The sequence below is a fragment of the Siphateles boraxobius genome, unplaced genomic scaffold (assembly GCF_051911475.1).
Source record: "Siphateles boraxobius isolate OS27281-9 unplaced genomic scaffold, OSU_SipBor_1 18, whole genome shotgun sequence".
Classification (NCBI taxonomy): domain Eukaryota; kingdom Metazoa; phylum Chordata; class Actinopteri; order Cypriniformes; family Leuciscidae; genus Siphateles; species Siphateles boraxobius.
This window is the reverse complement of record NW_027508788.1, coordinates 8,075,709-8,217,961: the sequence shown is the minus strand read 5'-3', so window position 1 is coordinate 8,217,961 and position 142,253 is coordinate 8,075,709. Positions and strand designations below refer to the sequence as shown.

The window sequence follows — 142,253 nt, the reverse complement described above, 5'->3', positions numbered from 1 at the left end:
ATTGTTGGTGCTCTAATGTGTTAGCATGATTTTAATAGATTTAGTTAAAATCTCTGGTCCCAATGCACTGCCCAAATTAAAAGTGTTGATTATGTGTCACTATTATACTCCTGGGGAAGAAAAAAAAAGCCTAAGCCCAAAATGTCTAAATCTTAGGCTTTGATTGTCTTAAGCACAATTTATTAGTCAAGAAATCAGCAAAATGTAAGCAAATGCACTACTTAAGCCATTGCTGTATCTGAAAAATTATTTGTGCAATTCTTGATAATTTCCTGAATTGTGATTAAAATGGTTGAGACCATTTATAGACCACTAAATATTTTGCCATTTTTGGCAAGGCCCATTTATTTATTTTTTGCCCTGAAGTGTAGACTAATGTCACATTTAATATAATCAATAAAGAGAAAATTAACAAACTATATGTGTCTACATGTGTCTACAGAGATTCTGAAAACTGATCTCTTGTCTAAATACATATACATGTATTTTATGCTAAATTCTAGTCTCCTGACAAGTGTCTCTTCACTTGGTGGTACACAATGCCAGGGGAAAACTTTTTCTATCCTTCCATCCAAACCCCTCAAAGCCCAGAGTAGCGAGCAGAAAGCGATGACCACATCATGTTGAGTGAACCCTGACACCAAGCTAAAACAAACTCCAATGAGAAACCTTTGGTTTACCGACAGATGCTCTGAAGGTTGGGAATTCAAACAGCTTTTAGTTCAATTCATCTCTTAACTTTGAGTTAAGCAGTTTGAGAGGAGAACAGACTCTAGTCTGTCATTATTGCTGAGTTTCAATAGTACATTTTTACTAGTCTGTAATTTGTTGTGTTTGATTGACAACTGACACCACAGAATTTTATATTAAGTGATGCAAAACTAGCCTACTTTAAATCTTGGATTATGCATCCAACAATCTGGGTCAGAAGCAGTCATCAGTCATAAGTTATTTACTTACTTACTTTTTCCTCCAATACGTTTTAGGCTTGTGGTCTGCTGCTGTTTTAGCACCATGTGCATTCTGTAACATATTGGTGTAGGTACAGAAAATTATTCATTTCAAACTATTGTTAGTGTTCCTGACATTTCTGTATTGTAGAAAAATGGGTGCCTTGTGAAAGAGGACGATAAACAATTTTATTGAATAATTATCAGAATTGCATAATGTTATTGTTTTATGGTGAAAAACTTGCACTTGCACAACACAGCAAGAACTGTGTCATTTTTGGCATGCACTGGCCTCCACAGATCTGTAGCATTCATTTTTAGGCTACATGCAGACACAGATTTTGTTGCGATTGGTATCTACTTGTTTTTGGGTCAGGCATTGTGCATTATTGTCTTCATATTTTCAGTCTCTTTAGGTGTCATTGTCCTAGATTTGAATGCAAAGAGATAATCTGATCCATTTGTCAGTGTGAGAAACTTTAGGTTGCCCACAGATGCTCTGTAGGTTAAGAGTTTCAACAAACCTTCACAGGTTTTATCCGGCAAGTCAATATTTTATATATGGTGTTTGGGGTCAGTGTGACTGCATTTGAACTTTCTTTAGTTAAAAAACATGGTCCCCCACAATCTCAGTTGCATAAGATTTTGTGACTTTTTTATTTTTTATTTTTATCTATCTATCTCACTAGATAGATTATCTATCTAACCCCCCCCCCCCCCACCCCCCAAATAAAAAACACTGTAATTGAGTTTTCACCCTTCAATCTTGTTCATATCTACTTTTTTATTCTTAAGTTAATTATTTGTATACATTTAGATTATTGAAAAAATTAATATGTGATTTTAATCGAGTATTGTTTTTTAGAGGCGCTATGTGCCATTATTGCAAAAAACAAGACACTTTTACAAGACACTTCAAAGACCTCAAACAACAAAAATAAAAAAAATTGACCAAAATTTGATGTATTTTATGTTTAAATATATATTCACTAAATGTACATCACAGAAGCTGTTATACGTAAAATCATAAACAATTGTCTATTTTGTAATGAGTTTGTTCTGTAACATTTTGGTGTAAAATACAGAAAATTATTAATTTTAAATAATAATAAGTGTTCATATTTCATTGTTTTAGCTAAATGTGCTTCTTGATTTCACTTATTATCGTAAAAAGGAAGTTAAACAATATTATTTAATTCATTGTATTTTTAATAGTATTTAATTAATAGATTTTCCATTTTCTTTGCTAGCTTGTTAAGCACCAGGTTATATTTCATAATATTATTAATTTATAAATAAAAAGTCACTGGCTCCCTTTGCCGGAAGTGACGGCATTTGAGATCTGTTTTGTTCCTGTCGTGGCGGGAATACGCGCTACTGACGGTCAACATGGATGTTGAGATGAAAGAGACAGACAGTGAACAAAGTCAAGTCGACGGACAGCCTAAAAAGGATGATGCTGCACCGAAAACATCAACGACTGCTTATGAATTACCATGGTACTGTTTTAGGCTGTTTGTAAGCGCGCTTGGGTGGCATTTTAATGAATTGCATGTCGCAAAAGATAGCGAGCCTGCAGCATTTTTTTTTTTTACAACAACTGAACTGCCAAGCTCGTCCTTTTTTGCAGTTTCATGTTCATTGTGAGACGTAATTGTGATTAAAGTGTGTTATTAATTCCAGGGTTGAAAAATACAGACCCCTGAAGTTGAATGAAATAGTTGGAAATGAGGAAACTGTCAGCAGACTGGAGGTTAGTACGACGTGCTGTCATTAACGTTATTTGCCTGATGTGATGAATAGACTTATGGAAATTTTGACATGTTCCCTCTTTTGCTCCATTATTGTCCCAGGTGTTTGCAAGAGAAGGAAATGTGCCCAACATCATCATTGCTGTAAGTTAAAATATGCTTTCACATCCAGGTGCCATCTGAATTTACATTTGATATGTCACTAACGTTACATTATAACAATAACCACTTTTGTACTTAGGGTCCTCCTGGTACTGGCAAAACTACCAGCATTTTGTGTTTGGCTAGAGCTCTTCTTGGCCCGGCCATGAAAGATGCTGTTCTTGAGCTGAATGCCTCAAATGACCGGTAAGAAACAGTTAAGGTGAAGGGATTGTAAGTGGAAAGTAATGACTGTTTTCAACTTGGTTTTCTGCAGATATTTTGGGTGATCATATTCTTTTTTTAATCAGAATCAGAATCAGAAGGTGCTTTATTGCCAAGTAGTGTTTTACACATACGAGGAATTTGCTTTGGTCGTAAGGTGCTACATGTAGACAAACATACAGTTGACATAAATAAATGTAGGAGTATATATAATTATGAAATGAAAATAAATTGACAAAATAAAATATACAACAATAAAGATTAACTACAAGTATGTGCAATGTGTCAGGTTGTGCATGAAATAAGAAGAAAGTTTGTATTGTCTGTAAGTTTGTAATGTCTGTTTTTTTATATTTGTTTGTGTATTACTTATTCCAGTGGTATTGATGTTGTAAGAAACAAGATTAAAATGTTTGCCCAGCAAAAGGTCACACTCCCTAAAGGTCGACACAAGATCATAATCTTGGATGAGGCTGACAGGTAATAAAAGTATTTTTATTCAAAATATTGATTTTTAAGGGTATAAAAATATTAGTGATGCACCAACATGGAAAATTCTGTCGAAATTGAGAATTATGGATGTACTTGGCCAAAAACTGAAAATTATGGGTTTAAAAAAAAAAAAGTTAATAATTTCTTATTTTAAATTAGTTTTTCTTTGTATAATTATATTAATATTATTGTTTTACTTTATTAAAAGTAACACACCAAAACACTTTTCTTCTTCTGCATTGTTTCTTGTCTGTGGCTCCCACATATACTTATTTACTACGATGGCACTGGGGAATTTTTTGTGCCCAGGAGTAAAACAAAAAGACATGAACTTTCTTTTATTCCATGTGCTCTTAAATTGTTCTACAATTAACATACAGGTGCTTGATTTTACGATTTCTGATATATTTCAGGTTTTTTCCTGTGTGTCTGTGTTGTACTACCTCACAGAAATCGATGATATTATTATTATTATTTTACTTCACCTGTTTTTTAAATTTGTTTTTAAATCAGATTCATAAGATTGTTTTGATTATGTTTTATGTTTGACACATTTCAGGGTTTTGTGCTTCAATATCCTGCCTTTTCAAACTTTAAATGAAACTATACATTAAAATATGAATGTGGCAAGCAGGTCGAGGCCGATGGTCGTGAGAGAACGGCCCTCGTCCTGCTCGCAACAATTAAATATCAATATATTGACTGAAACCTGAGCGCTAAATACTGAGAGGCGGCATTGCATATGTCAACGGCCAAACAAAAATGTTGGTGCATCACTATTAAAAGTTAATATTATAAATATTTTTTAAACGATGAAATGTATAAAAATGCTTTATGAAAGTATGTTTTTGTATTTCTAAACCAGCATGACAGATGGAGCTCAGCAAGCTCTCAGAAGAACAATGGAGATTTACTCTAAAACCACACGCTTTGCTCTGGCATGTAATGCATCAGATAAGATCATAGGTGAGCGAAGTGCCACATAAATAGCATAATGCTGTTTGCAATAATTGTCATTTAAACATGCTTCAAAAAGTACATGCCAGCACACGCATTATTCAGAGGTTTTTCAGATGATCCTATCATTGTGTTGCAGAGCCCATCCAGTCCCGCTGCGCTGTTCTGCGTTACAGCAAACTCCGAGACGACCAGATCATGATGCGTCTCACGGAGGTGGTCGAGAAGGAGAACTTGCATGTCACCAACGACGGCCTCGAGGCCATCATCTTCACCGCTCAAGGGGACATGAGACAGGTCAAGTCAATTATCTTTATATCTATATATTAATATTAACATAAATTATTTGCATTTTAGATTAACATTTATTATCGTCATTATTGTTTATAGTTTAATAATATATATATATATATTACTATTTACCTACCATTTTAAATTTTTTTTTTTACTATTATTATGATTATTGCTTACACACTTTTTCAGTTTTTACTTCTTTCTTTTTTTTTCTTTTTTATCCAGGCTCTGAATAACTTGCAGTCAACAAATTCTGGATTTGGTTACATCGACAGTGAAAATGTGTTCAAGGTATTTTTGGATGGGTTTTATTTATGTTATTTTTTTCTAATGCATGGAAATCATTTAAGGATAAAAATGTATTGGTGAAGAACAGTGTTGCTTGTGCAGGTGTGTGACGAGCCACATCCTCTGCTGGTTAAAAGCATGCTAGAACACTGCGTCAACGCCAACATTGATGAAGCCTACAAGGTATCACAGAACATTTGCCCTTGAAAATATTCTGTATCTTTTTGAGAAAAAAAAGACAAAAATAATGCTGCTTTCTACAGGTTATTGAGCAGCTTTGGTCACTCGGATACTCACCGGAGGACATAATCGGAAACATCTTTAGAGTGTGTAAGACCTTTCAGATGGCAGAATATTTGAAGCTGGAATATATTAAGGTATTTATTGCCCTTGTAGAGTCTCCATAAGAAGCTTTAAACTTGAAACTTTATAGAGGCACTCAGTAATTTATTCTCTTATATTGTGTTGACGCCTAGTGCTATTGTTTTTCCATGAGTGAAAGTATTAGATAACAGTGATGGTACAGAGATAAAACAGCCTTTATTTTAATCACACTGCAATTATACATTTGATTCTCCAGGAAATTGGCTACACGCATATGAAAGTGGCAGAAGGGGTGAACTCTCTGTTACAGATGGCTGGGCTGTTGGGTCGACTGTGCAGTAAGACGGCTGCACCTGATGCAAGTTAAAGACAAGACATGTTACCAAATAATCACACTTCTCCTCATTGTTCCTAATCTCCAGAACTTTTATATTTTGAATGATTATACAAAATGACAAGTTGCAGTAATAAAAATGTAAAAAATCCTTTTGATGCTTGTGAATGATTCAAGGACCTGTTTTTGGTGTCTGAGTACTTCGCGCACAAGGTGCAACATAGTAGAACTAATTCCATTCACCTAATAAGAATTTGAGGCAATTTATAAATCATGATTAAGTTCATTCCAACAAAACATTTCCTTGTACCGTATGTTAGAAATAGAACGGCAGAAGAAGGGATAGTTTTAGAGGTTTCATTTTCAACATAGCCAATGACAATTTTAGAGCAAGGAGGAAAAAGTATTATCAAGTTGCAGACACCAAGACTAGACCTCAGACTTGTTTGTATATAATGTTACCCCACTAAAACATAACTTTTGCCCCCAGTAGTTTTTTGTTTAACTTGTGATGGAAACGACAGCTTACTCATCTGACTCATCTGTCACACCTTTATGAAACGGGCTTAAAAAAGCTCTTGATATATATGAACACATTTAGTTCCTCTTGTCTTGTAATAGTTGTACTGCACTAGTCTTGTTCGCTAAAGCTGAACATAGAACACTTTTTTTTACTTTACAGTAAATGCACATCAACATAAAAATAAGATCAAATGTGAAAATTAAAAACATTCTCACCTCATTTCATTCTGATGATTTTTTTCTTTTTGGTGCGTTCACGTATTCTGATTCTGTATAAAAGGGAAAGAACTAAGTGAGTGGTACCGTCTCATGAATTAATAGAAATATTTTATCAACCAAACCAAAAATAAACATATTACCTTCCTCACTTTCATTTTTTATGTTTTCATAACTACAGCTGTCTGGTGAAACAATGCCGAACACAGGGACAAAGGAAACAAAGAAACAATGTTTATTTTTATTTTATGTAATGGTACCGTTATATGTAATTGCACACAAAAAGTTTAGGTAACGTGTACATTTAATATATATTTGTACCACGGGCTGTTTAAATACTCGATTCTGATTGGCTGGAAGGTGTGCAGTAAAACAGTTTAATGCACAGGTAGTTCCAGTCAGTTTGATTACAGTTGTAATGTGATAATTCATTCAAATAAAAGCAATCCGATGGCTCTACTTTCTTTAAAGCGGACGGAGTGCTAGAACTAACGAGCCGTAACTTAGTAAAATAACCGTCATTTTTACACGTCTGTTAAAAAATTACACTGTAAACATCAGTTACAGCTTTAACTTCTTTTTAACTTGGCAAATAACCAAGATATAAGTGGGATAATCCATGGCAAGCCATGCATTAAAGGATTTTAATGCACGAGTCACGAAGTAGAGGCGAAGAACCACCGACGCAAAGCAGAGTTATAAATTATATAAATTATTATATATAATTTATATATATAAATTGAAAATCAGGGCAATTACAAAGTACGGTCAAGCTAGCAAATAACAAACAAATAAAATACATTTTAAAAATAGTCATCGTTATTATATTATTGTTGAGCCCTAGATGACATTGTGACTTAGAAAATTATTATTTGCTGAAAACACCAACCTGAGTCATGTTGCACGTCTTTTGTTGGAAAAACATTCTCGTATGTGTCTGTATGGAAAGTGACATGTGACATTTCATTAAAAGAACTGCTTTAATCTTGTCATGCATGTATGCACCTATGATCTATTTTTTTTTCAGTGTGTGACTTGTGACCTCTTTTGAAATAGACGAATCATTTATCATCAACTGCTCCTTGACATCAGCGGTTCAGAGGTATCCAGTTTAAAATGTGTCACTTGACCTCATTTTTCTGAAGAAAGCAAACCATGCTCAATGGTTGAATTAGACCAACATTTATCAGCACACATTTACCTGAATCATCGTCATTTGCATAATCGTTGTCTGGAATTGGGTCCCTATAAAAATAAAAACGCATGTTAGCATATCAAATATAGACTAGACTAATTTTAGGCAAACTTAGCTTTTGTAAACCAAAGTCGTTTATTAGTATCTGACTTGTTTTCCTCACATAACCATTATGAAAAACAACACTCACACATATGTTGGTTCCATGATGCCACGTTGTTGTACTGCAGAAGCAAAAACATGCATTAATTTAGGCTACATGTTCATATTTAAAAATGCCATTCATTTATAAGTGACGTCTTAAGATCGCATTAACAATGACTCTTACCATCTGTAATGTTCTGATAACGCCAATGGATGTCACCTGCTGGAAAACAGTTGAAATAACCCAAATGATTACATATTGAAAGAATTGCCCTAAATTGGTACCATAGAGATGAGTTCAAACATTGCACATTTAAATAGGAAATTCTTACGATTCGCAGGCATGTTCGCCATCGGTTGCCTGTGAAAATACATTTAGCACATCTGTAATGTTTTCTTCATTTTTATCTTTCTATTATGACTAATCAGAAAAGACAGTTCATTTTGTTAATTGAATCATTACAGCCTCTAATGGTTTGCAGTTATGTACAAGAACATCCCCCTTCCCCACCCAAAATAATATGGTATTTTAGATAAAGAGTAAAGGGGATGTGAAAATAACAGTAAATAAAACTAAATGACTCCACAGCATTGGTTATTGTTCAAAAGACCTCACCTTGAGGTTGAAGGCATCTGTCTTTGGTTTGGTCTAATCACTAAAAAAATAGACAAGATAGGAATAAAATCTCATTCATGGATAACGAAGAGCGCGTTCTGAATTTCAGCTTTCCTGTGACAGAAAATGTGTGAAAAACACTAGATGTTCAAGTCCTAAATCAGATGTTTTTCTCTTCAAAATTTGATGAAAGAGGAGGTAGTTTACCTGTTTTAGATTGTCTATTGTCATCAAATTTACTGCCTAGATTGCTGAAAGCAAAAAATTATAAATAGTATTATTATTATTTATTTTATAATAATAGTATCCATTATTTGTAAGCACGCATTTGCATATATATAAATGAAGAATTCAGATGCAAAAGTGCCATCTGAAATTTTCTTCTAGAATGATCTTTTTTTTTTTTATCAAGCTTGTATGTTTATGTTCAGTTATTTCACTTTAATGGCAATGAAAATTACATATTAATTCTCATTAAAGTGAAATTACTGAACCTAAATATACAAGCTTGATAAAAATGCATATTTTAGAAGAAAATTTCAGATGCACTTAGAGGCTTTTGCATCTGAAGTCTTCATCTATTATTATTATTTGGTCAATAATTTATGACAATATATGTTTTTACATTGCTTTAACTCATCAAAATAAGTTAAGCAATTTTATACAAGAAAAGTTATACAAGATTCAACTCATTTTTAAAATAAAACGTTTAATGTGATTTGATGTTAAACGAATTAAATATCCAAGTTGATTGTACTTAAAAATTTAAGCCAGCCACACTTTTTTACAGTGTATATATATATATATATATATATATATATATATATATATATATATATATATATATATATATATATAATTATAGTCAATACCTTTTTTTTCATTTTTTATATTCATTATATTACGTAGTTGAATTAATATTTAGTGAATATTTATAAATAGATAAAACATTTAACTTACAAAGGATTTTGGTCATACAGGTCATTGTCCTCTTGTTGCATATCTCAAAATAAAAATACAACTTAATCAGACGACAAAGACAAATATATGTATAGGGCACATGTAAGATTAAGGTAAAATAGCAGAGAAAAATTAAAATGCATTTTTCTGAAGTCAGACCACTTACTAGATTTCTTTCTGCACCACAGACAAAGAGCATAAACACAACCAAGACAAGCCATAGAAACGATGGCAAGGACAACTCCTTGCTGGCTTTGGACTTCAATCATGCCTTAAACAATAATAATAAACAAAACAAACAAAAAAATTCTTAGCAAATATAATTCTCTTCCATCTAATTGAATTCTTTCAGAGGTTTACAGATGTTCTTCCACATGCATAGAGTGAAGAAATGAGAACAAATTGCAGCGTGTTATCTATTCATTACCACAAACACTGGTCTCACCCCCCTGACACACAAATCAACGATAAGTGAATTATTCACAAGTGAGATGATTGAACTTGATAGCGTTCGATGAAGTACCATGAGTTTGTTATCAGCAGCTAACTAAACCACAGAATGCAAGTTAGGTAACCATCAATAGTTTATTTCTTTCATTTAGAACAGGTCATTTAATGTGATGAAGTGGTAAAAGTATCTGACAACTTTCAAAACTAACTTCTTCCCCCCTCCCCCCCTGAATTATGTAGATTATTAGTTGGTGAGCTGTTACCTTTTCGATCTCCATTCTGATTAATTTAGCTTGAAGTCGAATGAAGGACTAATGAGAGAGAAGAATGAACCTGAGTGTTTCCTGTTTCAAACTGAATCTAACCACATCCGTGCAGAATCATGCCGGACACCGGCAAAGAGACCACCACAAACCCACAGCAACACAAAAGACAAGAGGTGAAAACACAAGTCTGCTAGCTACATGTGAGTTTACTGCCATACGAAATGTCAAACCTTTGAAATGCAGCCCCTTCATTAGCATTCTGTGAGAGAAAAAAAAAATTCTACTGCAACCAGACAGAGAATCATGTAGAATTAGGGCAGAATGTGATTTCAAAGGTTGAGTTTATAACGAACTCACATTTTTCTCACATTTTGAGCTAATATAGGCTTGTAAATGTTTGCAAGACGTAGCTTTTTAAATGCTATAGGGTTTAACTTTCATTATTGAAGCTTTATGACATTTGAAAAAGTCTGTAGGTGGTGTGTGGGTATGTTTTTTCCGCTTTTTAAGCAACTTGTAACATTGATTTTTTTACGACAACACTGGCTTAAATTTCACAAGAATCTTCATTTCAAGATATTTCTTATGATCATAAGAGGGTTAAATGATTAACAATATGTATAACTAAATTAATTGATTTTGAACGTTTTTCAAATTAAATATAAAATATATTAGTATAGACATTTTTATATTTATTTATAGATTTTTATACATATTTTTTAAAGAATGTGTATGTACATTATATATACTCTTGCATATATATATATATTACAGACACACTTTATTATCATTAAAATTATCATTATTAGAATTGAGATTTGATTGAAATTACGGATGAAACTCGAAAAATTGTGCAAAAGTTCATGTATTTCAGTAATTCAAATTAAAAGTTAAAACTAATCTATTTAGTATATATATAACTATATACATATGCATGATTATACTTTTCAGAGGGCCGACATTTCTGGATTTAAAATCCTTTTTTTTATTGATTTCATGTAATGTTCTAATTTTCTGAGATTTTGAAATTGGGGATTTCATAAGCTTTAAGCCATAATTATCAAAATTATAACTTTTGCACGATATTCCAATTTTTCGAGTTTCACCTGTATTACATGGAAAGATTACAGACCACTGTGTTTTTTCCTCAGTAATGACCAGGGTGGATTTTTTAAAATTGTATTATTGTTGCAGGAAGTGATACATGTAAATAAACAAAATCATGCAAAAACAATATTGACATTTTGATATGGTGTTTAAATGAATACAGAATTTGGACCCTCGTCTAAAAATGACCATACAAAATGAACATACAGATTGGGAATTAATCTTTCATTGTTGTTAAATATGTGACTGCGGTCTAAATGTGTGAACTTCTGGGAGGTGTTCTTCATAAAGCGTGATGGTAATCTTCCTTTCTATGCCCCATATGTGGAAGCTCAGCTTTCGGTTGCGGCTTGATGAGTGGAGGATGTCAATCTTCAGTAAACAGTGGATGACACTGGGTGAAGAACAATGGAAAGAGTGACTTCAAGCAAACTTGACATTTCACAGCAAAGAATTTGCGAACGCCATTTTTTACCGTTAAGCTACAGTTAAGATAGTGGGGTCCTAAAGCCTGAGACCACAACTAAAAATTGCTTTTATATTTTAATATAATTCACTTATACACTATAAGTAGAACGATTTAAGTGAAAAGATGAACTTATTCATTTTACATTATAATGTTCATAATGTTTACACACTTTTTGTTTATCTACAGCTTTAAATACAAGATTTTCAATGTGGCCTCAGACCTTTGGAGCGCTGTACACATGTTTGTATATAACATGGTGTACACGTATGGAAGCATTTATGAAAACTTACAGGCACTGCTGCTCAGGCTGGAGGACATGTAACTGCTCCCTGCACCGTAGGAACTTCCTGCTCCTGCTCCAAAGCCCAGTCCTCCACCGAGTCCCAGTCCTAGACCCCCAAAACCTCCTCCTAGCCCTCCGCCCAGCCCATATCCACCTCCGAGACCCAGACCGGCACCTCCTGCACCACCCAGACCTGCACCTCCTGCTCCACCCAGACCTGCTCCTCCTCCTCCTCCGACCACAGTCTTAGACATGTGCACGGTGACACCACCTCCAGATCTCAACCTGGTCCACGAGACAGATACGATGTCATGGTTGAGTGAACAAAACCTCGCATTAATCTCACGTTAAACCACCTCACCTGTTCTCTTCACTGTCCAGGAGTTTCTTATAAGCTGTGATTTCAACATCCAGGGACATCTTGCTGGCGAGAAGCTCCTGATATTCTTGACCGTAATGAGTAATTTGCTGAAGAAAAATGCCCGTTTAGATTTAGTAGAGTCTGAGTGACAGCTTTATTTAATTCATAATGATTTATTATCGTTTAGTCTTAATTGAGTTTACCTTTCTGAGGTCATCAAGCTGAGATCTGAGAATTAGAACTTGATCCTGGTACGTCTCCATGTGGGAGTTGGAGTGACACTCTGCCTCCTCCACCTGAGACTCCATCTGCAAGTTCTGTCATCGGAGAGGGCACAAGAATGTCAAAAAAGGGGCAATCTGACATATTTTACCCAGGGTTGTGACGCACTTAAATACGCACCAGAGTTTTGAGCCTGTCGATCTCCCTCTGCACAGAGTCAATCTGTAGTTTGTAAACTCGCAGCTCCTCTTTGGCTGTGGTGAGTGTCTGAGAGCTTGGCTGAGAGGATGCAGACATCATGCTGAGCTATATAGACAAACAAACGAAAAGAGGCTGTAAGTGGATCTCAGTCTGGCACAAAACATGTGGTTATGTCGTTACACCTGCCATACAAGGACTCGCCACTTGGGGGAGGCAGTTTGTTAAAGATGAGTCGAGTAAGACTATACAGTCATGTAAGGATAGGATGACCACCAAAATTGGGAGCTTTTGAAATGACAATAGCACAATAAGAAATATAGGCGAATACTAAAATTTACCAGCAAAATCACAGGTGCCCACCCTATGTAATGATGCATCAGAGTCTTACATTAGTCATTCATTACCACAGGTTCGTATAATGTACATATTAATATTAAGCATCAAATTACAATAAGATTCTATATGTTAATGCATTAGGTAAATCAAAAATGAGTACATTTTGTCAGGATTAATTATCTTTAATATTTACATTCATATTTATACATTTATATTAAATGTACTTAATTAGATTTAGTTTTATTGTTAAATATTAATTTATTAGAACCAGATTTTGAAAGTATATATTTAAAAATGTAAAATATTTATAATGTGGTGTAATATATAATATATAGTGTTTAATGTTAACTAATATTATAGGCTTATACAAACTGGTCATTTAAAGGGATAGTTCACCCACAAATGATAGTTCTGTCATCATTTACTCATCCTCATGTTGTTCCAAACCTGTATGAATTTCTTTCTTCTGCTGAACACAATAGAACATATTTTGAAGAATATGGGTAACCAGACAGTTGATGTACCCCATTGACTTAATAGGGGAAAACATACTATGCAATCAAAGAGGTCCATCAACTGTTTGGTTACTGACATTCTTCAAAATATCTTCTTCTAGAAGCAAGAAATTCACACAGGTTCGGAACAACACGTGGGTGAGTAAATAATTCCAGAACTATCCTTTAATGTTTCAAATAAGAGTTAGTATAGCTTGTTTCTAACAGAGCAAAGGTTTCATACACTGTCCTGCACTGAGAGGAGGGCGTCCTGCTTGCTGCGTTGAGCCAGGGCTTCATAGTGAGCTTTGACTTCAGTCAGCGCTGAGGTCAGATCCTGGGCCTGGGCTGCGTTATCCACTGAGATAGACACCGCTGACTTCACACCACCAGTCACAATGTTCCTCACCTCTTTCACTTTCTAACACACAACCAGACAGACATATACAGAAGCTTATAGGCCATTGGGGAAATTCATAATTCACTATATTTTCACAGTGCTGAAATAAACTGAGGTATGTTGAAATAAATGCAGACTCACAGCGTCATACACCTGCTTGGACAGAGCAATGTGATCCTCCAAACCACCGATGATGGTTTGCAACTCAAAGATGGAAAGGTACAGATTATCCACTTCCTGATGGAGGAGAATTTGATAGACTTGTTCATCTGTAAACCTATGGGAAACCCCCTGATGTATGATAATGTATGTTTCGTACCTCTTTCAATGCAGTCCAATCGAGCTCCAGAGTTTTGGTTTGAGAGGTTTCCTCGTCGTACCTGAGGAAAGGAGGAGAGAATATGAAAGGTATATTAGCAGATGTCCTCTTGACTGGACCTTTCTTACCCAAAAGACTGTGACAATCACAGGTGGTCAAAGATATACAGACTAATTTGAGAAACTTTAAATGCCTTATCATTATGGTACAATTACTAGATTCATGTAGTGTATTAAAATGAAACCACAAGGTGCCAATAAGAAGGCAGAACTAAATGAGTAGCTGTTAAGCAGAATATAATTACAAATGTCCACCGAAATGTAATGAAAATTAAATTGAATGAAATTAGCGCTGAATTTCAGTGTCATCCTTCAGAAATATGATCTGATGCTCGAGAAGCATTTCTTAATATTATCAATGCTAAAAAAAAAGTTGTGCTTTTACAACGTCAAATCTTCTGAAGAAACGGAAATATTCTTCTGGTAGAGTTTTGTTTGAAAGAAACTTTTTTTACAAGATTATAAATGTCTTTACTCTCACTCTCGATATTACATTTACATATACATTTTTAATGTATTCTTGCTGAATAAACGTATTAAAAAAAATCTAAAAAACAAAATCTTACTGACCCCAAACTTTTGAACGATAGTATATTTTTATACATGAATGTGCATTTCTTCAGCTGCAGTGAGAGAATCACCTAGCTTGAACATCCTCAATAATGCCTTTATAGTGCTCAATCTCAGCAATGATGGCCTCTTTAGTAACGGTGAGGCTGTCAATCTGAGATTTATAGGTTCCGATGGCAGAGGTCAGAAGGATGGAACTGCTCGCAGGTCCTCCCTGCTCTGGGTTAGTAAACATAGAAATCTTAGCTTTTAGGACTGCGTTGTGCTGCTCCAGAGACCGGGCCTGTGGAACGACAAAGTCATAGTCATTAGAACCTCATCTGTGAAAGCAGTGACTTTTTATTCATCCTAAATGAATCCAACTTAGCATGATATTTGTACAAATGCTTGTAAACAAACCCAACTGAGACTTTCACTCACCTTATCAATGAAAGATGCAAATTTGTCATTGAGGGCCTGCAGCTCCCCCTTCTCTTTCATGCGTGTGATCTGCACTGTGTCCAACGACGGAAGTGTGGGGTCGATGCTGAGCACCGGACTGACACCTGCGTCCACCGTAGTGGTAGAGCTGATGAAGGACGGGTTGAAACCGTAGCCTCCGATTTTGAAGACTCTGCCCCCCAGACGGGCTCTCAGAGGAGCCACACTAGCCCTCATCCCCGCTGCTCTGGCTCCTCCGGCACCCAAGCCGAATCCGCCACCAAGCGCCAGAGCACCCAGTCCTGCTCCTGCACCAGCCCCAAAACCTACACCCAGACCTCTCAGGCCAAAACCGGCTCCAGCTCCAGCTCCTCCTCCACCCCCCCTCGACAAGCCGAGCGAACGGGACAGAGCCATGCTAACACCTCCACCACCACTCCTAGCTCCGGAGAACAGACGGTTGCCTCCATAGGTGGCTCCAAATCTGACGGCTCCGCCACTGATACGCAAGCTTGGATCTGTCATATCTGCACTCAGAGCTGGGGTCCGGGTCTTTGCCGAGGTGCTCAGTCAAGATGCCCAGCTCAAACTTTGTGCTTTAAATACCCAGCTCTTTGAAGGGCCGCCCAGAAAGGTTTGCTATCAGTGAAAGCCAAATGTCCCGGCGGACAGACAGCCAAGCGTCCCCCCTGCAGGCACTGATTTCTCTCCAACATGTTTGAGTAATTGAACAGCCTTGGTATGTGAGATTGAGAGAAACAAAAACCCTGCAACTATGTGCACTTTTAAAGAGTCTCATATGATTGACATTTTGAAAGTAATTTTATATTTGAGAAAGACACTTTTTTATTGATTTAACTGCACCGAGAACAAAACTTGAACTGAATTGAGCTGTAACACTATTGTCTTCTGTAGAGCTGCTTTATAGTTAATTAGTTTCATTATTGACGAATTTTGCAACATTGACACTGTTATAGAACTGAATCGAATTAACATTGAACTGCACTGAATCACGACACTGTTGCCTTCTTATAGCTTAATTGAATTAGTTTCATAATTGATGAACTTGCCAGTTATTGAACTGAACTGAATCAACACTGAACTAACTTCATCTGAATAATGACACTATTGTCGTTTTTAGAGCTGCTTTCCAGAAAAATCTTGAATTTGTCTGACTGAGCTGACAAGTCAGCAAGAAGAGCCTGTCATAAATCAAAATAGCTGTGACAGTGAGAGGCAGGTGAAATACTTTTTTTTTTTACCCCAAAGGATAAAATGAAGTTTCTGCAAAGTTGCTGACAGGTATGCAGCGTGTTGTAACAGTTTCTAGAGTGTCATGGTGGGTCAGTCTATGCTATAACTGTTACTTAAACCTCTGAGCTGTATCTTAGTTACAGGAATCAACTCTTATTCTTAAAAATAAAGAGTTACAATAGCAGGCAGCTCCTTCTAACATGAACAAAATGAACGTGCTAGTGTCAGCTGCATCAATAGGCCTGAGATGGAAGACACATGAAAGTTATTGAGCTCATCCTGACCCTGATACACCATCCAGATACACATTTTTATCAAGCCTCTCAAATTAAACTCTTTGTTAATCATTGTTTCACATGATCACCCAGTATTGTCAGATGTATATAATTCTGAGATTACAGATGAAATGTTGGATTAGTTGTACAGATTCATACCTTTATAAACACAATCAGATTCAGAGAAGCAGTGTGGTCTCATTTAAAGACAATACACAAGCTAGTAAGAAAAAAACACGTTTATGTCTGGAAATGGTCTGCTTTGTCATGCTTTCCAATAACAAGATTGAAATGATGATCTGTAGTTTGGCATGGATTATGCCGAAGCTTTGCCAGAGGAAAAACAAAAGCTTTAATGAGTCTCCATCCACGCATGTGGTCTTCTTAGTGATCCCTGCTATACAGATGACTCCAGAAATACAGAAAACAGTCTTTACCTTGCACAAACGTTTAAATAATAATAATAATGCTCAATTTGTCTGCATAATGTGTAGGCAAATAAGCTTTATTTGTACAAGACAATCATCACACCTGTAAGAGTACCTTTAATAACATAAATTAATCAGAAGTATAAATCTGAGAGAAACATCTTAATGATAATCTTTTAGATCAATGTGCTTTGATATTGGCATGATGAACACATGCTTCTGCTAAATGCTTGGTTATGGCAAAATCAAGTGCATAGGATAAACAAAGTTGACTGAGTTCCTCTATGCAATATTGTTTCATCTTCAGTTACAAAGAAATATAAAGTCTAATAATAATAGTTACTTACAGCAGAATAAAGTTCATAGTATTATATCATTCCCCTCCTGATTAGACAGGGTTAACTCATTTGATTCCAACTTTGGTCACAATTGTAGCCGGTGAGAAAACAATACAAACAATAAAATCCAATATATATATATATATATACATATATACATATATACATATATATATATATACATATATATATATATATATATATATATATATATATATATATATATATATACATACAAACATACATATATATATATACATACATATATATATATATATATATATACATACATACATATATATATAGATATACATATATATATATATATATATATATATATATATATATATATATATATATATATATATATATATATGTTCTCAGGCAGTTTTGAAAAAAGAGAAAGGTAAAAATTTGTGAATATTTCTTAATGCGGTTTCATTAATGTAACAATACCTTGTCATTACACTTTTATGATACGATTAAAAAAAAGTTAAGTATGGGACGCTGGGTTTCCCACCGGGACACAAATGTATTGACATCTTGAACAGTACATTCTAAATGATACATTAATAATAGGCCCTTTAAATATTATGATGTACTGAACTTGGTATTTATATCTGTATTATGACATGTTTTGTGACATTATCCTCAGAGGGACAAACTTTACACCAGTGATCAAGTGACAATTTACACCACCATTTTAATTAACAAATGTTCATATGAAATCAACACATTCTGCTCTTTCATTTATATAGTTGACAGATGTGTTTAAAATATTAAACTTTTTTGTTTTAAAACCATTCAAATTCAAAAGTACAAATACATTGAGGGATTAAATGGGTGGATTAAATAAGTAGGCCTACAGAAAAATATTCAGCACCTTGGATAGCATCTACAGAGAATCCCACTTCAAGATTGCCTTTAAGCACTGACCCACCATCCAAATCAATTCCACTTATAACACATATAGGCTGTTATTAAACTAAAGGACAGTCTTTATTCAGACACTTTGTAAAGTCCGCCATAAGGAGATCGTAAGAAAAGCCAATCATATTTCCCAACGTGAACAAAGATAAGATGCCTGCTCATATCTTACATATTCACAAACGCCATTCATTCGGTCCGTTATGAGGATCCAGCAACTCCTTCAAACACGACTCCCTCGCGCGGTTTCGCGTCAGTGTTTGTCGGTGGATGTTGCGGTGGAGCGGGGCGAGCGATCACGCAGCGGCTCAGTGAGGGCTTTACCCTGACCGGGACAGAGGAGCCACAGTTATCCCGCTCAAATTCCTCCTGCGCCCTTAGCATCTTCCTCTTCTTCATCTTGCTTTTGTGAAAGTGGTAGGTGGTCAGTGAGATTAATATAATCCCTATAATGACCAACCCCAGCACCAGAAGAGCGACGGTGGACGAGAAAGGCTGGAGCACGTGCTGAACTTTCTCCGCGCGCGTCCCGTTAGTCTCGGATGCCCCGTTAAAAGCGCCCCACATAATCTCAGATGCCTTCATTATTCACAATCCGTGAATTCAGGTTTACAATTCCACGAGAACTGCTTTAAAATATCCAGATTTATTTCAATTAGCCATCTCTTATGACAACCCTTAAAAGGAGAAAAATATGTTTCAAAACTTAGACGATAAACGTAAATAATTGTATTACATTTTATTTACTGACTTCCTAGACAACAATAATTGCTTTTGGAAGATAAAGAATGTTAATTAAATGTCTTCTCCGTACCTGATATAACAGCCCAGTCGCGTTCACTGAATTGGTGTGGGAAAAGGTGTTGGTTTGGAAAGACGACTTCCCACAGATCTCTGACGTAACCTGTATTCATTACGCATTCTGCGAGCCTTTCCGCTACAACGTTGTAAAAACCTTTCGTGGAGAGGTTTACGTTTTATGGTAGGCTACGTACGTAATACAACAAATGCATTTTTTTAACGAAATAAATAAACCACAACGTTGCAAAAATGTCCTGACGTTAAGCACATCCCCTTGCGACGTTTTCGTAACATCCTAATTCAGCATATGCCGTGCTTTTTGTCAGGCACGTTTCAAAGTAAAGTGGTTACCATTACCAATAACATAAATCAGCATTTGTGAGAGGAAGATAGAGATAAAATATTAACTACTAATATAATTTGTCGTGAGGTAAAAGCGTCTTACCTCAGAAAGCGTTCTGTCAAGACTGCCTGTGCGCGCTGCTTCAATAAGGTAAACGTTTTTGAATGAGAAAACTGTCTCGTGCGCTCCACTAAAAAAAAAAAAGTATCTTCCATCCACGTTTAAAAACTAGGAATAGGCTAATCATAGTTACTTAAGTGTCTGGCAGTTGTGGTATATTTGTTTAATTCAGACTCCGCGTAATCAGCAGCCCAAAAGAATGTTCTCATTTATTTCACTATCCAGTTCGTGCTTTTTCGACATTTATTTTTAATGACGCACGAGGACTGCTCACTCGGCCAAATAAACCCCATGAGAAGGAACATTTGGAGCACCAACGGCTAGTGAATCAATGAAGTGCTCCAGTAAACAGAGCGGGATCGGGTGGATTTGAATGTGAATGAGACAACAGCCAACTATAACAAATCCCCAGAAAGATCCAGCTAGAGAGATGTTGCTGTCCAGTGCTGAACACATCCTGTAGCTGTAAATTAAAATACACCTGGATGGATTTTCAATTTTGAATACCGTAGGTGATTTTAATGTAAATTCCTTATAGTATAAGAAAATGTTTTTTTTAAGCAATTGCTTTGACATTACCAGCCTTGTCTGGACACTACAGTTATTTATTTACCCCATGCTGATATTTTACAAAGATCCAGTCTTAAATAATCTTTTTTTTTTTGTCCAAAATCATGGTAACAGTGTTGACTTTTTAAGTCCCCAACACAGACTGCACAAAGAAAATAGAAAAAAAGAGACACTTGTCCTTGAAGAGTTCATTCAAATCACCTGGCGGCACACCATTACATATTTAAAATAATTATTATTAAACCATGTTTTTTTTAATGAAAACTCGGTTCTGATACTCGAGCCATGGATTATCACTTGGAGCCGTGGATTATAATTATTAAGATGGCTAAAATGGTCTATAATAATTATTAAACGGATCTTTCATGAACATTTCTTTATGCTGATGCTCTTTCAGTGAAATCTCAGGGTTTATTCTTTGATACTCTTTTCACACAGGAAGAAACTTCTAAACATTGTTTTAATCTGTAACCTCAAACTGACAAAAGATGCTGAAGCCCCAATGGTCTTGTCTTGTGATTGTCAGAAGTTCTCTATTTCTTCTCTAGTGGTCCTGCCTATATTTTCTGAAGTCGAATAACATCTGTACTCTTTTCCTTCACAGTCAGATCACCAGGGCAGACAGCTCTGGACACATCTCGAAACTAGCTAAATTACCTAAACAAAGAGTCAATAAGCGTTTCAACCACTTGGCAATGACCGAATCAGAATGCAGTTGAATAAGGTGTGAACCCATTCACCCCAGCAGCAAAAATATGACAATTTAAACCACATAATCCAATCCTCATAATTCACAAGAATACTGTCACCACGGGGAAATAAAAAGCTACGATCCACGTAGAGGAGGTAAATAGCACCTTGGGCATCTCATTAATTCAGGTTGTGGATCATAATGTTCTATGTTACAAATATGGAGAGGCGCTTCAAATGCATCCACCAGATCAGAGGCACCAGTTGTGATAAATCTCGGCTTTTCTGTCGCTAATGACAACAAGGTATATGACCATAACAACAAGGTATCTCATCCTCTCCCAAAAGGCACTGCACTCGATCCATTCTTTATAACCAGCACTGGAACAGAAGAGCCACTTAAACATCAAGCAACAGACATCAACTAGCTTGGAACCACTTCATCTTCGAGATGTATAAAATATTTCTCAAATCTGCTTCCAGGGGCCTGAAAAGAACAGTTCATCCAAAATCCAACGTTCATCATTCCAAACCTGCATGACTTCCTTTCTTCTCTGGAACACAGTGAAAGAAATTTTATAGCAGAATGTCCAAGCTTGTCTTTTTTTATTCAATGAAAGTAAATGGTGACAGTTTTCAGTGAAAATAATTTCAACTTCAGTTTGGTTCTTACACAAAGCTTTTGTGCCGCTTTCCAAAGACTTGGAAGACAGTACTCAAGGTACTGGACTACTATTATAATGGTTTTAATGGTGCTTTTTGTCGGCATGCACTTTAATTGCATGGAACTGCCAGAAGAAAGTAATATAGATTCAGAATACCGTGTGTGAGTGTGTGAGAGAGAGAGAGAGAGAGTGATGAAAGAATTTTTAGGTAAACTATTTCTTTAACAACCTTTCTTTGTTAAACAAACAGTAGCTGGAATTTGAATCATCATTAACATGCGCAAGTACATGAAGCTCTGGGTGCACACTGCTACAGAGAAATGTCTGAAGTGCTACACACTCCTCAGTGCTGAAACAGTCATTAGAGGGGAGAAATAGCACCGAGGGAAATAGCTTTCCAGCCAGGATGAAGGCGCCTAATAAACTCACGTCTGTGATGGATGACTGCACCCACAAAACCAGAACACAAAGAGAATCTATGCAACCCAGTCATACACAAACACAATACATCAGGCTGCATGCCTGTCACATCCACCACAAACACTACGAGTACTGCCTGCCTGCAGTCGTTCGGGAAAGGTGATAAGTGATGAGAATCAAAGAGGGATAAACAAGTCATCTCTGAACTACACAGAGAGTCAGAACGTTAAACAAGCCCACTGTGAGAAGAGTCACTCCTATCATGTAGTACACTTTAATGTGATGCATTGGATAGCACAAGTTTGACAAAACAATGACAAAATTCACATTTGGAAGATATATGCCTCCTTCACCACCAACACGGATCAACAATTTTGTATCATTCTGCACTTCAGCGTCTCAGATTTTCTGTCCAATTAAATGCTCTCTAGACTCTTAAGCATCTTTATAATAAGCATGTACAGAAATATATTGTTTCTTAATATTCTTGTTGTATAAAATGTTTATTATAATATATTATTATATAATACATTATATTATATATATCTATTATAAAAACAAATGATTTTTGACCTCAATATCACTCATGATTCTATTAGTATTTTGCAATAGGTTTAAAAAAAAAGTAAAAATTATAAAAAGTCGACAGCCTCATGTAAGCAAACTCAATCTCACACTGAGCAATGGCTAACTTTAGATTTTCATTTCCATCCTGTTATTTTCTATCCTGCTAATAATCTTTTCATTGAGCTAATAAATGATAATTTAAAGGACTGTTCACCCCAAAATGAAAATTTTGTCAATTGAATTTACTATGTAAAAAATACTATGGAAGTCAATGGCTTTTGTCAACTGTCTGGTTACCAACATTCTTTAAAATATCTTTTGTGTTCAGCAGAAGAAAGAATCTCGAACAGGTTATGAACAATTTGGCGGTGAGTAAGCAATGACAACATTTTTGGGGGAACTATCCCTTTAATAAATTCAATTGTGTGTTAACTCGACCAGAGCATATTTCTGAAAGTTTGGAACATGTCTTTTATAGAACTATGTCCTTAAACTACAACTCAAGTATATTCACTGTGGTACTGAAAAGCAGGAATGACTCAGGACACTTATGTTAAACAGCGGCTATATAACAGTGATTGTGGAAAACTAGCTGCCAAATCAGAGTGGGCGAATGATTATATCTCCAGAGGATTTTGAGAAGCTATTAACAGATCTAAAAACAGGGTGAATAAGGTCACCATGGCACAATGCAAGGTTATTCTGGTGCTAAACGGTGGCTATTTGTACAGTATAAACCCAATCCAATCTCTTTCTCGACACGAGACAGCTAAATGCAGAACACCAGACGATTCAGAAAGATAGATTTGTGCTGAAAAGGGGACAACAGCCACTAAACCAAAGTTTTCTTAGAGAATCCTCCATTTCCAACAGAAATGAGTGAGAGAAAACACACATTAAGTTATGGTTCAATGTGACAGGAAGGCAATATTCAGACCAGAAATAATGAGAGCAGTTAAACAGTAATAGGTTATAGATGACACCGGGACTTCACAGTGATTCTCTATCAGGATTGGCATCAGTTTTTTTGCTTCACTGCAAAACAGGAGTTTTTAGGTAATTTGAGGCTGTCTGGCAAGATGCCACATGAGAACTCAATTCCTGTCTTGAGGAGGAGAGGATGTAAAGAAGGGAAGAGACAGGAAAGGAAATTATAACCTGCACACTCACACAATTAAATCACATAAAGATATGTGCGGCACTGAATATTAAAGTTTCCATCACAATCAGGAAAAAAGTTATTAGTAAAGGGGCATTCTTAATATTCAACATACAATTATAATGAATAAGAAACTCTGAAGGGGAAGATGGGTACAGGAAGCGTTTTTCCAAAGGAACTAGCTGCGACTGCCCAATAAATGTAACACAAGCTCCTCGTCTTCAGCCAGCGACAGGCCAGTGTCCAGAGGAGCAGCGGTGGACTCCTTCCTGGGCTTCTTCCTGCCCACCTGTGTCTGCTGTACTTCATCATCATCATCATCATCCTCCTCACTGCTGTCGCTGCTGAAACTTCTCTTCCTGCCACCGTGGTCTGATGAATCGCTGCAAAGACAAAGATAAAACGAGGGTCAATGTAAAGATGTGAAAACAGAATAGAAGGGAAAGACCGGCTATATATACACAGGGGAGAGCGGGGTAAGATGGGCCAGTGGTGTCACCCCATTAACCTAGGAAAATGCACACATTTTAGTCATGTAACCCTATATATATGCTGCCTGTGAGTCAGAGATTCTATCATTTCTATAATCAGAGAAGAAAGTGTCTTGTACTTAACCAAGTCTCTATTTTTTTGAACAAAAATACAGTACAAACAATAATATTTAAAAGAATTTAAAAGACCCGTTTTCTAAAATCATTTTTAAAATGTAATTCATTCCTGTGATGGCAAAGCAGAGTTTTTTTTATTGATTTATTTTGTAGATTAAATTGTTTTTAATTTTCAGCAGCCATTACTTCTTTCTTCCGTGTCACATGGTCCTTCACAAATCATAAAGGATCATCAGAAATCATCTGATTTTGTGCTCAAGAAACATTTTTACTACCAATGTTATTTAACATTAATATTTTTATTATGACTGTGCTGCTTAATATTTTTGTGGAAACCGCACTCAATTTTTTCAGGATTCTTTAAAGAATGTAAAGTTCAAAAGAACAGCATTTATTTGAAAAATAAATATTTTATAACGTTATAGATGTCTTTATTGTTTAACAATTGAATGCCTCCCTGCTGAATAAAAGTATTAATTTCTTATTAATTTGTATTTTTTTTTTAAAATCCTACTGACCCCAAAAAATTTAAAGAAAAAGGTAGCTAAAACTAAAAACCTTTTACGAACCTACCTTAATTTTTTTTCTAAAAACATTTTTTTAAAAATGTTTAAAAATTGTTTCACTACATTAAAATATTCTGAATATCAAATGTTGCTTAAGTTTGTGGATTTCTTCGAAAAAGAGTACTGAATTATTGAAAATTACCATCAAAGAATTTTCATACTTTTAATTAAAATCGCCTTGTTATAAAAAAATGCTGAATCATCATTGAGAAATTGTAATGGCTTTACCTTCAAGATGCTGTCTTTTAATTTCAGTTTATAGGAGACATTATATTTGCTTTACAAAACAACAAAAGCTTTATTACCTCCATCTTACTCCTTCTCCAACTTGCAAACACAAAAGATCCTGTGATGTGCTACTCTTACTTGATCTTTTAAGACAGCCTGATGCACCACTGTTAATAAAAGCAATAATTTGAGATGCATCCAAGGAGGCGTTGACAATTCCAACCATCAACATGCATCTAGAGGTAAAGGACTTTTTCAATGTACCGGCTCATGCGGGTGACCTTGATAGCCAATGCAGACAATTCCCAACTTAATTAAATGAGTTAAGGCTTGAATGATGCACTCATGCACATCCAGGGCAACGAATACTATTTACGTCCTGTCAAGAGACTTTGAGGTGTGAAAAGCAGTCCTCTGGTCTGATTTATAGCAAGAACCAAAAATTAATCTATGTTGTAAAGGAAATGTAATTGGACTTTTACTAGAGCTGCACAATAAATTGTTAAAAGATCACGATCTTGATTCAAACATCCATGCAATCTTATTTTAAAATGAAAATGACTCTCCTAGGTCTAATAAACCTTTGACAAAATTACACCGGAACATTCAAATTTGACCCAGGAAAGCAGTTATCATGAGCCGCATTTGGGCTGGCTAAAAGCTGGCGTGCTAATGCGTTCCACTGTCACTTCCTGGGCTAGATAGGGCCTCGTTTTTTGGCCCGCCGAATACCTTGGTCCAAAGCGGGCCATGCAGCTCGGGCTTGAGGAGTGGTTACAAACACAGGCGGAGATTATCGGAGTCTTGAGACGTCAGCGTCGCAGATGATTTCATCTAAAGTTGGTCCTGCACAGCTTTTCTACATAATTAAACCTTAATGAAACCAGGAAGGACGACAGATCAACACAGGATTTAATTAAGTTAGAGGGTCTTAAATGGTTCTAACTTAATTACATGAGTTAAGACTTGAATTGTGCACTCATGTATATCCAGGACAACTAATATCATAGGGGTGTGCCATATCATACCGTCCATGATAATACCGGTATACATTTTTACATGATAAAAAAAGTGTCATATCGCGATATCAATGATATAGCGACGCGATGACGTATGGCGCATTTTACGTTCCCTAGCACGCACAACAACACCTGTCCGTATGGCAAGCCGTTTTAACTTTTATTCATTTCCAGGATATGAATTCTTGATATCAACAATTCAATTTTAACTAGTTAAAATTATAGTTATTGATATCAGGAATTAGATTTATACTATAGTAACAATGGCATTTTTTGATATCAGAAATTACATTTCCACTAGTAACAATGCTAATTCTTGATATCAACAATTAAATTTTTACTAATTAAAATGCTCATTCTAGATATCAAGAATTGTATTTCAACTAGTAAAAACTATAATTCTTGATATCTGTAATTGAATTTTCACTAGTGAAATGTCACATAGGCTGCCATTCAAAATCAATTGTTGATATCAAGAATTGATTTCTTACTAGTTGCAATTCCAATTTCACATATCAGAAATACAATTCTTACTAGTAAAAACCTTTATTTTTGATATCAAGAATTCAATTGTCACTAGTTGAAATGTATATTCTTGATATCAACAATTGAATTGCTACTAGTAACAATGTTCATTTTTGATATCAATAATTCCATTTTCACTAGTGACTATGTTAATTTCTGATATCATGAATGTGATTGTTACTAGTAAGAAAGCCATTTTAGATATCTGAAATAATATTGATATCAGAAATACAATTTCAGATATCAAAAATGAAAGTTTTTACTAGTAGCAATTAAATTGTTGATATCAAGAATAGACATTTCAACTAGTGACAATTGAATTATTGATATCAGGAATTCACATTCTTACTAGTAACAATGTAATTATTGATATGAAAAATTATATTACTACTAGTAAGAAATCAATTGTTGATATCAACAATTAATTTTGAATGGCAGCCTATGGTGACATTTCACTAGTGAAAACAATTATAGATATCAAGAATTCAATTGTTGATATCAAGAATCTAATTGTTGATATCAAGAATTAAATTGTTGATATCAATAATTAATTTGTTGATATCAACAATTGAATTGTTGATATCAAGAATTCATATCCTGGAAATGAATAAAAGTTAAAACGGCTTGCCATACTGTCTGAGCGCGAGAGCAGCCTGTCAGCCTCCGATGACGATTTAGCAATTTCACAAATAGCTTGAGTGTTCAGCGGGGCTGCCGACACGCGTCTTCTCTCGCGCACGTTTAGGAGTCGGGACATGACTGAATGGTCTCTTGCACAATCGGGCCATCAGTGCATCGTAAATAAAGTTTATAATTTTCAAGTCTTCTTAATTCTTATCAGTTTAAACATTCAAGCGGTTTTAAACTATCCAGTAAGCTACTCGCGCACTCTCTGAGAGAGCTGCACTGCGTGCATACATAGAGTACAGCTCGCGAGAAACTAAAGTTATTTTTTGCGGATTATAGAGCTTTAAATGGAAAAACGCAAAATTGTGTATAACTTCCGGTCTTGGTAAGTATACTCATAAACACAGTCGGTTATGTATAAAACGCATGTGACAGTGTGACAGACAGTATAATGAAAACAGCAATGGATCCGTGCACTAGCTGTAAAAGTGACAGCAGCCATAGGCTATGCGTCTGTCATTAATGTTGTCGTCAAAACAACAAAAGATAGCTTTAATTGTAATGAATGAGAATTATTAGCCTATGTATTTAATTTGATCAGGAAACAGAACTAAAAGACTGTGTTATTTTACATTTGATTACTTTATTATGTTTCTGTAGTATTTCTGAATACTGGTGTTAGACCTACACACATTTAACATTTAATTCAAAGATTGAAATCAAGCTTCCTTGTGTTGTGTAAACTCTTAACAACAAAATTACCACATTGTAAAAACGCAATGAGTGAGCAAACATTTAGACGAGATAAACATAAGAACATTTTCAACAACAAAAAAAAAAAAGTCTATATCGTCATAAATATCAGTATCGAAAATATTCTTGAAATATTGTGATATAATTTTGAGGCAATATCGCCCACCCCTAGAATATCATTAAAGGCCTGTCCAGAGACTGCAGAGACCCACTGGAGATGGGAAAATCTATGCTCTGGTCTATAGCAGTCAGGGTTGTATCTAACACACATCATTAAGCTGTTCAGGGCTTCTGGTCTTACAGAGTTTTAAATCACAGGCTATGTCTAACAAGCTCAATGACTCATGCTTAGGGATGTGCAAAACTATGTCTTCAAAATCGACAAGCTAAATAAAGCACCAATAAAGCAATTATACAAAAAGTACACTATTGGTTTTTAAATATTTCTATATTCAAACTCTATTTAATAATTACATAAACATTTTCATAATTAATCAACAGTAGATAATTTGCAATCGTCAATCTCTTTCCAGTTCAACCTATAGCATGAGTTTGGTGCGTGGCTACTGTTTCAGGCGGAGCCAGAGGGTGTTTAGCTGGTGCGGGACCATGGCTGATGCGTTACGTGGGTAAAGTCATTCAACTTCGGTTACAGAAGTGCAAACCTTCAAAGATAAAACATCATGAACAGATACAAGCGAACAGGGCATTGCAATGCAATGCGCTACAATGGACACATCAATGTCATACAGCATCATCATGCACCCATTCAGAAAGACAAATGTTCCAGTTTGTATTGTTTACTTTGATGTGTCCAGCATGTCAAAAAATGTGCCTGGTGCAGATACGTTGGATGGGTTTATTATAAGTGAGACGCTCGTATTCGCTCTAGAGAGAGTGTTAGTCTTACTTATGACACATAGCAACACAGCTAAAGTTCTCCCTAAAATGTTGGACAATTTATTGAAAGTTTCCAGAGCTGCACCTGCTATGTTTGAGTTGGTGGAGGGTTGACGCACGAAAGGAGTGCAAACTAGTGTCGAGAAACTACATATGTTACCTTTAAAAGATCTTAAAATTATAGTTAAAACTTTTGTTATGCCATTTAAGATTTTTCTGGAAAAAGAAAAGTAATTTGAAAACAAACAAACAAAAAAAAACCCAACTTTTTAATTTACACGTATTCCAAAATACATTTTACAGTTCTTCACTCACCCATTTTTATTTGCAAATACGAGTGAAATGCTGAGCCCTGTAAATTATGACAGAATTTTTTTTATTTTGGGTGAACTATCAGTTTAGGAACGCTGTATATTTGTTTAATTTCGATTATTCGTGCAGCCCTAGTTGTTGAATCCCCTCCTGTGATCGGTTAACTGCTGTAACAGGATCAATGAGTCAGTCAGTTAAACTTGAGAATGAATAACTGAGAAGAGAGTCGTAAACGAAAGACCAGATCAACTGATTCGTTCACAAACACTGATGCTTTTCACATGAACCTTCTTCATAAACTCACCAATCATTTATTTCATTGTAACTCAGCATTCATTGTGACTGCACTCTCCCTTTAAGAAATATTCCCAAAGATTTGAACAGCATCATGCTATTCTGGATGTAAAGCACTGGCAGGGGCAGAGGTGAGGCAGGGCCAATAAGATCCCATTAGATATATGGGAGGGGGGAATCTGTCAAGACAGCAAAGCAGGAAGACCGCAACAGGAAAGAGCTCAGGGTTAGTGATGCCTCTGGCTTCAGTCCCGAACAACAGCCTTCGATATGACACAAGAGAAAGTGGTTGAGTGAGCCAAAGGAAGAGGAGGAGAGAGCTTTATCAGATTTACAGCGCCGAAGCCTCTCTTGCATTCGGTAAGTGTAGCCATGCAGTAAACACCCCGCACCAAGTCATTAATCAGAGCCACTGCTCCTGTCTATGCCGTATCACCTTCACCGCTACACCAAGAGTGTTTGTGCGTGTCGGCGAGCGTCCTAATGTGCGTACATGAATGACAGAAAAACAGAGACATAAAGGTGCAGACCGACAGATGGAAAGATCAACGCCGAAGGAGAATAGAGGACGTGATCAGGTTTTACAAGAGAAAAAAAGCGAGTGTTAGAAACAAAGAGTGAGAGTGCAAAAAAACAAACAAACAAAAAAACACATAACGTATGGTCCTACCTCTCACTTTAAATCTGGATGTAATTATGCATTTTATAGATTATCTACAGACAACTAAAGGATTAGTGCTTAATGCTGCCATGGGGAAAATGAATCATCATAATTCATTTTCCCCTGTAGAGGGATTCCTGCAGCGGACCTAAGTACAAAAAGAACACCGGATCAGCATGCCTGAGCCTAATCGAACGCTACAAACTCAATACAAGCAGAGAGAGCTGAGAAAGCCGAGGCGGTAATTAAGTATCAGAAGAATCAATTCCTCATTTCGGAATAATTACGGCCTCGTGATGTGGTGTCAGACTGATTGGCTTGATTTACCGGTGTAATGGTTTTTCCACTAACACAAAGCACTGCGTACCCTTCGCAATGCAATGATGATGGGAAAATATGATACTTGGTTCCACTCTCAAATATAGGGATTCAATTTGAAGCTGTACACAATTAGAAACTTCATATTTTAGAGGATCAATATCAGTTAGGCCATGTCCTGTACCTTTTTAGTGCTCCTAGCTTTTCACAAAAAACTCAATCGGCATTGAGATGAATTTCAGAGCTTTAAAATGCAGCACGACCTTTGAAAATGATGAAAGTCATTCATGTTGTTCACAAAAGCTTCATTCTTACCCATCTTCCTTGGAGGAGGACTCAGATTCACACACTTTGTCTGGGTCAGGAAGGGTGCTGGGATCAAATTCTTCATCAGCACCTGACAGATACGCTACCGCCTCCTCATCCTCATCGTCATCATCGTCATCAGGAGCAGCAGCAGCAGCTGCTTTGTTTTTCTCCTGTGTAATAGAGGGAATATGTAAATTTCATACTGTTTTTTTCAGATTTATACTTGTACTCTGTATTTATACTTATCTAGTATATTACACGACATCTTTTGCAATTAATATTTTCTTTCCCATTGACACTTTTGGGATTTTGCCTGATTACCCTTGCGATTTCATTTTAGAAGTCAGTGCTAAATATAGGTTTAATCAGGGTCCAAAATGTTTTATGATCCCATTTGAAGTCAAAAATGCAGGTTGCCATATTGCATTTTTAGCGTAAATACTAATGCGCCCTGATGCATGCTGAAGGACAGCCTACTCACCCATAAAATAAACCATTCTGCAACAAAAAAAAAAACATAGTTGATTAGTCAAAAAAGTGCAAAAATGTTACTTTTAGAGGTACAACAGCAGGTCACTGGAGCATAACCTTAAAGGGACAATTTATCTACCCCTAAAAGGTGCATATTAGTACCTCAGAGAATAGACTACTATTATAGGTACATTTAGAGAGAAGTTACAAAGTTGTCCATTTAAGGGTATTGCCCCAGTGACAAGCTGTTGTACCCCTAACGGTGTATTCGAGTCCAGCTGAACAACTCAACTGCCTTTGAGATAAAGGCTAATGCTAATGGATAGATCTCTCCAGGTATTTTAGACCTTCTTGTGGCCATAGGCAGCACTTCTCATCCTCTTCAAGGGACACCTCTCCCTAAATATGTCCACTTTTTGATCATTTAGAACTAATCAATTCCAGCTATGTCTCTGTTCTTGAAAATTTCCAGGAACCTAACAAATCTGACCCTGTGCTGGCAACAACCAGGTTTCTTTTCCCACTGGCTTGCTCCACCTTCAGACTGACATCTTGTGCCCTCAGGCAAGCTTCTTAAATCTGGTACGGTGTGTCTTGACCCTGTGTTCTGGCCTTTTCTTCTTTAGTTTAGGTAAGACATAGAAAAATTAATAGCTGTGGCCAGACAGCAATTTCTTCCTTCTTTCTTTCACAAAACCACTATAAATCTACACCGACACGGTGTACATATTTAAACAAATACAGTACTACGCACATCTAAATAGACTGCCTAGATTAGATTGGTATTAAAAATAATTTTCTGCATCAATCTTGTATTTTAAAATGAAGCATACAAATTGAACTGTGGTTGGTCACTTCACACGTCAGTTAGACAATGTCTTCCTGTCCAAGTTGGGTGGCACTTGGACTGAATAATCTACAATGTAGACCAGCCTTTTGCCATCAAAGTTTTGGTAACAGGGGACTGTGTATATCTGTGCTTGGACCTGATTAGGGGTCTGTTCAGGTACAGGATACTCAGCATTCAGCAGTGTTTCTGCCTGTGCTGTAATCTAATCGTGCTTTGAAAGACCCATTTTAATTCTGCTGACAGACCTGCGCTTTGAACAGACGCGTCTATGTGCACTGAATAACGCCAGAGTATGAGAACAGCCAAAAACGGCTGTTAGCATAAAACTATGTTATAATATAACTCTGTGCGTTCGCTTGGTGGAGAGACTTGTTGTACTTTGCAGTAATCTAAATTGATATTAGAATATCATATTAATAAAAACACATACTATATCAAAGAGCCTTTGGTGTTTCCATGGTTTCTACGGAAATCAAGGGTATCGTGGATATGCCGTCATTGACAGGACACGCAATGACACGGTCCGTTACACTGGTTAAAATAGCTGATTACTCTGGATTTAAACATTGTTTGGGATAATGTAAGTACACAGGTCAACAAAATATATAACACTGTTCTAGTGGTTTTTGGATATTTAATCTAAAAATCTTACATATTGTGCCTTTAATAAATAATATTTTTAAAATATATTGAGAGAAAACATTTATTTTAAATTGTAATAATATTTCAAAATATTACAGATCTTAAGAGTATTTTAAATCAAATAATTTTCAATTTATTTAATATGTTTCATTCAATACAAGAGGGATTTCTACGATGCTGGTTAGATAGATGCTGTCAAAAACTTTTTAATATCCAATATTGGCTGGAAAATATAGTATATAGCCTAAGTCAGTATCAACAAACAAAAAAAATAAGATGACATCGATATATACTGTGTATCTCTAAAATAAATAATATATTAACTACATACATTTCCATGATGTTTTTAAAAATGTATTTAAAAATGTGCTCTTTCTGAAAAAAATATTTTTTGGAAAGGTAAAACTGAGCATTTTGAAGAGAAGTTTTCAGTAAACAGATGGTGTGATATTAATGAATACCTCTGTGATGACTGCCACCGATTGAACAACAAGACTCTGAAAGGTCCATCTTTTTCCTCAACAAGCACCAAAAGAAGCGAAACTGACAGGAAATGAAGCAGCACTGCTAACTGTAACAGCATATGCTGTCAAAAGGGTGATTCAATAGCTCTCTAAATTAATCTGGACTACTCATAACGATGGACAGATCGACCACCAGTCAGGCTGTTAAATCGAAGGAATGAATGAATGCTAAAAGAGCGCTGAGATTCATTGTTAGGGAGGTGATGAATAGTCTCGAGTTCTTGGACAGTCCACTGCATTGATCAGATGACAAATGAGAGGAGAGCAGCAGCTGCATTTCCATATGGATGCGCAGAGCTCAATCCCCCAGCGAGGACAGGCAGAGAGAGACGGGACACATGACAGCTGCCATCCTATGAATTATGGGCTGTCTGCGGGAGGGAAAGGCCAGAGACTGAGGGGCATCTCTCCCCTCTGACTCCCTGTGACAGGAATTCCTCATTTCAAATCAAAAACCATTTTGTGAGCCTTTGAAATCATCAAAATTGCTTTAAAACCTGAATTCACGTACACAACCAGCACTCATTATATCTAACTAGATGTTACAGCTTTCCGAGATGACTTAGGGATCCGGTTGACATACCTCTTTTTGCTGTTTGTTTGCTTCCCTCCGAGCTGCTTTCTCCTTCAGTCTTTTCTCCTGTTCAAAATAAGAGATAAAAGAAACAGACTTAATAAAAAGCTGCAGTATACTCAGATTTGGTCATGGCACAATCTCATAAACACGTCAAACTGCCAGAGGTGGAGATTATTACATACGACTCAATTTAACTTTAGAGCTCTGCATTCCTTTGGAGAGAGATTGAAGAGGACTTGATGTTTGTCTTGTGTCACTTTCTAATATGAAGGGCGACTGGACTGCCAGACACACAACTATACACATTACTAATGACTCGCAGATGTCTGGGAGACGGGAAATATTAAGAGGTTGAGGGTTGAATGGAAATCAGAAAGCGGAGTGTGTAATAAAACCAATGTCAAGTTTTCATTACTTTTGAAATGCCAAATGATGCTAAATGTGGAAACATATCCATCGGTTCACTTGCATCATCATTGTACAAATATCAGTGCCACAGCATTGAAGTCAGATACAGCAGCAGTTTGCCATTAAACATGTCAAAATCTTTTGGATAAAATATTAAACTAATACTTTTTAAAGACAGATATCATTAGTTAGATCACTTTTGTCAAAACATTTCAAATAATTTCACTACTGGTTTGAGCAGATATTACCATTTGTTCCTGGGTACGCTTTTGTGGTAAACTGAGGTAATTTATTAAGAAAAAATATTGTTTTAATTTATCATTAATTACTAGGATTTACCCGTGTACTCAAATTCATTTTCAAACCAGTCAGCCTTTGGTATTTTCTCTTATTTTTACTATGGTATATTTTACTAATAATACAAGTTAAATGATCAAATACATACATATATAATAATAATAATAATAATATAGCTGCAATCACAAATACAATCACTGTAATATGATTTAATAGCTTTTCACTTGACCAATAGGTGGCGCTGCTATCAAATTGTTATGGTGTGGTCGTAGTGAGGTGACCAATATGCAAAGTTTGGTGTCAATATGCCAAATTGTTACAGCCACAGAATTAGTTCGGCATCATGCCAACAAATTTGTTGATGTGTTACTGGAGAACGGATTGGTCTATCGAAATGCTGTTGATAACTTTTGGCCAACTTGGTTTAAAGATGATCTGAGCCAATTTTTTGAAAATCAGACCAACGGTCTAAGAGTTCGAAAAAGTAGAATTTCAAAATGGCGGACAGCAAGTTTGAGCAAATATGCTATAATTGGTAACATTGTTCTTGGCATGACCCATGGAATCTATCAAGTGTCATTACAATAGGCAAAATTAATAAAAAGTTTTTAGCATTTTTGGAAATGTAATTACTTTTTGCCTACATGGTCTGAAGATAATCTCATTCGATTTTCAAGAAAATCTGTCTAGGAGTTTGAAAAAGTAGATTTTGGGAAGATTTTCATATGATCTTATATGATGCAATCTATTAGACTTGAGCCAATGAATCGGAGGAAAAAATAATTTTGTTTCTTACGGTTAAAAAAGTTATTAGCATAAATGTAAGCCAAACTTTGGACAGTTTGTGGTGCTAGAGGGATTGAGTTAGAGCAGGGGTTCTTAACCTTTTTGATGTCGGGGCCCAAATTTTACAGTACAAAGTGGCCCAGGGCCCATTCAAATATTAGCACTGTATTGGTTTATTGATCTCACCATTGGTTTGATTAGTATTCAATAACTAAATGAAATCCACTTGCAGTTTAACAGGTTATTGTGTATGTAAACCTGCACATAGGCTACAACAAGATGCAAAACACACAACAATTCATGGAACAAATCAATCTGCATCAAGAACAAATTTAAAGGCTCAAGTCAGGCATGTTAGCCTAACTAGTGCTGCACGATTAATCGTATCGCAATCGCGATGTCAAGCCAATGCGATTATATGACGCAAAATGCTGCGATTTTATATGAAATAAACAAATAGGGCTATTAACGCAATTAACGCAGCATCTGTTATTTTTGTCATCCTTTGGCTAGTGTTACATGATCCCGCTCTTATTCGTGCGAATGCTTTTGAACCATTCATGCGCGACAAGACAAAAGAGAATTTGCTGAATCACTTGAATCACTGCCTGTGAAAATGTACATAAATAAAAATAAAAACAATAAAATGTGTTGCTAAAATAAATAAATTCATAATTTTTTTCAAAATAAATAAGTTGTAAATTAAAATTTAAATAAAGTGCAAATGAAAAAATATAGCTTTATAATCTGCAAAATATTTTGATAATTGTTTCAGCAGTCTACATTTTTGCATGGTAGAACCTGAAGTTGCTCTTCATATCTGTTATAAATGAACAATAACAATCACAACAGTCCAATTTGAACAAGCTACAACTCCCTATTCATGTTCCACTCTTAATGAGACACTTGGGCCTGCTTCACAGATATTATCAGATCCAGCCTGGGTGGAATGGGGGAAAGGCTCACTCTCAGAGTAGCCTCCAGTGTTGGCATTACTGCCACTAGTGGTGGGATGGTGCATTGTAACGGCTGTTTCACACCGCAAGCGTGAGCGGCGCTTGAGCAGTGCGTCAGCGTAACTACATCGTCACTGCAGCTGCAGACACGCGAGAGTATTCACACTGGAAGCGTTTGTACAGTGTCACAGTAGCGGCTCCAAAGCTACATATAAGCGAACAATTATTTACAAAGACAACTATACATTTGATTTTAGAAGTTGGTAAACCATATAAATGTCAGTAACAAACAAAACAACCAAGAAAACAGCTCCAATCTTGTCGTTTCAGTCATACCATATTTTCAATAGGTTTACAAGAATGCAAACTCCGCAGATAAAGCACACACACACACACACACAAAACCGCACACTCGGGTTTGATTTGGGTTGTGCTAGCCTATGTAGCTGTCTGTGTATTTCATAAACTAAAAGAAAGTTTTTATATAATATTTTCTGGTTATTTTACTTTAGGTTTTTTACAATACACCATACTTTCACCCAAACTGAATTTGCCTATATTCCTTGCCTTTTTTGCCTACTCTAGTTCTTGTTAAAACTCACTAGACATGCTTATTCTGTGCATTTTGGGCACTTTTTGTGTGAAATCAAATTTATTTTGTCCATGAAAAGTGTGCTTTCACTTTAATTGAGCGTGAGCAGCGCAGCAAAAATAGACTCGGCGCCGAATCCCCCGCTTCACTGCTGCTCACGCGACGCTCCTGCTTGACGCTCACGCGCTGCTCCTGCTCGCAGTGTGAATCCACTCATTGATTAACATGCAAGCCGAAAAAAAATACGCGCTGCTCACGTGCCGCTGACGCTTGCGGTGTGAAGTGGCCGTAACTGTCTCATGGATAACAGTGGTCATTCTGGTGTCTTCAATTGATAACTAGTTTGGTCGTGGCCCTCGCGGCCCTATGGTTAAGAATAGGTGAGTTAGAGACTCCAAATTTACTGTGGTAAATGTTTGGGCTGACCTCTATCAGTGAGCCAAATTTCACAACCTTTTACCATACAATATGGGCTATGGGCTGCCATAGACTCCCATGGCAGCAGCAGAAGAAGCAGAAGAAGCAGAAGAAGAAGAAGAAGAAGAAGAAGAAGAAGAAGTAGAAGAAAAAGCAGCAGCAGCAACAGAAGAAGCAGCAGCTGAAGACGACGGCGGCGACTAACGGATACATACACCACACCATTCGGTGCTTGGCCTCTAAATATACAAAAAGGTTTAATTCATTTTCAACAGAAAATATTATGACTTTAATGACAGTGTCGTATAAGCTAAGTCTATTACGATACGTTTTAGTCGATCGAATCATAAGTAGAGAAGGGAGACACATTCCCGTCAACACCTGGTGTTTTAATCCGTCTCTTTTCTCCACTTTGGCCCTGAATTCTTCAAGGGGAAGGTCCTAGGGTAGGTAAATGCATGGGCCTTTTTACATTTGCATTTAGTCATTTAGCAGACGCTTTTATCCAAAGGGACTTTCATTTGAGGATTAAACCAAGCGAGTCATCATGGAGAGGCAAAAACAACGCAAGAAGTGCTCAGAAAGTTTTTAGAACTTTCGATCTTATTGACGAAATATGGTCACGCAATTTACATATGAATTACATATCAATTTGTGACTGTGTGAACACATTTGACCTCATGAGCGTTTCCACCAAGACAGCAATCTGGTCTAATGTGTTTTCAACTACCGCTGGAAGTGGTCAAAAGTGGACAACCTCAAAACGTTTTAGACCCTGTCTAAAGAGCTGTATTTAGTGTTTACATTACCAGATGTAAACAGGTTCTTAGATATGCCTTTGATTTATATAAAAAAAGTTATACTTAATAAAGTTTAAGCATGACCAGAGCATACCTGAGAAAGCCATAAAAAGTTCACATAAATAAGTTACCATCCACCCACAGATCCAAAAGGACACCATGGTACTGGCGCAGTAGATAAGTCACATGCCTTTGGTGTGAAAGACCCGGGTTCGAATCCACTGTGAGACACCAATGTGTCCCTGAGCAAGACACTTAACCCCTAGTTGCTCCAGAGTCGTGCGACCTCTGACATATATAGCAATTGTAAGTCGCTTTGGATAAAAGCGTCAGCTAAATGAATAAATGTAAATGTAATGTAAAAAAAAAAAAAAAATCTTAGGTCTAAGGACTAAGCCTACCCTTAAAGTTAGACTACCCTTGGAGTTGCTGACACGTCACATATGCAGCAAAACCCATCAGCGGTTTTAAAAGGACAGGAAAAAGTTTAGGTGTTATGTTAGCCTCTGAATCTAACATGGCTCAGTTACAAATGCTATTCTGCTTGAGTAATAAAGACCCTATGAAAGAATATGAGAAAAAAGAAAAAAAGAAAAAATACACCAGTGAACCCAGTGTCTGATTAATGAGCATGTGCACGTATCTGATGGATTACTGGGTAGCTGCCTCTCAAAGTCTATGGGAGCACTATGACTAAATAAATTAGAATGGTTAGGCTTTTCACATGAACTTTCAAAGACACACGACAATGTCTTCTGCGTTCTGCCTCATATCTCACAGAGAAAAAAAATAAAAGAGGAGTTTTTACTGTATGCCAGTCTTCATGTCAGCACTTGACAGCACTGGCAGGAGAAATTGGCAGGAGAGACTGGCACCAACATGTTTTTAACATTTTAGTTTTTGCTTGGCTGAGAAGTGAAACATTAAAATGTACTATCCTGGGTTAACATGAACAATAACATCTCTTTTAAAATATTCGGATATTTTAATATTCATGGCCAATTAATGTAATGAGTTTGCAACCCTTTTTAATAACACAATTCCGAAATAGTATATTCGATGAGACACAATTTGTACAAAACTATTTATTATATCTATTGGCAATACAACCTGACCAGATATTTTACCATTGGATAAATAGCTGTTTGGCTACAGGGGAACATTGCTGTATCAGAGATTATGCAAAACAATGTTTTATTCAATGAAATGACGTGCCAAAAAAGAAAAAGAAAAAAGGCATTACATCTTATTTCACGCTAGGGATATGCCCGAAGCCTAAATCCAAATTCAGGCATGGAAAATGAAAGCAATTTCAATACCAGATGGCCTAGTGCAGAGATTGCAGGAACTTTTTTGTCAGTCAAAGCTCTTTAACATAAAATAACCAAAACATTTCCTTGAAGTACCCCCTGATATTTTAAGTTAATATTTGGTGATTTGACAACATTTGCATATGCCCAGTTCTCTGAATTAGGTTAATGGCTAAATTACATGCCGGTGAACAAATAAAATATTTAATCTTTTTAATACGTGTTTTGTTTAAATTACAAAAATAAAAGAAAATCAAATTATAAAAATTGTACTTCCTCAAAATGAAGAAATATGCAATCTTTTAGAAAACAGTTAATTTTGATTGATTTTATTTTAAAATATTTATTTAACAATTTACATGTTTATGATTTAATTAATTCTTTTTCTTTTATTTCATTATTATTTTAGGAAACTAACTCTAGCCTTTAACTGGAATGGAGAAGGGCCAGTCCTCATCGGTGTCCAGTAATAGAATTATTTGTGTGCCTTCTCATTGAGCAACACACTCCCAGCGATCGATTCCAAAACCCCCCCAAAAAAACAAATAAACTGAAACCTGCATCAGACATAAACCAGGGATGTGCTTCACCAAACTTGACTCTTAACAAGAAAACGCTCTCCCCTGGAATGGTGCAAATAGTGTAATTTTGCCAGAGAGAAATCCTTTAAAAGTGTGTCCAATACTCAGAACTACAGTAATAAGTCAGAGGTCTAATCTCGAGCACTGATGCCTGGAGCTTGAAGCCACTCTGCCTGCACAGGTATCTCAGTTATTTTCGATTTGCCTGAACCTGCTAGAGCACCAGCCACAGGGCCGAGTGACTTTTCGATTGCCCATTGCCCTCAGCTCCTTCAATATTACTTTAATCTGAACACCTGGAGCTGAACACAATGATTCAAAGGCCTCTCTGAAACATTTTATTGAAGGAGGAGCCACATGGACTTGGCATGAACAGGGAGGATGGAAAATATGATGGTACAGTTGATCTCACCCTGTGTTTCTCCTGGATTTTACGGCGGTACTCGATCTTGTCAAACTCCTGGTCTTCTCTGCGGAGTCGCTCTTTGGCTGCTTCCACGTTAATGCCAGATATCTCTTCGTCCTCCTCTTCATCTGGTACCATGGTCCTTTGTAGCGGAGGCCACTGTTGCACCTCCTGCACACATATATCACAGTTCATTTACACTGCGTTTCATGACTATCACTCACATAGTAGTTCTGATAGTACAAACCTTTCCCTCCTCAGTGAAGATCTTCTTAGTGTTGACCTTTAAGTTTCTTTTATGTATTTTCTTTGCATCTTTGAATTTGGACTCCCTTTGTTTGTTATTCTTGGAATTAGCATCTGAGCCCTAAAGAAAGAAAAACATGTGTTACATAACCATATGTAATCATAAAAGCAGTCTTTTCAAACTCCCTGGAGCCAAGATTAAACCTACTGAAAACGAGAATTTATAAAGAAGCTCCGGAAGCAGTTCATTCTTTCCCTTCATTCAACCAGGGCATTGACACCCAACACTATTACTTTCTGATTTGCAGTCATTTAAGTTGAGTGCTGATGAGATGTGAAAAGGTTCAGCTCTTGAAGAAACCACTTTCCACTTAACTTCTCTGAAAACTCATCTGCAGTTCTGCACAAACCATAACAGCCTTTAGCCTGATCACATCAAAAGACTATAGACGCAATAGTATATCTCTAAAAATTAAAATCAAATCATTTACGTGGTTCTGACTAATCAATATATATTGACAATCACTGAAAAAAGCTACCAAAAGACATTTGATTATTGTGAAAGGAGTAAAATTGAATAGATATAAAGTGTCTTTAGAACTATAAATATTATTTTATGTCAGTATTTTAATTTATTTTATTATTAAATATTAAGCAGTGTTTATATTATGCATGTTTTAATTATTTGTAATTTTTAGGGCATGATAAAATCTATTGTGTGTGTGTATATTGTTGTCACACTACTGTTTAAACATTTGGGGCCAGTAAGGTTTTTAATGTAAGATGTTTAAGTCTGTTATGCTCACATAGGCTGCACTTGTTTAAATAAAAATTAAGTAAAAACAATTCTGTGAAATATACTGTACTGCAGTATTTGATTGTGAAGCCTAAAGACAAATCAGCCAATCTTGACATGACTCAGGTCCGCGTCTCTCATAAACTTGCCAAGTCTGCACTGGAGTCATGCTGTGTCTCGGAGACATATTGAGAGAAGTGTTACATAATTTAGCATGTCCTGATATCTGCAGGCCCACTGAAACACGCTTTGAACGCAAAGTGCACAGAACTTGAATAGAAGCCCTCCTGAATCACAGTGCAATGGATAAGATGGATCTCAATTCTTTTTCTCTTTTAGAGTCAAGGACTTATTAGAATATGCAGGTTTACAGCTGAAGTGTATAATTTGTGATTTGGTATGATGCATACAGGAACATCCTGTTAAGATATAATAGTGTATTTAGATTTTTCTGCATGGCAAAATGTGACTATTACTCTATTACATGGCCAAAAGTATGTGGACATTTCCTTCCAAGTAATAGTTTTAGCTATTTCCGTCGCAATTATTACTAACAGGTGCATAAAATCAAGCATTAGGTAATGAAATTTATTTTGAAATGGGACCCTTTACTGCTGTCAGAGAGCACATCAGAAATGTGGAAAAACTGAAATGACACCAGATACGTGTTGTTTATTTACCTCATCGTCTTGGCTTTCTTCATTGATATTGAACACGTCTTTCCGTTTGACAGTCAGCAGGTCCAGATCGTCGTCCTCCTCTTCATTAAAGCCACATAGCAGAGCTGCAGGCTTTACTGTCTCCTCCTCTTTATCCTCCTCCTCCTCCTCGTCTTCCTCAGACTGTGAGGACTGAGACTCAGCTTGTTGTCCTTCGAGTTTGTCTTTGAAGCTCTGCAGCTCATCTTCAGACTCGTGTCCCGCAGCACCGCTGTCGTCCTGCGCCGCTCCGCTCTTTTGCTGCTGGGTCTTACTGAGGAACCGGACCCGTGGTGCCACCGCCAAACCCATTGACCTGACAGTGAGGAGATCACACAAAAATGAAATTGAATGATCTAATGCCTCTTTTTTGTTTATTTTATTTTTTATGAGAACCATACTTTTTTTAAAAGACTTTTTTCTAAAACAGAGACCGTTTTTTTTAAACCAAGACAGTTTTGGCCAAAACAACAACAAAAAAGTTTATAAAAAACACACACATATATATAAAATATAAACAATCTAAAAAAAAAAAGATGTATTAATAAAACGTTAAATATTTCAAAAAATAAATAAAAAAAGTTACATGCTGTTATAAAAGAAAGTAACGATTCAAATATGTGTGGTCTCTTTTCAAAGCAGATGGTGAAGGTTTCTTTTAGGAGGATTAAATTGCATAACAATGACACATCATTTCAAAGTACTCATGCGTTTGTTCAAAGTGGACACACACGCAAACACATTTACACAGAAGACAGTACTGGGCATTACTTCACAGCATCCACTCACATGGCATATTCTGGGAGTTTGAGCTGGAAAACATCAAAGACATCTTTGTTCTTCATCAGATAGACTGAGCGGAGATAAGACACGAAACACTGCAGTTGAGAGGAGGGGAAAAAATAGAAGAGGTATTAAAGAGGATAAAATCTGAAAACGTATCCCTGATAAACACATTAGTGAGAGTGCATAAGAAGGCGTTTCATGGCAGCAATTTGCCCGATTACATTTCACGCTGCTCATCTCTCTATAATAAGCCTCACAAAGCTCAGTCCCAAGCGTGAGGCAGACAATCAGATTATCCTAAAAGCATGGCTGTGCTCTACAGTATAACATCAACCTTCAGTGTTCAAGACGAGGTGTGACAGACTGCACAGGAAGTCAGGTCTCATCTTTGACCTTACCCTCTGCGCCCGCTCCTTCTGGTCCATCTCCTGTGCCAGGAAGGCTTCCAGCTTCTGCTGAACTGACACCAACTTCTCTGGGTTCACTCTGAGAACGAATTAAAACAAATGATTAAGTCAATGGCCTTGTTTACACCTGGTTACAATCGGTGGTCAAGGCAGGTAGATTTATAAAATTAATACACAATGTATAATGCTTAAAAATATAAAACAGGCCACATTTCACACATAAAACTAAACATTTCCAAAGCCCATTATTTTCACTGTGCAATCACACAGGAAAGAAGAGTTGCACTCACTGGATTTTGTTAATGGGAACTTTTTTCTCTTGAAGCTGTGCAATCATCCCTTTTTCCTCCGAGGGCAACAGAACCAGAAGTGCCTCACCTTCCTCCTTATACCTACAGAGAAATAGAGAGTTAAAAGGAATAACTGCACTAAAAACATGTCCTATTTTCTTTGACACAGAAAACAAATATTAGCATTCAGCTTCTGAGCGGCATGAGTAAATGATGGCAGATTTTTTTTATTTTTAGGTGCACTATCCTTTTAAGGTCCCACTGGGTGGTCTGCAGCAATACAGCCCTCTCACACAAAAGGTGTCTTTTTTTAAACACTCAGCGCTATGAGTGCTCGTGTTAAAGCTTTCTGCTGAGGGTGGTGATCTATGAAGGGGAGTTACCGAGGATATCGATTCCACACTGAAAAGACAAGTATAGCACACAGAAAATATACAACTTTGGTGGATGGCAGATGTGTGCTGTCTCGCTCTAAGCGGTGAGAAACTTGACATGTTTCTGTAGCTAGACTGTAGAGCTTGAATACTTGCCCTCAAGGTGAAACTAACACATCAAGCCAGAGTCCAAAAATGGAACTCAATAGTTGAGCTGGTATTAATCCATCATGGGCGGTGTCAATAGACAAATCTGTACAGTGTTTGAATATGAATTTATGTAACAAGATATCAGGGCAAGTGTCAGAAAACCTACTGTTTATTTGAGAAATACAGTGCTTAGCATAAGTGAACACACCCATGCTGAAGTTGATTAAAAAAAGGAATAAAAGTATTTTGGAAATTGATCTTAATGCCTTCATTTAAAAAATGAGGCAAAATCTAACCTTTAAGGACACACATTTTCCTTGTGAATGAATAATGTATTGTGAATAAATAGATGTTCTTCCTTAAAATACAGGTTGCATGGACACCCCTATGTTAAATTCCCATAGAGGCAGGCAGATTTTTATTTTTAAAGGGCAATTATTTCATGGATCCAGGATACCATGCATCCTGATAAAGTTCCCTTGTTCTTTGGAATTAAAATAGTCCCACATCATTACATTCCCTTCACCATATAGAGATTGGCATGGCAAAATAAAAATCTGCCTGCCTCTATGGGAATTTAACATAGGGGTGTCCTGGCTGACTCATGCTGCATTCTGAGGAAGAACATTTATTTATTTACGATACATTATTCATTCACCAAGAAAATTGGTGTCCTTAAAGGTTGGATTTTTCCTAATTTTTTTTTTTAATTAAGGCATTAAGATCAATTTCCAAAAGATGATTTTTTATTCCTCTTTTTTAGTCAACTTTAGCATGGGTGTGTTCACTTATGCCAAGCACTGTATATAAAACATGCTAGCATGTTTGTATAGGAATTAGGAATAAGACAAGAGTACATATAAAAGGTCAATGTGTTAATGTCACATATTCAATGTCATTTAAAACATTTGAAGAGCAGAATTCTAATTTCAACACTGTTTCGATATGTATCGAGAATATGGAAGTGATGAGGAACAGATCAAATCTGCCATCTAGTGTTACAGCTAAAAACACTCTAGAGCAAATGCAGATTAAGATTTTTACAATGAGGTTTCAAAAAGTAAGTGAGTACAGAATAAAACAGTTTATAATACAGTGTATCAGGGTTACCTGGCAGCTCTGCCAACTCTGTGAATGTAAGTGTTTGCATCTTCAGGACAGTCAAACTGCAGCACCCAGTTCACAGCAGGGAAGTCTAGGACCAAAAACAACATTTTTCAAATATGGCTGTCAATCAAACTGAATTCTTTGTAGGACATGTGGATTAATCAATACAATTTTAAACAGATATTCAAAAACATTTGCTGAGATTTGTAGATAAATCAACACAATAAATTGACTGCACTAGTTTCAGTCATTTAAACCAATAAGGGCAGATGTCCACAGAACAAATTTCCATTACCAAGTCCTCTGGCAGCGATATCTGTGGCAAAAAGAACTGCAGAGGTCTTGCGGACAAAGTCATTGTAAACCTCCACCCTCTTCATCTGCTGCTGTTTCCCATGCAAAGCAAGTACGGAGATACCAGGACGTAACCGGCAGAAGACCCGGAACAGATACTGAACCTGAACATAAGGAGAAAAAACAATACATCTCAAAAGAATTACACAAATACAAACAGAGATAAATAATTACATTACAAAACATAATTACACTACTAGTATACATAATGCCCATCCTGAAAATAGATTTGGTATTAACCGTTTTAAAAGGAATATAAGTTATAACAGCACACACAATAATTCAAGAGGGGTTGGACAATGAAACTGAAACACCTGGATTTAGACCACAGTATTTTATTAGTATGGTGTAGGGCCTCTTTTTACGGCCAATTCAGCATCTATTTGTCTTGGGAAAAGACAGATACGAGTCCTTCACAGTGGCCAGAGAGATTTTGAGCCATTCCTCTTCCAGAACAGTGGCCAGGTCACTATGTGATACTTGTGGAGGAAAACATTTTTTTTGACTCGCTCCTCTAAAATACCTCAAAGTGACTATTTAGATCTGATGACTGAGCAGGCCATGGGAGATGTTCAACTTCACTTTCATGCTCATCAAACCAGTCTGTCACAAGTCTCGCTGTGTGTATCAGTGCATTATCATGCTGTTACACGGCACACCCTTCAGGGTACAATGTTTGAATGGTTTGGTAGTCCTTGGCCATCAAGTACAGTAGAGAATGCCATGATATTGCAGCCCAAACATCACTGATCCAACGCCGTGCCTCACTCTGGGCAGCAACAGTCTGGGTGTTAAACCTCTTCTGGGCTTCTTCACGCCGTAACTCCCACGGATGTGGGAATGATAGTAAAGGTGGACTTAATATTGCACAAAAAAAAAAAAAATTCACAATAAAATAAAACAGTGTTTTTTTTTTTTTATCAAATAAATGCAGCCTTGGTGGGTATAATTGACCGTTCGCCGGCCCCTCCCCCAAAACGGCCATTGTACAATCACACATCATAGCAACTATGTTACTATGTGAGCAGGTCCGTCAAACATTGACTCCAAGCAAGATGGTGAAGCGGTGCGCCCACGGCGTTTGTAAATCGGACACTCGGTACCCCGAGAGATTGTCTGGAGGAGTTGTGTTCTTTCCGTTTCCAAAGCCGAAAACACAACATGAGGGGTTACAACAATGAATAAAAACAGTGTGGACGGCCCCACTCCCAGTTAAATGTGTCGAACATGGTTAGCTCGTGTGCAGCGTGCATGAGACTGAGACACTGAGATCAAAAAATGAGTCAAAAAAACATGGAGAAAGTAGATCAAGAGGATCCACAAAGGAATTACGTTTTCTAAAGTGTTGTTGTTAACACGATATTTTCGGGGGGAAATGAGCAGCAGTCACTAGCAGTGCAGCACATGTAGACTACAGTTTAGAGGAGTGCACGTTCGCAACGGGGAAAGCATTAAGCTTTCTTGACAACATCAGTTCATTCATATATCAATATCGTAATTGATAGAAATAACCTTAAATAATGTATGGTTATCTGCATCTTTTCGTCTCTTATGTATAGTTACTTTTTAAACACGAAAATCCCATTCAGCATGACACGCAAGCGGTTGCTGTGGTAATGAACAACCTGCTTGTTAAAGCGAATGTATAATCCTGTATCTGAGGCAAAATTACTAAATATGCAAGGCTGTGCTGGTTGAATTTGAGGTACAGGTCATGGGGTTTCTCAGATTTCGCTTGAGACCGGTATAAGCATTTGCCTCGATAGTAATATGTCTCCTTTATTGCGTATTTTTATATGTTTAATATATCCCTCCACTGCATACTGTAACCCCTTTTGCCTCGATTTGGAGGATATCGCGGAGGTATTGCTCGAAAAATGGCAATCTGTGGCGCTGGTCGTGTTTGACCATTTGTTTGACGGGCGTGGTAACAATAACCAGGGGGCGTGGCTTTTGCGAACGGTCAATTGCTTTCTTTCAAAAACATCTTACCAATCCCTAAACTTTTGAACGGTAGTGCATGCTATTTTTTTTAAAATGTATTAAATTTACACAAATTCAAAAATACAACATTATAACAAATTTACTATGTATTCTCTGAGAACATACACAGTGTGTATGTACTACAGAACAGAAATAGTTTGAGCCCTTACCTCTTTGCAACAGGCAAAGAAGACTATGATCTTCTTCTGAAGGTGACTCCTCAAAAATGAGAAGAGCATGTTGATTTTCTGGTGCAGCTCACACACCACATAGTTCTGTTCCAGAGTTGCAGGAGTACTGCAGAGAAGATAAGTGTACAAGATCTGCATGGCCATGATGTTAAAAAGCCTCTGACATTAAGAGCAAGCTGGCTGACCCAACTGACTACACAAATTACTATAAAAATCACAATCTTACCTGAACTTGGCCTGCTCATGGACCCACACATACTCTGGGTCCTTCAGGCTCAGTCTGGCCAGATCTTTGACAGACCTGGTCTGAGTGGCGGAGAAGAGAAGGGTCTGTCGTGTTTTCGGGAGGTTTTCAACAATGGCATTGAGTGTGTCAGCGAAACCCATGTCTAGAATCCTGTCGGCTTCATCAAGTACTGCCGTGGAAGAGGATGCATGTCATGTTATTGAAAATAATGGGATAAAAATGAGACCTGCACACATATACACTAGAGATGCGCGGATGGCCTATTATTTCATCCGCAACCGCATCACAAAACTCATCATCCGTCCGCCATCCATCCGCACCAACGTTTTTGACCAATTTTCAAAACCGCACCCGCCCGCCATCCGCTGATACAAGGCGCTGCTGATGACAGCCGCGAGACGCCCGCCACCCGCCCCGAATTTAATTAAAATATTTTTTTTCGTCACGTCATCCGCCCAATCTTCGGCTATAACCGCCAACCGCGGATCTCTAATATACACCATAGTTGAAAAGTTTGGGGTCAGGATGCAGGGAATTGATCGAAAGTGACAGCAGAGACTTTTACATTGATGATTTCTATCTCAAAGAATGCTGTTCTTTTGAACTCTGTATTAGTCAAAGATCATGGAAGTGCATCAAAGTTTCCACAAAAATATTAAGCAGCACAACTGCTTTTAACATTAATATGAAATGTTTCTTGAGCACAAAATCAGCATTTTACAATGATTTCTGAAGCACAATCATGTGAGCAGTTGCTGAGCATAAGTCTTTCAAAAACATTAAAAAAAAATTATCAACCCCAAACGTTTGAACAGAAGAGTTTTCACAGCACTATCTAAACATCATCTTACCAAGCATGTGTAGATTTGAAGCATGGAAGGTGGACGTCTCGTCCATGTGCTGCAGCAGACGGCCTGGGGTGCAGATAATGATATTTGTGCGATGGATCTTCTCTGATTCACCTTTCAGATCCTGCAGTCATTGACAAATCATAATAAATTATTACACAATAAAAAAAAAACAAGACACAAACATGCAAGAACCACGGCAAACACTAAAAACTAGTGAGGCACACCTTTCCACCAATTATAAGGCCGGCAGAAAATTCATGGTTCTTGCCGATCTTCCTCAACACCTCAAAGGTCTGATAGGCCAGCTCTCGGGTGGGAGAGATGATGAGCGCGCCGAGGCCGTCATCCGCAGTCCACTGCTCACGATACAAGCACTCCAAAACCTGGAGACAATATTAGAGAGGCTTTCAAATTAGGTTTCAATCATGAGTAACACTGCAGAATGAAAAGCCCATCATCTTTTACTCATCCTCATGGTTCTCTAAAAAGTTCATTATATATTATTTACATAAATATAACATGTTTAATATTATATTAAAATTATTATACTTCCGTTTGGAATTTTATGTTTTTTTAATGTTTATGAAAGAAGTCTCTTATACCCACCAAGGCCACATTTATTTGATGAAAAATACAGTAAAAACACTAATATTGCCAAAAATTATTACAACTGCAATATATTTTAAAATGTAATTTATTCCTGTGGTAGAAAGCTGAATTATCAGCATCATTACTCCAGTCTTTAGTGTCACATGATCCTTCAAAAATTATTCTTATATGCAGATTTGGTGCTCAAGAAACATTTCTTATTTTTATCAATGTTAAAAACAGCTGTGCTCCTTAATATTTTTGTGGAAACCAGGATACACTACTATTCAAAAGATTGGGGTAAGTTTAAAAAAAAAGTTTTATTCAGCAAGGACAAATTAAATTGACCAAAAGTGAAATTTGTTATAAATAAATACTTTTCTTTTGAACATTCTAATCAATGTATTCAAAACTGTTCAAAATAGACAATATTAAGAACCATTATAATTATTAATTATTATAACCATTATTATATAGAACTAAAATAATTGATAATAATTGAGCATCAAATCAGCACATTAGAATGATTTCAGAAGAATCATGTGAAGCTGAAGACTGGAGTAATGATGCTGAAAATTTATTAAAAAATGTATTAAAATAGAAATCAGGTCTTTTAAACTGTAATAATATTTCACAATATTTTTTTCTGTATTTCTGTTCAAATAAAAGCACAAGATAATTATTTAAAAAACATTTACAAATAAAAACTTAATTATTCCAAGCTATTGACCGGTAGTGTACATATTTCTAAAAATATTATATAAATCTAAAATAACATAAATATTAATATAAACAAATGACCTTTATATATATATATATATATATATATATATTACATTTTATACAATTGTGTCCATATTAACACACCTATCTATCTTCTTGAAAGAATACTGGGTTGCTAACAGCATGTGTACTTACCTGAGAAAATACTGGGTAATATAAGGTAACTACATGGGTTAAGGTTAGGTATATGCGTAGGTTCATGGTTAGTACCTAGTTATTGCAATACTGTAATAAGTACATGTATGTCCATGGGGAACAAGACACTAAAATAAAGAGCTACCGAATAATGTTACCAAGTTAAAACTACAACAAACTTCAGAGGTGTATAGCTTACCGGGATGAGGAAGGCCAAAGTCTTTCCAGAGCCTGTCTTTGCAGCACCGAGAACATCTTTACCTCGCAAAGCAAAGCCAATAGTCTGCCTCTGAATCTCTGTGGGCTGCCTGTACTGGGCCACAAGAAGACCTAATGACATGATCAAGATCATTATTAAGGTCAAGAAGACATAAGTGAACGTATAAGCATGCAAAAAACAACAAGATTGCTCACCTTTCAGAGTCTTTTTTGAGAGTGGAAAATCAGAGAACTTAACAGCCTCTTTGGAATTGATCTAGGAAAACAGTTACTCATGTTTAAACCTTCACAAGAAAATCAAGTGGCATGTTTTAAGATGGATTGAGTGTGTTAGGACCTCAGAATATTTCAAACTGATGCATCAGATCGTTAGCAAATGAAATACAAGATGCAGACCACTGAAACACGCCTGAACACTTAACATGCTTAATCAAATAAATCCAAATCCTCGATACGTAAACATTTATATCAGTTATGTATGTGGCCTGTTCTGTCCCGGGACTCAAGAACCAGTGACCACAATATGTTTATGTGAAGACCTGAGCTGAAAGGCTTCCTGACCAGATACAACTATCAGCAACACTTGACGCATGTCCCACAATATCCTAAGGACTAGTAAGATTTGTCCTTGATAACAATCCTCTTAAATGTCAACGGTTTACACGGTGACTGATCTGTCTGTCAAGCTAGATGCCACAACAGGTAAATAAACACGTGTCAGCCCCTAGAAACAAGCAATAGACGCCAGAAATGCTTCATAATATCAGCAGATTCATATATCTTACCTCCGAGTATTTATTCACCAGTCTCTGTATATTTTCTCTCTCCACCTCCCAGTCGCGTTTCTTCCTAGTGCCTTGTTGAGCTCGTTTGACTCTGGTTTTCGTTTTATCGTACTTCTTTTTCCATTTCTCAAAATTCTTTACAGGGTCATCGGTTACCTTTTTCTTCTCTTTGTTATTTTTCTCCCGCATTTTCACTCTATTTCGTAGATTAGGTAGTGTGTGACCAACGTAACAACACGTGAATGTTTACTTCGCGAGATGTTTTGCTCGCAGTGAGCGTTGCTGATGAAGTGAATCAGCGCCATCTAACGACCCGGGGCGGTGAGATACTTGATTGATCCATGTCGGAGATGGCCACCTAAAACAGCAAGTAAGCGCTAACATGTCAAATAATTAATGTTTTACACATTCCATTCTATTTTAATATTTTATAAATCTACTCGAAGAGATCATGGGATAGAAGAATGTAAGTTTTTATTTACGTCATCATGGGTATCTTGGTCTAATGGTCTGCAAATCTTAGGAACAGTTGCTTTGTGGTTATTTTATCCATTAAAATGTAATAAAAGATTATTATTATTTGCTACTATACGTTTTGTGTGAGTGCTGTTCCAAATATCAACAAAAAAATAACATATTGTAAATACTATATGATAAAGATATATTACTGAATGTAATATTCTTTAACTGGAACTAGGGGGATAAAAAGATTAATAGTAATAATAATTTTAACAATAATGTTTATTTAAAAAAAAACACATACATAGTGTATACTGCTTCAAACGGTTTATTTGCAAACCAAATAACAATCTTCTTCAACCAGAAAGCAGGAGGGTAAAAGTAAAGCATTAAAGCATACATCTGCGTGTAACCATCCATTGTGAGTGAACAACACTGTTCTTGTTAGCAACAGGCTTCTCTGATGAGAGTAATTATATCCTTTTTTGGAAACAAAGGAGATATTTTCACATCTTTAAAATATTATTCAGTATTTATAGGACATCATTTATACAGTGTAAAGGCACTATGCCTCGCTCTGTCTCTCAGATATAAACATATTTACATAAATATAAAACAGAACAAAAATACAAAAGGCAAACCCGGTCACCTCTCTCTTGTAGCAGATTCCAGGCACTTTCCTGTAAACTCGTATCAGTGCAGTTGAACAGCACATCTCGTAGTTTCTAATCATAGTTTCTATTACATTTGAAAGCCTGCAATAATCAGAAAGCGCTTTCTTGCAAATTATATGTACTACATTTATATATTGTGTCAAAATCATGAATAGTAATCGCACATTTATGCCATACAGTCGAATCTTTAGTTCATACACTCATAAGTCATTCATACAAAAAAAGCCTTCATCGCGTGTGTGAATGTTACTAACAGAGGGCTTTTTAAAACGACATACTGAATGATATCGTAAAATTATATATCAAACAAGCAAAATGCTTTGGTCCTTGGAATGTGTCTAACATATGTTTTAGGGAAACTCTTTCTCTAAGATAAAAAACAAAAAAAACAATCTCATAGCGAGGCAACTACAGGCTTTGAACTCTTGTCCACTCTATACTCACACATAATTTTACTGCTATTCTTTCTTAAGATTCACAACACATTCACTCAAGTACTCTTGACAGTCAAGATTCCCTACTTGTCTCTTTCCCAATTTTGGTTAAACGAAATAAACAAAAAAAGTACTCTGGCATAACCTTTAAAGTAGGCAAATTAAGAAATCCAGTGTGTCATTACAGTAACAAACAAAAGGCTCCTTGCGTCACAAGTGAAGAGTTTGTCTGCTCATAAAGCATTTGCTGGAATGGGTGTCTGTTCTATGGCAAGACCTTTAAAACAGATCAGAAATGCTTTTCTCCCATCCAAGTTATGTGCGTGTATTACTACCGGTCTGGACAGGACACAAGATGGGACTTTCTCCATCTGGCGATCCTTCGGATATTCCTCCATGTCCTTTCAGGTTCATTCTGCTGTTCAGCTCATGCAGGATTGAGTAAAAAGTGAGTGGGACTTTCTTAGGGCACTGAAGAGAATTCCATTCTCTGTACACTTAAGTTACAAATCAATGTTATTTCATTTTTGGCACAGATGTCTTTACTTCCTTTGACAGATTCTTGCAGACTCGTGTTAGGTCCTGTGGAGGAAAGAAAGAGCGATTGAGCTTAAAATGGTGAGAAACAGATGTGTATGCCAGCTGTGTAGGTGCACACAGTACCCTGTTTGCCCATGATCCTCCTCTACCCAGGCCACGATCTTCCCTTCCCAGCCAGGCACCACTGCATCATCCTGGAAAACCTGAGAGAAGCCAGCGATCTCCATTACTTTCTGTTTATACAATGCAGTAAGCGATTTCTGAGAAATGCTGTTGAAAATGTAATATTTTCAAATGGCGTTAAAAACACCTAAACAATTTTGTGAATATTTGTTAGATGTCTGTTCTGTGCGTAAAATAAGATGTTTGTACATAATCCTGGCTGTGTAAATAGGATTGGATCGAACCTATTCACGGAGCACCAAAACACACTTGTAGCCTATCAGCAGTAGGCGAAGTATAAACTCATGATGGGGAGGAGGGAGAGAGTGAGCAAGCGGGACATTTGTCAAAAAAGACTATAGAAAGAGAGATGGCTGAGATATATTTCCAAAGAGGAAAAGGTCAGAGGAATATACCGTATTGTTCCGAATATAAGACGACCCTGATTTTAAGACGACCCCCCCCCCCCCCTTTTTTCAAGATGTACATTTTGAAAAAAGGCTTTTTGATAAAGAAAATGCTTATTAATTATTAATAATTTTCATACTGCACAATTTTTATATTTTGATTTTTGTACTGAAAACATGGTAAATACTAATAAAATGTACCAAAAATTTAGTCTACCAAAATTTCATTAACAGTTGAAGTGAAATCTTGTTTGTATAGCTTTAAAATCTGGGTACCATTTTATGTTTTAAAATCACGTACAGGGGAAGTTTGGTCTAGTCAGCGAGGCACACAAACTTGACAGTCGTCACATGGCTCTAGGACAGTAAGCTTTTCTTTGACTGTTAGCATTCTTAAGCATTGTTATTGCTTAAAAATGCAATAACAACTCGTTAACTTTTTGCACTCTGGATTTTCCATAGATATCATATAGAGACTAGATGCCCTATTGGCCGCTGTGGCGCAAGAAATACGGCCGCCATCTTAAACCGGTCATACTCCTATTTGCGTTGCATAGCAGCAGTAGATCCTAGAGCACTGTGCAGCATATTCCTGCTCAAATCGGCGGACCATCACTCTGGGATTATTTTTCACAAGTAAGATTTAACATTTAACATCACCGTGCTATTGGTTGTATTTTGTGAACAAAATATTCAATGTGTCCTGTATCGTAGCTACGTGTATGACCTTTGCAGCAAAAAACCCGTGTGAAAATCAGTTCGGTATTCAGTGAGATATGATTAATTAAATGCGCTGGCGGCTCATTGCACCTGCCAAACAGATTACACTGAGCGGAGCGGGTGACCGGTTTAAGATGGCGGCCCCACGGCTCGTCCGCGCCAACAGGCAGTAGCGGTCGATAGGGCGTCTACCTATATGATGTCTATGGGATTTTCTTACATTACACTCTGACACACCATATTTCTTAGCACACCTTTTGTACACGTATTTGGCGCCACCTATTGTTGCGGGTGAATTATTGACTTGTAAAAGTATAGACCCTGAATATAAGACGAACCCGTTTTTTCAGATGTTTTTCTAAGAAAAAAATATTGTCTTCTATTCGGAACAATACGGTAATTGGAAAAAAAGAAGAGCAGGAACGTCTGAAAACAGATTCGAGGTTGCTTTGTTTCTGTAACAAAGTGAGTAACATTGTTTTTTTTTGCCATTTTATAGAACCAATATATGTTGTTGTATGATGCTGTTATAGTTGAATCATCCACACTTGCACAAGCTGTCTGATGTGCCAGCTGGTGGTTTCCTGTGTTGCATAGAGTGTTCATTATTTTGGGGGCGGAGCAATTAAGGGGTGTGTTTGTTTGGGTGTTGATATCAATTATCAACAGTGTTTCTCAGAAATCTCTTACTGACCAATTAATTAACCACAATTCATTTTGTGATTCCAGAAAGTTTCACAAAGTGTGTGTTCTTCAATAAAAACAATAGTGTTTATATTGAACTTTCTGGTATTACAAAATGAAATGTGGTTCGTTCATTTACACACATCTCCTTATATATTGTTATAATTCTATTAATAATATATAATGTATTAAGAAAAAGAACAATTCCAGTTTACATAATTTATATTAAAATTATTCATATATTTGAATAGTATTAATTCTACTTGTATTAATTAGATTATTTTAAGTCCTCATGTGGCCCCCATGTTGAGAACCACTGATTTAGATGCTTGAATATAGAGAGAACATCCTGTTGATTGATTATTTGGCATTACCTCTTCCTTCACAGTGCCAAACTCTGGATCCAGTGCTTTAAAATGGTACCGATAATTGCCTTCCCGGTCTACAGCATCCTTGAAGTCTCGCAAGGTGACCTCCCCCAGCCTGCCGACATAAGACAATGAAAAGTTTCATAGCACATAAGTATACTGCATTATAGAGATTTAAGACTAAAGACCCACTCAAGCCAAATATATGTGTAACAAAGATTCTGACTGACCTCTTGGCGATGTTGATCATGAATGGCGTGAGTGAGCGGTCAGTAAAGTACAGGACTTTGGTGCACGCTGATGAGTTCAGCGCAGGGCTGCTGTGAGAATGAGCAATTTCTGTAAGTGAACAGAGGAGATTCTTTACTTCAGTAGTGTTTTAAATATGCAGCAATATACCTACCGAGAAACCGAGTACAAATAAGGGGTCATGAATTGAGAAAGCAAATTTTTGACATTGTGCTTTAAAAACATACAGTAAGTTTCAGAACTCCAAATGTCCACGTTAGTACAAAAACAGCTTTTAATTGCCAAGCTGAAAAAGCAACTCTTTTGTAATTTTCCCGGTTTTTATTACATAATAGAGATGAATTCAACAGCACAAGACTGCCTCCACTGTCAAATCAACGTCTACTTCTGCATCATTGCTTCTTTAGTCCCGCTCATTCACATGTTATATAATAATTGCTACAACAGGATCACTGGACTAAAAATAAAATGACCTTTCAAGGGATCCTAATATTATGAATGTGGCAGTTTGTTCGGTACATTTCACTGTGGATTCTTTGGTAAACCCGTCGCACTTCAACACAGGCTTTTACAGAAAGATATGGACCCGACAGTAATGCCACTACATGTAAGTAACTGTATTAATTCTAATGCCTAATCTGTGATCACTGACTTTTGATATATAAGGACTCATGAACAATAGTTTATTGCGGTTTATAAGCCAGTGACTAAACGGTCAAATTCACATTGTTCCTCTTAGTCCTGACATTTCCTGTTTTGGGATTAGGATGCATTCTTACTTGAAGCAGGAGGGCAGGAGTCTCCATCAGAGTGAGATGCTTTATGTCCTGGAGATTTGCCTCGGCTCTACAGAGGAACAGATTGATTTCAGAACAAAGAATTCTGGGGCAATGTAAATCAGGTGCAAAACCCACTGTGTGAGAATGAGCAAACATTCCTCGTACCCTCCTCTCCTGTTTGTGGCGTGTTTCCAGGTCACAGAGGCGATCCATCAGGCTGGCCACACCTTGCTCGAGCGTGTCCAGAGTGTGATGCTGAGGGTCGTGACCTCCAAAGCTGTTCCTCAGACTACGCAGAGCATCTCTTACCAACTGCAGCTCCTCGGCCTACAAGAGACACAATCACATAGATCTCTATAGATATTATATATATATCACTGAGAAAAGGCCTTAGGCTCATTTACCCCATGGTGTGGTTTTGAGGTTGTGACCGGTGGTGGGTGCGAGTAGCCGTTGTTTTGCGAGCCAGGAAGCTGAAAGATAAGACAAGTCTTTACTTGAATCTTTAATGATTAATGGAAGCACTAAAAATACTCTGCAATGTGTGAAAACAAACAGCTGTGGGGAAAACACAGTCTATTATGTATACAGAGCTGCCAACTTTCGAGTTTAGCTTGGCGGGAGACTTCTCAAACTTGGGGGGTTGTACTGTCTGCACAAGCAGCAAGGTCTCTCGCTCGCTTACGTTTCTGCCATGCGCGCACGGTTTGAAGCACAATATCTGTCTCGCATGCACGCTCGCTCTAGATAGATTACGGGATATTTTAACTAATTTGCGGTACAACTAGTCGATCACGAGTGGCTCAACAGGTAGATATATAGATAAACTCATCTTTCAGTCATTTGACCGACCGGGTTGACACTTCAGCGTGAGAAATCGGGGGTGTGGCGTGAGCGCGTGAGAATTGGGTCAATTGCGTGAGTCTCACGCTCAATCCGTGAGAGTTGGCAGCCCTGTGTATAGGTGTGTTACCTCTGTCTCATGGCTCATCAACTCTTTGAGAACACTCTCCTTGTGCTCCAGCTCCCTCTGCAGGCAAGCCTGAGAAACACAGAGACATTCTCTTTCAGACACAATCGTCTTACAAAAACAAGTGCAGGAGTCTTCTGCTACATAATGTGGTAAACAGGTTAATCATAAGGGTTAAGGATTTTTTTTATCCCGGTACGTTCCCTGGTGACATTTTCACTTGCAAAAAAGAAAACTTTACAATAGGAGTGTAACGGTACATGTAGGTACGGACACCACGGTTCAGTGCATGCAGTCGAACGACGAATACATTCAGTCACAGGCGATCCACACTCCAACCCAGAAGGCATTGCAACGCTGTTTTCAACCAGTAAAAAGAGACTATGATCGATACTTTTACATCTCTCAACCAGTATTTCAAGTGTTGAAAGACAGATTCCACATTGTGTCGTCAGCAGGTTAGTTCGCTAGAGAAATGAACTCTAGAGAGAAGCATTTTGTATAGGCACTATATTAGCCTATTCATTACATTTACCTAACCTGTCAGTAATGTCTTGATTATTTAATAATGTATGTTTAAATAAATTTGTCATGAAAAAAATGTATGACAGCCACTGTGTAAATGATTATACTTTCAAAAAATAAAATAAAATAAACTTTATAATTAGATTTTATGTGCAATTTACAGTACATGTTTTTTTTGAGTGTTGATTATTATATCTAAAAATAAATAGCAACTAAATGTAATAATTTTGTTGTTGTTAATTGTAACCTTTAATTTTATAGTAATGTGTAATTAAGGGCTCCCCATAGCATATAGTTTACAGCATTAGATATTATAATAGATTTTATTTAAACACATTAACACATTTGTTAAAAAATACATATTAATAAAAAAAAGAAGCAATTTTGTGTTTAGTTTTATCCCCCCTGCTGTACCGAACCCGTACCGAACCGTGACTTCAAATTCGGTAAAATTTTGCTTCATTTTAAGTGTCAAAATCATTTACTGTACATTTAACCTACATTTATAGTACAACTAGAAAAATATTGAAAGTATTTTCATTATATATTATAAATTATTATATATTTATTATTTGTTTTACACAGTAATATTACTTTATAAATTAGACAAAAAAATCTAGCTGATACTTATCCTAGGGACATTTTTAATAGCAAAACATATTTTTTTTTACCATTTTTCAGCAAGAATATTTTAATTGAGTTTCAAAAGCATTTACTGTACATTTACAAATAAAATCATAATAGACTTATGTTCGTATATATATATATTTTTCGACATTGTATATTTTGAATAATTATATATTTTACATATCGATATTACTTTATGAATGAGACAAAGGTAGAAAAAACATTTAGGTTTAAGTAAAACTTTTATATAGTTTTTAAAATGAAACATTAATTTGTAATAATAGCTGTACATTTTAATTGACATAAATGCGTAAATTCATAAACAAATGACTTCCTGGTCCTCATACTATCTATAAGGAGGAATCTATTCACACAGGAACAAAAACTTTGGGCTGTTGCATCGTGTTTCACACCTTTAAAGTCAAATAAAAAATAGCTCAGATTTCAAGAACATCTCAAGCTGTTTTTAGAGGTAAGAACAGGTTCCCCGTTACACCCCTCACTCTTTTTGTGTTTGTTTGCTTAAAAGAAGCCTTATGCATGTGCAAACTGAATTGACTTTGTGTCGGTTCCATCAACTAGCCCAAACCTTTCTCACACTGGTCATGCACATGTCTTTTTTGTCGAGCCCTGATAATGATAAAGCTGTGTGAGTCAAAGGTTTATGATGTTAAATTATGACACTATCCATCTTATCCATCTCTGCCTCTGTTAGGAAAGCAGTAACTATTTTGCATTTGCATTCCCATCATGCAGTTCTCCTTCACAGTCTGCAGACTCTGTTTGATGCCGTACCTGCTGGCTGCTGCTGGCTGTCAGCTTGCGCAGTGCCTCATCCAGCTTCTGCTGTTGCTGCTGCAGAAGTCGATCTTTTTGGCCCAGCTCTTTCTGTGCAGCACAAAGACAGTTTTTAAATACATTATATATGTGGTTTAATTAGGCAAGCTGTATGATCAGCATTTGATTAGAAATAGCATCTTTTAATATGAAGGAAGCTACTCTTAATTTAAAGTCAGTTTTCTCTTTTGAAAAAGTGGTTACACTACAAGTTACTAATCAAAAGTAGTAACAAGACTGAAGATATTTGAGGGGTAAAAAAAGCATAATTTTTGATAATATCTTTCTAAATGTATAACTACCAGATAACTAAACTAAACAGAGTTTAACTTTAACTGTTTTTTAGTTAACTTTAACTAAAAAACAGAGGATCTAAATTAAGGTGACAACATTAAACAGATGAATTTACACAATACATCACAAATAAAACAAGAAAACAATATATTTTATTAAAAACAATCAAAAACAGTGGAATTAGTAGAATTTGAATAGATACCATATATTATGGTACATTTTTGTAATAAACATGATTATATTTTTCATGCCTTATATTCGCTGAGAAGTCTGCTCCTCTCCTCTAGCTTCCTCTGTTGCTCAGCCTGCGAAGATATACACAGATAATACTTGAAACCGGTCTCAGATATGGTTTAACTGAAAATAATTTAATATGCATTGCATAAAGACAGATGCACTCACATTTTGTCCTGCCAGCTCATCTTTGGCCATACTGGTGCGCAGGAGTTCCTGTTTGAGCTGCAGGACTGAGGACTCCTGCACAGCCATACGCTGCTGAAGAGCATCCTGATGACACGGGACAGGGTTAATCAATCTCAACATATCTAACTTGCTCTGTTTTATGCTTTTAAGTGTGAAGGTGATGATACACAGTGCAACTTTTTGAGCAATGTTGCCGAGCGATTGTTGCTTGGGCAGTTTCCCATTGAGAATGGGCAACAAATTTCTATCTGGATACTTTAGATCAGTCGTGGGCCCTGTGTCTCACCTAGTTGACGGCAACATTGCCCAGCAACATTGCTCAAAAAGTTGTCCCATGTATCATCACCTTGAGGATCTTATTTATAGGCATGTGGAGTTTGGAGATGAGTAAGACTCACTTTAACTCCTTGCAGGTTGCGAGCCTCCTGTTTGAACCTCAATAGCTCCCTCTGCATGTAAAAAAAAAAAAAACCTCACATCATAGACTAGTTTTAAAAATATCAGGACTGGACAAGATCAGCACATCAATAACTAACCACATAGCTAATTCTGTCAGACCGAACTGAAAAATACCACAGTGATTATGAAATTATCAGTACTACATCATGAAGTAGTCAAACAAATTTAAATCATATTTAAAAATATGCTAAAACACAGTCCAGAGATGCAAATGTAATATATAACAGTGTGTGTTTCCAGCAGAACGATTCAGATTCATATTACTATTATAATTACTCAGACACAACATACACACACAATTATATATATATATATATATATATATATATATATATATATATATATATATATATACACACACACACATACATATACACAGTATGCTATTGATACTGGTCAGTTGAATTATTAGAAAACATGGTAATGCAGCCACGACACAAAGCGTTATTTTCAAACAAAATGAACAGACAAGTCAATTATTCTGCTTATACTATGGTTACCACACCTGGATACATTGTGCAGATGTTGTATTTCAAGACATTTGTCAGGTTTTTGTCCTTAAAATGCTCTTGTGTGTAGGACTAATTTCTTATGCATCTAATCCCAAGTCTCCGTTGCTAATTACAAAAGCAGACTAATGCAGTTGCTAATGCAGTTATTAGAAAAAGAGAGAGATTAAATGTGCATATAATAATATAATAATATGAATAATGCGCACCTTTAGATCTTGACTCTCCTCCATGCTCTGGTCCAGACGACTTTGTATTACAACCTGTAGCACAAAAACAGAGGATTTTTGCTGCTTCAGAACAAAACCAAATATATTACATATTACACACGACAACCTAATAGAAAACAGAGAAGAACTGGAAGAAATAAACGGACAACGTAGGAGAGAAGGGGAGAAACGGATACCTGTGTCTCTCTCACAAACAAAGCAAAGTTCACCGTGAGAGTAACATGATCTGTCCTGACAGAGCTTAGTGAAAGAGCAGGAGAGAATGAGAGAGATGGGGGAGGGAGGGGCATAGCAAGTCACATATTATCAAGGATATGGATGAAAAAGAGGCCAATTTGGGGTAAAACACTATTGTGACATAAATAAAGATACGCACCAGTTGCTGCTCTGCGTTTTCAACTCCCTCACCCAGACTAAGCGTCACCTCCTGCTCATCCTCAGGTAATGAACCGTGCAGAAGGAGAGCCTACAAAACCACCTGTTATAAGCCACAAGCTCTCAAAAAGCAATACAACATAAATGAGGTGATAATATATGTTATTGTCACCTGTAGGCTGGACACCATTTTCCGTGCCTCCTGCATCTCCTTCTCCAGCTGTTCCTGTTGCTCAGACAGTTTGTCCTCCCAGGTGCAGTCACCAGCTAGATCATCATGCCCCGAGACAATGGCCTGGTCACACAGGGCCAATTTCACTGTGTCCTCTAATGGTAAACAGGAATAGATCAAGACTGTTGTGCGTGGACGAGACCATCCAGATGATTGATTGAAATGGATCAATACCTGTTTTAATAGTTTTCTCCCTTGACAAGGTGTCTAACAGTCCTGCCTTCACGTCTGATAGGCTGATGGAGTCTTTGGGACTGTGGGTGGGACTCTGTGAACTGAGGCTGTGGCAATAAACAAACAAACAAACATAACTTTACAGTCAATGTCAAATTTTGTCTAAAGGCCCTTTCACACCGGACGCGTAACGAAAAAGCGAAACGGAAAAGCAAATAGTTCGCGTGCGAATAGTTCGCGTCAAAACCATTCACATCAGCCGCGACGCGAATTTGCGACTTTCAGAGCTTCAACATTCCAAAACTTTCGTGCCGACAGCTGAGAAAACATGGACACTTCATCATCATCATCCTGTGAAGACGAGCTTTTCATTTTCTTTAAAAGACAGAAAAGAAGGTTTTGTGTGCACCCAATCTTAAAGAACAGAGAGTCTGAAGGGCAGTATGCTAATCTTGTAAAGGAGCTAAAACTTTGCCACAAAGAACCGGCCAAAGTAAGAATTATGCATTAAACATTTTATTTAATGTTTATTAATAAACTAGTGTTTTCTGTCAGTTTTCGGTAGGCTATGAGACGCGCTCCAGTTCACGTGTCGGCGCCTCCCTGTCCTAATTATATTGTCTACTATATTTTCTTCTTTTTATTAATCCAGGCAATTTGTTGATGAAACATTGATTAAAATGTACATACAATTTATACAAAACGAAATTCACTTTAAAGAAATGCTTTCTACAAAACAAAACTTAAAAAGTGGCCAAAATTATGTCTGACCCATTCCAAATGTTTTCGATATATTGGGCATCTTATCCTATCTTACTCATCTCATGCGGTTCCCTTTTCATATAGCTAATCAACAAAGATGAAAATAAAAAAATAACATTATATTATTTAAACATACATATGAAACGTATGTTTAAGTTATTTAACTTATTTTTAAGCATCACCCCACTCCGCTTTACTCGCATGCTCTGGTGTGTTGCCTATACATGCATGCAAAAATAATATGAAACACACAACCATGAATGTTGAAAATATTCCAAATCAATTATTTCCCTCCTAGTCAAAAATATTATAAATCATCAGCACGCACTTCAACTCACCGGAGACACCAATTATCCCAGCTATTTTATCCCATGCCTCATTCTTTTGTAACTGATCCCTATAAGCAAAAAGGTCATGTCATAAATGATAGGGTATGCGTGCGTTGAGATGCGGAATAGGCAATATAAAAATGCTGTCATTATAAAAGGTTTCTAGTTTCATTGTATTGCTTGTTTTTAGTTTACATTTCATGTTGTGACTTCTCTTCTCTCGCACATAATGCTGCTACGTCAGAGCGGCCAAAGCGTCAACAAGCTTTACCTTTGTTTACTTGTATGTGATTGGCTGAAGCCTTTTCTGTCGCCGCAAAAGTAAAAAAAATCGACATCGAAGCGAAAAAAATAAAAGTCGTTTTTTCGCCTCAGCACATTCGCGTTCGGTGTGGAAGCACTCATTACACAAACAGCTGATAAAAAAATAAAACCATTGCGCGAATTATTGGTGCGTCAAAATCGCGTCCAGTGTGAAAGGCCCTTAACACATGCCTTTTATTATATGGTTGTATTTCTTCCATTTTATATATATATATATTTTTTTATTATTAATTTACTTGTTTTGTATATATTATTTTACCCGGTTCCTGTCATAATTTAATTTAATTTAAAATTTGTTTCTGGCTCAACCTAACTTTAGATTTTAAATGTGCTTTATTAATAAATTACTTAATTATCTAGTAAATTACTAATCCATATAAAACACCTGTATGAACGGAACAGTTCATACAGAAAAAAAATACTGTCATAATTTACCTACCCTCGTGTTGTTCCAAATCTGTATGACTTTATTGAGGTGACTTTATATAAGATGTAAAAGACGTTGTGAAGAATGTTCACACTAAATTTACAGTGACCTCAGGCTTTCAAGCTCCGAAAAGTATTCATAAAATTGTTGCTAAAGAAGTGTGGCTGAAGAACATTATGCCTTGTTTTGGATAAACTGCAGTATACACAATCTTCACGGGGTTTGGGACAACATGAGGCTGAGAAAATGACAAGTTTGAACTATCCATTTGAACTATCCCTTTAAATCAATTCCAATAATTGTAGAATCACCATGGAGTCGTTCCAAAAGCGAGTTACAATATCACAAAGACAGATGCTTTTGTAATTTATGTTTATCAGGTGCTGCATCTGGTTTCCCAGAAAGGCAAAGCTAGACAAAAATAAACAGTCCTGAAGCAAAGGAAGAAAGTGCCTTTTAAAGACAGTTGCCATGGAGACCCCTTGCAAATATGAACAGCCAAGTCTGTCAGGATCTGAGCTTCTGTTAGATCTGATACCCTATCAATAATGCACTGTTAATCCGTTTGAAAGGCACAGGCTTATGAGCCAATGTCTGGCATTCATGAAAGCTATAACACTTTCAGTTTGAATTATGCTATATACAGCACTTCTGTATCAGCTCAAATACATTGTAAAAGAAATCCATATGAATTGAGTGGTTTAATCTTCCGAAGAGACAATACTTGGTCAGCATTGCTGTAGCAGTTGCAGCACTTTCAGATACCCTCCACCTTCCCCAGCTCCGACTGTATAGATCTGCTACGGGTAATTCATCTATGCTATATTGTACAGCAGCAGCATATCTTACTTGCTCACACAGCAGCGTATCATGTATATGTATTGGCAGTAGTAAGTCCTGTACTTGCACTGCAGCAGTAGCAATAACAGACAGCAACAGCAATAACAGATCTATTCCGCCAATATCAAACATATCAACATTGTCATATCCATTACCATGCCAAACACTCGAGAGTTGTCATGACAGAACTTTAGGATTAGGGTTGGGTATCGTTTGAATTTTAACGATTCCGCTTCCGCTCATCGATTCCGATTCTTATCGATTCCTAATTTCAATTCCAATAAGGTAAAAAAAACCTTCATTCACATTTAGTCTTATTGGAAAACATTTCATTGTAGCTGAATACCTTGAACAAAAATCAATAGGCTAAAGAACACTTACACAAGGAACTTTTGCCTATGGTTTAAAACTACCTAGAAAAACAACTAGCCTAACTAATATAAATTTCAAGCATTAAAGAAACGAAAAAATGTGAGTAATTAAAAAAGAACAAATGAACAAATTAGCAATTGCACCAATTAATACAACTGAACAAAGATACGACTGAAATAAACAGTGTTTTAAGATTTTCAGGAATAGAATGTTAAAAGATTCAGGAATAGAATTTGTAATCAAATGTAAAATAGCACTGTAGTTTATGAATACAATAGGCTACATTACAAATATATTGTTACAAAAGTTATTCAGTCAAGAACAGCGAGTTAATTTTATCTTTTTATCTTTTGTTTTTTGATTAACGTTATTATAGAGACAGCATGACTATAAGGCTGCTGTCACTTTAAGAGCTGCACAGATCCAATATACTGTTACACAAGTCTTCTTGCACTTGAACGGTCTAAAATCACAATAAAATGCGCACAAAAACGATAAGTGTAATTGAAATGCACGTTTCTTACCGATTCTTGCAAATTTGGAACCAGTTCTAAAATGGAAGCGGATCTCGAATACCCATCCCGATTTATGATCAATGCACATACATAGAGCACATCGCATATGGTAAATGGAAACTCAAAAACACAACTCATTGGTTCAAACCAGCAGCTGGTTTGAGCTTCCATTTTTCATATACACAATGTAATTTACTATATCTTTATGAACTTTTTTGTAGTGTCAAAGTTGTGTTGTAATGGTTCAGAAATCTCTATTTAATTATTTATGTTTTTAAATATCTTCATTTGTGTTTTAAAGATGAACAGTCTTATGGGTTTGGAATGAAATGAGGCTGATTAATTGATGGCCGAATTGGAATTTTTGTGTGAACAAACCATTTAATGGTAAACTATAGGTTTCTAATCAGCGTATTGGCTTCTATAAACCCAAACATTGATGGTCTAAAGAACCAGAAGATGTTTGTGGCACTAGACTGTAAAACCTTCTTTAGTTCAAAAAGGATCTTCATCATCTTCACTTTCATTGTAAGAGTGTATGGTAGGAAAATGTGAGATGTATAAATATAGAGTGTCAGTATTAGTTTTTCCAAATGAATTAGACGAGTGGAGGAGTGAAGGCTTGACACCACAATGTTTTTCAGGCCCTGGGGCGAAGGACATGGATCTAATCTTAACCCATGATGGGTTATCCAAGTGTAGTCCTGGCAGACCTGTCTGTGAGGGGACAGCAAAAGATTGCAGTGCCAATAACCTCACTCTTTCTCTGTCTGCTGTCTTCATGCATGCCAAGTTGAATTCTCCTACATCAATTCTCCTCTAAGCAAAGTCACAAAAATGAAAGAACAGTCCTGCACCCATTAACACAAATGACCTTCACATTAGACAGAGTGTGAAGACTTTGCTGTCATAGTCAATACTGAATTTATATCAGGGAATAAATCCCATCCACCTCATTGGTTCAATTCGTTTGCAGTGAAACGTAACTGACATTCCACACAGAGCAAATGGATCCCGCCTGGGTGACCTTTGGAGAATTCATGTTTATTTTCAGACAGATTAAGGCCTGGGGATCCCCAAGTCAAAATTCATTCTGTGGATTTAGTGCAGCAGTTTAATAAAAAACAAACAACAGCCAGAGTATATCATGCCTGGAAATCTCCAAACATTTTTGAGCTCTGCAAATTATTTTACTTATGTGTGGTGGATCAAGACAAAGGACCAAGGGTGATCCGCTTTGTCATCTTAACAAAGCAACAATGCTTCTTCTGGAAGGAAACAGAGCGCTTGTTGTTTTTTTGTTTAGTGTATATGTTGTGCTGGCTCTCATTGTCCTGATCCAGGCTACAGACCGCAGAGACCCTGAAAGAGACAGCCCGTCGCACTCCACATTACTCTCTTTGTTTTATTTTTCTCACGTTGTGGGGAGGGGGAAGGAGGGGACTGTTCTCTTTCAAAACCAAATCCAGAACCCCCTTCTGATTGTGACCCACACAGACACTAAAGACACTCACTTATTCAGTTCAGTTTCTCCACAATTTTATTCTCCATTTTGTGCTGTGTTTGCCAGAAAAAAAAACATTAAAATTAATAAATGGACACTGAGTTAACTGAAACTCATCCAACTTGACTGAAAAAAATCATTCACTATTTATTAAGGGTTTTTTACTGATCTTTGAATCTCTCACTCTAAAAACAATGCGCATTTATATGAAACAGTTACTCCAACATAAAACAAAGTACAAAAATGGAGTAGAGGGCTTATTAAAGAGGAAAAAAATATATTTATACATTTTCTGAAGAAAATGCAAGCGCAATTCTAGGGTGGTTGCCAGGGCATTGTTAAGTAGATGATGTTACGACTTTTACTATTTCTTGATGGTCAAGTTTGATCATCTTCTCGACACTCCACCAGAACCCATCGAGGAGCTCTGGCGGGGCCGATCCAAGGACCTCACATAACCACCCAATCGATATAAGTGACGGGCGGTGTGTACAAAGGGCAGGGACTTAATCAACGTGAGCTTATGACCCGCGCTTACTGGGAATTCCTTTTTAGTGAGTTGCTGTGTGGTTGCTAGGGTGTTCTGGGCGCAGGGTTGCCAGGTCTGTGCAACAAAAGTAGCACAATGGCCTATCAAATGTAGTAAAAAAATCTTTACTGAAGTTGTACGTTTAGAGGATGTTTTGGGGGTGTTGGAGCGCCGAAATCGTACTTACGGGGGTGAAAATCAACCCGTGTATAAATAATTTACCCGCGGCAACATCTTAAAAGTATCCCAAATCCAGGAACAATGTCTGGGTGTTATTCTGATCCTTAGATTTGAGTCCTTCCATTGTACACTACTGTTTAAAAGTTTGTGGTCAGTACCATTTTTCTTTCCCAGTACAATTTTTTTCAGAGGACATCCTGGGATTTTTAATGACTACAGAGAGTCAGGACCTTAGTTTAACGTCTCATCCGAAGGACGGTGCTCTTTGACAGTATAGGCCGCACTAACACCTCTTCCAGCAGCAACCTGATTTTCTCAGGAGGTCTCCCGTCCAGGTACTAACCAGGCTCAGCCCAGCTTAGCTTCAGTAGGCAACCAGTCTTGGGTTATAGGGTGATATGGCTGCTTGGCAGCTAATAATTGTAATAACATTTCACAATATTACTGCTTTTACAGTATCAAATAAATGAAGCCTTGGTGAGTAACATTAACATTAATAAATCTTACTTACTCACACTTAAGTCTTACCGACTAAAGTCATTAGTGTTTTTAAAGATTAACTTAAGGTAAAAGCAGATGAAATGCGCATGAGAATTACATGTTTAGTACAGGGCAACGCAGATAACTTTAAAAATATGGTACTAATATATATTGCACATCCAGTCGCCTACAACAAATTTCTCCTCAGTACATTTAGCAAGATTCAAAGTATTACTCCATAGCAGAGCAGATCAGCTTACACATAATTTAATATTCAGGCTAGGTACGTGTTCAAATGTATTAGTAATAGCTTAGCAAGCACCACTAACAAGACAATAATATAAATAATCTTAGATTCAGTGTATGGTTCAACTGGCTGCCTAGAGGAAATGTAATATAACACATTCAGCATTGCACAACCAAGCATTTTATTATAAGCATTTCAAATGGCCCTGAAGTGTACAACATCAGCAATTGCTGTAGTCGAAACATCCTTTATTCATAGCAAAGATGGATGGAAAACGACAGCTAGGCAATGACTGACTGATACCATTGGAGAGGAATCAAAGCGAACCCACAAAGCAATCTCCTAGTTATAAATAAAGATCCACTATGGGTGTTTTCTCTGGATGAAACACAAGCCTGCGCTGAGATTCTTTCTATGCAAAGTATTCTCACCATTCTATTTGAAATGGAAAACAAAAAAAAACAAAAAAAATGTGTTCCAATTTACATAAGCTACTGCAGCATTCACTGACTGGTTTTATATAACCGCTGACTGAATGCAATGGGAACATACAGAACCGTTGCATCATGGTGAAGTCTGCCCTGATGATACAGTCTTGCTTCACAGTCCCAGCATAAAACCCAGTAATCTTTCTAACAGAGCTCGCTGTGATCCTCCCGAAACATCTTCTACACTGATAAATATTTCTAGATCTCAGGACTCACATATCAAAGCGCAAAAATGACCAACAAGTGGTCCTATGCAAATAAACATGTTCTGCTTCCCACACGAGATCAGTCAGTCTGAAGGGTCATTAGATGATTCTCATGAGAGCTCATCAGAAGTCCATCACAAACCCAGAAGTCATTTGGAAGAATTGCAGGAAGCTTATTTAAGTATATTTACGTTTCAGCATTAGTAATTGGAAACAAGAGCCAGTGTTATTTAAAGAAAAAGGCCAACGTCAACATAACGGAAATTCTCTGCTGCCAGGGTGAGAGTTCGGGAATTATTTCACTTTTGGGAGACTGTTTTGAGGAGAAGAGTCTGAGCAGACATATCCGGCATTCTTTGCACTGTTGTAAGGAAAACAAACTGCTTCAGCATTCATGGCACTTCAAAGTGTCGGATTTAGTTCATATTGTGTTGTGTTGTATGCATATGAAAGATGACAAAGGCACAAAATTTGTTCTTAAAGCACAGCACAGGTGGCACTGACATAGAGACTTGATCCAAAATCTTGTGTGTGAGCTATAGTAGAAAGTTAAACTGGGTCAGACACACTAAAGTCTGTCATTCACAGCCACACATGATAATAAAATGCAGGTCCATTCACTGACAACCACTAAACCGCTGAAGGTCTGCAAGCCACTGTATGTATCTGTGGATCATGTGTTTGCTAAGAATTTGCATAAAAACCTTCTCAATGTTATTACATCGTCAGTGGTTTATGTAGTGTATGTCACCTCAGTCTGCCAACTCTCCTTCAAATAAATGACTTCTGGTAGCTTTTTTGCTTCTAATCGCTGTCAATGTAAACCTTTTACTGAGAAGCATTAAAAGGTTTTATGACCGCATCAGAAAATGTGAATTGGTGAGTAAAATCAATGTGAATCAAACTGGACTATACAAACTATACATTATAGAGGAAAACAAGTGAATTGCTAAAAACACTTGCAAGCCTGCAAACTATCAACTGTTTAAGTGTTTTTAAAGGAATAGTTAACACAAAAGTAAAAATTTTCATAATTTATTCACAAAATGTTGCTCCAAACCGGTATGGCTCTTTCTGCTGTGGAAAAGAAAGTTTTGGTGAACACTGACAACACTGACAATTCTCAAAATTTCATCATGTTCCACAGATGAAAAAGTCATACTGTTTTTGGAACGACATCAGTGTTGCGTATATGATGACAGAATTTTCATTTTTAGGTAAAACTTTCCATTTAAATCATCCTAAAAATGCAGGGACAGTCTTACCATTTGAATTGCTTGGCTCCCATTTTGGCACTAGAGTTTCTAGCCCTCTGCACTACGTTTATTCATCAATAGAACATCAAGAAGTTTAGGAATCACCATCGTTCTTACGGACAACTTCTTCAGAGTCCTGTCTCAGCAAAGCGTCTACAGCGTTACCACTCGTTTGCTAACTAGCTCCTCTTTATCACCATTCTTGGAACTGACAGCAGATCCTATGCGCAAGTTCAAAGCCTCTTCAGATGCACTTGATGTTGTCCATATGGAAATCCTGATTTCAATCCGTCTACAGTGACAGGAGAGAGAGAGACACTGCTCTGTCACCAAGGCAGCTGCATCCTGCCCCCTCCTCTCCTCTCTCTGGCTGTGAGTTGGGCTAATTATTCCTCTTCTCAGTTCAACCTGTTCACAGGCGACTGCTTACGGAGTAAAGCTCTCCATCGCTGAGATCTGCATGTCCCTGTCTAGTTCTCGTGCTCCCTCCCTCACTAGCTCCTCTTTTTCTGTGCGAGGATGTCAGACTCTGTCCGGCCTTCCTCTGTTTACCCTCCCCCTCCAGCCCTCCCTCTATTTCGTCTTCTTTTTCTCTGTCCTGCCTCTCTCCCCATCTGTTAGAATCAGTATTTTGACGGAGGGGAGCTGGTACATAGACTGTCTGGCTTGTAGATGGGCACAGATCTGCTCTGGACAGTTTGCACTTCTAATTTAACATGACATTCAGGTGTGTATATATATATATATATATATATAAAACTGCTCACAGGTGTGGGGCTGGTAAGATTTTTTTTTTAAATTGTTCTCTCAGGCCCACCAAAGCTGCATTTATTTGATCAAAAATACAGTGAGAACTTTAATATTGTGAAATTTAAGAGAACTGTTTTCTATTACTATAAATAGTATTTTAAAATGTAATTTATTCCTAATTTTCAGCATCATTACTCCAGTCTTCAGTGTCACAAGATCCTTCAAAAATCATATGCTGATTTGCTGCTCAATAAACATTTCTTATCAATGTTTAAAACATATGTGCTGCTTGATATTTTTGTAGAAACTGTGATATTTTATTTAAATGATTCTTTGATTAATAGAAAGTTACAAATAACAGCATTAGAATTGAGCATTGAAATTGATTTTTTTGTAACAATGTGAAATACTTTACGTACACTTTAACTCAATTTAATGCACAAATATCTTTCAAATAAATTTGGAAAAACTGACCACAAACTTTTAACAGTAGTGTACTTCTGATTTGGCATGTCATTCAGAAATAAGTTCTTTAACTTTTTTAACTTTAAAAAAAAAGCCTTACTTTTTTGGCCATATCAGCTTAATACTATTTGCACATAAACATTTTTATGCAATGTTTTACTTAAACTTCACACAGAATTTGAAATCAAATAGTGCATTATCCATTGACTAGGCTGCTGGTAGATTTAGTAACTGATTCAAAAGAGAGCAGACACAGTTGGCCAAATCTTGGCTAATTTATCAGCCTTGCTGTTAGATCTGCCTGTCACACTCACAACATTTTCACAGTACTATTTAATAAAGAGTATAATGTGATTGGGACATGGTGAAATCCAAACCTGTCACTTACATGACTCAAAGTTGAAAATACTGTTCTGTGGATTTCATAAGTATCAGAAACACCAATGCCATAAGAAAGTGGGAATAAGCTGATGTGAATAACTAGTAAGATTTTCAATTCTACTTATCCATACAACGCCCAGTTTAAACGGCCATATATATATATATATATATATATATATATATAGATAGCAGGACGAGCAGGACGAGGCCGAGGGCCTTGAGAGAATGGCGCGAGGCCGGTGGCTTGATTACTAATGAGCGACACCTGCCTCGCGCCATTCTCTCACGGCCCTCGGCCTCGTCCTGCTCGCCACAATATATATATATATATATAAAAGGGTCAATTACAAAGTTTAAAAAAGCATTTAAGTTTAAGCAAGACTCCAAATGTACCATCATCTTGGCCCTTATAACAACGGTAAATAACCATCAACTAGCTTACAGGGCAGTGAGCTATTCAGATCAGTCAAGATTTGACTGATCAAGTGCCTCTTAACTTCAGCACAAGTCACTGACCTAGACAACGTCCTAGAACAGCTTCTTACATAACACTCATGTTATGTGAATACATTTAAAGGGGTCATGAACTGCATTTTTTTATTATTATTTTATAATGTTTCCTAAAGCCTAGTTCACACTACATGATTTTAAAACGTCGGGCTGAACTGTACGGTTCACACTACATGACTTGCTGTCTGAGAAATCAGGAGTGTTCAAGTTGTTGAGCTGTTCACACCACACGACACAGCGTTTTTGATCCGCAACAGGAGGTAACGCACTACACGAGTTGACAACAACTCTGTCACCCAACGATTCTATCTTGTCTACAAATCTGTCTAATGTCTATTTTGACGCGAAACAGCACGCGCGCCAATACACAGCGAAGAACAACACAACACGCGAATATGGACGTCAGACAGAAACTAGTGCTGCAAACTGTTTGCACGATCATTTGCTCTGAGAAAAACGCAAAAAAAGAAAAAATAAGAGGGTATGGGCGAAAGAGTGGATCTGCTTACGCGAAGAGCAGGTCTGTGCTACAGAGAGAGTTGGAGGTGAGTACAGCATGTTTATATCGGAGATGTAGCTGCATGTTTATGTTTAGCTGACAGCAAAAATCACGTATTTACCTGGTGACCTCAACTCATGCCTTGCTGTGATTGGCTGATGCTCATGACATCAGTGAGATTGAGTCGTGCGACAGCTCTGGATATCTAGCATGCTAGATATTTTTCTAGGCTCGGCGACGCGTCTGCGAGGCGTCCGCGAGGCGTCCGCGAGGGTCTTTGATGCGTTGTTGGCTCTTTCATACTAACAGATTGGCGAGCGTTCATCGCCCGCTAATCCCCCGCGATTTGCACGCGATAACACCCTGACCTGCCGGCGAGCTCAACGATTTGCAAATCGGGCTTAAATCGGGCTTAAAATCATATAGTGTGAACTAGGCTTAAGGTGCACTTAGTATGATTTTTATATTTAAAAAAAACACATAATTTAGAAATGAAGGGCCATTTTCTACCCTGATTTTAGCCCTCTGATTTAAACGCTCTGTTTAAAAGGGTGTCTGCTGTCAGACTTCAGTGTAAACGCCAACTGTTGTGATTGGCAAACATCTTTGCATATTATATTACAAGTATTACATGTGGAACTCTCTCAGACTTTTACAACGTTTTTACTATTACAGCTGTTGAGATTAACTAATTGTGAAAAGTGTTGATTATAGCATTATATTTAAATTTACTCCCGTCGCATGAAAGGTTGCAGTGAGGAGCATGTAGCAGATCACAGACACGTTGAGCGCATGAATGCAGTAATCTCGTCATTGCAACTCGACTTCTGCACTCTCACGAATGCCTTCATCACAACTAACAGTGCAAACACGATCTAAATAAGAGATTTCAAAGACTCCATAATAAAACGTACCGAACAAACAAATAATGCCCTACTGAGACATTTACAAAGCAACATTTTTAATTTTTAATTAATGCATTTGGATCCTTTGGAAGGTAATGTTATATTTAGTCCAGTGATCCGGTATCTCGCTTCTCTCATCTCACTAACACGCCAGTGGGCGGGGCCAAAGATGTGATGATGTAGAAGTAGGCGTTGATCTGGCAGTCTTTCGTCACAGTATTATGTCTTAAACAAAATCTGAGTTGTAAACAAAAGTAGTTTTCTGAGCTTGGATTCATTAAAATAAGTTTTTGGACTAATGAGGAAGGTTTGAATTCTGAAACTTACAGGATGTTTTTTAGTACAATGACAAAATGTAAAAAGATCACGGAAAATTTTATTTCTCGATTCATGACCCCATTAAAGACATCTGCAAAAACGCATGACTAAGCGTACAAATGGTGTTCTTTTGGATAATCAGGTACTGAATCAGCTCCTTCAGCTAAAAGACATAAACCACATAAAAGGACAGTCACACATTTTATGGTTTTCAGTGGCAAATCATGATGATGCCTTAGAGAAAGCCAGCAGGCAGCAACATTTCAGGCTTTACAAAACAAGCAGTGAGAAAATCCTCGTGACAGCCTCCTCCAGCCAATCTATGTTTTCTCCTCTCATAAAAGCAGAGAGAATAAAGAGAAGGGGTTGTGATAACATGTTTTTGTGCATTTGGTAAGAGATATGGTGAAAACTGATGAAACTGAAAAAAATTATTCTCAGCTGAATGTATTCTCAATTTACAAGCTTATACTATTTTCTATTTATCTGCATTTTTTTAGTTCAAAATTATTGATTTTAATTAAATTCTTTGAATGGATATAAATATCTAATTTCTCATGGCCTTATTTCTTTCAGTACTTACAAATATGTAAATGTTACAACTCACATTTTCAACTTTGACTCCACCTTTATTAGACTTATTTACTTTTTATACTTTTATATTTTATATAAAATAAAAGTACTTATATATACTTTTATATCTCTTCTATATGTTCAAACTATTAGTTAATTCAGTGTAAAGTAATATACAGACTGGCTGCATTTTATTTAACCATCAATATTCAGAATTTACCCAGTGGATCTTGCTTCTGTCTCCTCTTCAAATGACCCCTTCTGTCCCTCATACTGCTGGACCAATGCTCGCACACTCCAGCAGGGGTTCTCACTGTCCTCCTCACTACTGCAGCCACGACTAAGAGCGAGCACAAAAAAATTAAATAAATGATTGCAGAGAGATTAGAAATAGAAACTGTAACATGCTGTTTCAGGGATGGATGATTTTTTTCATTTGTAAGCTAAACGGATTGACTCTCTCAAATATTTTTTCATAATTCTGGCCTGTTTCAAGCTTATGTTAACTATTTTCAAAGCTTCAACAAAGCACATTAGAGATTGTTGCTAGAGTTGACAGCAAAGCATACATTGAGGATGAAACTGCAAATCTGATTTTCCATATGCTGCCTCTTAACTGAGCGGCAATACCCTCAGACAGCAGCAAGAGGGCATCAGTCATCTGTTAAAGAAACAGTTCACTCTAAAATTAAGTTCTTTTTTATTATCTTAGAGATGCAAAAGTAGACATTTTAAACAATGGCCTGATTGGTCTTTTCCATGCATTTACAATGAATGGGGACTGAGGCTTTCAAGCTTCAAAAAGGCTGGAAAAGTACCATAAAAAGATTATAAAAGTCCAAAATGTAAGAATTTTTCACTGATAACATTTCACCGACTCAGTTGCTCTGTTCACGAACTGGACATTGTTACTTCTCTCGTGTACGCATCAAGAGGAGCTAGGGTGGATGTCAAGATTTTCTGCGCATAAAGACGTCAATTTCAGCCTCACATAAAGACAATATGAGCATGAGTAAATGATGACAGAATGTTATTTTTGGTGAATTATTCTTTCAAGCAAAGCTAATGAATCTTCTTGAAATGAGAAGGAGAGCATGTCCAAACTTCTGCTTAATACTGTAAAGAACAGTTGCTCTACGAAAGCAATTCTGCTTCAATGAATAAAAGTTTACAAAACTCTATTGAAGAAGGAGAAGGAGAGAAAAGGCACAATATGTACCTCCATTCTTGTCTTAGATGGAAGACGGAGCGGCCAGGGCGTGCGGCATCCTGCCTGGCTGCTGCCAGTGCTGCTGCTGCATTCTGGGCCATGGCCATGGTGGAATGAGGCCTGTGATTGTCTGAGGAGCCAGTGGAACTCCTGCCTACACTAGCTCCAGCTCTGTGACTGGCTGATGCGGAGGGTTTAAAATGTGCAGCCAGAGCGAGGATGAGCCTCATGGCGGATTTCAGGTTCCCCTCCACAATGTCTTTGAGGACAGAGAGAAAGAAATAAGTAGGTCTATCAGCTTAAGTGTGATTAAGAGTCTGCTGTGTAACTCACCCCTGGCAGACGTCTGTGGCATTCTGATCCGTTTGGATAACACAAACTGCAGAACCTTCTCCACGTTCTGTTTCTTCTCCTGATCGTCCCGTGGCACATAATGAATGCCATCCAGCAGCTCTCCAGCTTGCCAAATAAATAAAACACATCTCAATACCAAGATGTGCATTATATTAGAGTCTTGCAATAATTGTGTTATATGATGTATGGACTTACCCACTATCTCAATGAGGTGTGCTAGGACCACACCATCTCTGAGATCCTGTCGTAGATCACTCACAGGTTTCAGTCCAGGCTTCTTCCTCAGCTGTGCATTAACCCAAGACACATAGGCAGCCAGTTGCTGCTAGAAAGACAAACATGTCATACATGTGAATGCAAACTTAGTCTATCGCTCAAGGGCAGATTGGGCAAGTGCCCCCATTGCCTCCCCCCCAACCCCCAATATAAGAATATTCATTTTTTCCCCCGCAATTACTTAATTATTTGCTTTTTCTTCTTAGCATTATTTGCTTTTTGCAATGCGTCCACCACGTTGATGTAATTTTGTTCTATTAATGACTCTATGTGCTGTTAAACTGCATCCCAGAAAGACATTTATTATTAGTGGCGATGCTCCTGGTGGAGAGGTTGCACAGGATGTCCCTGTGTTGATACCCACTAGGATACCCATTGTCAAAAGAAATTTATGCCTCAGTGCTCAAGAAGCACCAATTGTGACAGGCCAAGTCCCTCTCCATTCACCCCGGACGGTCAGCATCACCCGGGTTCAACGGCATGGATTAGTCTGACTTGCACTTTCTCTGCCTGGTCACAAAAGGACAGCTTAACTCCCCACGCTCACGCTTCCTCTTCAGCAAAAACATGTAGGAACACATAAAGACTGCAGTGAGGTTTGCCGCAGTTCTACCCTCTGGCAAATGTGCTGTGCACTGAACAAAATATGATTTTTTTTTTTACAGTGCAGAAGAATGTGGGGTGGCTGCAGGAAAAAATACAGCAGGTGGAAAAAGCATTTTCTTATGAGAGCTAAATAAGCCCAGCAATAACTTAATGACACAAACGAACCATAAAGGTATTACCAAGTCATCCATATGACTCATATTTCAAGTCTTATAAAGCCATACAATGGCTTTGTAGGAGAAACAGACCAAAATTTGCATGCTATTCACAGATAATATCCCCGACAATTGAGCTGTTATCCAATGCGACAGAAAGCCGTGAGTTGAACTTGAGAACCTCTATTGAAAGAGGTCTATTGAAATGTCTTCAAAATGTCTCTTTCTGTGTAAAAAAGGAAAAAAAAGTTTTTGGAGTAAAAGAAGAAGAAAATGGAAAAGATAAGTAAGATTTTGTGCTTTTTTTAGATTTTTTTTTATTCAGCAAGGATGCATTAAATTGATCAAAATGTGACAGTAAAGACATTACAATGTTAAAATTTTTTTTTCAAATTAATCCTGTTTTTGAACTTTCTATTCATCAAAGAATCCACAAAAAAGCACAGCTGTTTTTATCATTCATTGATAATAATAATAAATGTTTCCTGAGCGCCAAATCAGCATATTAGGCCGCGTTTACATTACATGGTTTAAGAAACCCAATTCTGATTTTTTCCTCCCACGTGTCAAAGATCAGATATTATCCACAAACGTGTAAGCAGGGAAAAAAGCACATATGTATTCCGATGCTCTCAGATCGGTTTCAAGCCTCATTCATATGTCGAAATAAATCTGATATGATTTGGATATGTTTATTTGTCTGCCATATAAGCGGACAGATCAGATATTTCTGTCAATGCGACTCGTACGTCATACTTCAACTCAGGTGGACACCAATCGCGATCACATGACTCTTTTCAATGGCACAATGGATGCTCAACCCACTACAGACTAAAGTTTTGCTGACATTTAAAGATGGTGCGGGAAGCAAAAGTGTGTTGTGTATTGCTACTGCGAATACACAACACACTCCTGTGAGCAAGTAAGACACGCTGCTGCTGTACAATTGCATAGATGAATTACCCGTAGCAGATCTATACAGGTGGAGCTGGGGAAGGTGGAGGCTTTCTGAAAATGCGCTGCACTGCTATATAGCAAATGCTAACCAAGTAATTGAAGGTTGAGCATGCAAGCTCATTGGCTACTGATACAGCAGGAACCAATCAGCTGTCCCATATAGAGAATTCAAACAAGTTGAGTTAAGAACCTATTAGCATGGGCAATCTAGAGTTTCATGACAGAACTTTGTACATATCGGATATGGGTAACTTTTAATAGAAGATGTCAGCTGGACGACAAAAAAAATCGGATATAATAAATTCATTGGAATTGGGCTGCAGTATAAATGCAGTCTTAGAATGATTTCTGAAGGATAATGTGACACTGAAGACTGGAGTAATGGCTGCTGAAAATGTAACTTTGCCATTACAAAAATAAATTACATTTTAAAATATATTCAAAGAGAAAACAGATAAGGTCCTTGCACACGGAGTACGAAATCCGCACTCGAAATTTTTGCACGTTAAAAAATAAATACGACCTCATGTTTTGTCAATCACGTTTACTTTTGGAGTTGCCTCCGATACTTTCATCCATCATAAAAAAATTCGGATCGGGTTCGATTTTCTGCGTTTTTGTTTTTAGCAAGCCTTTTGAATGGTGTTTTGACAATTCAGAGCCACCGAATAACTAATTCAAAAAAACGCATACGAAAATTTCAGATTCAGTGTACAAGCACCTTTAGGACTACTTTAAATTGTAATACTATTTATTACTACTGTTTTTACTGTCTTATCAATCAAATAAATGCAGTCTTGGTGAGAATAGAGACCAACCTTATCGACCCCAAACTTTTGAATCTAGTGTATGACCAAAATTGGACATCCATGATGCCAAATGTCACTCCCTGACAAAATACAGTCTGCTATTATTCTAAAACTGTGGGGAAACTTTTCCTGGGGCCTCAACCTCCCAACCAACATCTAGTAGTTGTGTCATAACTCATGACACGTGCACAGTCAAGAAAGCACATGCACAACAAAATGAGCTTTGCATGTTTTTCATGGGGACCCTTCATTCACAAACTGTGCACAGTAGCGTTTATTGATTTGCCACATGGTGGGCTGACTAATACAATGCAAGCTCTGTATGAAGCATATCTGTCTCACTTCAATCTAACTGTGGCCCAGAGTGACAGGCTTCTCAGGAAAAACAACTAACACAGAGAGCATTCAGCACAGATCCAGTGTAAGATGCTGACTGAGCTGTAAAACCGGAAGGTAGCAATAGTCTTGTGCAGCCAGCTGTACAAATGAGCTGTCTGTTCCCACAGCGACACTATAGATGGATATATCTCCATCACTGGATCCTGCTGCTGCGCTGTATTCTCACCTTCTAGGTGGAACTGACAGCTGGGATTCATAACAAAAAATTAATGATGGTTTGAGAACAGTGCTTGATGGTTTAATGGTTATAGCCGCAGGGCAGGCAGATATAGAAGCACTTAGTCTTAGGTAACATCAGTAGGGAATGTCTGATGATGGTGCACATAGTCAGAAATGGAATAATATGCTTAACACCTCCTCCCACACGTAACACCATTTATAAGAGCATGATGATATAGCTAGTAATCTTTTATTGTGCAAGCTGTGGTTTTTATGACAAATTATAATTTACTGTTTTTATTTATTGTTTTCATTCACACTTTCCTGTTCAATGTTCATGTTTCAAAGTATTATTAATGCAATTGTAATTCAAGTTTAAATGCATTTATACTGCCGCATATATATTATACCTCTGTGGCATTAAACAGTCTCTTTAAATGCAATATTAATAGGATTGTGTCTCCCATTGTTTAACAGATGTCAAGATTATCCTTCACTCAGTTTGGAAGTCTTATGGACTGTTAATGACATGCTACTGTTAACAATCTACTAAAATTAGCACTTTTATTGTGCAAACTGTGGTCTATATGGCATAATGTCTTTTACTTATAATTTTGAGAACAATTGTGCGATTAATGGGATTGTGTCTCACATTGTTTAACAGCTGTCAAGACTATCTTCTCTCTGTTTAAACATCTTATGGACTGTTACTAGCATTTTACTGCTAAAACACTTACTGAACTATCACTTTGTTTTGTAGACTCTTGTAGGCTATACATGCCATAATTTATAGTTTGTTGTTTTTATTGATCATTTCAAGTTTCAATATTCATAAGTAAAACATTTTTAAAGCATTAAATGCATTTATATATAATACATAAAAATCTATACATATATTTATGTTTTGGGTGATTTCAACGGCTAAATATACAACTTCTGCGCAGTGTACACATGACACAAGGCTATTATTACTGCTGTTAACCAATAAACACTGACGGTAAGACAAATTTATACGATAAAGTGTTTCACAAGCATCATATAACCAATTACATGCAAAAAGCATATGTTGTTCTACAGTAACATCTCATAGAAGGCGCAAACAATGCCGTCGCACTCTTCGGAGTTGCATACGTAAAACGCCTTTTAAGTGGCGATAGCTAACGTCACTGTGTTTTAACTTTTCATTGAGCTTCGACTTTTCCGACCTCAAATGAGCAAATGAAAAGAATGCACGTGTAAACAGGCATGAGGGTTTATGAGCTCAGTAGTATCAGTACCTCATTAGGACCCTCCTGCAGCACGTCAAGCAGATTTCCTTTAGAAAGGGATGCGATCATTCTTCTGACTTCTCATCAAGGTGAGAGTGCGCGTGGGGGCAAATGATAACGTTCTTACTTAGCAAAAGCGTTTTGACCGCATATCGGAGGAACTGAGGTAAACAAAGGAAACTACAGAAAACACCTCAACCAAGGCAATGGCCATATGTGCCACCCCGTTAGTTCGCTAGACCTGAAACAGGATACGAGGTGGACGCGGATGGGGAGGAGAAGTACTGCGCATGCGTCCGCAGCAGCTGCTCCACGGTCGTTATGGCGACGCTTGAGCTTACGTTGGCTGCTTTACTGTCTCCAGCTACCAGCTTATATTATGCGCTGTAAAGTCTGGTCTGGGACAGTGGTGGAAAATTCATATTGTATCTATTATAAATAAAATTACTGATTTTAAGTCCACTTAAAACTTGTTGAAAGTAAAGCACAGTAGGTGGGCTCTAGTCTGGATATCGCACCCTGTAGTCCCTCCTTTTTTAAACTAAAACCACAGCACAATGTGTAAAGATCATTATATGAAATCTGAAAATGTGTAAACAGTTTACTCTGGCTTGATTGTGTACAGCCCCATTAGACCACATCCTTCCTGCCTGCCTCACGCTTCCTGCTTCTGCCTCTATACTTTTTTCTTTTTCAAACTAAAAATCAAACCCACAACAATTAGCTATTTTTTAATATATAAAAATAGCTAATTGTTGTGGGTTTGATTTTTAGTTTAAAAAAGTATTGAGGCAGAAGCACACGCGCGCTCGCACCATCTACAATTATGGCATTATGGTGTCTAGTTAGTCGTTTTATTTTTTTTAAATTAAATTTCCATGTCTCCCCCTGCTGTAAGAACTGAAACATGACTCGAAATTGTCAATAAATAATAATAATCTCCATCAATTCGTTAATAGTGGGAATCCCAAACATGTCGTCTAAACAATAAATATTTTGTAGACAATTAAATAAGCTGTATTGAGTCCATGACTTTATTAAAAATGGATTTCTCTTTTTTTGTGTGCAAAAACTGTGGTATACGGTAGACTGGGTACAGTTGAGAAATAGGTACAGTTGAGACACCTTAAATAACTTGCGTGCGCAGCAAGCACAACTTGAGATTTTTGCTGTGCACATGCGTATTAGTGTCCTCTTTGATCGTGGGAAATTTGAACAACGGACGCATCTCCGATCCGAAGATATCGGCAAAAGTTTTTTTCTAAGATAAGTCGTTCACTTCACCATGCACACTCCACAATGAATAGCTTATTAACCTTATGTGACTGTTAAACGTAACTGGTGTCGTCACAAACGTTATTCTGTGCCCTAAAAACTGGCATATTTCATGGTATTGTGTCATGCAAGATCATTGGAAAATCTAGAGAAATGTGCGAGGTGGCCAGCGGGGTAAGTTGAGACACACGTGTATCTGTACCCCCGATAGATTTCTATTAAGAAACACACTGTTTAGTGGTTCAGTGTTATGATAACAGGTTTATCGTCGTAATTAGCCAGCATAGAACGCAAATGAAAATACAATTTGAATATTTGTGATATTTAAACTGTGTATTATTAATAAATATATTAAATATATTGTTCCTGTTTTATATATTTTAACCAGTGCTTATTTAAATAAAATGAATGAATTTAAATGGATGAATAAATAAACATGTTGCCCAATTGTTTTTTTCTTTATTTGTCTTTATTTATTATATTTGCAATGAACATTTACCTTTACATCATTAAAAATGGGTGTCTCAACTGTACCATGGTACTGTCTCAACTGTACTACATATGGGTACAGTTGAGACAAAGTTAAGACAAAAAGCACCATATTTTTATGAGCTAATTGTGGAAAATATAAACTGCTTATGGGTATTATTGATTGATAATATTTTAGTCTACAAGCTAATGAAATGTCATGTGGCATGTCATGTAGAAATTCACTTCTTTTCAGTATCTATTTTTGTGTGAAAAATCTAAACGCAAAAAAGTGTCTCAACTGTACTCAATCTACCTATTATGGAGTAAGTTATAGCCTATTTATATTATTTATATAATTAACTATTAACTATAATAAATAACTATTTATATAATTTATATTTACTGTTTTTATCATTTATATTTATAATTTTCATTTATCTTTTCATGTTTTAATTTTCATTAATTAATATTCATATTTTTTCAAAGCATTATTTTGTCCATTTTAATTCCTGCGTTAATGTATTTATTTATTAATTTCATATAATATATTACAGCAATACATAATAATCAGTATAAATGCATGATATACAGTATATTAATAATCTTCTGTGCAGTGTAACTTACATGGCAATTATCTTTATCATCATCATCATTTTTTTTAAAAAGTATTAATGAAATAATTTGAAATTATTTTATTGATAGTGATAAAATCAGATCATCTAAAATATTTTGTAGACAGTTAAATTAATGAGATCTACTGAATCTGTGGCTAAGGTTTACACCTGACCTGCTGTCTTCCACTTCTGGGTGTTTTTAATTTTTTTACTACAGGTTTCTCCACAAATGGTGAGTGCAGCATCTTGCTGATCTTCAAAGTCATAAACATTTCATCGGGTTTGATTTGTTCACTATTATAACAGCACATGAAATCAACCGGTTGATGAGTCTCAAGTCACGAACGTTACCTTTACACTTCAACACAGCGTGTGATCTATTTAAACGGCTGACTCCGACTGAATCACATCACAAAAAGAGAAATAATAATAAACTAAAATGTTGTAAAGATAAGCGGGTTGGTTAAACGCGTTCTCAGCAGCCTCTCAACATTAAAACTACTTAGCGTTAGCATTCATAACAATCTATCAGAAAGCAATTCTTAAAGTCTGAATGACCTACCTTAGGTTTCTCACGTTTTCTTGACGATATCATCGGCAAGTTTGTTGATCCACATTCATATAAATATAGTTAAATTTCCGCCAGCAAAAGTAAATCACTGCAGCAGACTCCTTAACTTAGTTTCTATGGTTACTAGAAACAGCGGCACGTGCTCGAAGCAGCCATTGGTTTGTTCATTGCCAGTTAGATTGTTTCAATAAACTGACATTAAAAGAGAATACAAATTCAACAGCGCAAGTGTTTTCAGTCATCCATGTCGTTATGAAGGATAACTTTACTTTTACCCTGTGCTGTATGATTATTAATATTATTTTTTATCGTATTAGTGGTGTCTGTCTCCCCCTGCCGTAAAAGATGCGAAATGTAAAGTTGATTTTTGGGGTGTCCAGACTTGCTCCTGAATTTTTTTTTAAATTAAAAAATAAATCCAACAAATGTTCAGCTGTTGTACATTTGTTTATTGATACAAAAAAAATATTTGCACAAGAACAACCATACAGTATATAGTAACAAAATTTAAAAATATATAAATTTGTCAATAATTATAAAGCTTATCGGCTTCCGATGCAGTGTTTTACAGGAATACAGCATTTAGCACATCAGGCTCACTGCATGTTAAAGACAAAATTGGCAATCTGACATGCTTGTTATAGATAAATGTTTACCACATCCGGAAAAGCGTTTGAGTTGATTTGGGTTATATTTCATATAGATCAAAAGAAAATTACAGTCTCAAATAATCTAAAAACAAACAAAACCAAACAATTTACAAAATGATACGCAAAAGTTTATACAGAATCCAGTGTCTCCACTCAACCTGGAAAACTTTATTCAAGCATTTCTAAGCACCTTTCAATAGTATTTCATATCTTTTTCTTTTGCTTAATGCATGCAGAGCTATTTTTTTTCTCATATGCTTGTTTTTTCACAAATACTTGTCTGGATACACATCCAATGTTTTACTTGACTTAGTCTTGATTCTCTTTGCACACAATTTCTCAGTGCTGCATTCAATGTAGATACATTTGCAAAGACAGACACTTTAGCTTCCAAATAATGCTACTTCACATTTTTCTTATTTTACTTTAAAGTTTTAATTGAGATTTAGATCATATTTATTTGCACATTTATGTAAATATTTCAGACCGCATCACAGCCTACTGATATTTCAAGGGATATAACTCCACTTGGCACATACATACACACACGGGCACCTTTGCTATTACATAACATAAATTACATGGATTTTAACAAGAGGCGTATACTTAACATGTAAATTACATACTGCCTATTTATTTTATTTATTTTTTGTAAAACTAGAGCTGTTGAAGCACACAACGAAAGCTTCAAGTACTGCAGAACTGATCTATGTCTCGAGAGCAGAAGTTAACACACATCGCTCACAGAATGTCTTTCCATGTGTCTGTTCATCATCAGTTTTTTTAAATATATAGTGTGGAGGTTATGGAAGTGTAAGGCCATGCTGGGTTTGGATTGACTAGACATTTGCACCGACCAGAAAAACAATGGCAGTGGGTTGTCGAGATCTTTTAGTTTTATCATGTTTGCTAAAAATGAAAATAGTGCTGTCAAATCAATTAATTACATCTAACAAAGTTTTTAAATATATATGTGTGCTTATATATATTTACACGTACATATGCACACATATACTGTATATACTGTGTTTGTAATGTATATACATATTAGTGCTGTCAAATCGATTAATTGCGATTAATTGAATAAAACAAATTTTTTTGTTTATCTAATATACAGCATGTGCGTATATACATATTATATTTATATGTGTGTGTGCGAGCATGTATACACACACACACACATATATATATATATATATATGCATACATAAATGGGTGTACACACAAATACATATACACTGTAAAAAATGATATGATTATATGATATGAATAAGTTCTGACATGTTTTTACATTGATTTAACTCATCAAAATAAGTTAAGCAATTCTTGACTTTTTATTAAGTTATACAAGATTCAGCTCATTTAAGTCAGTTTAATGTAATTTAAGTTGAAATGACTTCAAACATCCATGTTGATTGTACTTAACTTAAGGCAGCAACTTTTTTATAAAAAAAATATATACACACACATATTATACAAACAAATCTTTTATGTTAGATGCGATTAATCGATTTGACAGCACTAGAAAATACATAAAAACCCAAAGCTATTAAAATAAAGAATTTGTACAGGTTGCATATCCTGTCAAAAGTTGTATATAATAAGTGAAAAAATCAAAAAGATTTTTTTTTTTTTGCCAGATGCCTCATATGTGTTTAAGAGATGGGATAGATGCTTTAGAAGGATCTCCGTATCATCTGCACTCAGCTCAGAAAAGCATGGAATCAATGATATGCCTTAGTTTCCTCAGCCAATGGGCAAGAAAGATTTAAAACAAAAACATTCCTATAGGACCACAATTATGATACATTCTTAAACTTGCAATTTTAATCATACGAGTAATCAAAACATTGTTCCTCAATAAATGTGAGTATTCAAGTTTAAAAATGATGGATTTAAAGATTTTTTGAACAAAGGAACAGTTATAATTGATGTTTTTCGCTCTTTATTAGGTTAACACTTTATCATACAACAAATAATTTAGACATTAATGAGCACCTTGTGACCAACACTGACATGTTAGTACTACTAGAAATGGTGGAGAACTAGCCACCATAAAAAAGAAGAATGTTCTGAAGCAAATTTTTAAGACAGAAAAGGTTTCTTGGCAGTTTGGAAGAAATCTACCCAAGATATGAAGTCAAGGCCAAATCATGAGACAATGGGTTAGTCTGTGATCTAGAAGGGCACAGAGCCTGGAAAATAGCACCTATTCACTAGAAACGAGTACCAGTACTGGTACCGTGTGTAAATTTAACAAAGAAAGGAATGATTCCTAAATAGGTCACATTCTAGTGGTGATTTAACTGCAATGGTGAACTATTGTACAGACTTAAACACCGAAACAACATGAGAATAAGTGCTTAGAATTCAATTTAAAGTCAACCATCTTACCGTTTTCACATCCTGGAAATTTCCCAGCTATTTCCACACATTTAAATACGTTTATGTTTATACAGAGACCAGACACACTTCTTGAGGCTCTTAAGTGAAGTTGTCTTAAAGTGTTGTCTTAAACTCTAATGAACATTCATCTACTTTTTCCTTCAAATTTTGTTTGCTTATTATTTACATACTGTTGTAGCATGGATGGATGTAAAGAAAAAAGACTAATAATTAATAATGCAGAAGTCAACAAATGTATTAAACACAACTCCAAAGCCACAATATAGCACTGTTGCAATGAAAAAACAAATAAGTGCTATTAATCATGTAAACAAAGCAGCAAAATGGAACATAATCAAAGAAAACAATCAAAATGTTGCTCAATGTGTAAAAAAGCAACAACCTGTAGTGGGCAGTCTGTCTCTTTGCACCCGAATTTCACGATCTGAAGACGTGCACGGCTCGAACCACGTACTGTCGGCAGATGGGACACTCGTTCATACGTTTCCCGCATTTGCTGCACGTGACCATGTGACCGCACTCCAGCAGCACGCAGTCAATGGGGGAATCCATGCAGATCTTACACATGTTCTCCTCCTGGCCGCTGGGCTCAGCAGGATCAGCTGGACGAACGTGAAAGATTCAACGAGTAAGAATAGTAATATCACACACAAATTCAGGAATTGTATTTTTGATTTAGCATTTTGGGGCTAACTGCCATGGTATCTATAAAACATACCTGCTTCTGTTTTTGTATTTGACACTGAAAGTAAAAAAAGGATGTCAATTTCAGGGAAGTTTGATGAGCAACAATAAATAGACTATGTTACACTATCGTTCAAAAGCTTGTGGTTGGTAAGGTTTTTTTTTTTACTGTCATCATTCTCACAAAGGCTACATTTATTTGATCAAAAATACAGTAAAATCTGCAATATAGTGACATATTATTACAATTTAAACTTACTCTTTTTAATTTGAAATTTAAGATGTAATTTATTCCTGTGATGGCAAAGCTGAATTTTCAGCATCGTTACTCCAGTCTTCAGTGTCACATGATCCTTCAGAAATCATTCTAATATTCTGATTTGATGCTCAAGAAACACATTCTTATTATTATCAGTGTTGAAAACAGTTGTGCTGCTTCATGTTTTTTGTGGAAAGTATGATAAGTATTTTCAGGATTCTTAAATGAATAGAAAGTTCAAAAGAACAGCATTTATTTGAAATATAAATCTTTTGTAAACATTATAAATGTCACTTTTGATCAATTTAATGCATCCTTGCTGAATAAAAGTACCGTAATATCTATTACTGACCCCAAACTTCTGAATGGTAGTGTAGCTATATCATAAACTGATGTTGTTTTTTAGTTGCATTTATTATACATTTATTCCAATCTTAGTTATCAATGTATTTGTTATTTCATAGCAGAATATTTATGATATATTGTAAAAAAAAAAAAATTTTTTTTTTGTAAAACATTTTCGAATACCATTATAAATGAATTAAAACAAAACTCTTAATAATCAAAACTGCAATCTTTTGGTTGCCACCACTATTATAGTTTCAGGGCGTTCATGCAAGAAAAACATACCCAGGCTATGAAGGTCTTTCTGATCATTAAAGAGGAGGGTGACCTTCTCCATTAGTTCCCATTTTTCACAGCAGCCCTGATAGTTCACAAAGTTGCGTGCCAGAATCTCTTTGAGCTGCCGCACACTGAGGCCTTCGATGTCCTCAACCTTGCTCAGGTCCGAAAGAGAGGCTCTTCTGCTGTGCACCAGCGTCTCCTCGCTGTCTGTGGACTAAGAACACGTTCACACAGCAACAGAATACAGTTGTCAGTCCTGTATTAGAGTCCTTAAAACAGTTATATTCCCACACAGTTCAGTTATTTGTGGGAGTGACAACCACATTCAATCTATGAACTCACACCTGTACATTTTCAAGACTCACAACTGCTTTTTCGGGAAAAGAAGTGCTGTGTGAAACAGAACCGGACTGGACAACTAGTTGTTTATCACGTCATACAGTGCACTAGATCTGCTCTGCACAAACACGTATCTACTGTGTGTTGTGGGTTGGTAACTTACATTGACAGAGATATGAGCTGTGTCTGTGTGTTATCTGAAGGTTTTAGATATTGCTCCCATCAATTTTTGTGTTTTTCACACGTTTCAAATGCTCCGCTCTCCACCCAGATATAAGCTACTGTTGGTTAATGAAGATTTGACGGATGAACTCGCGTCTCGATTGGACTCTTGTCATGTCAAAAGTGATAAGACAGTTTTATATCACTGGTAAGAGTCCAATCGAGACATTCATAATGCAGACAGTATTTAAGACTGAACTGTAAATTGCCGTTTGAAGTAAATGCGGTTGTCAATCCCAAAGATAAAACATGATTGCATGGCGATGAGAGGCTACTAATACATTTAGAAATACAGTGATGACATAACAGAAATAGTTGTTCACATACCTCTTCCTCATCATCTTCATCATCTTCCTCACCCTCTTCTCCATCTCCTTCTTCCTCCTCCTCTTCATCCCCCTCCTCCTCCTCCGTGAGGGGTTCAGATTCTGCAAGTGGACGGGAAGGCAGAGGAGGCGCAGGCGGCTGTGAGCGGGTTTGTGCGCTGCCGCCGCCTCTGGGAGTCTGTTGAGCCAGCACCAGCTCCACCAGCTCCTCCTTCTCTCGGCACATCTGCGTGGGGGTTTGGTGCAGGTGGAGATAGTCACGGAGGTCCTTCACCTTCAGCCTCATCAACTCTGCCCGCTCAAAGAAGGTGCAGTGGAGCCGCTGACAGGTGTGGCACAGCCGGAGATCCATCTGCACCGAGCAGCGGCTGCAAAACTTGTTCTTGCAGTCCACGCAGACATGCTAAGAAATGCAAAAAACATAATATGTAATATCTAAACAGATTTAAGCATTTTTGCTGATTTCAATCCAAAGATATCTGTGAGAACAATGGATTGCAACCAGCAAAAACCTCCAATCTAATTAGATTTTTACTTGGGCTTTTTTTTGCTTTAACAGCAGAATTTGAGTAGACTTAACCTGATTTACCGTTCTTGCGGCGTCAAACTGGCCTCCGCAGGCCTTGCACAAGTGTTCGGGTGGTGCTGGAAGGGGGCTGGTGCCCGGGTTTGTGTAGGCCTGGTGCCATGAGCTGCCGTTTTCTTCCACGGTGGCGGTGATGTCCACACAGAGCAAACTATAACATAAGGTCTGCACAACCCATCCTGCACATACAACACAGGTATTACATAGAACATATAGACATAAATAGGTATACTTATCAGTCAAAATGTTTGTATTTGCTACTATTTAATATTTTAAGATTTGGCTATATGATGAAGGACTACGGGAAGTGACTGTATCAAACTCAACCCAACATATAAACTATCAAACTCAACCCAACATAGAAACTTTTAAAAAACACTTCAATATTGATTAAGCAGCCTAACTAATAAAATAACTGCAGATTAAACTGGACAAATATAAATGACAGTAATAGTATCTAAACATTTTCAGCATCCAAGAACCAAGTAAACACTTCTTCTTCATATTATAGTCATTCTAACCTGTTCTTATTACTTAATTTAAGAAAGTCTACAGTCCCTGTGATGCGCTCTTTTACCTGGCTAAGCATTTTTAATAGGGTTATCAACCAGTATTAATTCTATACTATTAAATGTTTTATTAATTTTTTTTATTGTAATTTATCCATCTAACGTTAACACTATATTTCAGCTTTTAAATTACCGAAAACAATAGGTTTAATAGCATTGCTATCAACGGCTTAATTTGCTATTTTGAAATTAAACAAGTGAATGTATGTGTCACATTGGCTCATTTACAAAAATCAAGTACGATAAAAAAGTAAAAAGTAAAAAGGATAGCTCACTTTGGCCCATCTAAGGAATAAGTCATGGTAAAGTGCAACAATACTGCGATTTCTCTATCAAACATTATTGTGATGCAGTAAGACATTTGCAGGTATGCAAGAACCTAAGGAGCTGCCTATCAAGAAACTTTACTGGAATGGGCGCTTATGATGCCCAAAAATGCTGTCTAGTTAGGCAGCTCACTGGGTTTTGAGGTACAGCCATAGACAGTATCTTGCAGAATATAATTAAGGTAACTGGATGCATTTGAAATCTTACCAAAAATATCCGTTGCAAAATCCTATTACAGCCATAATATATGTGTTTAATCGGGAACGCATAAACGATAAAACACTATAAGAATGAATACGCTCTGTAGAGAAATATAGGTGAAATCGCTCTGCAGTTCTCTCGACTAACGCAAAGAAGCACGACGTCAGAACATGTAATCACGCGAGAAAAGCCGGAGCCTGCCTGAGTGAGGGGTACTCCAGTGTTGCCATGTCCGGTAATTTTGATTTTTTTATTAACTTTTTCAGAAAGCTCTTCAAATAACAAAACAGTATTATCATTTTTAAAAACACCACAGTAAATCCGAACAGCGTTCATTGAAAATAAAAAATAAAGTAAATAAATTATACAATAATTTTACAAATATAACAAATAAAAACAAAATAATTACTTACAAATAATAAATTAAACTTAATTTCATAAATATACATTGCAAGTAATTTATATAGTTGCCACATTACTGAAATATTTTTCATGAACTACAATCTCAACTACAATCACAATCTCTGTGGAGCCTTTCTATCTGTGTATATGTGAGACCAGAGTGTTTATTTTACTAGCGAGATCTGGCAACACAGTTGTTTTTCCCCTCCCGCTTATGTACCGGTAGTTTAGTGATCTATACTGCCATCTACTGGACTGATACTACAATGTTGAGGAGGGGGAGGCTACTGTCTATGGAGGCTGCACACCTGGAGCCGGTAGATGTACACATAAGGCTTGTTCGACTTGAACCGGCGCTGCGCAGACCGATCGGTTGATGACATCAAAGTACCGCGAGAGCGATTCAAAAGCATAAGGAGCCGTCTGCTCTCTAATCGCTCTCGCGGTACTTTGATGTCATCAACCGATCGGTCTGTGCAGCGCCGGTTCAAGTCGAACAAGCCTATAGACATCATATAGAGATGTCCATGGATGTACACACCCCAGCCAGTTTTACACCCCTGTTGTTCATGATGCGTGCAGTAGGGGGAGGCTGTACAGTGACACGAATTGAGGTATCATGGTAAATAATCTGCCAAAGTTATTGTTGTTTAGCAATGATGCAACATTTATTATTTATAAACGATTAGCTAGATAAAGCTAGAGTATGTATATATTATTTCATTTCTATTTATCAATGGATGGGTCTAATATTTATTTCGAGAGACAAAAAGTTATTTACGGTCAGGTTGATGTTCTTTCTGGGTCAAATTTAGCTAACCCCGTGTAGGTTTAGCTGCTCCTAGTCTTCTCTACTCATTTTCAAAATCAGGAGACTGAGTGAAATATGTTGTTGTGAATTATAAAGTTACATTTAGATATTAACCATATTTAGCCCATTAGACATAAGCCTTATGGATCCTCGATGAAATATCTGCTGTATGACGACCAATAGAGAATACAGCAGATATTTCACCGAGGATTCATAATGTTACACGGTACTAATGGGCTAAATGTGGTTATAATATCTAAATGTAACTTTATAATTCAAAACAACATATTTCACTCAGTCTCATAACCTACGGTGAGTATAACTATTCTACAGTAGGTCATCATTACTTGTCATCTGATCCAACTATGTGTAGCCTATTATTAATTTTTTAATTCTCAAAAACAAATAGTCTTCTGTAGGCTGAGTGAAGAGAGTGAAGCCGAACTGAATATATATATATAGCTATTTTAATCCGTAGTGTAGATCTACACTGTAATGTTTATATTTAAATTTACAAAAAACACAAAATTGGTCAAAGTCTATGGACGTGACGGTAATTAATGTGTAAGTTTCGAGCGTCGTTTTAATGATGTTATTTCGCAGTATATCCCCCTACTGGACGCACCAGGAACAACAGGGGCGTAAAACTACCTGGGTCGTGTATCTACTATTTTTTTTTTTACAGTCTATGGTATCTACCGGGTCTGCAGCCTCCCCATATAGACAATGTTAGACATAATGTATATTTATAAAAGATATAAAATAAGATAACATAAAAACAGACAATGGCATGGATAAATATATATAGTAATATGTATATATTATATAATATTATATGAGTAATATTAAATGATATAGAGATCCACCACAATACATCAACAAATCTCATCTCATCAGTAACATTATATTATGATCATTACATTCAGAATCTATCTATCTATCTATCTATCTATCTATCTATCTATCTATCTATCTATCTATCTATCTATCTATCTATCTATCTATCTATCTATCTATCTATCTATATTTATATAGTGTACTTATATATACTATATATATATATATATATATATATACAATGGCATGGATAAATATATATTTAGTAAAAGTATATATTACTGTAATATTATACGAGTAATAAATCATAAAGAGAACACTAATCCTATTTATCAGCAAATCTCATCAGGGCCAATGCAACCTACTTGCTTTTACAAACATTTAACTTCATAATACACCATGGGTCAAAAGATTTATGATTAATCTGAAGCAGCTATAGATCATACAGGCCTACTGTAGTGTACACTTTCATACAGCAAAACTCCTGGGCAATAAAATGTTCCTTTTTGCACTTTTCTTTTTCTTTTTTTCTCTCTGCACCAGAAGAGTGCGCTGTTTACCGAACTTTGAGTAGCTCATCCCGTACTGTAGGTCCAGAGATCCAGAGCTGTTTACTGACCAAACAACCACTAGACTGATCCAGAGAGGTCAGTGTATCAGAGGTGAAGCCCTCAGTCAAGGCTCTTCAGTAGAGCTGCTGGTTCGGACTAGCTCGTTAATCAGGTTACCTCCAAATCCCATCAGAGGCGACTGTTGGGTTTAACAAGTGGATTGTGTCCGACACATGCGTAAGACTGTGTGCGTAAGGGGAGTTTTAGCAACAACCTTAAATATTCTGCACGAAAGCCATTTGTGGACTAGCGAAATCATTTATTTGACCTTTTGATCTGAAACCAAACTATCATGACTAAAATCGGCAATATGAATACCAGTATCGGTGTATCACATTAATAATTAAAGGGGCATTCAATATAATTTTTTTAATGTTCCATTGATTGTTATAGCAGTCGCTTAGTTATATTGACAAGATTTATTTATTCACCAAGTGAAGATAAGACGAAAAACAGGGGAATTATGTAGATAATGTGAGACATATTCTGCTGGTCATGTGATCTCGGCTGCATATGGCAGCTCCCATGAGGTGATCGGCCCTTCCATGTAATTTTTTTTTTTAAAGTTATTATTAGCCTGCTAATATCTGGAGCCTTCATCTCATGGGAGTGTACATGATTTTGTAAAGCACTGTTTATCATTTATGTGTAAAAATCCCTGAGTGCTTCTTCAAATGATCCTTTTTGTTTTCCATTTATATTCAACAATGAAACACAACAGTAACAAATAAATAATATATATATATATATATATATATATATATATATATATATAATAAATGTCAAATCTATTAGAAAATTATTCATTTTAATTTAATGAAGACAACATACTGAATTTAAGAAGTGAGTTTTATTAATCACAAACATACTGTTCAAGAATTCACACAGGATTTGTACCGGTCCCAAAACAATGGGACGTTACATGAATTCAGTGAATGAAATATTTTTCATTTAAAATTCCAGCTGTCTCCAAAACAACCACAAACTCCACGGAAACTAAAAAAAAAAAATTATCTGAACTCAGCCTCCAAAAAATCTTTCTCAAGAGTTACAAACAAAATTTAAAAAAAAAGAAAGATCTGAGAGCAGAATAATACTGGAATTGTAGAAAATGCTCTTTTGGCAGTCAGTATTTGGTACAGCTCGCCCTGCTTTTTTCCCAAACCCACAAAATGCCTTATTTTCTGTTCCCCTCACAGTACTCCATATGTAGGTATGTAGGACTGAATTGGGCTGTGACTCGAAATGTACCTCGCTTTCTAACTTTCTATATAAAATCAATCATATATCGTATGTGTCTAGTGAAACTATAAAACTCTGATTCCATCTGCTGAAATAACACTAGTGCTCTGTCCTCCTGAAATATTATTTCAATCTACATTTAGGCACTAATACATAATAGAATAACTACGTCAAAAAAAAAAAAAAAAAAAAAGAATTCCCCAAAATCAATTCACAACAGGTCTATTTACAAAAAATGTATCTTATCAGATATGTGTGACCAAAACAGTGGGTGAGCGCAGAACATTATCATTCCTCTCAAACACCTGATCTTTTCTAAATATTGACCTGATTTAAGAGTGATGATTTAGAAGTGAATTAGAAAAATTGTTCTGCAAATGATATCTGCATATTCCAATTAACTCCTACAGCATTTAGTGATTGAAAACTGCATTATTGTCACTGTCTACACATGAAGGCACTTAAGAGGAATGATTTATAATTCTTTTCAGAAGTTAGCTAAAGATTTCTGAACATGTGGCAGGATAAAAAAAATAAAGGTTTTACTCCTAAAATATTAACAAAAGCATTCAGTTTCAGCTGATTGTACTCTTTAACATAATTTAGATCCAAATGATGTGCGAATAAGTCCAAATATATCCATAGTCATTGCTAGGGAAGAAAAGTTTACATGGTTCCAGGCTTTTCGTTTTAATAATGTATTTAATAAGGCAGATCCCCTCTCTACCATGACCAATTTGTTTTTTGTTTTCATGGAAAGAGTGTCATATTTGCCTCATTCAAAGTTTAGTTTAACCAAAAACTTCTTATGCACAGTGTAGCTCACAGTGGATCTATATACAACCAGTTAGTCAACATACAAACCCTGTTATGTTAACAAGTAACATTGAAAGCATTTCTCACTCAAATAAGAAAAAGAAATATCATATAGCGAGAGAGAAAGAAGAAGAAAGAATAATAAAAAAATAATAAAACCTAGACAGTATATTCACTATATACAAAATAAACAGCTAGCATAGAAGGACACTTAAAATCAAGAATACACAGCACTGGTCTTTCAAAATATTTTCCAGCTTTTTTTCTGGTGTTTTTCCAAAGATACTCACTGTCTAAGACGATCTACTAACATGAACATGGAACGTCCTTTCACTATTAACATGAAACACCAGCAGTATAGTAAGTACATAAGACCTTTGATTGAAGCCGGTGTCGCTGGATATGCCGTTGAAAGATTTGAAACGAAACGAAACATCCACAACGTCAATTATTTGCATGTCCAATTACTAAAACCAAGGATGTGAAGTGGGTGGGAATGGTTTCTCTCACCCCCAAATTAGTCCGAAAAAAACAACAAAAAAACTAGCTTCTATGTTAGTATTTTACAAATATTTAAAAAAGTAAAACAATTTTTTCTATAGGCATTTTAAAATATATTCCATCAAAAATAGTCTGACAAATATAACTAGTACAAAACAAATGTTTTTAAAAAAATGACGTTTTCTTGCTGTATATCTGGTTCTGCCAAAATTTTACAACAGGCAAAATTTTAGTCAGCTGTAAAAAGGGGCTGTAAAAGTTGAACTAAAGAAACAATAAACATCTAGTGTCTTTAAACAGTGATCAGACATGATTATTTGTCACCTTTGGCAAATACAAATTGTGTCGTTGCAGACGTGCCAAAAAGCAAGGCACGTGCCATGGCAGCTCCGACGTCTGTGTCCACATTTGGGGATTTGTGTCTGCGAGGTAAAATAGTGCCAATAACTTTAAATGTAATTCTTTCATCCCCCATCTTCCTCCACTCAGATGACAAATGAGGATTTGTGTCGGAAATCCCCCTGAAAGAGAGAAGATTGAGTATAGGAGGTTTAACAGATTCCTTGAATTTCCACAGAATTTCTTAAGCTCTTGGAAGCCTTGATAAAATAAAAAAAACTCTTTATTTCCACCTACCTCATCCTCTGTTCTGACATAGTCCACTCCATCTCCTTTTGCTGGGGCTTTGTAACTAATAAAAAACCCCAAAAAGAAACATTAAGCAGTCAGTCACCACTATATCATATTAGTATTTATTAAAACTACATTTATTTCATGTATCTGAACAAGCTAGGAACATTCATGAGCTTCTTTGGTGACGAAATGGGAAAAAGCTATGAAACGGTGAGTCAAAACTGCTCTGGGACCGAGTGTGACTCAGACGGAAGTCGCTGTCAAAGTCGTGCGCTTACTTGTTTCCCGTCTGCTTCTGGCTGGTGAAGTAGCCTCGTTTATAGGCACAGAAGATGCCCACTGTTATACACAGAAGGACTGTCACCACAACCACTACGCCCAGGATAATTCCAGCAATGTTGATATCATCTAGAAAAAAAAGGCAAAGTGTGAGATCATGGATTTGAGGGGTGTCCTGTCACATGTGAAAATGCATTATAAATACGTACAAACTTCCATCAACTGCGGTCCACATTCAGAGAACCCAGCCTCATTCCTGGCTCTGCAGTAGTACTCTCCCGCGTCCTCCTTCCTGACCGCACTGAATTTCTGAAGACCATAAATTACAGTCATTTCATTTGACAAATCATTCCGCATAATGACCTACAGTACAGTGCTGTTTAAGGTTAATGTTTAAGAAATTTCTACTTTTATTCTGCAAGAAAACACTGAATTTGTTTAAAATTGAACTTTCTATTCATCACAGAATCCTGAAAAAGAAAAAAAATTGAGCAGCACAACTGTTTTCAACATTGATAATACTCTGAAATGTTTCCTGAGCACCAAATCATGTTTTCTGAAGGATCATGTGACACTGAAGACTGGAGTAATGATGCTGAAATCCAGCTTTGCCATCACAGGAATTACATTTAAAATATATTCAAATAGAAAATAGTTACAGTATTTGAAATTGTAATAACATTAAACAGTATTACTGTTTTATAGTACACTGTATTTTTGATTAAATAAATGCAGGCTTGGTGAGCATAAGAGACTTCTTGAAGACATGAATAAATCTTACCGACCCTAAGCTTTTGAGCGGTATATAGTGTGTGTGTGTGTGTGTGTGTGTGTGTGTGTGTGTGTGTGTGTGTGTGTGTGTGTGTGTTTCTAAGCAGCAGTGTTAACCGGTCATCAAAATACTGAAGGGTTTATGACGTTTTTTTTTTTTTTACTGTGCGTTATAGCAATAATTACTCGTTTTTATTTAAAACGCACTGTTGAAAAAAAACTGCGATATTAACAATGAACTAACAATGTTTTTTAAGGAAGAAAAGAAAATACATGTTTAATATACTAAATGGTTTGAATAGTTGGTTTCATTTTCAACTCTTGCTTTAACTAAAATGTTATTTTCATCTCCTAAAATTAGGTGCCAAAAACTGATTAAACTGAATAAATATGATGATGAAATATTGATAAAATTTAAGGATCCTCTCATCGAAAGACAAAAACAAAGAAAATCTGTGTGAAACTATGAAGCATCTTTCAGATTGTGGTGCGATGTTATAAACGAGGTGTCAAACGAGGTTCTGGCAGATCTTAAAGGACCCAGTCGGGCCTTCAGACGTTGCCTCCTTAGGGGGAAGAGGCTGTGCTGCAGTGCAGGTCAAACTTTAAAAAAGTGGTGTGAAGGTTGTCGAGGGCACCGAGTACAAATGGCAGAGAATGGCACTCTGGAATGTGCAAATGAGGGCAGCAGATTCCCCTCATGGCTGAGCCCATCGCACATCAACTGGCTCCCCAAAAATATCCCTACGCGCCTACCCCATTGCCTCTTTTTCCGAACTCACCAGAGTGCCCATCTCTCCGTTCAGGGTGTAAGTGGAGTTTAAGAACTTTGGGCTGGTCTTGGGGTCTACTGGGATTTCCTCCTTGTTACGGAACCACTGGTACTGGGACTTCGGGTAGCCCTCATCCTCCACACAATGCAGTTCTGCTGGTTTGCCCACCGGGACGGACTTGGGTACCGAGCATCTGGGCACGACGGGCTTCACTGCATGGCACACAAGAGAATCATCTTAACGTAATAGCATCCTCACACACATGCACCATAGTGACTGACTGCAAGCATCCTGGCTAACTGAACATGCTGCTCTTTCCCCTTTTAGATCCCAGATTAAACTCAGATGCAGTTTCAGAGGTTTCCTCATATAGCCCCGGACACGCCCTGTAGGGTTTGAGCAAGCATCCTCAAATGTGCGCCAAGGGTGGGTGCGTTGGCTCGCCGCTCCATCTCATGTTACATCGTAGCAGTTGGGAAGTACTAACAATGTCTACAACAGATTCAAAATTCCTCTAAAAAACATACCCATTTCAGCACAAGGCACAGTACTGTGGGGCTGTCAGACAATCATCAATAGATATAGAATTATTTGAAGGGAACGGCTCACCTCTTACAACGAGTGATATCAAAATCTCATCGAAGGATTTTTGGTCACTGGGGGCGGTGACTTCACAGCGGTAATCGGCAGTGTCAGATCTTGTTGCGTTGAGAATGACTAAGGTCGCAGGTTCTCGAATTTTCGCTCTCTTTTCCAGGTCACCTGGAGGAATTGAAAACGAGAGAAGGTACACAGTTGGTTGAAATAGGTGGACTGAAAGCTGTTCCCCTACATGCAATGTGATGTCAATTATACTCCAAGCCCAAATGCTTACTAAATACTGATGGAATGTGAGGAAATGCGTTTCAATTCATTGACATTGGTTGACGTATTAGGTTTCATATAAGAGTTTCAATTTGATAACATTTACAGTAACATTTGGTACAATAGCTAACTTGAACTAACAATGAACAATACCTTTACAGCATTTGTTAATCTAGCTGAATGTTAATTTATAATTATAATAATAATAGAACATCAATAATATATAATAATATAACTACTCTATTATTCATTGTTATTTGGTGTTTGTTTAGAATATTTTACCAGATGTTAATTTCCATAATTTGAAAGTGTTAAAATGTATTAATTTATGTAGAAATTAACCTATAAGAAATAAATGCTGTATTGTTCATTGTTTATCCAAGTAAGCTGTTATTGTTAACTGTTTACAAATTAAATTTTATTAGAAAATGATTTTCCAAATTGGTACCATATTTTTTACAACATTAATCTGGGTGAATGTTTATGTATAAATATATATGTATAATGTATAAATGTGATGTTAAATGTAATGGCACACACTTATGTTTAAAAATGTGGAATTTATGCAAAGTAATGCAATTATTCTGCAAGCACAGATTCAATTGCTCACTGACATTAAAGACATTTATCATCTTTTCTGTTTTGAAATTTCAAAAATCCTGAAAAAAATGCATCACAGTTTCCACAAAAATATTAAGCAGCACAACTGTTTTTAACATTGATAATAATAATAAATGTTTCTTGACCATCAAATCAGCATATTAGAATGATTTCTGAAGGATCATTACATTTTTAAAATAAATTAAAAATAGAAAACATTTTAAATTGTAATCATATTTCACAATATTGCTGTTTTTCCTGTTTTCATTTGATCAAATAAATGCATCAGAGACTTCTTTCAAAAAGAAAAAAAAATCTTACCAACCCCAAATTTTTGAATGGTAGTGTATGTAGAATTAACAAATGATACGTTTACTCTTATTTAATGTTAACTATTGCATTAGCTAACCTTATTGTAAAATATTATGCATCAGTATGTTGTATAGCACAGTGTTCAGAAGAGTGTTGTATAGTTTACCTGCGATTTCCTTTTCAAAATATACATAACTGGGCTCTCCATTCTTAATCTTCTTCCATTCTATTCTGGGATTAGAAGTGGTGATGGACTCTATCATGCAGGACAGCTCGATTGCTGCATGGGGAGACAAAACGAGAGAGCTTGTGAGCAGTTCAAATGCCGAGTTTAATGTTCGAATCTGGAGAGTAAATTACTCAGCCTTACATTCAAACTCATTGACCCATGGTTTTTCATTCGTCGTCTTGAGGATGACTGCCAAGGTGCTGATGTAGCCTGTAACGAGAAGATGGAGACAAACATCAGTTTTATGTTGAATTAACAACTTGAACATCGCCCACTGACATTTCAGGGGTGTCGTTGCGATCTAAACTACATGCGATATTGGTTCCGCTCAACTCTTTTAAAGATTCATGAAACTCAATTAACAGTCGCCCCCCTCCACCCTGACAGCACACATTCTTAGCAATCCCTGTGAGCTGTGAACGGATATGTTACCAGCCATTTTTAGTTTCACTCTCACAACAAACATCACTGATGTAAAAGCGTCCCACCACAGATAATTGTGGAGGCTGACTGGCAGTCTCCGTTCTGTGTTATGAATAACAGCTGACTGCTTTAAAGTGAAGGCCAAAGGGACTCACTAAGTTCACGTAGTCACTAATAAACATGTTAAATCAAAAAGGTCAACTTTGAAGTCCGTACTATTTTTAGAAGTGTTTGTCTCTTCGTTTTTGTCCAACATCAAGAAAATGTATTTAAATGAATCAAGTAATGGTGTTCATAACATTTGCTCTATTTGCATAGAACACGACCTATAAACCAACACTTTTTCTACCAGTTTAAAAGGTTACAGGTTAACTCCCTATGAAAAGCTGGTCGGTTAAAAGCATTGGGTTCACCATGGATAAGCAATTGAACACCATCCATAAACAACCACTGTATGTCTGTGGTCATTTTGTGTCATAATCTTCCATAAAAAATTTGTAATTTTTTTTCTTTTTTTCCTTTTTTTCCTGATAGAGCATATATTCAGGGCACTGAAATTTTAATGGCCATCAATTGCTAGGGATAATTTTTATGAATCTTTGATGATTGTATTTTGGGCCAAGGCTCTTGAGAATTCATCCATCTAACACAGAACAAGGCTAGTAATACAACAGACGGGGCTACAAATCTGAGAGAGAAACCGCATCAGTGTGTTGCAGTTTAAATATGAAAAGGACGGTACAACAAAAATTGTCACTGTTAGAAATATTGGTGTTGTTTCTAAAAAACAACAACTTATTAACAGCCTCTTTTTGTTCCTGAATACCATTATTAATTTATACAGCTTAAGTGTTGTGAATGCATTTTTGTTAACTCTTTGTCATGTTAGCAACCAGGGAGTAAATAGAATTATGTCATTTTTAACAAATCTAAAATCTCTGTAACGATTCTCGGTTTATTTAGAATCGGACTCGGTGAGGGAGTCAGTTGTCCACTGAGTAATGTCTTTGGGTGATTTACGAGTGAGCAAGTTGAATCTTTTTGACTGAATCATTCAAAAGATTCAGTTCATAAGAGTCATTTGATCACAAATCGGGACCTCGCTACTCACATTGTGCAGAAAACACTCATGCACAAGTTTTATTTTAGTATAATAGTATTATTCATATTTTGTTTTCATTTTAATTGTAGTATGTACTTTTGTCTATTTAATTTATTTTCGTTTTAAATGTTTCTATTTAGCTCCAATTTATTTTATATCAGATTCAGTTTTATATTTTATTATATTTGTTTTATTTTATATTGAAATGAATATTTTATATTTGATTACCGAACATTTTTATTAGTTTCAGTTAACAATAACAACACTGCAGGATCTGGTGAAACAGCACAAGGACGCACACGAAGCTTCCCCGATTAGATTTCTGAATAATGTTCACACATTTCTAGTCACATTTGTGATTATTCTCACAGCATGGGGCCTTCCATACACCAAAGAGCTCAAGTACTGCTATTTATCTGTGCATACATCAGTATGAGGTGGATGTCAACAAACTTTAAAATATTACAAAAATGTCTTTTACAATTTCATTTCATTGTCAGATCAATTAAGCTTGATTAAATTAGTGTAAATGATACTTTTTAAAGCAGAAATTTTTTGGAAGAGATCAATGCAATGAAATGGGAAAGGATGCAGGATGTGCCCCCCCCCCCCCCCCACACACACACCCACACACACACACACATAGCTCACACACAAACACATCCACAGGTTTACATCCTCTTTTACAATCGCATTCAGCCAGATGGAGGACACAAAGGCCATTGTCCACTCTGTGACTAGACGTCCAGGAAGCGGTGACGGCGTCTCTCGTCTACTTTTCCCTGCCACATCCTGTCCTCTCATGTCATCTAATAGGAGGCTGGTGCTCAGCAGCATTACCAAAAGAGTAGCTTGTGTCAGTAATGTTTGCCTCCGCACACCTCACCCGACGATGTAGGATCTGTCCTGTCGGGTGAAGTGTCTGTGGTTTGATGCCATTTCAGGGATAATTGAGCCCTCAAACAAGGCAGGTGCTCTATGACCCACATATCCTGACCTCCCTCTTCCTGTTAGGAGAGCACAGCTGGATGAGATGTGACAATCCCAGCCGAGCTTTAATCTCCCACTTCTTCCTTTAGAGGCATAACTGTTGGTTCTCTTCAGTAATCTTAGTGTAATGCCTGGGTAAAATCCTGGGCATTACAGAACTGAATAATATAATAGAGAAACAAAAAGAGAGAGAGAGAGCTTTACTGACTTAGCCAAATTTCCATATCTACATAAAGCATTTGTGTGATGTTATACTCAATTAACAGAATTTGTGGCGTAATGTTGGTTATCACAATTTTTGTAAAGGGGCAGATTTACAGTGAGGCACAGAGGAAGAGAATGGGGCACCAAGTAAATGCCAAAATAGTCATTGTTTCAATAGGATAGCCACAAGACATAAACAATATGCACGTTAACATTATTTTAAATATTCTTTTCTGTTTTAAGTTATATTCATATTCAACGTTGTTACCATGTAACTGCAAAATGATGATTTGAGTTTTAACAGAAAAAATGAAGATACACTAGGTTTAGGGTCGGAAAGAGTTTTTAATAGTTCGGAAAGAAGTTTCTTATGCTCACCAATACTGCATTTATTTGATTAAAAATACAGTAAAAACAGTTATATATTATTACAATTTAAAACAACTATTTTCTATTTAAATATATTTTAAAATGTATGCAATTTATTCCTGTGATGATAAAGCTGAATTATTCCAGTCTTCAGGGTCACATGATCCTTCAGCAATCATTATCAATAATGCCGATATGATGATTGTTTGATGAACAAAGTTCAAAAGATCAGTATTTGTTTGAAATTGATTTTTTTGGTAACATTATAAATGTCTTTACTGTAACTTTTGACCAATTTAATGCATTCTTGCTGAATAAAAGTATTCATTTACTTAAAGAAAAAAAAAATCTTACTGACCCCAAACTTTTGAATGATAGTGTAAGTACTTTTATAAAATTATAAGCGTCACATCACTGCTCTTAAATCACTTCTAAGTGTCTCACCTTAAACTCGATATTCGCCTTTTTTTTTTTGAAAACGAGGAACTAGTCCCAACTTATTGTTTGAGGTAATCAGCATTACGCTGTCTACTGAGCTTAACTTGTATTTAAAACTGCACGTATGGACCACCTTGGAATTGAAATTGGAAAGTGCACGACGGTGAGGTCGCCCTATTAGAGGAGGCCATTTTCTAATCCTGTCTTCAACACCTAACTCAGCATGACGACTTATGGAGAAACATTACACCACAGAGAAATGAGTTATACAGCCAGAATCATGGGGCAGTTTGGACAGCCTCCACAGTGCAGCGTTTAAAAACCCTCCACACCCTGCATCGTGATCTACGACCAGTGCGCAGAAGAGCCCAAACACATTCTGCTCCGACGCAGCCTATCAGAGAGCATTCAACGCATTCGGTACACTCAGCAATGCATGAAGTGGATAATATTGCTTGTTATTTTTAAACTGCAGCATTGATTCATTTCGCTAGGGGGGAGGAGGCTGGGAGGTTGTTCACTGGCTGAGAAAGAGATGCCCACAGAGCCATTCATTACACATCCCTGGTCTACTTCACTGGGATTGGATTGGATGTGTCCCATAGCTCCCTATAAGCTGATCGTTTCCAACTGGAATAGATTCTGAAGCTCAGAGTGATTTCACATCATAGACAGTCACACTCGGGCTCTGCCCCCGCAGCTTTAAAACGATCAGCATGTTTGTAGCCCTGAACAATTCATGATGTGCAAGAGGTCAGAAATCCTCGTCACATGGAGCACTGTACAGCAATATTCCCAGTGTGACTTTGCTGAGGAGTGCATTTCGTACACTACACCCTTCGAGCCTGTACGAACACTTGTGTAGACTCACAAGGGCAAAAGTGTTGAATTTCTAAACCATTGAGAAATAACAAAGGAGACCACGTGTTTTAAAATCACATTTTGTCTCATGGGCATTTTGGCATCTGTTTTTGTTTGATGCCGATGGGAGGAGTACAAGCTCTCTTGTGAAATCTAGTGGGCTATCTACCGCCTACATAGACAGCTGCCTTCTAAGGGAGCGTTTAACCTCATAGCGAGTGATGTGGAGCACTTTAATTAGGCAATAACTCGATTTTTTAAAACAGTTATTATTATAATTAACAATTATATTCATCATTAACATTTCTCTCGCTTCGTCTGCCATTTTTGATTTTGTTTTTCACTGAGCCTGTTGCAGTGCATTATGGGGTGACATTTTTTTCTAAAAGGAAACAAATTATGCTCAAATCAAGGTATCAAAGTAGGATAATTGAGTTAGTAATTAAGCAAAGGAATTCATTTATCACAAAAACATGCCCCAACTGCCACATAAGAGGAACTGAAATAATAATAATAATATCCACACATTTTGGACATTTTATTTTAAATTTAATTTTATTATTTTTTAATGCAAGATCCCATAAAATTAACCACTTGCTGTCAATTTGACATATTTCAGCTTTAAAAAGGTGCATTTAGCTCAGTTTTTCCTCAATATACAGCTCATAAACACAGTTATGGATCAGTTATTTATTATCTCAAATAAATAATTAAATACAAAATAAAAGTTTTTTATAAACAAAAGTGCAAGTCACTAGCAAAGAAACACCAGCCACTTCCCCCCAGCCAAAAATATTAATGCCCATACTAATGGATGTATTCCAATATACTATAATGTGCTTTTAAAAAAATCCCATGTAAAAATGCATGTTGTGTGGCTTCTTGTGAAGCCAGTCGCCTCAGTACTTGGCATGGCTGTGTTAAACCCCCCTCTACAAATAATCTCCGCGTAGGACATCCCACCTGCTACAGGGAAAGTAGCTTATAGCTGACCTCTCAGAACTCATGAAAACAACGGAATCAACAAAAGTGTAGAGGTTTAAGCTTTGAGTCAGTAATGGTGGTGTTTTTACAGATGTGGATGGCTCTTACTCTCTTGACGCTGCCCAAATGGATGATCTCAAAGGTCTACAGTTTTATCTCTTTTAAACATATTTACACATTTAGGTCTGCCATAGGTTTATTTGCATGAGTGTTACAAGTCAAATAGGTTCAACAAACACTCTTTTGCATAAACACAGAAGATTACGAAGAGAAAAAGCTCGTTTTTAGAGGTCTAAAGTCGAATATTCATTCGCTTAGTCTAAAAAGTCCCAAGTGGCTGGAGAAATGAAAAAAATGACCTTTTGTTCTGCCCTCAGACTCATCCGTTTCATCCAATCTCGATTGAAGACATCTAATAATGAAAGCTGAGAGGAAGGTACCTGAGGGAGCTAGACACAGACATTATATTGGCTCTATATTTATTTTGTTCATTTACATGTAACCCCCATGTTGGATATATCTGTATGCTCTGATTCTTATTCAGTTGAGGAAAATTATTCTGTTATGTAAGATATTCCCAAAGTCCCATTACTCTAAATGTTGTGAACTGCTAGATGAGTTGATTTCTATCATAGAAGAAATGAGTTTCTTTCTTCTTCCACCAAGACTAAAAATAGAAGCATTCAGCAAAGATAAGGCAATCTCCAAAACCAAAATACCTCTGATATTCCTTCAGCTGCTGAGCAAATGTCACTAGGCGTCACTTCAAAGTGCAAGTGTAGAACAAGCAGGCATTCCTCCTGAAGTGCACCTCTAACTAAAACACAACACTGACTTGCTATGGTCGACAATAGGAGGAATGTTCATTGTCTTTGTGAAGACGTTCTTTTTAAAATCTATTTATAACTTGACACAGCGTCTCAAAAACACACCACCTTGAGATGCTCAGAAAACGGCCAGTGTTAGACGGCATGCAACAGACGTCTGTATACATATATCCTATATGTGATATATCCCCAAAATAAGCACAAATATATATATATTAGTGCTGTGCGTTAAACGCGTTATTAACGGCGTTAACGCAAACACATTTTAACGGCGTCAATTTTTTATCGCGAGATTAACGCTCTTTTTGGCCTAGCAAACAACACCACACCGGATAGCTAGACCGGAAACAAAACAACAGGCACGCCGCACGTACTTGTTTGGGCTTGCGCGCCGGCCAAAGAGTAGTAGGCTAACGGTACGTTTTGAGTGGATGGCGCGAGCGCGAGACGCCGATCTAGAGACGTGCACTCTCAACGCAGTAGAGTGCGGCGCGGGACTAGATTTGATGGCCGAGTGCGAGGGCGGGCTCGAGCGGTAATGCACTCACTCTGTGTGCGGATACGGGAGAATAAAACGATTCGCGGGACTCCCGCAAACTAGAAATATCTATGAATAAAACATAAAAACGAATACATTTTTATTCATGTTGCAGAAAAGCAACAAGAACAACTAAAACAAAATAGAAACGATTTACAGGCCAGAGTTTCTTTTTATAACATGTTTGCAGCGTTGAGGGATGTAGCCAATCACAGACATATGAAGAAGCATCAGAAGCATTTAAAATAGACTCCCCTCACCGCTCAAAACAGACTTTTTGTTCAGTGCTGAATTCTGTAAGCTGGCAAATCCTCAAATTATAACAAACAAAGTGTATATATTATGAAAGATGCATTGTGCAGTCAGCTTCACTGATAATAACAGATGTGTGAGATTGCGATGAACTGATGTCAGCTTTTTAGGAATTATTAAGGGAACGCACTTTGCGCGCATTCAGTCATGCCAAACCATGCACTCAATAGCCTGCTTGCTTTTATGTTATAACAGTGGTTTGTGTGTTAATGCTTTAATAACAAATAATTTATCAGGAGCATTTATGCTGATGTGTATGGTGGCGACACGTAGGCGAAAGTATTTGGAGGTAGCCTACAAAAAAAGAGTCTGTTTGCGGGCGGGAGCGGGACAAAAATGTTGCGGGCGGGAGAAAGTAACATAGAAAATAGTTGAGAACGTCAGTTATAACGACCCACGTATGAAAAAAATTGACGGGTTTAAATCGGGCTTGGGCTCATAATTACAGTTTATGTGTCGGGCCGGGCTCGGACACAATGCGCACGGGCTCGGGTCAGGCTTGATTTTTTGGGCCCGATAAGCTCTACAATGGATGACTTCAGACAGAAGCACATGGATACCACAGCTAAGAACAAACTTACTGCTGATCCACTTTTCCATGTTGATAAGAGCATTAAAATTAGAAAAAATAATGAGACAAATAGAAATCAAGGGACATTTAGAATAGATAAAAATGTGCGATTAATCGCGAGTTAATAACTATGGCATTAATGCGATTAATCGCGATTAAATATTTTAATCGTTTGACAGCACTAATATATATATATATATATATATATATATATATATATATAACACATATGTTAAACTTTATTAGACTTATACAGTATATAATAATAATTAAATTAATAATAATAATAATTATCCAAATTGAAGAATTGAAAGATTTTTTTTAGAAAAAGATCATTTTCATTTTTAGAAATTAAAGATGGAGAGTATCCTCTAGTATTTGATTTATTTAGATTAAGTAAATTCAGGTAAACTAGACTAGGTTGCACAGGATCACGGTGCACTGTGCTAATTCACATTTAGCCAGAAGCTCTGCTCTTTGCATTTGTAATTTTTGCATTCACATGTGGATGCTATAGGCTCTCTCAGAGGTATTTGAGGGCTAGACCGCAGCCGAGCTCTGCTCTGATCTAGCCGGGTCAAAGACTAAGCTTGAGTTGAGGCAGTGAGAGAGGGGCAGCGGTGTCACAGAATGCCTGAGTACATGTCACTTTGCGTCAGCATTAGTTACTGCAGGAGGCCCCTTTTCCTTTTGTCCTCCAGCCGACTGGAGTTCACGGGACCGGTGGGCTCAGCGAGTATGCGTATCTCCCATTCCACATCTCTGTCCTGTAGCCCTTTACGCCCCTTCTGCATAGAGACAGGTTTCGAATGAGGTGAGATTTTCACAGTCAGCTGTGATTTAGTGATGGAATATGAAAATGGCTGATTATGGCTCTATTTGATTGCATTTGGAAATACTATATTTTGGCAGTAAAAGCAGTACAGGGAAATAAACGTTTCAGATATATCATATTAGGAGAATTTTTCACCCCACATTGCAGTCACATGAAATTACTGGGCTTGATTAGATCGCCGCCTTTCTTTTTTCCCAATAAAAATAGACCTCTTGTTTAGTGTCACACATCACATGCTTGAAGTCCACATGAACGCCAATCGAAACCTTTGTTTTGTGACACAGTTTTAGGCAGTGGGAGTGAATGAATACTAAATTAATCGGGACAGGGCCTGATGGCTACTGCGGCAGGACAAAAGCATTCCAGATAGCAACAGTACAAAGGCGGATTACTTTTTAGTACCCCAATTTTAGGAAATGAATAAAAGTATTTGATAAAATATAACAATCATATAAATTTTAAGTTCTGTTAACTCAATTGACTGATTTATCTAATATAAAAGTGTTGTACATGCAAAAATATTTCTAAAATAAAATATTTTAAATGAAAATAATATTTAAAAAAAAAAAAAAAAAAAAATTTATAATAAAATAAATAAATATTTTATGTATTAATAAATATTAATAACAATAAAAATAAAAACATTTTTAAATAAAAAAGCCATGGCATTTCCCTACCTATGGTTCAAGATGCTGGGATAGGCTCCAGTATCCCTGCAACCCCACATAGGACAAGCAGTTTGGAGAATGGATAGATGAAAATGGAAAAATAGATGTATAAAATAAAAAGAAATAAAAAGAAAATATTTTATGTCTGTGCTCTCTGAGACCCCAAACAAAAGTGATGTAAAATATTTTTTAATTCAATTTTTAAAAAATATATTTTGGCTTATTTATTTTATTTTGTTTATAAAAGGTTTACATATGAAAAGCCTCGAAAAATCAACCTGATATTTAGAACATGAGGGTTAAAATCAACACTATCTCACGACCAATTCGTACGAGTGAGTAAACTGTGAGTGATTCGTGCAAATTCGTACAATTTGTCTAAACCCCAGTGGCGGTTAGATTTAGGGGCGGGGTCAGAGGTAAGTCATTCGTAAGAATTCATACGAATTTGGCAACTCGTAAAATATGTCAGATTTAGCAAAAATTGTACGAATTAGTGAGGTCGTATGAATTCGTACGAATTAGCTACCTCGTAAAATTCGTACAAATTGTCGCGAGATCGGGTTGGTTAAAATATAGGCTCAACTGACCAACATCACTTAATCTCTCCCAATGCAGGTTAGTGATTCTTCAGAGGGCAGTTGTACGTACAGTAGCAGGACCATGAGTTATTTTCCACAGGGGTGAGAACAGGTTACTGTTGGAGAAGCCTTTGCTATTTATAGCAGCTGTCAACAGCAGGCAGAGACTGTGCCACATACTAATTGGTTGCATTTGCAGGTAAGTCAGAGCTGTGCATCTCCTCCTGTCCCATTTGTGGGTAGCTGGGAGCACTGACCTCCCCCCAAAAAGATCTACAAGCTCGTGGCTGTGAGATGCCATTTCAACAACTGCTTTCCACTGAAAACTGATAATCAGAGATCTGCTATGCATTTGCATAAATGCATATAATATTTAGGCCTTTCTTATCTCCTCCGTCTTCGATAAAAGGCCCTAATTTAGCTCACTAAATTGTTTTCAGCTGATCGGAGGATCACGTATTCGCCTTGAGGCGGCTCCAACCCAAAATCTGTAAATCGTGTCGCACTCAGTTCCAGAATTAGCCGCTCACTGCTTTCAGCACAGATGGCGTCATCGCCGCTCACTGCAAATGCCTCGCATACTAGCACAAGCACACTGACCTCTTCCATAATCCTAATTAATTTCTGCCAGAGTGGCAGTGCAGGCGTACGCTTTGAAACATAAAGAGAAACCTTCTCTTCTTGTGACACTAAACAATGAGATGGTGACGTTGCTGGATTTCTGATGACGTCTTTACGATGATGGATTAGAGCATGAAATACACACAAGCGTCATTGCAGCGGCGCTCCAGTCCTCGTGGACATTAACTGGTATATTCTCTCTGCTGCTCGAGCCTTAAAAGGTCCCTGTGCTGGAAACAGCATCTATTGTTGAGCGCGTGAATTGTGTAGCAAAGCAATGAGGTACTGACAGCTGAATAATACCACCCCGCTGTCGCTGGAGACTTGTTGATTTAACAGGGATATGCTCATAATCCTTTTTACTTCCTGTACAAAAGAAATGCCTCAGAATGCAACAGGGCAGGTGAAAACAGCACCCTGGGGGTGACTCTTTTTGAGAGGGAATATTGTTGCGTTTTACAACTTCTCTGTGGAATCACACATTAAAAAACATTTGGTGGGAAAAAAGGGTTTTTCTTGTGCATTTAAAAAAAGGATTTCTTTTGCTAATGTGATATGCTTATGTCATTTTAACACACAATAATCTAACACAAAAGTTAAAAAAAAAGTTATATCATACTAAACATAAGCTATATCTAATGCAATCTAATATAAATTTATAAAACAAAATAAAAGCTACACAATGGAGTTGTCAGTCTATAGGACTTTTGGAGAGAACCAAGCTCTCACTGAACAGTGACTAAACCGTCAGCAGGAAGCCTATAAACTGCATAATAGATCCGGTCGCAGCATTCATTCCTCTCTTCAAGATACAATCAGTGCTAAAACAGCAAGCCAGGCAAAAACCCCTGAACTCTCATTGTCTATTGTACAGCGCTGGCCCCCCATAGCATCTCTCATTAATTGTCTTTTGTTTGCACTCTTATACAAAAGCCATGTTGTGTAGCGCTATTCGCAGTTCTGAACAGTTGGATCTGAAGTTGTTGCTACTCTTTGGAGTAGGCTTACAAATCCTTACCTCTGCCACATGCATTTGTTATAAAATAGGTTGCATTTAAAAATGAAATCAATATGTTTATTGGCTGAAGCATAACGTTAGTTTATATTAGTAACTGTGGATTGATTTCTTGTCATCATATACAATATAGGGAATTCTAGAAAATGACAAGTAAAATTTGAATCATTTATTAGCAATCTTAATGTGTAAAATGCATTATATTATTATCTTTTTTAAATATCTGAGTGCATATCATTCATTTATGTGTTGCGCATTTTTTTTATTCATTTGGTTTTCTCTTTAAATCAAATTTGAATACAATGCTAAAAATAAAAAAAATAGTTATATGGTGTTATATAAGTACAATCTGCAAAAAGGGATGTTCCTACATGTGCAGTTCTCTCTTTTCATTTGCAAATGTACACCACAAATACAGGCCGCATTCACTTCTGGCTCTATAGCGACGACATAAAACATGTCTTCCCTCTCCAGCACCTTGGCATTGCTGAAGTACCAGTGATGTACTAGCACAGAGAGTTTTAAATCAGGACCACAAACCCAATCAATCCATGAACACAGTTCTGCAAATACTATAGCCGGTTCTGCAATAAGCCTTTCGTTTGAGAAATGGCCAAACACATAAACCTTGCGGTTTTCAGCGACACTCAAAAGCAGTAAAATAAATATATAGAAATGAATTAACATAACTGCATACTAAACTACGTAAGAGCAGGCACAAGTACTCAGGTCATCTTGTAACAGTCTTCCGGGCTTTTGTATCTCAAAAGGACCTCTAATGTAAACGAGAGAGGGACTACTCTCAGGATGATTTACACTGTGTTTAACAGACTCGGCTGTTTGAGAAAGGCTTTTGGACCTGTTTTGATAGACTGTAATTCACAGCTACTTTGATGTCAAATTAATGTGCATCCTCATGCCAGATCCACAGAGGGATAACGCAGGCCAGCCAGGCACGAGGGTCACTGAGAATGTGTGACGGTCTGAGACAGCAGACAACAGGTGAGTCCGTGTTTGGACAGACACTGCAGGTGAGAGGTTAACCAGGAAAAGCTACTTTAAGGCACGGATCGACTTTCTACCACTGTTGCAACTTTCCCTGTTTGCTGATTATAAGGGATAGTTCAGTCAAAAATGTTGTTTCAAACCTGTATGGCTATATGTGTATGTATATAAATATAAATAAATAAATAAATATATATATATATATATATATATATATATATATATATATATATATAAAATAAGAAAGATTTCTTCTTATAATCAATGTTGAAAACAGTGCTACTTATAACAATAATATTTTATGGACATTGTGATATATTTTCAAAAAGAACAGCAAATGTCTTTACTGTAACTTGATTTATATAATTCATCCTAGCTGAAAAAAGAATTATTATAATTTATATATATATATATATATATATATATATATATATATATATATATATAGGCCTATTGCTGATTCCAATGATCCCTTTGAATGGTAGTGTATAATTAGAAAATATCTAAAAAAAAAACTAAATAAAAAAAAGGACAAGATGTCAAGAATTTTAAGTGAATAAACTTAAATTTCCATCTTTTTCTCGCATAAAACACAAAGGATTCAGAAGACAAGACGTATATGTAACGTGTCATATGAACTACTTTTACGGCATGTTTGTTTTTGTGCCCTTTTGACACGTTAAATCAGAAGATTATTCAAAATATCTTCTTTTGTTTCACATATATATTATACATAAATATAAACAAACATAAAATATTCCTGTGAATTCCAATTATAAAACAGTGAGAATTTCCCAGCCTGAACTGAGAATCTTTATGTATAAACATCTTCAATTTCATTTGCTGGACTGATCATTCCTCAGAGTATCAACACCACCGCAAATTAAAACGGTGAGATTTTTGCAGAAATCTACAAAATTGACTTATGCTTCACCTAAAAAAGGCTGAGGAATGTAAAGAGAGCGAGTTAGGCTGAAACAAATGTTCACAAAGGCATGCCTCAGACTCGAATAGTTGGCATACGCCGTCTAAGTGGCCAGAGAGGGAATGTTGCAGTAAAACAGGTGGGGTGAGAGTGGCTGGGGACGCACACCATCTGAGCACCACGTAAGGAGTGACCTCCCCAAAGGAACCACTTCATCACCTGCTCATGAAGATCCCCTACTTGTTTGGGAAACGCTTTTCTCCTGCTCACTCGGCGGAAATGTGAAGCATTCGATGCCCATCCGCTGCCCGGTCATCTAAAACAAATGTGGACATTCCAGTGGACCGTGGGAGGATGCAAAAGGCTGACATCTTGATGCAACTACAGGAAAGCACATGATATCATGTGGCTGTAGCGAGGGTGTGTATATACCGTCAGATTCTGTTGCTCTTTTCCCTTTTTGCAGATTTGCCAGAAGCATTAACACTTGCAAAAACAAACGCAGCATATTTCAAATCATAAAATGTTCTTGGTTAGCCACAAAGGCAACATTAAAACTTGGACAGAGGCCCTCACAATCCTTCATGATTTACCAACAGTGACATTTCAACTGCGTTGGCGCTTCTTCACGGCTGCACTGATTAAGGTTGGAGATTACAGACACATCTAATGCTAGTGTAACCCCCCCTTCACCCGGGTCCCACTTGACCCGCTCCGAGCGGGCCTCGAACCCGGGTCTCCGGCATGAGAGTCAGGCGCTCTAACAAGGAGGCTAAAGACTGCAGCCTCTAGCATCTGTCGCCAGAGCGTCTATTGAGATCAGAGGAGTGAGGTTTACTCGCACAGCAACTACTAGCTGGCCTCCGTTACACTCACCCCCCTAAACCTCACTCCCATCCGGGTCACGGCACCAATGTAACCCCCCTTCACCCGGGTCCCACTCGACCCGCTCCGAGCGGGCCTCGAACCCGGGTCTCCGGCATGAGAGTCAGGCGCTCTAACAAGGAGGCTAAAGACTGCAGCCTCTAGCATCTGTCGCCAGAGCGTCTATTGAGATCAGAGGAGTGAGGTTTACTCGCACAGCAACTACTAGCTGGCCTCCGTTACACTAGCATGCTCGGTTTTAAAAAATATATATATATAAAGGAAAGAACTGTGCTTACAAGTGGAACTTGCCAGAAGTATTCAAATAAAGTGAAACCAGTTAAATCTCCATCCTTTTATGAAGCAACCTGAGACTTATCGGAAAGTAGGGCTGGGCATTGATACAATTTCCTGATTCTATTCCGATTAATTTGGGTATATTTCAGTACAATGTCCATTTAAAAGGTAATGGTAATGTGAGGAAATGGTAGCTTGACATTGATTCAGTGAATGATTCTAGGTTTGTGAGATTCATTAAAATGACCAGCTCAAAAGAGTAATGCGTTTGTGAATCAAACTACACTGGATGTTCGGCATTTTTTTGATTCACTGAGCCAGTTCATAAGTATCATTAGTTTGTGAATCAGACTACACCAGCCAACTGGTGTTATTGTGTGGTTCTCGGGAGCATGTCGTTTTTATCTCATCACATTTGATTTGGAGTGCAAACTGAGTTAGAATATGACTTGTTTTGCTGTGGGGCTGCAGATTCAGCTAAAAAAAAAGTGGAGCAGGAAACACTGGCAAAGAGTAAAAGATTGATTTAAAGACGCAAATTGAGGATTCAACTGTTCTTATCAAGATCTCACAATTATCATCATCAAACATAATAATTCAAGCTAACAAATCTGGAGCAGAGAAAACTACACAAACACAAACTCCACCTTCACTGTTAGGATTTATACACGCTGCATACATTTTGCATCGGTTGATCCAGATGTGCATGCCTGCCAATTTTTAATGTCCTGACTGACTGCATGATGCTTATCTGCTTTAAGCCTTTGCTGCCCTGAGAGAATACAAATGTAAACTCACTAACGAGGGTAGTTTTACGAGGGGAATAGTATTTCCTCAACTGCTGAAAATATCTCCCACTTTGTCAACTCTATTGCAGTCATTTTGGAATCTCCAATTTGGATAGCAGTAGATGTAATTAACCCCACCCATGATAAGTGTTACATATGCGATGTCTACTTATGATAGACAACTGCACTGCATTTTCCTGAGATGTGGCCAGCTCAAACATCCAGCATTGAGAGGAAACTGATATGAGAGCAAATGCTTTACCCTACATTTTCTACCTCAGATTTGGAGATTCCATCACACTAATGGTCTTCAGCTAGTCCAAATATTCTCCCCCAACCAGGATGTTGCCCACAGACAACTGTATGAGGAGTGATCTTGAGTGGTGCTGATAAGAAATAAAGCTGCATGGTTGCCCACTTCTGCATGAATGACTGTAGCAGAGACTTTATTTCACTGTACGTCTGCGGCAGTTTCATCCCCTCAAAAATGGAGATTCCAAGTGAAAATTCCATGAATGTGCACAGAACCATAAGATCAGTGCAGTGGAGAATGGAAAGAAAAAGAGCCTTCCCTTAACTTTGGGGAAAACTTTTACTTTCGAGGAGTGCAATGGCTATATAGGCCCCGTACTTTCAAGGGACCATGCTAAAAGGCATTATTTGCGTGTCTTCTTGGGCCTTATTTTTGCCATAAATTATTTGTCTCTTTTCTTTCTCTACTGTTTTATGTTTTTAATATTTCAAGAACCTACACATCAGTGTTCTCTTTGTTCTTCAATACACAGAACAACAAAGGGAAGCTGTAATTTAAAGTACAACACAACACGGCCTCAGACAAAAGTGGCTTCCAGCCTCTGTGAGAGCAGTGCTGTCAATTTAAACACAATAAACCTGATTAATCCACTGTTAGTGCACTGCATCATAGAAAATATGTAAAAAATTATTTACTACATTATTTAAACTTGTTAAAATCTTTAAGAACTCCTTTCTAAAAAGAACATTTTTTCCCCCGAATCATTGTGGTAAACGAGCAGAAAATACAAAACAAATGAAAGAAGAAAAAAGGAGAAAATAAGTGTCCCTTGAGTTCAAAGGCAAATGGTTGAAACTAACATCAGTATAATTGCAAATTAGAAATATTCTGTCCTCTAAAGAGACAATTTATGCAAAAAACAATCCAATTCAGTACTTTTAGAAGACAGAAATTATCATAGGGCATTAGGAACAAATTGCTACAGCCAATCATTACTTGCTATGAGAACATCCCCCAGGCCATGAACACTCTCAGAGCTTTGACAATGAACAGAACAAGTACAACAGGATAGAGACTGTTAATGTAGTGCAATAATGCTAGCAAATACACATCACACTTTTCAGTGTATATCGAATACTAAATGGATGTATAAACCAAATTATAATCCAGAGTCAAAAGGACCTTGCCCGACCACTGTTATTTTGATACTGGAACATGAAACTCTAGCCTATAAAGGTAGAGAATATGGAAAACATCCAATTTCCTTCTGTAATGTTATACCCAAATCAAATTTTTACATTAGAGCTGCACTATTAATTGCTAAAAGATCGCGATCTAGATCCGAACACCCACGTGATTTCATTCCTAAATGACAATTTGACTGTCATTTAAACTTTTGAAGTACGATCACAGTGAACATTCAGGATAACATTAGGATAAGTAGTAGGATAATAGTTTATATTTCAGATATAAACACTAATGTCTATGGAAGCGATCCAAATAATGCAAATCACCTTTTGAAAGTGACTTGATGTTTAAAAAAAAAGATTGTATCATTCCATTGTTAAAAAAGTAGGCGGCGACAAGTGACTCTTAAAAAGGTATTTGTCATTGAATCATTCATTCAAGAGATTCATTCAAAAACGCTGATTCATCCAGTAAGCGAAGTCATATAAATAAAGCCACTGAATCACTCAAACAGATTATAAAAAATATAATAATTCAAATTAATTAAATATATTTTCAGAACCTCTAGTAAATGTTATTTTGCCTAGTTGTCTATTCAGAATCATGGGAGAATGGTGCAGCTCCATTTTACATCAAATTATATACAAAGCTTCAACTTTACATTCCCTCTGCATTTGTCTTTGCACTCTGCTTTGCTGTGATGTTCCGGAAAACATCGAAAACAGCGGCATCTTTTCCACCTGGGTTAGTTACAGTAACATCTTTTAATTACATCCAGCGTTCTGGCATTGTTTTCGTATCTCTGCACGTTATTAGGACGTCTTAAGTCTCAGCAAATCTTCTTAAAGGATACTGACTGATTAGTTTCCTTCAGGAAGCGTCTCATGCGGCCTATCTTAGCGACTCCTTTTAAGGTCATCTTGGTAAACGCTGATATGCAGCCGTGATGTAAACACATAGCTTGTGTTTGGGCAAATCTCTGAGATAACGTGTTCGCCTTGGGACACCCCTAACAAACTGCTGTGTATAACCGTCACATATCTCAGCTTTTAGCCATGATAGGCTATAGAACCTTAGACGAAAATGAATTGCAAAGTATTTTTCCATTCAATATCACTCAACACAAAATATATAGAAGAATGTTTTAACCATTTTCCACCCAATATATAAAAGTCAAAATAACAGTCAATTGAACCCCATTGACATTCAGTGTATGGAAAAGAAAAACTTTTTTGTGTGTTTTACAGAAGAAAGAAAATACAGGTTAGGAATAAATGTGGGTGATTGATGACAATATTTAAGTGAGTGATCTATCCCTTTAATTTACTCATTAATTGAAAACCACTAGGCTATACTAAAATTCCCATGCCTTTTGCGTTGGCCTACAAATTGACGCCATGACTGAACTGCATTATTGACAGCAAAATGTTTACTGCTTAACAGCTTCATCTAAAACAACTAATCAAAACAAACCTATTTGCCTATTAAATATACTGTACATAGGCTTAAATACAACACACCTCAGGGCCACCAGGCAGAACGATCTTGACTATCCCAGGCACTTACTTGTTCAGGGCACGCTCACAAACCCACAGCAGCTGTACTCTGCGCATACTATTACAAAGTTCACTTAAAGGGTAGGTTCACCCAAAAATGAAAATTATCCCATTATTTACTCACCCTCAAGCCATCCTAGGTGTTTATGACTTTCTTTTTTCAGCCAAACACAATCAGAGTTCTATTAAAAAATATCATTGCTCTTCCCAGCTTTATAATGGGAGTGAATTGTACCTTAGATTTTGAAGCCCCAAAAAAGCACATCCATCATAAAAGTAATCCATACGGCTCCAGGGGATTATTTAAGGCATTCTGAAGCGAAGCGATGCGTTTTTGTAAGAAAACTATCCATATTTTTTACTTTATAAACTGTATTCACTGGCTTTCGGTAACGGCCGTACGAGAGTTGAGATCTGGTCGAAGAGTGACCCCTGACCTGAGGCATGATGTAGGATGTAGGCGTAGCATAAGCTTAGGTGAGAATAGACGCCTCTCAAGGATATAACAAATAGGGCTGGGCAACAAATTCAAGCTCCTCTACACTTATATTGAAATCCTCCGACATTTCTCTTTAAAAAATCTCGTTTTAGACTTCTAATTCGAGACCGGTGTTTTGTTTTGGTCTAATCCTCTGTGCTTCTGCGTTCGTCAATACGTCATGCGTCAGGTCAGAGGTTACCGGAAGCTAGTGATTATAGTTTTTAAAGATGGATATTTTTCTTACAAAAACGCATTGCTTCGCTTCAGAAGGCATTTAATAACGCCCTGGAGCTGTACTCATTACTTTTATGATGGATGGATGAGTTTTTTGGGGCTTCAACATTTAAGGGTACCATTCACTCCCATTATAAAGCTGGGAAGAGCCAGGATATTTTTAAATCTAACTTCGATTATGTTTGGCAGAAAGAAGAAAGTTATATACACCTAGGATTTCTTGAGGGTGAGTAAATTATAGAGTAATTTTCATTTTTGGGTGAACTAAACCTTTAAGTTCTGAGGCCACTGGAGGAATCAAACTTTTCAAATCAAAGGGCAAGCCATTAAACTCGTATTTAAGAGTATTTCAGGTAACTTGCTTTTTTACCCTCTGATTTTGCCCAACTGCTCTGTTTAATGCCTATTGGGGAGCTGCAACAATGGTAATCTGACTCAGATGAAGACGTTTAAGTTCTGTATTATTAATCTAAATATAAAGAAGCTCAGATTTAATCATGTTTTGTGAATGAGATGGAATCTTGAAATAGATCTAATACATCTATGTATAATAATAAGAGGGTCAAGCTCAGCTTTAAGGGTTGCCTGGTTTTCAAATTCTTCCCTGCTAAGTTAGCAAGTAAGTGAGAGAAGCGTTATGAGGTGGCCTTAACGCCGGCCCGCCAGATGGTCTGGCCACAATCTGTCAGTGCAATCTGACCAGTCGACTAAACACAAGCGACAAATCTGGTGCTAATGGTGGATTTTAACCCAGAGATTCTCATTAAGGTTGCTCCGTTTCTGTTCCCTTAACTTATCAACTGCTAATCATTCTTTGATAGGCAACAGCACATACGATAAAGCACAGAGGCAGTGAAGGCACTATTTTAAGCGAGGTAGGCTATTTTGCAGCTTTTGCTCTTTAAAATATAGGCTTAAAGGCGCTACAAATGGAAATTGTTAAAAAATTATATGATAGGCTTAGAGGCTAGGCTAGGGTAATACATTTTCCCTTTTCTGGTTAACAGCCATGCGAACCCAATGAAAAAGTGGGCTGTCGAGCAGGTGATAAATTGTCTCTATGATTGACTGTTTGGGGGTCTGACTTGAGTCGTAAAAATGACAAAGTGTAATTCGATGGAGAGATGATAAATCAAAATGGATGAGCTGTTTGTTGATGGAGCTTCGTGTCGTGTATCTGAGTTTCTTGTACAGCCACACATCATCTCCCTCGTTCACAACACTAACCTCAAAAAATGAGCTTATGCTCATGTGAAAAATCTTCTCAGTATTTGGAAATGTGAAAGTCTGTCACGCTCATCATCTTATTCCTTGAAAACCTCTGCTGGAACAGTCAAGAAATACATTTGGGGGTCTTTTTTTATCACCACATCGGAGTCATCTGCTCTTCATAGCAGTCGCTTTAGAACTTGATATCTGCTGCGAGATTCAAATCATCATCACCAAGGTGAATAATGGGAGTTCTATCTGTCAACATTTTGTACTTATGATAGGGAATTTCAAACACTGTGCAAATGGCAGATGTTTCAACTCAATGAAGATGCCACTGATATTTCTCTCCATTACACGAGATGAAGGTGTTTAATCCCATTTGTTTTCTGTCCTTACACGTCATTAGAGGACTTTTAAAACTGTAAGATGCAGGGCAATGAAATTAAAAAGAGACATGTACGTGTTTCTTTAAAGTTAAACTTCTTTAAACTTGAGCGCTGCGTTTTTAGAATATCGTGTCATGCGACAGGCATATCAAAAGACTTGAGTACAACGGTCAAAGCTGCTGTCCAGTGCATGTTTATACGGAAAAAACATGGGAAAATCAGAGCAGAGGAATGCAAAAATACATTCTGTGTGAACAGCACCTTGTAGTCTGTATAACCAGTATGTAAAATCAACAGAAAATGTGATTAGAATTTTAATACATACCATGTTAGTTCTGTTCAAACTATTACTGTTGTATGCATTTCTGAGCTTATAATGAGGGCACACTGGCATGGCTTGTTTCCATAGAGAGAGCAGCATTTGATTCCAGCGGCTGTCAGATGATCTGTTGCATTTCTATTTTTAGCAATAATAATTACCTTTGTAATTACATTGAAAATCAAGGTTCAATTTTAATTTTGCTCCAAACTATTATATTTGAAAATGAAAACTGAACTGGAAAGAAAAACTCATTATATCAGTCTCTGATATCGGATAATAAGTAATTAATTATTGCATGAAGCTGACAGTATTCAACTGATTCACTCCAGAGCTATTCACCTACTGTAAAAAACAAGCTGGCAAAGACAAAGTTGAAGAAGACATTTGCATAGGCATAATCCTTTTTTTTTGAAAGCATGTGACAATATAGAGATCAATGACAGGAAATCATCTAAACAGTCTTCATTGTTCAAAAATGATCACCCAAACTTGGAACAAACACAGAAGAACTGCATCTTGAGTAAGGAAATGGTTAAAAAAACACTAATTAAGTTTTATTATAATTAGGCTACATGAAGATTGTTTAAAAAAATAGTGGATAATTCACTCGAAAATTTCTTTCTTCCTTCAATGGAAAAGAAAATTTAGGACTTGTTTCAGTGTGTTTCTTTTTATTTTTGTCCACACAATGAAAGTCAAAGGGTCCAGTGCTGTTTTGAACCCCAGTGTCTTTCATCGTATAGACAAAAACAGCTGAAACATTCTTCAAAATATCTTCTTTTGCTCCACAGAAGAAAGAAAGTCATACAGGTTTGGAACGACATGAAATAAAAATAAAAGTGGGGTCTGTCCTAATCCTGCTCCTTTGCATAGGCTCCAGGATATCCAGCCCTGCAGTCAGGAACTATTTTGATCAATGCCCATCTTACACATGGAAGTCTTATTGACATTTAGGGAATGCGCATGCTTGCCATTGCTGAACTGGGAATCTGTTAGTTCTAGGCTTTCCCTTCCACATCTGTCACTACTTACCAAAAAATACAAAGTAATAAAACCATGATAAGCATGGGAAAAAAACACCTTTCATGTTTCTTTCAGAGATTTCATAGGGATTTCCATTTTCATGAGAAACTCTCAGATTTCCTTCTAACACTTTTACTTAAATGGCTGTTTTAATGTTGAAAATGCAAAATGTTTCTTACTCAACTGACACTTTTATACGATCTTCACCTCTGCGTCCCCGTTATTACGCATATGAAGTGAATGAATTCTTGAGGCTTCTGTTTGTGTGTGAGCATTCCACATTTGTTCTAAATGCCGAGTATATGTGGTGGGCTGAGTGGGACATATTTCAGCCCCGTGTCAGGGGGGGTCCTCCATTCACTCGCACCCACAGTCGCTCAGCTGTTTCTTCACGTTACTCCGGGATACTCCGGCTGGTCGGCCGGACATGTGCCGTTCTCCTGTTGCTCAAAGACTCAGCACGTTTCATCCCACAGCCTGCCTGTCATGGTACCCATGCGGATTACGCTGGGACCCCCCGTATGGAATTTTTCCCATCACTATACAGTGACAATAAACAGCCTTTAAGAATACTAGATACTGTTCACAACATACTTTTCTCATGTGGTACCTTCCAGCTAAAACGAACCTAAGCACGTGCGGAAGGGCAACGTGTCTTTGTCTGCAACAGCCCTAAGTAAAGCACACAGAGAACGGCAATCTTTCGCGTGCATATTTCTCTCGGTCGCTTACTGAACACATCAAAAATGTCAGCTTGTATCTGATGGACATGCCCAGAAGCTCCAGCATGCTTTTCATGAACCCCCAGAAAGCCATTTGCTGGGAAGCAGCGGGTGGAAGAGAAAGCACACTCAGCCTTCAAGGGACAAGCTATCACTTTCACTGTTTTTCACTATTTAAGCTGTATTTAATCACATCTGAAGTATTAATCTCAACAACAGACAATTTTTCAGCATTTTCATAGGCAATGGTGAACATTATCTCAGAATATTGTTCCACGACACTACATTTTTTTCAAAGTCCAAAGCATTCGGTGTGGACTAAAATGGAAGGCTGCCACTCGTCCAAGTATTCAATATAAAATATGGGGTGTGATCTCAACCTTTGTACTATTCCTGAATCTATTTTATCCTATCCAGTAAAGCATAACTTGGCACAAAAAGTGCTGGCAAAAGACACCAGAGAGTTTCCACTCAACAAATGCACTCTAAACATAAGGTATAACAAACCACGGAGAAGCTGTTTTTGGAGTAGGACGACATTTTCATTTTACATTCAGCTGTAACTTTACTTTTAATAGAAATTTCATTACACTGATTAATAAATTCTAGGAAACTTGTACATTTTTTTCTTAAAATCACGCTTCACATTAATATGCAGCAATGTATTTACACTATATGTATTAAGTAATAAATGTATCATGCAACCTTTTTAATTTATAGTCAGTAAAAGTGACTACTGTATTTGCAGAATCTATTTGCAAACAGATTTCCTTTTTTTTTTTAAACAAACGAAACAAAATGAACAAATTCCTTTTAATAAATGAGGATAAATTGAAATTCAAAAAGAGATAAATGGTACATTTAGTGCATGTACACATCACAACACAGATTAACCAGCAGTGTTTAGTGCTGTAGTCTGTAATTAAGCCAATCAGCACACTTGAATAATCACAGGAGATGAGCAGTTTCAGCACTTACAGTTACTACAATTACAGTTAACCTTTAAAAGGGTCATCAACTGTTCAGCTCATTAATGAAACAAAAGCAACTGAGATAAATAAAAAGGTGAAAGGTAACACTTTACAATAAGATTTCATTAGTTAACGTGAACTAATAATGACCTGTATTTCTAGTATTTATTATTTTTTGTTCATGTTAATTTCAACATTTACTAATACATTATTAAAATCAATAGTTGTATATGTTAACATTAGTCAATGCACTGTGAGTGTGAAGTAAAATGAACAAAGAATGAACAACTGTATTTTTTAACTAACATTAACAAATATTAACAAATAGGCTACAGTTACAATATACATGGTTAGATCATATAAGTTAGGCTAATACATTAACTAATGATTATTCCCAGTCAACCGTAAGAAACTAAATCTTCTGACTGAATAATTTAATTAAGCTATTGGTCTAGACTAAAAGTATTTAATTAAATTACAACCGACTGTTCAAACGATCCAGGACAAAAACACTCCACCTTTTTTCATTATTTCCCTGAGCTCAAAACATAAGACTTAAGTATAGTGTGAATATTGAAGGCAACATGAAGTAAATGTTGATATCACTCACAGCCTGTGCTAATGCCCGGCGCGCGCAGCCTGATCCCCTCTCTCGTGAACACTTGGAGGAAAACCGTTATCTCGCAATAAACATGCCCAGTTTCCATAGAAATAGTTTCCAATCGTTAAAACACACTCAAACCTAACACACACGCGACCGTTTTGAGAAAGCAAAATGAAAAATCGAAAACGACAACAACACTAACCACTCAGACAGTCCAAATATGTTTGCTTATTTCGTTTCAAAAACTTTTAAGCGTGAACAAAGAACTGAGGCGAATGATCCCAGCGGAGCAAAGACGCACGAAAACAAGTTTTATGGCATAATAAAGTCTGAGTTAAAAACAACAAAAACAAAACAAGTCTAATATTCCCGTAAGCAACCAATGTAACCAGTAGAATAAGGGAATAAAAGAGGCGAACGGGTTTATTTATGGTTAGTTGGACAAACACGCAGACCGGGATGCGAGTGAGTATCCAGCCCGCGTTTCAGCGGAAGACAACTAAAACATGAAGCTCGTGTCAAGAAATACGGCACATCAACCCCGAAATGTTACTTTTATCTCAGTTTAGATTCAACGTCCACGTCTAACATCTCATCTAAAAGAGCTAACGGGTTAACGTTAGCTCAATAGTTTTGTTGGCTTAAAGAGACAAGCACTTTAGTGAAACAGGGCGCTCATTGAAACACATTTCAAGAACTTCGATAAATGAATCACCACAGTTTGTATCACTTTTGCTTCTTCTACAAAGAAAGTCTAAAAGTGCGGTGATGTGTACTCACATTGCATGGAAAGGAGAAGCAGAACGCAAGCCAGTGGTGTTAACGCCATCTTGGAGTCGATGAAATGTTCAGTTCGGCTGTACATGCGCAAAGTAAAGGGCTTTAGGAGAGGATGGAGCTCAGAGCTCAGCTCGCGCTCACCGAGCGAAGTGAGAGAGAGCCACGACGAGCTATTGTGAGGAGTTTCCATGACTACAAACAGCATCATCGTCATGAATATTCAGTTTATTTTATTTATGGATTTTTTTTTCATGCCACTCCAGTGAAGTTGCTTAAGTTCCAATAATACAAAAACTGCATTAGACTATATTGGAACTTAATGTTTACAATGTATCCAAGGATGGATGAATCATGGACGATTTTACAAACTTTGTATCACTTTTATATCACAATTTGATATAATTTCGGAAATATTTCCATGAACAAGCAAATATACTAGTACTAAATATACTACATACTAATGTACTATAGGCCTATTTTAAATCATTATGTTTCAATAATCATTTGTTGTGCTTTCAAGTACACTTATTTTGATGTGCTGACTGACAGACTAAAAAGCATATGTAAAGTAGGCTACTTGATTGTTTTGACTGTAGTGTTTTAGTCTAAATATTAGGCTATATTTAAAGTACATATTATAAATGTAGGCTACTAAATTGCAAATTTATAATTACAAATGTGTAATTAAAATCTACTTTAATATGACATACAAGGTTCAAAAGAAACGGTTGAAAAAAATTACATAAAAGTGTATTTTAAATGACCATTTATCTTGATAGATGGATAGAGTTTTCCCTCCATTCTGTATTGTGGATTAGAGAATATGTTAGAGGAAATCAAGCAAAGTAGTGGACTTTGAGAAGCACGGATAAACCTAAAGTGAATTTTAGGATTTCAATCTGCAGAAATGCCGCAGCATTAGAGATAGCCTAATAATTGATGATATCACACTCTGTTTATGTGAATTTGTCTGATGGCAAGGTTAGAGTGTGTGTGGGACCGTTTCTGCACAAAGACCATTCCAGTGTCTGACAACGGGAGATAAGCGCAAATCCAGAAGGCTTAGGGCACATTATGTTTTTCCAATTCCAGACATTATCGACAACAAGGACGTTCAAAGCTATAGAGCCTCTCGCTTCGGCAACCACTCGCAGCACTTGAGCACAGACTATAAGAGAAGTCCATAATCAGTACATCAAGAAAGTGTATTTATATCTTGATGTTCTATATTTTATTTGAAGGGTTCACCAGTCAAGACCATTCACATTCAATCTCACTCTTGTTCAACAAGAAATATAAATAAATAATACAAATTAATACATAAAAATACTGGGGGAAATGACATTTACATGATAACCGCAGGCTGAAAAAGGACATGGACTAAGCATCATATATATTTGTGACAAGGTTAGATGTTACGTGAAGAAGGAGGCACGAACATTTAAACAATTTAATTTCAAAATAAAACAAATACAAACTGAAAGTAAAAGACAGCAGGCTGCAGGCCCTCATGGACGACTGCTGTCACATATAAACAAAACAAACACAACACAAGTCCAGGGCTGGCCTCTCTCGATCTCCACTGTCGTCGCTCCTCCTTTTATGCTTCCGCTCTTCCGTGAGGGATACGAGACCAGTGCGCCACGCAGGTGTCGCTCATCAGTAATATTGTATTAAATATATATTGTTTCCACACATTCTCTACTTACTATTCCTTATTGCAAGCTCCACAAACTGGATGTAAAAAAAAAGATATTTATTTTTTTAGCAAAGCATTATTTCTCAAAAAGTATAGGCCTAATTAAATGATATCAGTAAAGTTCGAAGCCCAAGCACAGCACCTGGAGCTCTGTTATAGGTAAATAAAGAGTGGTTTTCAGCTATAATATTTCAAAATGAATTCAAACTATCTTAAAGGGTAACTAAACCCCTGGTCAGAGCCTGACTCCACCTACTGGCAATATTTGAAAATGCTGGAAAAGTGGGCAGAGCCCAGCGGAGGGGGGCGTGTACCTGAGACACATCTCTTTGTATGGAACCTGCCTAGTCACCAACAACCGCTGCATCACGAACCACCGCAACCACCAATAGGAAAATTCAACTGCAGTAGCCACCGTTCAACCTGAAGAGGGCAGCACTCAGACATTTTTAAACCATATATTGTAGAATTAAAACACTTTAAACCCAAATGTCAAAAAATTTACTGGAATCAATGAAAAGCATTTATGAAGCTCCATTCCTTCAGATCATTAACTAAAAAAAGTTGTTTTAGTGTTTAGTTACCCTTTAACTATTAGACAGCCATATAAAATATATATTTTTTTAGCCTTACTATGATAACACTAAAATTAGCAATAAATACATGAGGGGAATAGAAATATAAAATTTTTCCATTTGGGTTAGTTTCACCCTTTGCACCTTAAGCTTTTAATGTGATTTGTTTTCGCGCCACAAACAGAGAAAATGAACAGTGAAAGCTGTCTGTTGAGAGAAGAGAGACAGATGGTGCTGTGTAAGGTGGACAGTGTGGTGAGCTCAGGGGAAATGAATGGATTCAGGCAGACATCCCGGCGTCTTTCACATTCACACTCACACTCACGGCAACCCCTGGCCGCTGAACACAGGAGAGCAGGAGCAGTTTAGTGTGTGAAGATGTATGATATTCTGGGGGGCAACAGAGCTTATATCTGTCAAAGGAATTTTGTAATATTGCATGGACATTTCTGAAGAACTTCATGTGAATACTACATCGGACACTGCTTGAATTACTTAAGGGCATTACACATGGTTTACTGGAAAACCGCAGGCACCTGACAGACTTATTAGTCATGTCTGATAAAACAGGCTTGTTAAGACTAAAGTATAAATTAAATACATCACCATACATTCTACATTAGAATAAACAATTAAAATAATGCTTTATCAAATATGCATGAGCAAGATGTGGCTGCATGATGTCAGATCACACTGCACACTTATGCCTTCATTTCTGATGAACAAGTTCTTTACATAATAACACTAGATATTGTAAATTCCAAGGTATTTGCAAACATGCCTATGCAGTTACTTCTTTTCCTCTTATTCCAGTCTGGTCTTCCCGACCAGGAGTGCGTTTCCCAAAAGCATTGTTGGCCAACTGTGGTCGCAATTTCCATTGAACTCAATTGATAATGACGGAACTTAAGACCATGGTTGGCCAACGATGCTTTTGGGAAACGCACTCCAGAGGTGGACAGTCACAAAGTACATTTACTTGAGTAATGTACTTAAGTAGGCCACACTTTTTGAGTATTTGTACTTTACTTGAGTATTATTTTTCCTGGAAACTTTTTACTTTAACTTCACTACATTTGAAAGACAAATATTGTACTTTTTACTCCACTACATTTCTGTCAAGGTCCTTGAGTAGAAAGTAGTAATTTCAATCAGGGGGTGATTTTGGTTGCAGGGGTTGCATTTTGGTTGGAAATGAAAGTTGGTTTGACGTCAGATTGACGTCAACATCCAACATCAAACATCTGTCCAATTGTTTTGGAGCACACTAGCTTATAGATAAGAGAAAGGCCAACATACTCATACTAAAAGCCAAAAAACTCTAGCTTCAGTTTGTTGAACAGCCCTATTTGTTTAAACCGCGAGAGGTGTCTAAGCTTACTCCTAGATCCTACGTCATACATGCGCCACGGGTTAACGGGTCTTGTAACCCGAATTGCATATGCTTACAGTCGTCTGGTGGAAGCTAGATATTTTAGAGTATAAAGTTATGAATATGGGTATTTTTCGTACAAAAACCCATGGCTTCGCTTCCGGCGGCCTTTATTAACCCACTGGAGCCGTGTGGAGAAATTTTTCCCCCAATTTTTTCCCAGCCATTCACTCCCAATATAAAGCTTGGATGAGCCAGGACATTTTTAAATATAACTCTGATTGTATTCGTCTGAAAGAAGAATGTCATGCGCACCTAGAAGAACTTGAGGGTGAGTAAATCATGGGCTAATTTTATTTTTTGGGAGAACTAACCCTTTAATGCAATGCTAATCAACATAACTTGTATCATAGAATTTAATAAATTAATAAATTCTCACTCTGTGTTAAGAAGCAACGTGAAACCACAGAAGTAATTTCAAACAAGACTGAAATGTATTGTGATTTTGGAGCAAAACATGATATTAAACTCATAAATTATAGTGTTTGACGGTATGCTAAACAAACATACTAGCTTTCCCTGTTGTCAAGAGCTATTGTTTTATTACTAATTTTGAAAAGTAAGTCCAGGTAAGATAATTTTAATGTTTTCATTTGAATCATTTCATAATCGAAAGCAAAGAAGGTTAAGTGAGAAATAAAGGAAATAAATGTAACTTTTGAAAAGTAAGTCCAGGTAAGATAATTTTAATGTTTTCATTTGAATCATTTCATAATCGAAAGCAAAGAACGTTAAGTGAGAAATAAAGGAAATAAATGTAGCAAAGTTGAATAGTTTATTTTTATTCAACTCAAGTAAAAGTAAAAGTACCACAATTTAATTATACTCAAAGTAGAAAAAAAATCTAAAAATCTACTCAAGTACTGTAACGAAAGTATTTGTAATTAGTTACTTTCCACCTCTGACTCTAATATCAGGAGAGTTAACATGATAGGCTATCTAACACGACGGTAGAGATCGATCTATCCGTGTTAGATATCCGAGTTCGCTAAAGACTCGAATATAATAATGATTGCCGAAACAATCATTATTATAACGAAAGGGTTAAGATGTTCTTTGTCTGATTGCAAGCATTTGTAATTTGTTGCATTCAATTACAGAGAGAAAACATCAGCAGTTCATTTGAGGAATGGTGAAAAAAACAAACAGTTCAGTTCAGGATTTTTGTTGTTGTTCCACTCGTTTGATGAGTCACACTGTAAGATGACACATTAAGTCAAGCTGCCAAAAAACGACTTCAGCCAAAAGTGATGAAAATTGATTCAGTTCTCATGCAGCTTAAATGGCCCATGTTAAAGGCTTCAGTTTTTAAAGAACATTAATAAAATCCCTTTTTGAAAATGTGGATTTCAACTCAAGTGGGCTGGATCTCGCAATACTGACAACCAACCCCCCTTTGTTGGGTAGGAAATGTCTTTTAGAGGATCAACAATCTCACAATATCAACCCACATACACTGATATATGTAGTGCACATCAGACCCTTTCTCTAATGTGGGTGGAAATTGTGTTACCTGAACCCAATTAAAATAAATTACCAGGTTTCTAAACCAGTTGTTCTTAACCATTTTTACCACAAAGCCCTTTTGCCGAGACAATATTCAAAGGCTTCCTTGTCTAAGCTTCTTTTGTAATCTAAATAAATAAACAAACTCAAAAAATGATGTCAGTTTAATGTTGTACTACATCTTTATTTTTTAATGTTTTATTAAGCTTTTTAATTAAGGTAATGTTAAATGCACTATGTGTATTTTTTAGCGGCATCTCGTGGTGAGGTTACAATTTGCAACCAACAGAAGTTACGGTGGCTGACAGGAAAATATATCGTCGTCTGAGACAGCAGAGAGTAGCCAGTAAAGCAATGAGGTTTTTTTACAAAGATAAATTAAGAAATTAGGTTTGCTTGATTATTCAGTAAAACGATATGTTATTGCGAATATTATTGTTACTTGTTCATCATTGTGTCAGTGTTTTATTTGCTGGCTTTAGCTAGCTTCTTTGCACGAAGAACAACATAGTGACGAAACGTGTTTGGCCGTTTAGGGCTACTGTTGAAACATGTCGCAGTATGAAACATACTGCAAAATGGCTATTTCAATGTAAGGGGAACCGCGGTGTATGTAGATAGTATTGGCTCGTTCTAAGGTAATAAAAACATAATGGTTCATTATGTAAGGTCTTTATACACCACTGAAAACATAGTTATGTATATTATATTGCATTTCTGTCAACAGATCCTCCTAAATATTACACAGCGCTGCGAAACTGATTGGCTCAAATTTTTTTTGGCTCAAATTCAGGTTAACAGTGCAGTGTGCGGTTTTGTTCCATATACAGGATGCGAACACTAATGGACATCATTTTTTAAAATTGTTCAGTATGGCTTTTGTAAGCTGTCCTATGGGAACTGCTTGAAACAAGATGTAGGCCTATGCTTATTAAGTTAGCAACTCCCTGCCCTACAGATTTTTAGCTTCAAATTCTATATACCTGAACCCTTTTCACCAATGAGTTTAGCTTTAGCCTACAACAATGAGACGTACTTTCATCAGAGAAGACAAGAAAACTGATCAATGTCCATTTGAACGTAGACATTGATCATTCACTTCCTTCTTGTGGTGAAGCTATGAGTCATTGTGGATGCTGCACACTGAAAACAACTGAATTCAGATTTACAGTGCAGTCATTCAAATTCCAACTGTATCTATTATGAACCAACGATGACACAACATGCATGTTGATAGGATTGTGACATTTGCTGGGTGTGGTTGTTATTCTCCTCCACATATTTTGAAAGACAGCTGCATGATAAAGCACATCGTAACTCTTCGCTCGCTTAAACATTTCATGTTGCATAAGAGAGCTTCTCACAGCTTCGGTGTTTACATTAAATGCCGTCGCTATACCCGTTGGTAGATTGTCAGTGGCTGATACTACCTTTCATCGCAGAGAGATTGTCGGACGCCTTTAAAGTTTACAACACGCAGCATCTGTGTGAGGCTGAGCGAGGCACGCCACGCAGGAAACACAGGACAGCTGCATTTCAACTCCAATTAGGTAATGGAAGCTGACAGTGTCGGTGCCCACAGCCTCGGTTCAAGGGGAAAGAGAGAGGGGCTGAAGCTCTTACCCTACACCCCTTGAATCCCTTTGGGCCAGGAGGCTGGAGATAGGATGCAGACGGACCCTGCCACCAACAAAAAACTATTGCTGGAAGTAACCGTAGGTTTGAAGATGTCACGATGAAATCATTGCGTAGACTCAGTGCAGCACAGCGCACGGGAATTAATTGCTTAATTCACTTGGGTGAAGTGTGCACTGCCGGTTTACACACCTAAATTAAGAGGGATTAAGATTCGCTGAATCCATTTGATATAAAGCTCTCAATCGGAGTCGAGCTTCTTACAAGGACATTAGAGGAGCTTTCTAGAAGGTATTAAGTCCTAAACCTCTTACACCTTTCTTTTCAAACTGTAATTTGATGTTGGATTGTGCCGGTAAATGTCCATGAAATGTAATAAAAGGAAAGATTTCTACTTTTGTCTTGGAAAAGGGAGGCTTTCACCAACAACTTTCATTCTTTTCACATGCATTGTTGTTTACAAGGGTAGATTGTTCATTAATAAAGATTTTGCACAATCCCTTGCCCAATATTATGTTTTCACCACAAAACACTTTGATTTGTAAACTACATTTTGACATAACCATTTTGTTACATAACCAGCTCCATATGCATGGTGTTTTCTAATGTATTAAACTTGCTCGGTAAATCACTTGGTTCAACATTGCACTTGAGATGCAGTCCTGATAAAAGAGCTGAAAGATTTGAACAAGCAAGCGAAAATTGTTTGATTGTTTCAGAAAATGTGTTTTTATCTCATGTTTGCTTTTGTTAACGCTATCGGTTATAGTCCCCATGTAGTCAATAATTGTATCCCTTAAAACTCCTCTTTGATCACCAAAATTACATATTTAAAGGGTTTTTTTTCTTGAAAAAAATTATACTTGCCTTAAATTAGCTTGAATGTAATACACCCTGCATAGACCCTTGCCTCATTTAGTATACGTGGTTCTATGAATATGCAAATTATCCCCACCTCCACTCACTCACAGCAGCTCAGAGAACCATGTTACAAGGTAGTTTGTGACGTCAGAAACATCAGCGATTTTAAACCGCGTGTTTGAGACTGTCTTTGGTTCACTGCAGTTTAACTGAGAAAATACTCCAATGGTGCTGTATATAACGCAATGGTGCATGAATTTACACATGGTTTGTCTTAAAGCATATTAAAAACACCACATAGACATTATGAACAACATTAAAAGCTTGATTTTCACCACAAGGGTACTTTAACTCTCTCAGCAGACATTCATAATAGTGCAACAACCAATGCAATAAACGTTGGAAGATTTACTATCATCTGTTTTAGATATATATATATATATATATATATATATATAACTGAACATGCTTTAATTATTTTATAAGCTTCTAGGACAGGTCATAGACAAGATATAAAAATACAGCATTGTAAATATAAAAAAAACAGACAATCAAAACAATCAAACAACAAAGTTTGGTTTTACAGGTGAAATGTGTGTTGGTGTGAGGATGTGTTGTGCATGTGTACCTCTATCTTTCATGTATCTAAATATATATATATATAGAGAGAATTTTAGAAAGAAGAATGGAAAAAAGGAGAGAATAATAGAATATATTATTTTTCCTGTAATTTCTGCTTTACTCGTTTCCCATAATATTGATGGTGAAATCCCTGCAGAATTGTTTATTTCCAGAAAGTAAGCCCACTCTTTCCTAATAAAACTGTCAAAGTCAGAGTCATGAAGTAGTGAGGAATTAAGTCATGTTGTGACTCCATTCTAGTGTCACGAAACATGCACGTTTAATATGTTTCTGCAGAAATTTCGGCATGATTTTCCAATTAGCCTGCATGCATTTACAATAACCCATAGTGGATTTAAACAATTCAGCGTTTACAATGCGAATTAAATAAATTCACACACTGCCAAAACATCAGGTTTTACTTTAAAAGAGCCCGAGATTGCGCAACATGGTGCTTTTCACAGCTCCATGTTTACTCTTTCCAGGTATTAGTCACAAATAGATTAAGTCGCTTGAACACCGATGCCTCACATTCCTGGCACGTGATATAGGTGTGCCCTTGGCCAACCCCATACACAGATGGGTCTGCTAGCGCTGGTCTTATCCACCTGTTTGCTTCGACCTGCCAAGATTAAGGCACTGTCACTGTCTGGCCATCCACACAGCTGTCACGAGCCTCCAGCGTGTCAGGCGTGCATGTGGTCAGAGGAGCTAAAGAGGGCAGAGCCTGAGCTGGCCAAAACAGAGAGACGGCGTATCCCACTGACGGAACGCAGCCTGGCTGTAGTAGGACAGAAGGAAACATCTGCAAAGGAGAAGACCAACGAGATGAGCAAGAAAAGCAGGGATGTGAATCATAAAGAATTCCCTTTAATGATGTTTTATTGACATAGTTAGGGAGGAGCACATTCAGATAATCAGTGCAAGGAGGCCTACACGTTTTCCTGCATCCCTCCTCCACCCCAACTCCTTACTCTCAACTAAACTACCGCAACTCTCGGTCCAAATTCCAATGTCAGAGCCCTCCCCCCAAATAGCACGCCACATACGCATATTTTACTCCATTCAATTAAATGTAAGTGTGAACTCTTGAAATGATTGATTAGTTCACCCAAAATAAAAACATTTCTGTTATCATTTACTTACCCTTATTTTGTCCCGGAACACACAGAAAATACATGTTGAATAAGGTCGGTGTTCTAGAAAATAATAAATAAATAAATCATTAAATTACATTTTTAAATATTTCAAATATAATATTTAGGTTCTGAATGATGTGAAGGTGAGTAAATAATTTGATTTTTTTAAGTGAACTTATTTTAAAGCACACTAGTTTGATACATTGTACAGAATATTTTCAAATTGTATTCAATATTGACCAAATTGACCACAAATAATGTTTCATTCTGTCAAAAATTGAGGAGCATAAACTCAGATTAATGAGGCCTATGATCAATCAGATCCAAAAGAAATACAAAATCTGTGCCAATTGAAAGAAAACAAGCTGAGAAAAAGATAAAATCCAATATTTAGTTATAATATAGTGTAATGAGAGACTTAGCAGTTGAAAGGCCGGTCATTTTTGACGGGGAACACCAGGTAAAGGGTTTTGAACAGCACAAGGGTTAAATCTATTCGTTTGATTCACTAAAAAGAAGGATTTCATATGAGTCATTCGTCCAGTAATTGGACTATGGTTACACTGCATTTTTTTAAATTCTCTAAAAACAAACGATTCATAAGAATCATTAGTTTGAGAATTTGACTACAAGTTGTGCTGTATATTTTTGATTCACAAAAAAGAGACGACTCATTAAAGGAATTCGACCGGAAACAGAAGTCTAAAAAACTTAAAAGAACCGACTCATTAGATTAATTTGCAAGTGATCTGACTACACTTGTTACATCGTATTTGAAATCACTAAAAACAATTATTAAGTAATTTGTTTAAGAATTGGACTTGGATACATTGCTTGCAATGTATGGTTTGATTCACCTAAAAGAACAATTCATAAGAGTGATTCACTCAAGAATCAGACTACATAGGTTGCACTGAATGTTTCCGATTCACTAAATATAACCGACACATTGGGAATACTACTACAATAATTTCTAGGCTTGTTTTTTGATTCACTAAAAAGGCCCAGTTTATCAGCGTCATTCGTTTGGGAATCGGAATATGTCCGTTTTGCGATGTTGATTCATGTTCAGTGTTGCCGTTCCATTGAATAAGCAGTGTGGTAAATGCTGCCAGGGTATTGGCAGCACAATACTCCCTTGGCTCAAAAATGGAAAAACGGAAGCGGTTCTAAACAAGACCCGGATCTCCGTTCTCAACCCATAAAGAAGAGACAGAAAAAGAGAGCGTGTGGAGAGAGATGGGGCTCTGGATGTCTGCCATGCGAGCAGATGCTGCACACAGGAACACCTGGGTCTACAGTCTAACCTCCCCGTCCACAGATGAGCCAAAGAATGACTATAATTATCCTATATCGTATTTATAGTCCTTTTCGTTCATTGGCAGCTCCCAAGGTAATTTCCATTGTGGGAGGAAATTTATACCTGCGTTGCATGGCAACTGTGTTAAGCAAAAATGCAATGTAATGGGAGGCATTTCTTGTAGACATTTGATTACACCTGGAGGGCTGAGTTGAATCGTCCCGATAGCACAAGTACATCTCGGAGATGTCTATTTGATGTCTGCATTTTTTAGAGTGTTTGCTCATCTGTAATACGTCTCTAGCTACGTATTTTCCTTTAAGATGTCATATAAACATTTAGAAGATGTCTTTAAGATGTTATGTACAACCCCAAATCAGAAAAAGTTGGGACATTTTGTAAAATGCATTAAAATCAAGAATCTGTGATTTGTTGATTTTGATGGCTGCAACACACCCCAAAAAAGTTGGGACAGAGACAAAATAAAAGTGAAAAGATTATCTAAATTAGATTATCAAACTCTTTTGAAACAGTCCACAATGAGCAGGTGAATTGGTAATAGTTGAGGGTATCATGTTTGGGTGTAAAAGTGCTTTTTAGTCTTTTTAAGCAAAGATGGGTCATGGCTCATCACTTTGTGCCAAATATCATGAGAGAATTGTCAAACAATTAAAAAAATCACATTTCTCAATGCAAGATTGCAAAGAATTTATGTCTTTCATCATCTTCCATACATAATATTGTCACAAGATTCAGGGAATCCGGAGAAATCTCAGTCTGTGTTGGGTAAGGCAGTAGACCTCTGTTGAATGTGCGTGACCTTTGAGCCCTCAGATGGCATTGCACAAGATACCATCATGCTAATCCGTTAAATACAGCCACATGTGCTCAGGAGTAATTTGGAAAACCGTTTTCACTGAACACAGTCTGACGCTGCATCAAGAAATGCCACTTGAATCTCTGTTACGCAACGAGAAAGCTTTATATCAGTTCTATGTGGAGATGCCGGGAGTTCTCTGGGCCTGAGCTCGTCTCAGATGGTCTAAAGACAGTGGAAATGTGTGCTGTGGTCAGATGAGTCCATGTTTCAGCTTGTTTCTGGGAGAAAATGGACATCGAGTTCTCAGTCCCAAAGACGAAAGGGACCAAGCAGACTTTCACCAGCGACAGGTGCAAAAGCAAACATCTGTGCTGGTATTGAGGTGCATCATTGCAAACGGTATGGGTAACTTGCATTTTTGTGAAGGTACCATTGACATGTAGGCATATATTTGGATTGTACAGAGACAAAAACTGCCATCAAGATGACATCTTTCCTGGGAAGCAAGACAATGCCAGGCCTCATTCTGCAAATGCTATAACTGAGTGGTTTCTAGACACTCTGCACCATAGAAGGGATGTGCCTGCCTGTTTACTGCAGTCCAAATACTGTATGTCTCTTATGGAAAATGTATGACCCATCATGAAAAGCAGAATCAGGCAATGATGACCACAGACTGTTGAGCGGCTGTCTTGTATCAGACAATATTGGGCAAATATTCCACTAGCAAAACTCCAACAATTAGTATACTCAACTCCCAAATGATTAAAAAGTGTAATTAAAAGGAAAGGTGAAGTGACACAGTGATAAACATGACTCTGTCCCAACTTTTTTGGGGTGTGTTGCAGCCATCAAAATCATAATTTGTTCATATTTACAAAATACAATCATGTTGGTTAGTGAAAACATTGGAAAACGTTTCTTTGTACTTTTGTCAGTTAAAAAAAAGTTTAAATAAAATTAACAAATCACAGATTCTTGATTTTAATGCATTTTACAAAATGTCCCAACTTTTTCTGATTTGGGGTTGTATGTTAAACTTCCTTTTCTAAGACGAATATCAGATGTTTTTACAAAGCTGATGCTTTCCAGATTAACAGATCTTTAGCAGACATCTTAAAGACGTATACCAGTTAGAAATTTGCTACAGGGATGAAATCTCTATCCAACATTCCCACCATCCATGATCCACCTGAGGTGACAGTAGAAGTAAGTTTCTGTGTACAAATGAATGTAGGATTTACAGGACAAAACATGAATAATAATATTAATAATAAAAAATAAATTGAGGTAGAAAAAACACTTTAGTCTTCTGGTTTACAATCTGATTTGAAATCATGGTTATCGGACAAGACCATAATCTGATTCAGCAAATTGTCTTGTGTGATCTGATTTACTTCGAATTTTTGATTAATAAACAAGCAAATGAAAGAAGAAAAAAGAAAGACAGAAAGTCTAGGAATATCATGCTTAAGAAGACAGGGAAGGTTGTAACATCACTTTCCCTATATTTACTTCTGCTGGAACCACAAAAGATTAAACAAAACAGGGCAAATATATTTTAGACATACATTGTATATTTGAAAAAATCCTTCATTCGTATAGCCAAAAAAACAACAACTCAAGTCTCCCTTATATTTCTACCACAATTTGCGCTTAACATTGTAAATTATCATACTCTTATTCTCTATTATTCTGATTAGTCAGTCACTGACATAATGTTTCACATAGGCTACTGCATGATTCAAATTCACCACTGAGTGTGTGTATATGCACGAGCTGTGTTTGCTGTAAAAGAGCCCCTCAGTAGTAGAGGAATTAAGTGTTTCCCAAAGTTTGTTTAAATTCCAGGTTGGTTGTCCAGGTTGCCAGGCCTTGATGCTGCCAGCTCTCAAACCCTCAAATGCCCTTTGGCAAAGTGAAATTCTCAGAGCAGAAGCAATAATACAGTGTGCAGATGATGAATTCATAACACCTGTTTCACTGGTGTCTTTCAAAACAACCCCCGCCACGTTTGAGGCTAACAGGCTAACTTACTCAAGGTGTTCTTTTGAAAGAGAAACTGGCCACATCTGGAGCTGTTTAGCTTCTTAACGTCATACGGTGTAATATGAATCCTTTGAAAATACACGTACATTTATTAGCAGATATTGCACTAGTGATTCATACAGGAAGCAAACATACTGTGTTATAAATATTATGTAACTTAATCTCATTAGCAAATGTATTAGTATGTATAATGTTCAAAAATGCTGAGTCAGTAAGCTTTTATTGCGCAAGGACACATTAAATTGAGCAAAATTTGACTTGAATCCTGAAAAAAAAATCATTAAATCTTGAAAAAAGGGGAATCAAAATGATTTCTGAAGGAACATGTGACACTGAAGACAAGTAATAATGCTGAAAATACAGCTTTGCCATGAAAAAAATACATTTTAAAATCTATTCAAATAGAAAAAAGTTATTCAATCATTTCACAAAATGTTATTTTTTACTATATTTTTTAATCAAAGATTACTTCAATATATTCAATGCCATGACATTTATTTATTGCATTTGAATTGAACTAATTTGACATGACTCAAACCAAAAATATCAAGAGCCACAAAAGTGAAACGCAACTACAAAAAAAAACTAAACAAAACGATATAATATAAATATGTTATAACATTTACATTTTAGATGCTGTCAGTCCATCCAAATAGGACGTTCCAGCATATACTATCCAAACATACAAAAATGTAAACGTTATACAAATTTTACTAATGAGAAGCTGTATTATCAGATAGTTTTATGTCATGACCCATGAATATACAAATATGTAATATATCTTACATATAATTTATGGTACCATGAGCCTCAGATCTACGAATCATTAGAGAGGTGCATCAAAAAGTTTCAAGAAGTGACATCACAGGAACAGTCAATGTTTCATGAAGGAGTCTTCTGCATTATTCACTACTTTCATCTTTTATGGAAATATGTCATCATATGCTCAAAGATTTAAAAGAAGTTGTCGGTGAGGTTTGTGAGTAGCATCAGTCACACCGAGCGGCATCTTGTGACCTTCCGATAAAAGGAGCCCTTTATTCATTTGGACTGGTGTCTAATGAGATTATGAGAGGTTGTCACATTTCGACATTTGTCAGATTTAAGCGCTGATGGTTCATCAGGGCTCATGCTAAAAGCTTTCACGCAAACAAGCTTGTGTATATATTATTGAAAATCCTTTCTGCGACTTGCACGCTTCTTTTTGGGTTATGTCATCAATTTGTTTTAGAAAACAAGTCGCATACTACCCTTGGTCTATGAACATTCTAGAGTTTCTCTGAGTAAGCAACATGAAAATGTGAGAAATGAAAATAACCCCACTAAAAATAACCACAGGAAGACCCTTGTGGTAGATTACACAAAGGGGCAAGGCAAGTTATTTTACTGCACATTTCATGCATAATAGTTAATGGAAGTGCTCAACAGAGGCATAGTGAAGAAAAAGAGAAATAAATATATCAAGATATAAAGATTAAACTCATTTAAGGACATAAAATGATTAAGGAAAGAAATAAAAGGGACAAGTAAATAAACATATAACTTATAATATTTTGTTTTATATAATATATAGACCTAAATATAATATAACATATATAATATAAAAAATAATTTGTTTAAATAAAAATAAGAGCATAAAAGATCTATAAAACTGAACCAAATATTTTAATATTTAAAATGAAAAGATTGCGGTAAAATTGGATAAAAAAAGGATAAAAAAGGGGAGCAAAAACAAAACAAGGCATAAATTGAAATAAAATACTGCAGTGAAATCAGTAAAGTGCAGCTGAAATGTTTACCCCAGGAGCAAATACTGACACCAGAGGGATTTCAACTTCTATGGCTCCACACTGTATGAAAACAGACATTGCATAGCTTCCATAGCAAGGACAATTGTTTAGCAGCGCGTCATAAAGGCTCCAGACTGTCAGTTGCTGTCATTTTGTGATCTGCCAAATGCTTTCTAATGTTGTAAATGAAACACTAGTGAAAGAATGTCATCAGAATGTACAGTTGACATCAAA

General features: G+C 36.8%; 7 protein-coding genes across 13 annotated transcripts; 1 reads left to right on the top strand and 6 right to left on the bottom strand.

The window, feature by feature from the left end:
- Positions 1–2,279: 2,279 nt before the first annotated feature.
- On the top strand, positions 2,280–5,907 carry rfc2 (replication factor C (activator 1) 2). Its single transcript, XM_077233203.1, has 11 exons — positions 2,280–2,449; positions 2,634–2,703; positions 2,804–2,845; positions 2,943–3,049; positions 3,446–3,547; positions 4,425–4,525; positions 4,656–4,813; positions 5,036–5,101; positions 5,201–5,281; positions 5,362–5,475; positions 5,679–5,907. Exons 1-11 carry the CDS (start codon positions 2,340–2,342, stop codon positions 5,787–5,789), a joined length of 1,062 nt encoding a protein of 353 aa, XP_077089318.1. The 5' UTR covers positions 2,280–2,339; the 3' UTR covers positions 5,790–5,907.
- A 592-nt stretch (positions 5,908–6,499) lies between these two features.
- Positions 6,500–10,441, bottom strand: LOC143740977 (uncharacterized). Its single transcript, XM_077233204.1, has 10 exons — positions 10,356–10,441; positions 9,576–9,680; positions 9,410–9,452; positions 8,657–8,700; positions 8,450–8,489; positions 8,166–8,194; positions 7,880–8,056; positions 7,696–7,739; positions 7,384–7,431; positions 6,500–6,679 (listed from the first exon to the last, which is right to left on the bottom strand). The coding sequence occupies exons 1-7, from the start codon at positions 10,381–10,383 to the stop codon at positions 8,001–8,003; spliced, it is 345 nt and encodes a 114-aa protein (XP_077089319.1). The 5' UTR covers positions 10,384–10,441; the 3' UTR covers positions 6,500–6,679; positions 7,384–7,431; positions 7,696–7,739; positions 7,880–8,000.
- A 358-nt stretch (positions 10,442–10,799) lies between these two features.
- LOC143740714 (thread biopolymer filament subunit alpha) lies at positions 10,800–15,974 on the bottom strand. Its single transcript, XM_077232707.1, has 10 exons — positions 15,367–15,974; positions 15,018–15,229; positions 14,318–14,378; positions 14,140–14,235; positions 13,843–14,019; positions 12,748–12,873; positions 12,549–12,662; positions 12,346–12,452; positions 11,992–12,269; positions 10,800–11,626 (listed from the first exon to the last, which is right to left on the bottom strand). Exons 1-10 carry the CDS (start codon positions 15,889–15,891, stop codon positions 11,607–11,609), a joined length of 1,716 nt encoding a protein of 571 aa, XP_077088822.1. The 5' UTR covers positions 15,892–15,974; the 3' UTR covers positions 10,800–11,606.
- Positions 15,975–23,972: 7,998 nt separating this feature from the next.
- ddx10 (DEAD (Asp-Glu-Ala-Asp) box polypeptide 10) lies at positions 23,973–51,937 on the bottom strand. The gene is made up of 18 exons (XM_077233202.1): positions 51,651–51,937; positions 51,061–51,121; positions 50,846–50,976; positions 49,365–49,523; positions 49,141–49,261; positions 48,269–48,458; positions 48,022–48,148; positions 45,810–45,972; positions 45,518–45,602; positions 43,884–43,985; positions 43,585–43,672; positions 43,190–43,278; positions 42,383–42,716; positions 40,908–41,027; positions 40,667–40,831; positions 34,114–34,170; positions 31,050–31,213; positions 23,973–24,306 (listed from the first exon to the last, which is right to left on the bottom strand). The coding sequence occupies exons 1-18, from the start codon at positions 51,837–51,839 to the stop codon at positions 24,102–24,104; spliced, it is 2,550 nt and encodes an 849-aa protein (XP_077089317.1). The 5' UTR covers positions 51,840–51,937; the 3' UTR covers positions 23,973–24,101.
- A 484-nt stretch (positions 51,938–52,421) lies between these two features.
- On the bottom strand, positions 52,422–85,019 carry dixdc1b (DIX domain containing 1b). Of its 7 annotated transcripts, none has more exons than XM_077233201.1 (21): positions 84,757–85,019; positions 77,401–77,530; positions 77,185–77,310; positions 76,861–77,110; positions 75,862–75,981; positions 62,782–62,888; positions 62,548–62,702; positions 62,377–62,466; positions 61,980–62,033; positions 61,201–61,251; positions 60,782–60,886; positions 60,631–60,684; positions 60,044–60,136; positions 58,100–58,168; positions 57,531–57,599; positions 57,292–57,453; positions 57,127–57,193; positions 56,329–56,437; positions 56,105–56,213; positions 53,881–53,960; positions 52,422–53,799 (listed from the first exon to the last, which is right to left on the bottom strand). In XM_077233201.1, exons 1-21 carry the CDS (start codon positions 84,787–84,789, stop codon positions 53,793–53,795), a joined length of 2,040 nt encoding a protein of 679 aa, XP_077089316.1. In that variant the 5' UTR covers positions 84,790–85,019; the 3' UTR covers positions 52,422–53,792. The 7 variants fall into 7 exon arrangements, with proteins under 7 accessions (XP_077089316.1, XP_077089314.1, XP_077089315.1 ...); XM_077233199.1 differs by lacking the exon at positions 84,757–85,019 and adding an exon at positions 81,844–82,087; XM_077233200.1 differs by lacking the exon at positions 84,757–85,019 and adding an exon at positions 81,844–82,082 and having other exon boundaries at positions 77,401–77,527.
- Positions 85,020–87,343: 2,324 nt separating this feature from the next.
- Positions 87,344–92,126, bottom strand: LOC143740973 (E3 ubiquitin-protein ligase rififylin). Its single transcript, XM_077233192.1, has 6 exons — positions 91,968–92,126; positions 90,868–91,043; positions 90,280–90,681; positions 89,395–89,605; positions 88,540–88,563; positions 87,344–88,423 (listed from the first exon to the last, which is right to left on the bottom strand). Exons 3-6 carry the CDS (start codon positions 90,628–90,630, stop codon positions 88,239–88,241), a joined length of 771 nt encoding a protein of 256 aa, XP_077089307.1. The 5' UTR covers positions 90,631–90,681; positions 90,868–91,043; positions 91,968–92,126; the 3' UTR covers positions 87,344–88,238.
- Positions 92,127–95,453: 3,327 nt separating this feature from the next.
- Positions 95,454–126,799, bottom strand: jam3b (junctional adhesion molecule 3b). Its single transcript, XM_077233191.1, has 9 exons — positions 126,593–126,799; positions 101,784–101,852; positions 101,580–101,693; positions 100,247–100,399; positions 99,647–99,849; positions 98,303–98,402; positions 98,093–98,222; positions 97,818–97,872; positions 95,454–97,702 (listed from the first exon to the last, which is right to left on the bottom strand). The coding sequence occupies exons 1-9, from the start codon at positions 126,795–126,797 to the stop codon at positions 97,667–97,669; spliced, it is 1,065 nt and encodes a 354-aa protein (XP_077089306.1). The 5' UTR covers positions 126,798–126,799; the 3' UTR covers positions 95,454–97,666.
- Between the last annotated feature and the right edge of the window lie 15,454 nt (positions 126,800–142,253).

What these genes read in the sequence shown, in the direction of transcription:
- rfc2 (XM_077233203.1), top strand. Translation starts at nt 2,340, where the DNA reads ATGGATGTTGAGATGAAAGAGACAGACAGTGAACAAAGTCAAGTCGAC. An exon ending in AAACTGTCAGCAGACTGGAG is followed by an intron (nt 2,704 to 2,803) that starts GTTAGTACGACG and finishes TTATTGTCCCAG; the next exon opens with GTGTTTGCAAGAGAAGGAAA. An exon ending in ACAGTGAAAATGTGTTCAAG is followed by an intron (nt 5,102 to 5,200) that starts GTATTTTTGGAT and finishes TTGCTTGTGCAG; the next exon opens with GTGTGTGACGAGCCACATCC.
- LOC143740977 (XM_077233204.1), bottom strand. Translation starts at nt 10,383, where the DNA reads ATGCTAATGAAGGGGCTGCATTTCAAAG. An exon ending in GAAGGGGCTGCATTTCAAAG is followed by an intron (nt 9,681 to 10,355) that starts GTTTGACATTTC and finishes TTATTGTTTAAG; the next exon opens with GCATGATTGAAGTCCAAAGC. An exon ending in GTGGTGCAGAAAGAAATCTA is followed by an intron (nt 9,453 to 9,575) that starts GTAAGTGGTCTG and finishes TTTTATTTTGAG; the next exon opens with ATATGCAACAAGAGGACAAT.
- LOC143740714 (XM_077232707.1), bottom strand. Translation starts at nt 15,891, where the DNA reads ATGACAGATCCAAGCTTGCGTATCAGTGGCGGAGCCGTCAGATTTGGA. An exon ending in TCGACAGGCTCAAAACTCTG is followed by an intron (nt 12,663 to 12,747) that starts GTGCGTATTTAA and finishes CTCCGATGACAG; the next exon opens with AACTTGCAGATGGAGTCTCA. An exon ending in CTGGACAGTGAAGAGAACAG is followed by an intron (nt 12,270 to 12,345) that starts GTGAGGTGGTTT and finishes CTCGTGGACCAG; the next exon opens with GTTGAGATCTGGAGGTGGTG.
- ddx10 (XM_077233202.1), bottom strand. Translation starts at nt 51,839, where the DNA reads ATGCGGGAGAAAAATAACAAAGAGAAGAAAAAGGTAACCGATGACCCT. An exon ending in TTCAAATCTACACATGCTTG is followed by an intron (nt 48,459 to 49,140) that starts GTAAGATGATGT and finishes CTTCCACGGCAG; the next exon opens with TACTTGATGAAGCCGACAGG. An exon ending in CAAACAAACAGCAAAAAGAG is followed by an intron (nt 31,214 to 34,113) that starts GTATGTCAACCG and finishes TCTATTACACAG; the next exon opens with GAGAAAAACAAAGCAGCTGC.
- dixdc1b (XM_077233193.1), bottom strand. Translation starts at nt 81,903, where the DNA reads ATGATCGCATCCCTTTCTAAAGGAAATCTGCTTGACGTGCTGCAGGAG. An exon ending in GACTTCTCAGCGAATATAAG is followed by an intron (nt 60,137 to 60,630) that starts GCATGAAAAATA and finishes TGTGCTGCACAG; the next exon opens with AAAGAGCTGGGCCAAAAAGA. An exon ending in TGATGAGCCATGAGACAGAG is followed by an intron (nt 57,600 to 58,099) that starts GTAACACACCTA and finishes CTTATCTTTCAG; the next exon opens with CTTCCTGGCTCGCAAAACAA.
- LOC143740973 (XM_077233192.1), bottom strand. Translation starts at nt 90,630, where the DNA reads ATGGATCTCCGGCTGTGCCACACCTGTCAGCGGCTCCACTGCACCTTC. An exon ending in GAAAGACCTTCATAGCCTGG is followed by an intron (nt 88,564 to 89,394) that starts GTATGTTTTTCT and finishes TTTTACTTTCAG; the next exon opens with TGTCAAATACAAAAACAGAA. An exon ending in AAATACAAAAACAGAAGCAG is followed by an intron (nt 88,424 to 88,539) that starts GTATGTTTTATA and finishes ACGTTCGTCCAG; the next exon opens with CTGATCCTGCTGAGCCCAGC.
- jam3b (XM_077233191.1), bottom strand. Translation starts at nt 126,797, where the DNA reads ATGCTGTTTGTAGTCATGGAAACTCCTCACAATAGCTCGTCGTGGCTC. An exon ending in ACCGCAGTTGATGGAAGTTT is followed by an intron (nt 98,223 to 98,302) that starts GTACGTATTTAT and finishes TTTTTTTTCTAG; the next exon opens with ATGATATCAACATTGCTGGA. An exon ending in CAGAAGCAGACGGGAAACAA is followed by an intron (nt 97,873 to 98,092) that starts GTAAGCGCACGA and finishes GTTTTTTATTAG; the next exon opens with TTACAAAGCCCCAGCAAAAG.